The sequence below is a fragment of the Parambassis ranga genome, chromosome 6 (genome assembly GCF_900634625.1).
Source record: "Parambassis ranga chromosome 6, fParRan2.1, whole genome shotgun sequence".
NCBI lineage: Eukaryota > Metazoa > Chordata > Actinopteri > Ambassidae > Parambassis > Parambassis ranga.
The window spans coordinates 1,579,948-1,721,592 of NC_041027.1; the positions used below are offsets into that span (position 1 = coordinate 1,579,948).

A 141,645-nucleotide genomic window follows, 5' to 3' on the forward strand; every position below is an offset into this window, starting at 1 on the left:
AATGTGGTCTTTTGGCTTAACAACTCAACAACAACAAAGTGTCACAACTAGCATCATTTAGATTTGAGTGTTACAAGAGCATTTTGTCCATACAAACTCACTGAGACATGGGTGGAGGGATGGCTGGATAGATAGATGGGTGGATGGATGGATGGGTAGATGGATGGATGGGTAGATGGATGGGTGGGTGGGTGAGTGGAGGAAATGATGGATGGGTGGATGGATGGATGGATGGATGGATGGATGGATGGATGGGTGGAGAGATAAATGGATGGGTGGATGGATGGATAAACACTGATTAAAAACTTCAGTACTTCTCAAGATTAAGCAGCTAATAAATCTTGTTTTGTTTGGCAGCAAGGTCTGTTGGGAGACACTAAATCAGTACAATAGAGTGGGACTTGGATGGAGTACATCTATACAAAAAAAAAGCACTCCTTTATTTGCAGGATGATGATCGATGAAAAATCTGTATTGTCACATTGAGCACACATGGACTTACTACAGAGCCGCCTACCCAAAATGCATTGCAAAAAAAATACAGTGAAGCACTGTTTTATTTTCAGCAAACGCACAATAAAAATTGATATTTTGATGTAAAACAGCATTAGTTTGTTACAGTATTTGTAGTTTGGACATTGTGTGTTTGTAGGGATGCTGATGTGTACATGTGCACATGTGGGCGATACACGATAATCTACATAAATCTCAATAATTGATATGACTGTGCTGCACATGGGTGCATTATGATGCTGCTCTTTGGCCCTTTGTGTGCAAACAGCAGCAGAAGGTCAGCAGGCAGCCAGTGTGAGGTGTTTCTCACCACATTCACAGATATTTCAGGAGAGCCAGAGGGTAAAACTATCTGTGTGGTGGTTTTTACATGAACACGAGGAGGACTCACACTCACATTTCACATAATGGCTATGGTGTATAAAAATAGACTTCCTGGAATCCAGTGATATTGTTAAAAACCAACAACAACAAAAATACAACAGGCTCTTTGTGGACAAGAAATGAAGAATGTAAAGTTAGGAGTGAACTTACACAAAGCAGAGAGCAGCACAAAGCTCCTCTCCGCAATCTGAGGTCTTTTCCATCACTGCTGTACTCTGCTTTGATACAAAGCATCACACAACCAGGATTCTTATTGATGTCACCTTAAAGGACTTCTGGGTGTTGAAGTTTCAAATATTGAGAGTGCCTCGGCCATTTGAAGTCGTAAATATGCTGATAAGTATGCTTTCATCTAGACACATGGAGCGTCAGATGCATTTATAAAACTGCAGCATTTAATTAACAGTACGACATCTTGGATAATTTTCTCATATTTACCTTCTTATGTGACTCTTGATGACCTATTGCTGTTTTTGTTTTTATAGTTTTTAAGTTATTTACTGTCTGTGTACTATTCGCACTGAGAAGCAATTACATTTTAGAGGAGATGACACCAATCAGATCACAGAGCACAGAGGCAGAAGAGGTAATCCAGGAACCTGCTAAGAGTATTAGAGAGCTAGCAAGGAGCAGGTATCATATCTGTATAGATAATGCTTCCTGTATATACCAGTCACTGCTCACCGTCATCACCTTAGACCATCCCAGCTTCACTAGAGGGTTAATACCGTATTTCCACATATGTAAATGGTTGTGTGCTCATGTCGCCAGTCACATGGCGGCTACATAAGATAACATAATGTTATAATGTGCGTGTTTTAAGATGATCTTTACCTAACCCCTTACACTGTTACAACTGCCATTGAAAACCAAAGTTAACCGTGGGTAAAAACAAAGCAGCTCATAGTGTTAGGGGGACTCAAACGCCAGACTCCTGAGTGAAAGACCCCCATGTTGCATGTCTACCATCGCCAACCCACCTGCTTATGTAGACTTTTGCAGCTCTGCCAGTCCCACCATCAGACAATGTCAGCCAGTACAATCATATGTTCCCATTAGCATTAAGGCAAATTAATGTTGTTTTTCAGCCAATACATCCATATGTTCCATTAGTATAAATATGTGTCATATGTGGTGATGTATTATTGACCAAATGTGTGTTTTTTATGAGGATATATTAAAATGTCCTAAAACACAGGCATTACTGCACATAGCAGGCTTGAAAGCTGCAGGATATTCTGCTGCACAATGTCATATTTGTAACATCACCAAGAAACCGAGGCAGTGATTTACTGAATGATGTCTGAATCAAACTCACATTGAACAAAGTTAGCTTTTATAGCCACCACCAAGTCAGATATCCACGCTTCCACAGGAAAAAAAAGAAGAACATCACCATGACAACTTCATAGCTAAGTCACTGTTTTATGTTTCTAATCTTATCTTGTAAATTACGATTTATGCCCCGGTAATTTCGAGATATATGTGTATAATACACGCAGTAAAACATTAAAAGTTATAACTGCCGAAAGAGGTCACGCCTTTGACCGAGCTAGCAAACCTCCTTTTGCAGAGGCTTATTCTCTCCACTCAAAACATTTAACAGCCTCACTCTCCAGAGGATTTCAATTTAAAAGATTCATGCTCTTCAATAGTTTTTTTTGTCATTGATGAACTTCAAGGCTTGGCCTTGTGATCAAAGCTTTTAAGCTCTAAAACATGAACAAACACTTGCGGAAGTAGGAACAGTTGCAAGGACGGGTCAAATGTCTCCACAGCAACTCACAAGATGTGGTCACGCAGTGCTCTCTCTAAACAGGCTCACAATTGAAACCATCATTAAAAGGAACATGCTCAGTCAGTCAGTCAGCACCAGTTTAATGATTTTCTATAAAGGTAGCAAAACCTACTACATATGGAAGGATAGAAAGTACAGAGCAGAGTGATGGTACAAAAAACAAACAAGGACAAAGGAAAGTTTCTTTAGAGAAAGAAAAAAAATGCTGCATCCACATCATATGAAAGAACCCCTGATACAGAGCCTTTGTTATCGTCCACAGTAAAATGTCATCAGCATGTACACAGAGCCTGCAGAAGTCTGTCCTGCATCCATGACAGCTCCATTACTCCATTCTGTTTGATTCCAGGCCTCGAGCAGCAACAGCTTCCTCTGCCATATTAAAGCCGACTCTGATTCACTCTTTATGTATGTGTCACAGGGTCATACGTGTACTGGTTGATTTTTATCTAACCATAGACACACACACAGTGGCAAGGCCAGCTCGGTTTCTACCAATAAAAACAGGGAAACGCTTTTTTTTTTTTTTTTTGAAAGAGCATTGAGATGAGCGATGTACAACGTGATGTTTGATCTCTCTTTCTCTCTCTCTCTCTCTCTCTCTCACACACACACACACACACACACAATGACACACTCATAGGAACAACCTTGAACAAAGAAAACAACCACTGAACACAACAACATAGTGAAAAACAGGACAAACTAGTTAAATATCTCTATAAGGTGTGTGTGTGTGTGTGTGTGTGTGTGTGTGTTTTGTATCTTTTCTGTTTGAAATGTCAAATTCAGTACATGACAGGACTTTCATGTGTTGTCTGACTTTTACATAGGATCCACATCATTCTGAGCCCCATGATACCGTTCTGCTGGTGTGTAACAGCTATCAAGAAAGAAAGGGAGAAGAAACCTGGTTCACAACGTCCCTGGCACTTTGCTTTCCTACTTAAACGACTTGGTTGGGTTTCAGAAATTTTGATTTGGACTGACACATCAGTCTCACCCGCCATGTTTGTTTCAGCTGAGCCACACTGCATGAGGTCCCACCAGGTCTACCACACCAAATTTGTCCCGACCGCAGTCATACTGTGTCAATCTGCCTGATCGAACAGGCGAAAGAGAAAGATTTCAGTCAATTTACAAAATAAGACACCACAGTCGAACCAACGATCGGCTTGCTTACAAAAAAAACTAACGTTTTAACCGTGCAGCTTGGTGGCAGCTCAGCCACATAAGGTAAAATTCTGCACATCTGCAACAAGTTTCTCTGCTATTTTTCTGGTGACAAGTGACTACTATGGTGACAGGGGCTCTTGTTTCACACAGTCTTCTCTTGGTGAGGGCCTGCTCATATTTTAATTTTTTTTAGTTGCAAGTTATGAGATCAGCTTTTTTTTAAGATGCAAAGTTCCAACCATCATCATTACCTGTACGATTACCAGCACACAGCAGTGATAAATTGGGACATTTTTTTTTCCTGTTGACCAAAACTGTTCTTTTTATTTCTTTTTAAGTCTACGGAGACTGATTTACTGTCGTACCCAAGCGGCAACCTTCAGGGCTCAGACTTGAAGCCCATGCGGAAGTGTCAAAACCTGTAGTTCACGCTGCAACCACTGGGAGCTGGCTCCAGAAGTGAGTAATATCCCATAGACTCCCATGTTAAAATGGTCAACTTCACAGCAGAAATGAACATGTTTACAGCCTGGTACAAAAACCATTCTGGTCTCAAATGATACGTTCTGTTCTAGTGTCAATTTTAATTATTTTTAATTTAACTATATTCGGACTTAAAATTACACATAATTATGGGCACTGCCACTTTGAGTGACAGGCAATTGTGTATCACAGCGCGAGTTTCCTGCTTCCGTGATCGCCCGACCTCCTCAACTCCGCTCGTGATAGACTGTCACTGTCACTGGTGGCGGTCGGAGCGTCCCAGCGCCTCCCACCGAGCCTCAAAACGGCCTTCAGAAACAAACGAGTGACGTCACAGAAGCTCTGTCCATAGTTTTTACTGTCAATGGTTGTACCCAGCCTCAAGTGGCCATTTGAGGAAGTGTACTTTTTAGATCTTCAATCAAGGGATGCTGCTTACATACATACCAGCTCACTTCTGCAACCACCTGCAGGTCAACACGTTAAAATTGAAAAACATTTTCCTCCTACAATGACCACCTTCAGGTGGACTGCAAAGTAAGGATATCATGGGGAGAGGAATAACATGGATGAGGTGTATAACACAACCAATAGAAAATGTTAAAGCTTTAAAAGTAGCACTTGCAAGTCATATATGTCTATATACTGTACAAATGAAAGTGCTGTACATTGATATTAATAAAGCTGTAAGTATTCACACTATAAACAGTGATGTGAAGGAATTCATTGTCAGTCTGTGCATTTTTTGTCATAAAATGGCAATTTGAATTTTCATATTTAGAAACATCACTTTCAGTTTATTTATAATGAAGAGAAGGGATGTTCTCTCTCTCTCTCTCTTCTTCATTTGTATTTGCAATAAATTTACTTTGTCATTGCTTTCCTTAATCTTCATAAAAAGCCTCAGCACTATTTCTTTTCAGTCTTATATTTCACTTGTGTTTTACTTATTAGTAATTAATGCTGGATGTCTCTAGTTTGTGTGAAGTGTGAAGCCTGAAAACACACTGCAACCAACTATATGAACATGGTACCCAAGTGAGATCTGTCTGATCTGGTGTCATTTACCACCCCGTTCACACTGGGGAAATCAATCCGACTAGAGCAGGATTTGGGCTGTATCTGGATATATCAGGATAGTTTTTTTCTGAGTCTGAACAAAGCGAATCTGGATATATCCGGATTAATTTCAATCCACTTCTCGGAGGTGGATCTAGCTGGATTGGCTTAAATGTGTCAGGTCTGAACGCAAATGCAGCTAGTCCTGTTAGCGACGTGATACTTCACGTTCACTGGACAGTGTCCGGGTCGCGTACAAAAGCCATATGTAAACAACCATCAAACTACGACGGCATTGCCCCAAGTTTATTTTTGACAGGGTTACAAAGGAATAAACTGCTTTTTGAACCAAAAAAAATTGAAAGAATGAACGACACGGGACAAAAAAAAAAAAAAAACGCATGACTCACATAGTCCTTCCACGGCCTGAATGGTCTCTGTATATTACGAGGCGCCACCTAGCGGTTTGGAGGACAACAAACAAGCTAGATTAAGCTGGATTGAGCTGGACACGCATGTATGTAGCCAGATTTTAAAATAAGTCTGAACGTATCCAGCTTAAAGGCTATCTGGATTCATTCCCCTTATGGCTGGACTGACTTTCTCCCGTGTGAACGGGGCCTAAATATCCCGCCACGTGATTGACAATGCACCAAAACACTGGCTGCCACCTGCCAGTATCACACATTATAAATTATTCTTGTCATAATGGTCAAGTTTGACCCATATTTTGTCTCATATTTAAAATCTACCACAAGGTTATAGTAAATTAGTCACTGACACTCTGAACCTGTCGCCATCTGTTTATACAGTGTAACTTTACCAAAATAAAACCTCTGAGCGTCGTGTGGTCAAACTGTAAATAAATGTATCCTGTCTGATCAAAGAAAAGAAACCAACGACAACATCCTGTGTTGACAGCAGCGCAGATGGGGCAGTGATGAATGTATCAATGTTTCAAATTGTTTCTCTAGCCATCCTTCGCTGGAAGCGAAGAGATATACAGTCTCAAATGCAGCACTGGGAAATAATTTCCTTACTCTGATCTGGTCAATAATGTTGCATTTACACTGCACTGTTATTGAAAAAGCAGTGGAAAATCAGATTTGTCCACACAACATAACTTCTCATAACAGATATTTCATGAGTTTTCTTTGTGTCTTTGAGCCCCTGTGCACAAAAACCGTCTTCAAAAATCCAATCTGAAGGAGTTATATATTCCCCCTATGTAGACCTGGATTTATACCAACACACCCAGCTTGAGCTTTGTGTTTAGTTTCTGATTTACTCACTAAGATTTAGGCTCTGGTTACAACATCTTATCTGAGCTCTGCGGAGATGGCTCTCAAATTGTTACACCTCGGTGATTTAGCCGTGGAGACCTCTAATTGCTAATTCTGTCAGTTTAATTAAAGTTCAAAACTACAGCAGCCTCTTTAAACCATCCAAGCATATCCGTGGCTGAAGTCCCGCATGGAAAAAAATAAAAAATAAAAAATAGCTGTGGACTAATTGGAGATTTTCTCAGCTTTAGTGTTTTCTGTCATTGATGTCCTATAGCTTCTCAGCTTTTCCTATGTGTTCACAAAAACAAAGACAAAAGAAGACATTTGACATTGATGTCCTAAAATTTGCATGCTTAAATCTGCTCTCTGTTTAATTCAGCCCCGTAGGTGTGTTTAATAACCTTGCCACAGGCAAGGTAGACAAGCTTTTGAGGTGAAAGCCAGCTTTCTTTGGATCTCTTTGTCTTATCATTATTTATTTCCTTCACTCTTAAGGTGTTGGGGCCTTTTAGGATTTCATTTTTGTGCATCTACACACCTTTACATAACTCTTTAAAGTCATCCCAGCTTTGCTTTTTTTTATTTTTTTGTGAGGAGGAGGGAAAAGTGAAACTACAACCTAAAGCTCTCCTGTGTAAAAAAAACACTCACTGCTTAGACAAGTGGATTCAGTCTTCAACTAGGCAGAACACTGTTTGTTTTCCAGGTGCACTCATCTCTCTCCTGCTGTCTGTCTCTAATCTGAAAATATTTCTGATTCCGGGCCAGACAGAAACAACTGTTACCTGCCGCCACTTAGAATAACAAGCAGCTTCGGCTTCGGGCCTGCGGGGCCAAACCGAGGCTCTCGGAGCATAACATCCACTTGGCATGCCAGTGGGTTGCGATTCAGACTGGAGAACATATTGGTCCCGTACTAGGGGGCTACAATGCAAGGATGCCAACCAGTGTGATGGAAATTTTAATATCTGTATATGCAGCCTCTCCTTTAATCATTGTTACTTCCCTGGGACACCCGACCTCCTGTTTCTCATCAAAGTAACAAATCCTGTTGCCTTTTGCCATTCAACATTGATGTCTGGGACCTTCCCAATATACAAGAGACTCTGATGTGGAGAGAGTCCTGGGCTGTGTCCCACGCTCAAGGGGGCCAGCTCAGGGAGTGATCAGGAGACAAATGGCTCTGTGACCTGCTGGACTACAGGAAAATATAATTAGGTGTGAGCTAGCAACCCACACTCCAGGAAGTCAACCTCAGAACTTCAAAGTATAATCAGGAGACAGATGGGTCTGTGACCGGCTAGAAGAGGGTGTGACTTGATTAAGGGGGGGGGGGGGGGGGGGCTACGGCAGGTATAACTGTTGCTTGTTCCCCAAGTTCGGTGTCTTTCATTCATTCTGACTGCTAGGGTGTTTTGATTGACCTTCTTTGCAAAGAATAAATCCTTGTCGAACGGCAGAAGTCTCTATTTCATTTTTCACCAGAGCAGAAAAGTTTCCACAACACCAGGGAACCACAGAGGATTTTGTACCTCGGCAAGCACCAAATAAAAACTACTCCACAACACTCTGAGTTCAGTTTAACTTCAGGTAATTATTCACACACTGCTGCAGCCGCAGACTTTTGCAAACAAATGAATACAAGTAATCCAGAAATTCATTTTAATTACAGTGACTCCTCCTCATCTACAGGAGCAAGCCGGACAGGTTTGTGTTGCTGGAGCTTCTCCATCAGATTGACTGGTTGTAGGACAATTTCTTCATATGTTGCTTAAATGTCTACATTTATTGAACATTACCACCTCCTCTGTGCAAAGGCAGGACAACCTTCTTCCTCTTGTTCCATTGGACTTAAGACAGACTGGATGCTAAATTAATTCATTAATTGGATGCTAACTCACTTGCCTGAGCTCACAGGGTTAGCTGCAGTAGATACAACTGCAAAACATGTTGTTTCTGGCATTACACTATTAATAATGTAACTTTATGTGTGTTTTTAAAAATCATTCTTCCACGCTTCACTTTAATGTTGGAACCACTAATATCAATCAGTAGTCCAGTGCTGCAGATGTGACTGTAACTTCACATCCATGGTGAAACCAAACAGTGCAGGTATGACGTGAAAAAACACATATAGATAACCTCTGTGTTCCTCCTAAATTATGTTTTTGATCTCAGCTAAAAATAAAAACACATTTATACGATTTTAAAACTAAAAAAACACACCAAAACAATTTACAGAGTGGAGACACTAATCATAACGAACTTTGACCTTACCCAAATAGCTCAATGAAGCATCTGCCTCATATAATCACAGAAATAAGAACAAAAAGAGAAATTTCTTTCATCTTATAACAAATTCACAATGAAACAGACCAGGGTCCATTACTGTACTAAATAAAGAAGAGGACACAAATAATACCTGCCCATGTGCATTGGAACACCAGCGGTTTCCTGAACTGGATATTAACATTTAACCATTTTACTATTTTAAGAAACATTAAACAGAATCATCTGTAGGAAATAACGTGTTACATGTGTACATGATAAGTTTTATGTGTGCTTAGAGCAGAAGGGAAACTAATATCCAGGCTGACACAGCTTTATGTCTGAACTAGCAGGTAAGAAATGTATTCAACATTTAACGAGCGGAAGTAAAAGTAGTTGTGGCGTCCGCTCTCTTTATCATTTAGTTTTCCGGTTTATTAAACAGAACTTTGTTATTATATTTCTCTCTTATTACAGTCAGGAAGACAGACTCTCCCTGGAACCATCACGTGCAAGCTCACACTAACTAGATTTAGGAGAAGTAGGAGATAAAGACAGATGACACCAGGCTGCTCTATGCATCTGTTTAACAATGTATGTGTTTGCAGGCCTGTTGGTAGAGAGTTTGTGTATCTCTTTTCGTTTCGGACTAATTAGAAGGCAGAGAATATGCATGAAGCGGCACAGGCAGTTTAGAGATACATTATCAAAAAGACTGTCGGGCCTCTGAACATGCAGTTAGAAATATTGATCCCCTGGCAGCGCAGAGGAAGGAACAGTGAAAAGTCTATGGAGTTGTGAAAGGAAAAAAAAATACACAAAGTTTATATCTATTCACACTTGTCCCATTTCTTTGGGGTAGTTATATCCAAAACAACAGCAGCAGGGGAGACAGTAGCATGAGAAGGTGGAGGCAGCCTGCCAGATGATCGGCGTGCCCTCTTAGCGACTCCTGGTTGATCGCTTCCCGGTTTGAGGATCCGTGGGGGGAGACAGAAGCTGCCGGGTGGCTGTTACGGTTGGAACACATGTCATAAAGGTTTCCGGAGAACTGCATCTTCTTGGATTCCTGACGGAGAGACTCCCAAACAGCGGCCGCTTCCTCCGGACAGCCAGCCATCGCCACGTTAGCGCAATCATGGAACTCATCCCACGACCTGCAGAAGAAAGAAGATGGAGACGTGAGGGGACACCTTCAGGTGTTACACCAAAATCAGCATGATGTTTGCATCAGTGCTCCACGTAAACATCTCAGTACACACAACCTCAGCATCCATGATTAAAAGATGTGGTAGAAGGTCCTCAAGTGGGCACAAGAGACTTGTTCCTAAAGCAATTCAATTAAAATGACCAGCAGAGATATGCATGTTTACAGCCTGGTACAGGAACAAAAAGAAAACAGATTTGTTTAATTGTACAGGGGTTGATCTCTTGTATAAACTTCACCTGCTAAATTGTATTAATAATACAGTTCAGTTGCATCCAAAAATCAATAAAGCCTCAAATATAAAGAACCCAGCTATAAGACTCATCTAAGGCAGCTGAAAATGGCTGATGAAGATGCAGTGACAGTGAAGCATTAGTCCTTTCACTGAGTAAATCAAGTCTGTTTGCTCCCTTGCCTCCTCTTGGTATAGTTGCAAGAGATCATCTGCTGATCTTTGCTGCTCTGAGAGCAAAGGTCGTCCTGTGGGTTAGACTGAACCTTGGACAAACAATCATTAGGTAAGTGAATGGAGCTGTGTCTTTCAATCTCAGATCTGTTCAATCTGTCGTGTGTTGTGTGTTTGGGGGGTGGGGGTGTAAGAGGAGACATCTTGGATAAAGCTCCTTTTCTGTATTTTAGTAACCCAGCAGCACCGCATTCAAAGCTGAGTCTATTTGGCCTTAATTGACTGGCCAAAAATGAGTGTGTTGGCTAAATTGCCTCTGAGGAGAGTTAAATGGAAGAATGAGACAGAGAGCGAGTGGAGAAAACCAAGGCAGACAACTCTGTTCTTAATCACAGAAGACTCCAACTAAAAAGATACTACTAGCATGTGTGGGGAATTCTGTAGCTGCCACTCAAAAAGGAAAACCATCCACATCACACACAGAGGTATCACTAGTCATGTTTAAGGTTGATGTGCAGCAACAGCTGCTTCTTTAACACCATTGTTTATGTCTTTCTCTCTTGTCATTGTCAACACACACCTGAATGTTCCAGAGCAGCAAACTGTCAAAACATCTGTTTTTATAGAGGTCTGTACACCTGCTGAGGATCAGTTCATCAAGGACCGATCATCAGCAGCACCGGCTGCAGCTCAACTTATTAAATCCTATGAAGCAGTAACAGGGGATGCATACACACACATACAAAAAATGAATTCTTCAGTTCTGAAGAAGCCACTTGGTGGAGTGAATGAGAGCATCCACAGATATATGGAATAAATCAATTTGTGTTTTCTTAAGTCATCTTCACATGTGCAGTCTCTTGATAAAGCAGCACAAAGTGTAATATTAGTGTCCAGCTGCAGTTTTATCAGTTTAGATTTAGGCTATCACTTTAAGGGAACTCATCACCACAGCCTAATTCAGACAAAAAAATCACTATGAGATGCTCCAATTTGTTGCAGTCTTATGTTGTCATGCCCTGAAGGCTGATATCATTATTAATCTGTGGAAGTGTAGCTGTAAATTTTACCTAAACTGAACTCATGAAGCAAATGTCTTACAGCTCTAAACATAGAAAACTCATTTTCTCACTTTGGGGGACTTTTCTTATCTGTGCTGGATGTCAGTTTGAGGACATTTGCTTCTGATCATAAGTACAGAGACGAAACACAAGCGCACACATACACACACACGCACACATTTTCCAGCTTCCTCTGAGAGACTCCTGCACACATCTGCCGCCTCTGTCGTCACACACAAATATAATTTCTTTAAACCTATCTTCACAGAGGGAGAAACACACATGCACGCTTGACACACATACATCTTTATAAAATTAACAGCAGGCCTCACGACTGCAGCTCTGGCCTCCCTTGACGACTATGTGTGTGTGTTAGCTTTTGTCCAGGACTTAAACACTCCAGTGGTCCACCTCTGACAAGAGCAGCTGCAGGAGGAGGATGACTGCTTACCTGCTGCTGTGGGAGGAGCAGCTGACGGAGGAGAGGGGAGGTGTGGAATGTGTTGAGTGGTATGGCAGCATCTGGCTATTGCCTGCGTGCAAGTATGTGTATTTGTGTGTGTAGGTGTGCGTCTAGGAGGAGATGAAAAGAGGATGACAAAGTCAGAAAGATAAAGTAAGGGCGTCATGTGCAGCAGTGCAGCGACTTTGTGAGTCTTCTCGCAGCGTGTGTGTGTGTGTGGACGTAGGTTTCTGCACACACAGTCACAGGTGGTGCAAAGACAGCAGAAACACAGTGAGGGCACTGACAGACAAGCAGCTGCTTTCACAATAATAAAACCTCCCAGGAGGACGTCTGTTCCGCTCCTACTAACTCGCTCCTACTAATGTTAGTAGGAACTGCTGACATCCCAAAACCTCCAAACCCAAGTGTGAGCTTATTTATTTATTTCCAGTCTGGTCAGTTGGAGGGGTGCTCACTATAAGGCTCCATGTCACAGGATATAATTACTGACATGTGGGCTGGAATGTAACATACTGCTGTTTCAGGAGATTTGAGGAGACACCACGGTGCGAGATGAGGAGGAGAAGAGGACAGAGTGAGATGCTGAAAAGCAGCAAAAAGGTACAGCATGAGTGACTGAATCAGAGCAGAAGTTTAAACGCCGGAGGTCAGTGCCCAACGTGGAATCACCTGATTGCGCACAAGCAACGCTCCAGGTTAGTTTTTCCGACTTATTGATATTTGCTACAAACTAAACCTGACACTGCTGTACAGGAGTCGGCCTGACAAACTGCTTTCAAAACAGTAAATATTTTATATTCCTGGAGGGCCCCTGTCTGAGGATAACTGGGCATTGTGGGACCTAAAAAATGTGGAAAGCAGGACATTGGTACTATTGTTTTTCTGACTGTACCTGAATGTATCATGTGCAGTGTATGGTTCCATTGGAAAAAGCAACAAAATTTAAACTAAACTTTGCTGCTTTCCCAGCATGAGGGAAACACTGCTGTGAAATATGGCTCTCATGGGCGGTAGTGGTCAGTTCCACTGAAGAAGTACCAGTCTGTCACCAAATGTTCAGTAACAACTCTACACTACAGATTTATGAGTGGCCATAATCCAGTGAAATCTAACAACACAGGCTTCATTGTCAAAAATTAGCACAACAAAGAAAGATGTGAATTTTTTTTTTTTTCATTTGTTTTTTGTTTTTTTTTTACAGAAACCTATTTTGTTCAAGGCTGATGTATAAAGGTAAAAAATAAATAACTATAGCAGCCTCTGCGATCCAGCGAGTTGCGTGAAGTGAAAAGAAAAGAAGCAGAGAAATTAAATAAATTCAGCTATTCCTGGGGAAGAGTTTGACAAAGCTTTCATATTAAAACCAGCACACATGAGATGCAGTGGCCTTCATCGGAGTAACAAGGTTGACATGTTTCAAGAAGGCTGCCTTCACCTCGTTCAAGAGGGGGAAAAAATTCTATTCTATTCTCCACACACACACAGGACTTAATCTATATTTTGCCACCGCTTTAAGCTGTAAATGCCTATTTTTATACATGTTATGCGGAGGTTTTGAGTCTGTAGTTATATTTGGCAGCATTTTAGTGCAGAATGAAAAGGTAACACACAAACATCTCTTGTTATTGTAGCTTTGACTCATTTTTTTTTTAAATCGACCAGCAAGAGATGCTGAATGCCGTGGCCCTCTTTGTTGCTGCATCCCAGATGAGAGCTGAAAGTGACTTTAAAACTGAGGCATCGGATGGGGAAAAAGAGAGCGCCACAATGAAAGGGTGAACGGTCTTATCTGAATCTGTGGAGAATAGAAATAGATAGGCAAATAGAGAAGCTGCTGTGAAAGAAAACTCAACCTTGAGTGAGAGAGTTTTCTGATAACACCTGTTTTTGCAATTTGTGGTTCTCCTGCTTTTGTTTGTGTGACCGTAACCAAGGAAACACCTTCTTTTCAGTGTTTGTCAATGCCTGCATCCAGTCTTTCAAATCAAGACTTTCAGATTTAAATGATTGCTGTTGTGTCCTTTTATAGCGTTTACAATTTGTTTGCCTGAGTTTGTATGTATGTTCCAATTTGTTGAACTTGGGCTTTCTGATTACATGAACTACAGCAAACTTTCCAACAAATAAAAAAAAAAACCTTTTTGCAGCTCAAGTCATAAAAAGTGACAAAGTGCAAAACATTTTTGAGCCTTGAGCTCTTAGCCTATTTAATTAAGACAAGGTCACAGTGACATTTTTTGAAGCACTCCTCACCTGTTTCCAAAAGGAAGATTGTTTTGGAATGACTTGAGTTATTTTACCAATTATACTTCCTCCCAGGATAAATTCATGTGTTCCAGTAAATTTAAGCTTTCATTAGTTTAACCTGAATAGGTCACAGTGAAGTAGAGTATAAATACAGAAATACTGGGAGTAGTCTAACTCTGACCTATGTTTGTATGATGGCATGATACAGTATCTCTGATTAACATCAATTATTACTAATACTGTGATTATAATATTGTGTTAAAAACACACACAGCGTTATTGGAAACAATCCCAAACCAGTGTGGCTGGAATTTTAACACTAAGAACACCTGTTATCAAAGGGAAAGAAGTTTGTTCTATATAGTTGTGTTGATACTCAGAGTTTGGGTGTAGAAAGAGAAGAAGACAGCTCACCACAGTGCATCTTCCAAACACTGATAAAATCAATAAAAACACTTGACAAATAGTTCAATTTCTTTTGCACCTTATTACGTTGTCTGTCACCTTTATTGATTTATTGGTTGCGACCTTCTGCTTCAGTTGTAGGGCTGGCTGGGCTGGTTGTGAGTATTTGGAGTATATACGCTGTTAAAATGATGAGAATGTATCTTTAATTTTGTCCATGTGCATGTTTTCTGAAGCTACAGTGCGGTGAGCTCTCTCACCCACCATACAAACACACCGTCTTAAATGTGATGTTTGACACTGAATCATAAAGTGAGGCAAGTGACACATTACTGCCCATCTTTACTGTTATTGATGCAACATGAGAACAGGAGAACAAAAAAATGTAATTGTTACACAACACAGCTGTGATGTTGTATGAGATGTGGAAGGATGACCCACATGTTGTCATGGTTTCAGCCAGGTCTTTTATTTTGTAGTTCATTTTCTGTTGCACTAGTTCCAGTTTTATCAGTTATTTCCTGTTTTATTTTGGTAGTCACTATTCTCCCTCTTGTTTCTGGTGTTTTGACTTCCTCTTCCTTGTGTGTGTTCCCTCCTCCTCCTCCTGTTGATTACCGGCTCCGCCCTAATGTGCCTCACCTGTGTCCTGTTGTCTTCCCGCCCTCCTGTGTATAAAGTCTGTGTGTTTCCTCCCTCTTGTTGCCAGTTTTGGGAGTAATCCTAATGTTCCAGCCTTTCTTCAGCCAGTTGGTTTCTGTGAGTAATTTGGTGTTTCAGCTTTTAGCCCTGAGTTTTGGATTCTTTGTGTTTTGACCGTTTGGATTCCTGTCTACGGTTTTGCCTATTGTTCTTTGTACCTTTGCCACGCTGACTGATCACCCGTGTACTGAACCCTGGCTTGTATTAAAGGAACTGAGTTTGTTTTCACTCCGGCTAAGTCTGCATTTGTATCCTCTATCTCTCAATCCTTGACACATGTTGCTCCGTCACTAATACTCCAAAGCCTTTTCCCAGAGAGCAGGTTAGCAAAATTGCATGTCCAGATATTTGTATTCATATAAATGTAAGGATATATAGAGTATGGAGTGTATAGGAACATTAATGACAGCATAATGACCTTCTATTATGTCTTAGCGCTTAAACTGATTATATTTATAGCTGATATAAATGGTGCCTATTTTTTATCTGAAGCTCCCGCGCTCTATTTTCAGCTTTAACAAAAGCTTACTGTTTAAAGCTATTGAAAATAATGTCTCAGTATGTTAAGCCTCGAATATTTCCTTTTCACCTAACCTACCCTGGATCCACAGTGAATGATTGCAACTGCATAATGCCTATTGTGAATATGAGGAATAAAAACAGTGCACTGCACTCCTGGGAGAACTCTGACAATGGAGCAGCCTTGGCCTAGATGCAAATCATAGCCTCTCATTCAGACTACACTGCGTGTGTGTGAAAACACATATGCACGAATTAAACTTCTGGATCTTTGGATGGGTGGTGGTGGTGGTTAGGGGCAGCAATCTCCTCATTAGGTGACTGAAAGAAGCATTAAATCTATGTTCTGGAGTTGGGAAAGGAGAAGAAGGATGAAGGGAGGTGACAGAATACAAGACAGAGAGTGTGTGAGTGACAGACAGGAGGAGCAGCAAAAATAAGTGTAGTGTAGAGAAAAGGAGTGAGTTGCGGAAACAGAGTGGGGCAGAATGGGAGAGTGTGTATGCAGACGTGAGGATTGTGTGTGCCAGTATTAGGCAACACTCACACTAAGGTGGCTGGGTTGCAGGATTAGTAGTTTAATTGGTACCTCAAGGAATAGAAGAGACTTAACAACAGTGGAGTGGTACCAGGAGCGGGTTGCAGGGCCACGGTGACACACAAACACGCACAGACTTGCAAAAGCGGAATAACTTGTGTAAGTCTGTGTGTGTTTGTGTCTTCAACCAGCCTTTTGTAATCAGATTTAACTGTTGAAGCAAACTAAATTAGTGCAAATAAGAACACATTAAAGTGTTAATACACAGCACTGCTCACATACACACACACACACACACACACACACACACACACATTATTCGGAGATAACATGATGAAGAGGAGAGCGGAACACTAAATTAAGGGTGGGAAGAATTGTGACAGATAAGAAGCCGAGCACCAAGCAGGCAAAGACTGCAGAAAGGTATAAAAACACTATTAGAAGTCTAAAGCCATGGCGGCTGCTCTGTGATGCTGAACTTAAAGGGATATTACACAGATGGTGTTGTCAGAGAACTTGTCTGTCTATACAGTTGAAAGGTAAACAAATCAGTGCAGGACAGTGAAACAGTGAAATAAAAAATAAAAACTCTTCAACACCCAGAATGTACTGGAGTTTGAGCTTCTTCAATCAGGTGAATAGAGGCTGGTTAGCATTTTAGTTGCCTTAAATACTTAAACTTTCAAGTCAAGAGGTAACAAATGATGAGGCTGCAACACATGTTCGTCAGGCAGCACCTGTGTTCACCTAAATCACTATAAACCAGGCTTATCAGTGGAGTTGAGTGGAGTACAGGTTGGCAGCTGCATAATCAGAAGCATGCAACCTATAGACATGTTTTGTACCAGGCCATAAAACATGTTTATTTTAGCAGGGAGGTATTTGGGGACTGACTCCCCTTTGGAGGAACTACAGTTATTGCCACCCCCCCTGTTGTCTTCTTTCTTAGCCCTGGCATTTCTTCTAGGCCCCAGAAGTTACGTCTAAATTGCAGGGGGATGTCGGATTATGTTATGTAATAGAAAGGAGGGGATCCAAATGCAGATCTCAAGGTAAGTGTCTTTATTACAAAAATCAAAAGATAACGAAAAACTTCCACAGAGGAGGAAAAACACTCGTAGGTGCAGGTGCACGAGGAAGGACGGATTGCTGGGTCTCACCGGGCAGGAGGTCTCTACGCAGGTCAACTGAAGAACTGGCGAAGGTAGTGGAGAAGTAAGAGACTTAAGAGCTGTCCAGGGAAGGCGGAGTAATTTAAAGACAAGTGAGACAATCAGCCACGGCTCCACCCAGCAGACCCGACAGCCCTCTAGCACCTGAGGAGAGAAAGCAAAAACAGAAGAAACAACCGAAGAAGAAGAGAACAGAAAAGGCCCCTAAAGGCCCCCCCTCAAAGGACGCCTCCTGGTGGACCTCCAGGTTTGTCCGGGTGTAGGCAATGAAAGTCTTTAACCAGGCCCGGGCCGTAAATGGCCGAACGTGGCACCCCAGGTGCGTTCCTCCGGACCATAGCCCTCCCAGTCAACATAAATACTGGATCCCTATGCCCCGACGTCGGGAGTCCAGGAGACGGCAGACGGTGAAAGTGGGGACACCATCAATAATGCAAGGAGCAGGGGGCAGAGGGGAGGGAGGCTGGAGAGCACTGTCAGAGGCCGGCTTGATGTTGGAGCTGGTTCTGTTCAGTCGAACGGAGAAGCGCCGGAGATGATGCTGCACAGAGGGAACAGCCAGCTCCGTCTCTTGGGAGGGGAAGAGGGGAGGGCCGATGTGAACTGAGAACCCCGATCAGAAACTATGTCAGAAGAGATTCCGTGCGGAAAACGTGTTGAACCAGTAGATCAGCAGTCCTTGAAGCAGAGGGTAATTTGGACAACGGGACGAGATGTACAGCTTTGGAAAAGCGGTCAACAATTGTGAGAATAATTGTGTTACCGTCACCGGGAGGTAAGCCAGAGATGAAGTCCAGGGCGATGTGTGACCAGGGACGCCCGGGCACTGGGAGGGGATGGAGCAGGCCGGAAGGAGGACGGTGAAAAGCTTTGCCGCGGGCGGAGCAGGCGGCGACAAACTCCCTGTTGTCAGCCTCCAGCGACAGCCACCAAAAATGTCTCTGAAGTAAGTCCACAGTGCATCTGACACCTGGATGACAGGACCAGCAGGTGGGTCCACTGCAACACCTGGGAGCGAACAGATGAGGGCACAAACTGACGGTCAGGAGGGCCATTACCTGGATCCAGCTCCGACCGTTGAGCCTCCCTGATCTGGGACTCAATCTCCCAAGAGAGGGATCCGATGACAATGGTAGGAGGGCTGATAGTCTCCGGTTCCGTGGGAGCCTCTGAGTTGGTGAACAGTTGGGAGAGCGCATCAGGTTTGGAGTTTTTGCTGACTTTTTTAAGTCAGGGTGAAGTTGAATCTAGTGAAAAAAAGTTGCCAACGTGCCTGTCGAGAATTGAGTCTTTTAGCTGACTGGATGTAGGCAAGATTTTTATGATCAGTCCACACGATAAATGGCAACTCTGTCCCTTCAAGCCAATGTCTCCACTCCTCGAGTGCTAGTTTAACAGCCAGCAGTTCCCTGTTGCCGACATCATAGTTCCTCTCAGCGGAAGACAGGCGTCAGGAAAAGAAGGCACAGGGATGGAGTTTGCTGTCTTTCTCCGCCCACTGCGACAGGACTGCACGCACCCCGGAGTCAGAAGCGTCAACCTCAACAATAGACATGTGAGATGTGTTCCTGAAGGTTGGCAGAAAATATGAGAATATCATCTAAATACACAAAGACAAAACGATAAAGAAAGTCTCGGAGGACATTGTTTATGAGAGATTGGCAAACGGCAGGAGCGTTGGTCAGACCAAAGGGCATAACGAGATACTCGTAGTGACGAGAGCGGAATTGAATGCAGTCTTCCACTCGTCCCCCTTACGAATTCTGACCAGGTGGTAGGCGTTCTGTAGGTCGAGTTTGGAAAACACCGAGCTCCCTGAAGTAGTTCAAAGGCCGAATTCATGAGGGGGAGAGGATATTTATTCCGGACTGTGATTTTATTGATCTCTCTGTAATCAATGCACGGTTGAAGAGTACCGTCTTTCTTCCTAATGAAAAAAATTCAATCCGCTTGTGCTGGTTGCCAGAGATTACCACCTCGAGCGGAACAAGTTTGTGTCAAATACACACCGGAAGCGTTCCAGGAAGGCCGCGTGGGGTTGAAGTGCCAGAGGCCTGGTGGCGTCCTCTGTCTCGGCCCATGCCAGCGTCTGGCCGCGCAGTAAACCGACATACAGGTTCTTGGCCCGATCAGAGAAGAAGGCGGCAGGTTTTAAGGCGAAGACGTTGGAGCATTGGAGCAGAAAACCCCGACAACCCCCTACGGTACCATGGAAGGGTTCCGGGTTGGTAACATAAAGGTCACGACGCTGGGCTGCCGAGGTCTCTGGAGCTGAAGAGAGGACATGCGGTTAGATCATCAAATTGTGTTCGGAGATTGTGTATCATGGCTTCCAGTCTCCTGTTATCTGCTTGAATTGTTTGCTTGTGTTGGCCCAGGAGAATTCCCTGGTGAACAAACGCTTGGCTCGACGGAGAAGGGAAAGAATCCGCTCGATCCATGAATGGCCAGTTCTTCTGTTATGTAATAGAAAGGAGGGGATCCAAACGCAGATCTCAAGGTAAGTGTCTTTATTACAAAAAACAAAAAAGATAATGAAAAACTTCCACAGAGGAAAAACGCTCGTAGGTGCACGTGCACGAGGAAGGACAGATTGCTGGGTCTCACTGGGCAGGAGGTCTCTACGCAGGACAACTGAAGAACTGGCGAAGGTGGTGGAGAAGTGAGAGGCTTAAGTACAGGGAAGGGGGAGTAATTGAAGACAGGTGAGACAATCAGCCACGGCTCCACCCAGCAGACCCAACAGCCCCGTAGCACCTGAGGAGAGAAAGCAAGAACAGAAGAAACAACCGAAGAAGAAAAGAACAGAAAAGGCCCCTAGAGGGAGATGTTGTCTCACCACACCACAGATTATGGGACTGGGTCACCCTTTGGGATTTTTCACTCTCTCTGGTCAGCTCCTGGTCTGCTTTTAATATTTCAGACACACAGCTCTCCTAAATTTCGTGTTAGGACTACAGACTAAAGGCCATATCAGTTGTTGTGTTTTTCCTGTTACTCTCTGGGGCATCTCTGCTATCACGACATCTTAGTTTATCCATGCCAGTTGTTGCCTAATTTCAATATATGTAGAGATATGACTGAGGACAGTTTCAGGTGGGATCAAAGTTGTAAATGATGACTGACTGACCTGCACTCCTATACCTTAAGCTTCAAGATTCAAAGTGTTTATTGTCATATGCACAGTAAGGAAACAGGTTTTACTGAACAATGGAATTCTTACTTTGCTGTCCACACTGAATGCCATGAAAGATTGAAGTAAAATAAAAAACAATAATTTAACAAAATAAGTAATTGAGAAGAGCAAAAAGTAACATAAAATATATCTGCATATGCTCTCATTCATCCAGGCCATAGTCATTTTCAAGAGTTTTGGCCATACTCTTCAAAAAACAATCCTTGAGTCCAGTTGCCTCGATTTAAACTCTTGGAAATAACATAAAATATAAACTATAAATATGTAAGTAAAGATATATACATAAGTGTGCATGTGTGCTACATCAACTGTTGTGCAAAATTTAGCAGAGAATGAATAATGGTGCAAAAACTGTCAGGTACATATGAAGGAAGGTGTATCCCTTAGCTAAAATATCAATGAGACAATTCTATACCACAGACGCACACGTATATTCAGAATAACTCTGCAAGGTTTACATCAATGATAGCAATGGCAGATCTTAATGAAAATGTTCCTTGAAAAGTCCTCCAGAGTCACACATAGTGAAATTAGGGACCTCACCTCCCTGTGAACTATACAATGCATGTACTTTGCCTATTAAAATGCTCTTTAAATATATAAATGTAAAGACGAATTCTGGTCACAATTGCTGTTAGTTAATAAATGGTTAATAAATAACTATTTACACTGTTAGCTGCGTAGGGCAGCGTACATGTGTGTCCCACTTTCCTATATTTAGCTGTGTCCCTGGGATCATTTTGGTTCTGTACAAATCAGTGATTCTATTCTAAGACCATTCACATAATAATTTTTCCATTTGTTTGAGAGGAAGATGGATGACAGAGGTGTGTATAAATAGAGTGGTGAGCGGAGATGACTGAGAGCGATGGACAGATGATGGATGGATACAGGACATAGAGAAATAAAGTAAGTGGGAGATGTTCTGTGTGTTAATCAGGGGCAATAGATCGACTGTTGGAACAATGAGTCTAAAAAGAGAGTTTCAGGGTGAAGATATGCTAAAACGCGAAAGAATGATTACATCAGTGCATAAAAATTTATTCAAATGCTGCAATTTCATGGGATCAGTCTAGCCAGTTATAAAAAGTAACAAACAGACTTGCACAAAGTGGACGAGTACAAGTACACCAGCTGCTACTGTGAGCCTTACTACTAATCGAACCAATGGCTAAAATGGAAATCAAGCATGCGGTCACAGGCCAGGGGGGAAACACTGGAGTGTAGGGTTGACTAGGGGATGCAGTGAGCATTTAAAAAAAACAAATGCTTACAGCATCTCTTGGTCTGTGTCATCAGACACTATAGAGAAGTTGTGCCCTGGTGAATTTGTCATCACACAAGTTAGCTAAAAGACTTCTTCTCATTGGAATGACGCAAACAAAAACCACACTGCACACAAGCATCTAAAGACACAATGTCTCAGCTGTTAAAGATCAATTGTGTTTTTGCATTATTTTTTGTATATTTGTTTTTGTTAGGTTTGGCAAAGATTACTAAGTAACAAGACAAACTTCATATCTGCAACAAGCTTCTCTGCCTTTTTTTGGCTACTATGGTTACATATCCTATCTGGACCAAGGGGATTTTACACACAATTTTTCCATCAACCACATGAGGGCATAATGCTGCGTAAAAAAATGCTCCCTTTTATTCAGCTTCTTTCATAAAACACTGAACAAAATAAGCATGTCGTAGCCCAGAGGATTCTTCCTCCATTACTTATTCTTTTTGTGTAAATAAAAGTTCCAGTATTCCTCTCATATAATCCTAGTCAGTAAAATCGTTTTATTTTATCAGGGAGTATTATTCACACTGCTGTGGCGTTGCTTGTCAAAATCAGAGGACAAAGGGAATCCTCCATTGAAGATGAAAATTTCATTTGCAACGCTGGAGGAAGAAATTAAAGAAATATCAAAAGTTTTTTATGTCTGCATCTTCAGAACTGTGCTGTTGAAGATGCAGAAGAGAACAAATATAACTGCACCACACAGTGGAGGAACATCTGACTCAATGCAATCCTTCTGTTAAATACACATGCAACCCACAATCTAATGAAACAAAAATTGAAAACAAAGTTCTGTGCCATGATACACACACACCGTTGGATTGTTAGAGTTGTAAAATAAAAAAGTGTATTCACACACAGAAATTATATTTCTAACAGTATAGGAATGAATCGAGTGAGGGATTAGAGAGCTAAGACTTCGATCTGCATCAATGTATGGCCTGGATGTGCCCTATTGATATCACACAGCAGGCTGTTCATTGTATGTCTGTTATGTCATGTAAATTTAGCCTTACTTTAGTTTATTTACTTAATTTTATCTTAGTTTTATCTTATTTCATGTTAATTATTATATGTTCTTTGTATGCACCAATCACTAAGGCAAATTCCTAGTAATGTGAACCCCCTTCACTTACATGGCAATAAACACGATTCTGATTCTGATTCTGAATGACTCAGTGGAACTGTAAAATGCTTATCTAAACTTTTTACTGCATGCTCATTTCCTGAGTGTGTGCTGTGAGATTCCTTGTTTTATCACTGTCTCTCCCGAGGTGAGTGTATGCTCACCTGAACTGAACAAACAGCCATAACCAAGAGCGCAAGTGGTAAATCTGTGACCTTGCATGAGTGCGATTGCTGTGATTCACCTGCAAATGGAGTGTATTTCGTGCGTGCCCTCGTCTTTGCGGGCGCTGTCCGTCAGGCTGTCGCCCAGAGCCATCAGACACTGAGCGAAGCCCTTGTAGATGGAGTGACACCTCCTGGCTGAGGCTGCAGCAACAGGGCAAGGGCTCAACACTGGAAAACACACACATAATACATTGTGTAAATATATGTGAATACAGTGCAAAAATAAACAACATATACTAGACAACATGTAGATTAAAGCTGTGTCAGGTCCCATGAAAAGGTTTCACACCATAGCTCTGATTTGTTCTGCAAACAGGACAGTCGTCAGGACCATCTGATGTGATTCAATGCACGGAAATTGTTCCCTAATTCATTTGTCATGGTGTGGGGAAATTGCTGTGAGAAGGTGTGATTGAAGCTGCTGCAGCCAGTTGTTGAAAATCACAGATGTGACTCTGAAACCTATCATTACACATAGGTGTGCAGAATAATACATAAAAGCAGCCCAGGAGCAATGAGTAGACATTTCCCCTGCACACATCACGATCAGTCTGTATTGAGACCAGGCACACCAGCACACATTTTAATTTTAATTTGACTTAATTCATTTATTTGATCATTTATGATACAATAGAAATGCTAATTGCTATTTACTCATTTACAAAAAAATATCCCTTGAATCTTGTTGCTTCTGGCAGGATGATCACTGACCCAAGACTATGTAATTCAAAAACTGATTAAACAGCACACAGATGCTTTTTGGTTACAGAAGGCTTATAGGCAACAAGAATAACGTTGGAAGAGACTGCAGTTCAAGTTTTAAAAGCTTTTTCTGACTGTTAACCAAGAAGGTTATGGGTTTCAATAAAAGCAGACACTGAGCAGACACTTGTTCAGTTCAGATGAATGGACCTGCCTCAGACTAGCTTGTTTTGGACCACTGCCATTTGAAGTCATGACTTTATGGTTAAATGGTTAACAAACTTTAAATGTACCTCACGACACAGACTTCTGGGGGGAAATGTCAGACTCTTTAGCTGCTAAATGATCCACTGTGTTTAACCAGGTAGTCTTTATTCTGTTCTGACACAGTGGATGGTGTGGGGCTGATAAATCTAAGAATTTGTTGACATATTTTAAAAATATGATGAAACTTCCTTATAGATACCAGGCCTGCATTTTAAGTGGCTAGTAAGGAGTGCCTCAGACACCCACCCTGTACCACCATCTTTGGCAAATAGTAATAGTAATGAAATCAGACTTCATCTCCAGAACTGCATTCTGTGGGTATTCATTGGCTCAAGTCCCTCCTCTAAACTAAATCATGACCATGATGACTACGAATGCTTAGACATGAGCACACTGAGTGACCAGAAAACCAAAACAATGAGCTCAAAGACACTAAAACCCTATACAGTCGTAATCTGTAGGATTGCTGCAACCTCTTCCACAGTCATTCGATCCACTGCAGCTCTGACATTAAAATATCACTGCAGAAACACAAATAACCTTTCAGAAAGAGATCCAACAACAACAAATCTGTCAGGTGCCAAGCAGCTCAAGTAGCATCTTGTCAGTTGTCAGCATGGATTGTCAGGACACTTCATGATGGAGAACAAGCACGAGGTGTGTACTGTCACTTCTAAGTAACTAAAAAAGATTAACAAAGGATGTGACACGCATAACAGAGAAGGGAACAACTATTTAGAAAGGAAATGCAGTATAAAGGCAAGAAGTAATGTGGGTCATGTAAGTTTTTTATTTCATACATTTTAGTGAATACTTCAGGCTCATCATGTTGTTATTTGGCATTAATTTGTGATTTGAATGCAACTATTAGCAACATGATGAATCAATGAAAAATATATCACATCAGGTGTAATCAAAAAACTGCTTGTCTGTTTGAAAATGAATCTTTTAAATCATCCACAAACACACACACACACACACTGGAAAGCCCAGTCTCACAAGTCATTTACTTAGCTATTTACAGCGTCGCACCAGAGCTCAGAGCTGTTTGTCGAGTCAGACTTGGGAAGAAAAAATTATTCCTCAGAGATACATGATTGGTTGACGAATTTCGGAATAATAATTAACAATTATTCGAGCGCTCTGGTGTTGTACAACTATTAGCAGAGGCTTGAAATGACAGAGATCTAAGCTTTCATCTACACACTGCAGAGAACCAGATCTCTTCTGGGGCGTGGGCACCACTGTTTGATTAGACTGATCTCTTTTCTCATCTTTTAAGCAGCAGCAAATGAATATGAATCAGAGGCCTGAGCAGACTAGAGGACGGGTAAAGTGTCATGAAAGCAGAAGATGGAATTATTCCATCGTAGGCTTTTAACTTTTTAATCTCTCTTCTTCCAACTCAAATCTCCTTCATCCTCCTCAACGTTCTGAGCTTGGCTCCAGAAAACAAACCAATCAGAGATTTTTTTGTCATTGAGATCAGTTACTTTCCGATGCCACAAAAAATACTGGACAGAGATGCTGTAAGTTTTTATCATGCTGACTCGTTTTCCCAGGTCTGCTGTGATTTAAAGCAAATGTGGTTCCCTCATGTCATAGGGAAATTGCATTTGAAGTCAATTTAAAATAATGAACAGATGTTAAATCAACATTATCTTTGAGAAATGAAGCCAACGTGAAGTGCAAAACATGCAGTTCCTCAGGTGACTCGAGGCTTACTTCAATCCCCATAGGCCTTCAAATATAAAACCTAATTTGAGTGAAAACTGAACTAAATACAAATACCTTTAAAAGGAGTCATGCAGAGCTATGGAGCTGCAGAAGTTTTCTTCCTTTCTTTCTTTTTTCACTTCTCTTTAATGAAGTTTGTATTTGTTACAGAAGCAAAATGAAGTACAAGTACAAACTAACAAATTAAAGTACCCACATTAGGAGAACAGGCAAGAAAAAGAAAAACACTGAGGATGTGGGGTATTGCCCTTCCCGAATTACACAGTCACCTATCAACAGCATTGAAAGGATCTATAAAAGTTTGGCAAATTAAGTAAATTATTTCCGATTCCCCTCTCAGTAGAAATGTAATTTTCTCCAATTGTAGGTGTTTCATTACTTCCTTTATTATAACTGGGAGGGAAGGGGCACACTATTTTTCCAATTTAGTAAAATTAACCTTTGTGCCAGCAACAATATTATATATTTTGGCTAAAGTTTGGAATATTAAGTCCCAATAGGTTATGATACGGGGGCAGGCCAGAACATATGTGCTGGTAAAGCCGGTTCCTGCAGGACGGGACTACAGAAGGGAACATCTTTGAGAGTTTTTGTTTTGATAGATGTGTTTATGGTGATAGATTGTGTAAAATTTTGAACTGCAAAAGATCATAGCTAGGTCTTCAGATGGTCTGGTGTAGTAATGCAGTCCGACTGTGACAGCGTATATTGTGAATCTTGTTAATAGAACCTTTTTTTCAAGGGACCAGTCAAGAGGACTGTGTCCATCATGGATTCAGGGGGCTGATCAAGTATTTGAAAAGTCTCTGTGTTCTATGTTACATTTTTTCATGTACTTAGTGGAATGTAGGAAAAATATCATTAATTAAAGCTACAAGCAGTGATGACGGGCCCTCACACTCCTTGCGGTCCGTGGGACTCGCAGCCGACGCTTCCACTATCATCCCACGACCTCTCTCCCACCTGTACCGGCACGAGCTGTGGTCTGCAGGGCAGAAGAGTACAGCAAAACACACACATATACAAAAGACAGGTCCTCCGGCCAGTAGGTGGCGCAATGACTTTAGCATATCAGCATATCAATGCGTGCAGATTCAGATGTTCAGCATGACTGTAAAGTTTCATCCACATAGGATGAAGTATGTGGGAAATACAGCCACAAAAACATCTATATTCTGTGCATGGGCGAAGGGTCACATTCGTGGTGGTGCCACAACCAGACCGTATGACGAAGTGCTGCGTTTTTGATAACTTTTGGTCCCTGATGCCTTAAGAGTAACCAAACTAATTTTCAGCTGGATTGGACCAATCCTCTAGGAGGAGTTCGTAAAAGTACGGGGAATTAAAAATGCAAAATGGTGCAGTTTTTTCAAAATAACGGACTTCCTGTGCATTTTAGAGGATACCGCCAAGAGACTTTTTTTCTTGTCGAGAAGTGATACATATGTGTACCGATTTTCGTGTCTGTAGGGCAAACCAGACTGAGATCTCATTTTAGGGGGAGCTGTTGTGTTATGTGGCCACGCCCGCATATGACGATAAGGTGTTATGAAAAGGTGACTTTTTGGTGTGTCTTGGTATAATATACATGTGTACCGATTTTCGTGTACCTACTCCAAACTAAGCCAAATGCGAGGGGTGTTTTGAAAATTTCAAGGGGGCGCTGTAGAGGCATTTTGCTCCCCCTATTTGCAGCGACCACAAAATATCAAATTTTTCGCCACCCCTGATGAGTGTGCAAAGTTTGGTGAGTTGTCGTGCATGGCAAAAGGGTGAAAATGCAGCGCAAAGAGGCAAAACAAAAATAATTAAAGCTGCAAGCAGCGATGATCGGGCCCTCCCCATCACACCGTCCGTTCTCTCCCACTCTCCCCCCACGAGCTGCGGCGATTTTGCCAGGGGTGGAAAAAAGCGGCAGACAGAGGCAGAGACATGTCAGAGCAACAAATCTGTCAATATATGTACAAATTTTTAGTATGCAGTAACCTCCTGTTTACAGTAGGGGGCGCTGTCCACAGATATCCACACATGGTCGGGGTTGGGTCTGTATCACATGTAAAAAATTTGAGGATTTTAGGAGCATCTGTGGTGGAGTTTTACCAGCTGCAGTACCCTATGTGTCCACTGGGTGGAGCCAGACACCATGAGAATAGTGGAGACCTGTCGGTGCATCGAAACTCAAAAAAACATTTGATTCATACATGAAAATTGTCTAGAAGCAGTTACTTCCGGTTTCCTGTAGGTGGCTCTGTGCAGGTGACTCATGAGCATGCAGACGTGTTGGGGGACGGACCGTTAGGACATGAAAAAAATTTGAGGACATTAGGACGATGCACGGCGAAGTTATAAGCAATTGATCTTTCATGGTGAAGGTTCAACAGTCGCCACCGCCACGGGCAGCATGATACAGGAAACCAAACAGGTGTCTCTGTAGGACTTCAAATCTGTGATCCTCATTTGGCTGTGTAATGACAGGGAAGGATTAAACAATGAGAGATAAGTGCATGTCAGTGTAGAACATGGCACTTCCTGTCTCCACCACAAGGGAGCGCCATGGTGACATAGAGACGTTCAGGGAGGGGCTCTGACCACGTGCAGAAAGTTTGAAGCAGTTTGGAGCAAGTATCTAGGAGAGAGAGCTGTTCGTGTATGAATGGAGAAGTGACGCCACAGCGGGCACGCCCTTTAACTTAGAGAAAAGCTTTTGATAACTTTTGATCAACATGGTCTCTAGGTGACAGCGACCGAATATGAAGTCAATCGCTCGAAATCCCTAGGAGGAGTTCGTCTGCATACCAAAGGTGGAAATCGCTGAAATTTGACTGCCAAAACCAAAATGGCTGACTTCCTGTGTGGTCTAGATCAATGGTGCAAGAGACTTTTATGTGCGTCTGGACGTGTTCTGTGTGTGTGCCGATTTTTGTCTTCCTACTCCAAAAAAACCCCTATGGAGAGGGGTGTTTAAAAAATTGAAGGGGGCGCCATTGAGCCAATTTGCCCCACCCACTTATGCAACCCCCATCAGTTGCTAGGACATGCCCCCGTGAACGTGTGTATGAATTTTCATGATCATAGAAGGTCGTTAAGGTCATTAAATACTCAAACGTAATCTCACGGTGAAGGATCGTCAGTCGCTGTCAACAATGTAGGAGCAGTACACATCAGAGTAAAAAGAGGTCATTTCCTGTTACCAGCAGGGGGCGCCACGAGTAAGTCAGGGTTTCAACATATGGAGGCGTTCAAAGTTACATGGTGAAATCATGAATCGTCGCCAGACTGTGGCGAGCCACAGAGGCCACGCCCTTCAAGTTCGAGAACAGCTTTTGATAACTTTTGATCAGCAGGTCCTTTAGGTGACCTCCAGTAAATTTCAAGTCAATTGGGCGAAATCGCTAGGAGGAGTTCGTCCGCATACCAATGGTGTAAATCACCAAAATTGCCATTTTCCATCCAAGATGGTGGACTTCCTGTTGGGTTAAGGTCATGGTGTTAAGAGACTTTTTGGTGCGTGTTGGTATGATAAACATGTGTACCGACTTTATAAACTTTATAAACTTTAAGGTAATTTTCACTACACAATTAATGTGATTAAAATAATTTATGATAATACATTTGTGAACAGGTTAAACAAAACATACGCGATTTATGATTTTTTAACTGAGTTTAAATCTGAATCTGCTTACACCTGAGCGTACCAATCCCATTTTAGACTTCAAAATAATCAGACATAATACCGTATTTTCCAGACGATAAGTCACACTTTTTTTCATCCTTTGGCTGGGTATGCGACTTATACTCAGGTGCGACTTTTATATGAAAACATATACAGTAAGTTAGCCCTGTGTCCTGACGTCCCATTACAAATATAATGGTAGCTGTTCTGTTCTCTACCACCTCCTGCTTGTCCACACTTTTGCATTCCGAGCATAGGTGACGCACACGTTCATGGAACGTGTGCTTGCAGCTGAGCCTCAGTCGATAGGTCGCCAATTCCAGACAGCTATATGAGCGCACAGTAGTCTGCTTTTTACTCATTTACAGGATATTTATGAATTTCTGGAATTAGGAATTTCTGTGTGGTGAAGCAAATCATTTCTGTGTGAGGACTTGTTGAAACGCGTGTGTCTCACTCTCAATGCCCTGCAGCCGCACCACTTAAGTTAAGAGAAGTTCAAGAGGCAACGTTACGCTAAAAATGTAGTGATTTACGCTGGCCCGCTGATGCGACTAATACCCCGGTGCGACTAATCTATGGTTTTTTCTTCTTTATTATGCATTTCTTGGCTGGTGCGACCTATAGTCAGGAAAATATGGTAATAACAATTTTGAACTGCCAAAAAAAGACTGCAGTTTATCACCAAAGGATGGCACGTTGACTATAAAAGACAATTGAGTCGGGTATACACGCATGTCTAATTAAGCCCATTACACATAGCTTTAAATAGGGAAATCCCACGATTCTCTGATTTGAATTGAATTGAAAAGAATTATATGATTGTCTCCACAAGCTACTATTCAAGCTGGAAATGAGTTCTGTTGGTGCAGTTGGGAAATCAACACAGGGAAGCACATCTGTTCAACTGGCATGAATTTGTTGTTTCTGGTTTTTTATCTTGTAAACTAATTATCTGTCTGTGAGGCTTGATGGATGCTCTTCCACCTTCACGTTCAGGTCACCAGGGACCTGAAAGGGGGTAGAGTGTTTCACTCTAGGTTTGGTGTTTTAACACAACTACTTCATGGATGAAAGGATTCTGAGATTCATTCATGTTATATTTCAGTCATGTCTAAATGATTAGTAAGGTCAAACTTGTTGGTGACCTGTCCAGGGTGTACCCTGCCTCTCATCCCGTAGATAGGACCCAGGACCCAGCAGGTTTAGATAATGGATGGATGGATTAAACCACAAGATAAGAAGTGGAAATATGTACCAGAAATCAAAACCAGAGCTGGATTAATGGTGTTAAGATGCAGGTAAAGTTCTTTGGGCTAACTGAGCTACAGCTAAATTAGATGCGTATTCAGGGGTCTGACCCCAAGTCCTGCTTTAGTGCCTTAGTGACAGCTGCATTCCCTTTAAGAGGGGACGAGCAGGTTAAGAAAACAAATCATTGAATGAGTCCAAGACATAGCCGAGACTGAATTTAAATAATATGCCTCCGTTGAGAATTATTAAAGCTCAGGCAAGAGTTCCCCCGCTTACTCAGGAGCAGGAATCTGCCAAGGTTATAGTGCAGATGGGTGCTCACTGGCCGGAATGTGAATTGACTTAACACTGCTGGTGTGAGTTCTGGAATAAAAACATTACAACTTTAAAAATAAAGGTCAATAAACAGACTGTCCAACAAGTAAAAAAAAAAGTTGTCAACAAATGCCTCGGTGAAACCGTTTGATGTGTCATTGTGATGACAAGTTACAATCTTCATGATGGATTCTAAACAAAGGAAGGCATCAAACTCGCAGGGGAAACCCTAGCCTCATGGAAGTCTGGAGCTCCCACCATCACCCACCATCTCTTCACTTCAGACATGAAGTCGGCTGATCATTTTGTGCATGTTTTGTTTAAGGTTCTAAATGTAAGAATCATTAAAAATGACCGTGGCCATTAAGTGAACTACAGTCAGCATATATAATTTAGCTAAAATAAGACTTAGTAGCTCCATCAGCCCCAGAATTTTGGATGCTGTCCTTCTCTTAGAATGTAAGTTGCTCCATGAGATAGCTAGCAAGCAAAAGGGTGCATTTTTTTAGTACATGTTACAATCTGTGTTGATTATACATACATTTTTCTTTGAAATGTTACAGCCTCAACATGGTATGGAGGTATTGTTAAACCACTGGAGGACAGTGGAAAAAAAACAAGGTTTTTAGTCAAAACTTGTTTTCCGTTGAAAGCCAAGCCGTCGAATAAGCTTGAAGGTTGAAGTCTGTGCCACTTACTAATCAAGCAAAAGGCTGTCTGCCTGGACGGACTCGCTCCAAATTGTACGTTTGGTTTCATTGAAAAGAAATCAGACAAGCAGCAGCATGTTGTGTTTCACACCAGAGTAAGCAACACAATCCACCAGTCAACCTGAAAATCAAACCCTAAAAATGTGTGGTGCTGTGTAAAAAAATAAAAAAGCGAGGTGGTATCTGAAGAAATGCCTCCAGCCAGAGCACAGGGAGCACTGCAGCTTCACTCAACTTATACATCTTTGCGGGGCTACTGCATTATGAAATGTGACGTTGGCTGCTCAATCTCAGAAGAAGCCAGTATTACTGTTTAAGGTGTTTGTTAACTTGATATCACCATGTCAACAAAACGGTTATTGTTTATGAAATACATCAGTAGCATCTAATGTAGCAATTCTCCACCCGATACTTTCATAAAAGACTAACCCGTTTAAGCTAATTTAGCATGTACATAATTCTTCATCGAATAAATTTAAAACATGAATTACAATATCTGTATAATGTTTATCATTTTAAAGGTGAGATTTGTCTAATGCGTAATGCTAATGCATGGAAAGTAACCTGAATTCTCCAAGTTGCCCACTTGGTGTCTTGGTAGAAACTTTAACTATCAGAGTCACTTTCAGCTCAGGTATTGTTTACATTTGTGTCCATAGAGAAAACACATCAATATCGTCTTCCCCATCCACCACCCCCACACCTACTTTCCAAATGTTGTTTGCTGTTGAATACATTGAATACAGTGCTGAGCGGCGGGATTCCTGAGTTGGAATCACAGTCACCATGATGCAGGCAAGTCTTAGGAGGGCAAAATTCAAATGGCATCCAGAAACATCCATATAACACATGCACACACAGCTAGAAAAGCAGACACACACACACACACACACACAATGTACTAATCTATTCATGAGTCTGGCCATGCAGAGGCTGGCAAGATCACTGCTGACTGGACTGAGATGCTGCTGATGCCTGCTGCTCACCTCACCTGACAAACAAACAAACACACAATAGCATCTCTGTGGAGCACATGCACATTGATTAGACCTGCAGCTATTTTTCTTCAGGTGTCACCACCGCGCGCACACACACACACACACACACGACACCATGGCTACTCTCACTATGGAGACTTTAGCCTCTGATGTACCTTCTCATGACAACCATATATGAAAAACTAATGATGGGGACAGGCCTCATTGCGTGAGAAGCAATGTCTACTGAGACTGCAGTCACTGTTTACTTCCATGTGTGTGTATTTAAAGCAATGCATTAAAAACAAAAAATAGGGCAAATTTGCATATTTGTACACATTTTATATATATATATATATATATATATATATATATATATATATATATATATACACACACACAGTGTATCCCTTTATCTAAATGCTTACAAATATGAATGTGTACACATAAAACCAGAAGTGAACAACAACACTATAATTAGACTGGTCCAGGTCAGGTGACCCCTTAGTGTGACTGGGCAACCTGCTCCACAGTGCCTTTCCATTAACACCTCAGTGTGTGTGTGTGTCTGGCGTACCTTCTCATGAAAACCATATATGAAAAACTAATGATGGGGACAGGCCTCATTGCGTGAGAGACCTGTCCCCATCATTAGTTTTTCATATATGGTTTTTATAAGAAGGTACGTCAGAGGCTAAAGTCTCCATAGTGAGAGTTGCCATAGTGTTGTGTGTGTGTTTGTGTGCTTTCCCAGTGTCTGTTATCTCTGCGGGGGAAAGGTAAAGTTAAGAAAAGAAATGAAAGCCACCCAATCAGCAGCTCCTTCATTAGTGAATGGGTGTAGGTGACTGGCTCAAGTGGACTGTGCAACTTGCAAAAAGGGAAAAAAAAGTGCACTGGCAGCTTTTGTTGGTGACTTCAATGTCTGTTAACATAGCTAACATGAGAGAGTGGAGGATGGTTTTTGGTAAACTTAATTTTCCAGTCGTTTGAAGCTTCATTCTGAAGCGCAGAAGTTCCTCCCACGCAGGACTCTTTTCCTTCTCCTCAGATGACAACTGTTTAAATTAAGGCTCGTGTTTTATCTACACAGAAATATTTCAGAGTTAAAATTAATGTGTTATTCACATAAAAAGCTTCACTGAATGCTGCAGACAAAATGTTATTTCTGAACATTTTTCCCTCTGCTGGTTTTTGACCCTTCTATTCAGTGCTATTTTGACCTTATAAACACACAACCAACCTTTTTTTTTACATTTAAAATCAGATGAAGTTGCTTTTACCATTTAATGTTTGTGTACAGATGACTTTATGGACATCCATCCATCATCTGAACCCGTTTTGTCCTGCAGCACAGGGTCACTGAAGCCTAGCCCAGGTGAGAGATTGGTGACCTGACCCTGGACAGGTCACCAGTCCATCACAGGGCAACACACACAGACAAACAACCATTCACACTCACACTCACAATTAACCTTACAAGCAAGTCTTTAGAATGTAGGAGGAAGCCAGAGTACCCGGAGAAAACCCACACAGGCACAGGGAGAACATGCAAACTCCACACAGAAAGGCCCCAGAATCGAACCAGGACATTAATTTGTTTAATGATATTCCAGAATAGTGTAAGTCACACTGACTATAAGAATATGTACATCATACCTTTATGTTCATGTTCAAAGCTATACATCAGATAAGACCAAGCTGATAAGACCAACAGGGCTGAAATACTGAATTGTTGAAGTGCTTTTACCTCCCCTGTAAAGGCAAAATCCAACCAATGTCAAATCAACACAAGCTGAGTCTGTCACACACTCGCTCTGTCACCATCTCTGGAATCAGTGTCATCTGTATGCAAATATCACGTATAATCATGCCTTTTGTGACACTTTGTTCACCTGCCTCAGCAGATTTGTTCTACCTCTGCAGAGATGCTTTGACAACTCATCTCTCTCTGTTACTTATTTTGACTTTAAAATTGTAGTGTTGCGGGGAGCCCAAAGGAAACTTATCAAAATTCAAATTAAGTTGGGCGCCAGACAAAATTTAGTTTGTCACTTTTAAGTTACTAAATTACCTTTTTGCCCCACACCTGCCCCACACTACAAACAAATTTAACAAAAAAAGACAGACTCAGAAATGCTGTGAACAAGTTATTATTTTCAATTGATCAAAAATACAGCAAATAACTCTGACTCCAAATTAAATTATAAACTAAGGGAGAGTCCAAACTGGACCAGGAGATTCAGTTCCATAAAAATAAAATTTCAGCAGTCTGCATTATTACTTTCCTTTTGGTCGTCGAAGAGCACTCGCTCTCCTGTGCCTTTGAGCTATGCTGTGGCGGTGGCTGGCGTTTCTCCCTCTGTCCTCTGCTCCCAGTCTCTCCTGCAGCTGCCACACACACTCCCACTAGTGCACCCAGGTCCTAATTAATCCTGATTCTCAGCCTCTCCCATCTTGGCCACACCCTCCACCCTCTCAAAAGGAGCAGTGCTGCTACAAAATGACATGCATGGCTTAAACATATAAACACATGAACGTATATAAACTACACTCTCAGACACTTTATCCACAAATCCTAACAAAACTTGTGATGTCAGTGATTCTCTGACAATATTAATCAATAATGGTCAATAATACAATTTGCACTGTGGTTTCATCACAGCACGTCAACATTCAAGACATGCTGTTTTGCTGCATATCCATGTTTTCACATCGTCCCAACAAGCTGTAAGTGGCACCTGCACACAAAGAAAAATTAGAACTGGTGTTTATATCATCTTCAAATTTGCATTTCAAATAACTGAAATAAAATCAACTAACAGCAGGCAAAAGCTTTGACAATGCTAGACAACATATCATATATATATATATCATATAACATATAGCAAGACTTTGATCTACTATCAATGAACAATCAAGTAAACACAATAGATGGCCATGAGACATGTAGACTGAAGGTTAAAAGGGGCTAGCTAAGTGGAGAGACGCATTAACCCTACATCACATGCCAAGTGGACCAAGTAACCCCATTGACAGTAAAAACTTTGAACAGAGCTTCCGTGACGTCACCCGTTTGTTTCTGAAGAGCCGTTTTGAGGCTCGGTGGGAGGCTCCGGGATGCTTAGATTGCTGCCATGTTGGCAGCATCACAGTCCGCCAAAACTCCAAATATAGACAAAGAGGTGCACGAGCGGAGTTGAGGAGGTCGGGCGATCACGGAAGCAGGAAACTCACGTTGTGATACGGCAACCACCTGTCACTCCTAATTATGCGTAATTTTAACCCAAATATAATTAAAATGAGTGAGTTCTAACCCCCCCCCCCCTTTACAATTGACACTAGAAGAGAACTTATCATTTGAGACCAGAATGTTTTTTGTACCAGGCTGTAAACATGTTCATTTCTGCTGTGAAGTTGGACATTTTAATATGGGAGTCTATGGGAAATGACTCCCTTCTGGAGCCAGCCCCCAGCAGTTGAAGCGCGAACTACAAGTTTTGACACTTCCGCATGGGCTTCAAGTCTGAGCCCCGGAGGTTGCCGCTTGAGTAACCCTCACATACACTTTAACCCCGTTTTGGAAGACAGTCAGTGTCCACGTTTCTCCTGGTGGTCTTAAACATCACACTAAGATCCTGGAACTACAGCTGACTGTGCTTACAAAGTTTTTATCAATGTCCAGAGAATGTCTGATATCTTTAGCTTTGGTTGTCAGAGGTGCGACTGTCATTAGTACCACAGGTTGGCTGGACCTCTCTCTTGAAACAGACTTAGTGTAATTTTTTGCATATATAGGCTGGGCACACCAGGCAATGTATTTTTTATTAATGATCAGAATTTGATCCATGAGCCATATGATTATTTTATTCAAACCCATATTCACTGTGTGTGTGTGTGTGTCTGAGGGGACGTACAGTCAGCCAGCTGGAATGACAGGACTCTCAGGCTGCATTCTGGTATTTACGATGCCAGAAAAAAAGATTAGCATGTATATGGTGTGACAAAGATACCAGGATATATACACATTACATCACACACTATGAACGACAGCATGCCTTTCCAAACCTGCGTGCTGCAGAAGATAAATCATATAACTGAGCACAGAGAAGGCATTAAAAAGTAACAACATCAGAGCTCTCTGGGTCGACATATGGCACTGTGTTGAAGACTGCGGCAGATGGGGTAAGACACATACATTGTAAGAGGAACTGCAGAACACACTAGAGGTAAAAAAGGGAAATCATTCAGAAATCATAAAATTAAATATCAACTCTGGAAAAGTACAACAAGCTCATTTGACCTTCTCACAGATCACTGTGGTTTAAGCACTGTACAATAATCAATAGGTAAAAATCCTGTTGTCTTGCTCTCCGGCTATTCACTAAACACATTAGTGCTGTGTACAGCAGAAAGCATTTCTTTCTCACAGTTGGCCCGATGCTGTATTTATACCAACACGCCATGGGCACAGCTCAGTAGAAGTTAGTGCACTCACAGACATCATCCAGCTCTGATCTTATTGCGTGCGGTACATCACTTGGCAGGAGTGAGATGTTTAATACAAACTAGGCAGATGAGTGCAACTTTCTCTCTAAAGCATAGATGAAATGAAACCAGTCTCAGGGTTTATACAGGGCTTTTAAGTCTGATAAGACTTGTGATCAGTGATTAAATTGGCTTTAATAGCATGGAGGTCTGAGCATGTGTGTGTGTGTGTGTGTGTGTGTGTTCTCTGGTTTGATATAAATTGGTAAAATTGGTGCTTGTAGCTGTATTTCTCTCTCTCCTCTCCTCCCTGTCACAGGACAGGTGCTCGTGTAGGGAAACACACCCTTTATGCTTGTAACGATCTCCCCTCTGCAAGCTGATACTTTCTCACCTTTTTTCCACCTCTGGATGAACTTGCGGCGAAAGACAAAGGAGTACTACTAGTCCTGGCTCCCGCTGGCTGGTGACTGCCGCTGGATGAATATTCAATGACCCACCACACAGCTGAGGTCACAGCTGGGGTTTATCCTAAGAACACACAGGATGCACCCACCCTGCAGTGAAATATGGCTGCTTCTCCTCATTCTCCTCATGGGACAGTTAAATCCTTTACACATGCTAATGATCCAACCAATTCTACTACCAGGGCAAACTGCTGATTCAGATGCTTTCAGCTTAATAGAATGATGAAATATTCCACAGTGGATCCATTGTTTTCCACAATATTCAAATGAAGCATCCACCTTTAAGTTTAAAAAAAAAAAAACATTTGAAACATTTCTATAATAAATGTTGCCATGGTCACAGCGTCTGTGTTCATACTGAATATGCCACGTCAGCAGAACATCCGCTTCCACTTTGTATGCTGTTGCAGTTGTTCCTACGTGTTCCACAGCCGTGTCTTCTCAGAAAATCAATTTACTTCCACACCAGGTACACACTTCAGATCTGCTACAGTGTGACCACAGGGCTAATTAGGAATATACTGTACCTGCACACTACAGTAGCCTGTACAGCCAGCCAGAAAAAGAAGGCAAAGAAAAAGTAGACTGCTGGCCTTTTTAGGAGATGTTGAGACTTGACTGCTCCAATTAATGTTGCATAGCCACAAATATGATTTGTATATTTATATATATATGGTCCTTGGTCAGACATAGACACCAGATGTTAGCATGAGGGGCCAAACCCACCCAAGATGCAGCTAGGATGAAGGTGCAAAGTTATCTAATTCTTTTCCTGTAAATGCTCTTTTACATCATTTTAATTCATGCACCACTTGTAATTTATGTATTTGTTTCTAGAGCTGCTGATAGTGTGAGGAAAGGCACTACTTAAATAAAGATGATCCTTTATGATGTTCACAAAATCCCTTCACACTCCCTCCAACTCATTAATTTTAAATGCAGCAGCTCCACAAAGTGTCTCTGATGGCGTCACAGACAGGAGTTTCTGGTCCCCTTTACACAGAAATGTCCAAATTGCTGTATTTACAGATCTCCTGGTTGCTGAGCCATTAACACACTGCACTGTGCAGCATTAGTGTTGCAACATCCTCCAAACTCTCTGCTTTTACTTTTTCTCACTTCAGCAGGCAAATCTGCCGCATCTGTGCTTGGCTCTAAAAGAACAAGATGCTGTTAAAGGTGCTGCTGATGTGAAATGACTGCACCGCATTGCTGTAGCTTTTAAGTGGCTGTATGTTGCTGATGGGTATAGTGTGTCTCCGCCAGGAGATACACTATACGTCTGAGGCATGTGGATCAATAAGTGAGAGTGCATCGCTGAGAGTAAACCAGCTGTTGTTTCTTTTCTATTTAACACATTCAAAACGTTGCCTCGCTGAAATGTTTTACTAAATGAGGTACCATACTTGTTTTAATTCCAGTGTTACCACATCCTGAACTAACTACTTACTGACTTAAATCCCAGTTTAGTGCAGGATTTACTGGAGACTAGCTGCGTAATAAGGCTCAGTTTTCCCTTTAGGTTTGCTGGTGCATAGCCAATTACACTTACTGACTGCCAACCCTATATTGCCCACTGACAAACAAACACCAAGTGTATGATTAAGGTGGGTTGAAGCCCAGACAAGCTGGCACCACAGCTAACAAATTTGGACAGATCACAGGGAATCTGAAATGAACACCAGCCGATACTGGTGGATTTTGGCAGAATGACTGTCTCGATTAGCCACTCTGGCAGAAAGCCAACAAACAACTAAGCCAGTGGAAAAGATGAATTCTCAAAATGTGTTGAAATGATTGAAGTAAGTCATAAATATGACTGATAAAATTAACTTTTCCAGCATGGACAACCTGCGGAGTTCATTTTCTTTGCACTTTTACAACTAGCACACAGTGTGGTGCACATTTAACTACATGTTTATTAAGTAATGTAGAAAATGAAAATTTTGAATTATTTCTCATGACACAAGGATATGATAATAAATACATGTGCTGCACTATGATGTACATATATTTATGTTAACACTCTACAGTATGTTGTCACTCAAATGGTAAATAAAACAGTGTGGAAGCACAGTCCTTACTGTTCACACTGTAAAGATTAGGTATTTCATATTATCACAACCACCAACTAGAAAAGGGCATTTCCTGAAGAAAATGCAAGTTTGATTGCTGCAGCTGAAGCATTGCTTTGAATGCTGATGTGAAGGATTGCTCTGAATTGCTGGAGAATCAGAGCAATTCAGAGCTTTGAATGCCTCTGTGTGTCAGCCTGTCACCATGGTAACAGTAGAGGAGACCTCAAAAACCACTCCAACTTTGAGAGCCTTGCGTGCGGAAACGATTCGGAATTAGAAAATTATGAATACAAGTTTGATAGAGCAGCATCTAATGAGCGTTTTAAGACTAAAATGGAGTCTGTAGCTTGAAATGTGTAGGAGGAGATACATTTGGCAGATGACCCTTGTTGAAGGGCTCTCTCATAGACTCCTGTGTTAAAAATGACACCGAAATTGCTTAATATTTGAAAAACTATAATGTTTTGAAAAAAACTTTGACCGGGAATGTCCTCTATGAGATGAACATTTTGATAGTTGAATGGCTGAAATCAGTGAATGTATGCTGAAGATACGCTGCGCCAAAAAACGTACGGAAGAATAAAAAAGAAGAAAGAGGGTGAAGAACAATAGTTTGATTGCCTAGCAATGGCAATCAAACTAATGTGAAGTAACTAGAAACCCACACTGTGAGTTGATTGTCTGTTACTATTAATGGTGTTGTCAAACTTAATTGAAGTGGGTACAACAGTCTCAAAACCTCTGGCAAGGAATAATAGCCATAGCCAGCCATAATCACACAGCCTCTTTAGAAGACCATCATGTTGTTTGTCTGTGTTAGATGGCCAGGAGAATGGTTAGAAGCTTATCAGAGATGGGAATGTGTTTAATGTTGTGAAGGAGTCTAAGACAAACTGTGCTAGGACAGAAAAGTTAAGCTACAAAAAAGTTTGGATTTGGGTTTAACTGGCCATAATTCACCACACTATGATGAATGTTAATACCCCGTTCACACTGGGGGAAAAAATCTGGCTAAAGCAGGATTCGGGCCTATCCAGATGTTTTTTGAACACCTCGAATCCGGCAGTATCCAGTTTGATTTCACATTTGAGCCAATCCAGCTAGATCCACCTCTCGTGGGTGGATCTAGCTAGATTGGCTCAAATGTGGCTCAGGTGTGAATGCAAATGTGGCTAGCGACATGCTACTTCCGGTTAGCGACATGCTGTTTCCGGTTAGCGACATGCTACTTCCGGTTCACGGGGCGCGACACAGGACAAAAGACTGCACACGCGGTCCTACCGTGGCCTGAAAGGACTCTGTATATTACGAGTCGCCACCTAGTGGTTTGGAGGACAGCAAACACGCTGGATGAAGCCGGATTGAGTGCGGACACAAGTGTGTGCTAGCCGGATTTGAAAATAGGTCTGAACGCATCCAGCTTAAAGGCTGTCTGGGCTCAATCCTACTCTAGCTGGAATGACTTTCTGCAGTGTGAATGGGGCCAAAGACTCCATTTAGGCCCCATTCACACTGGAGAAAGTCAATCCAGCTAGAGTTGGATTGAATCAAACCTTTGCGTCAAAGTTTTTAAGAAGGCGTTCTTTCAGCTCTGTCCTGCTTTGCGTCCTTTTCTAACACTGTGTGACTTCTCACATAGCTCAGCAAAGTTGGAGAGGATGCATCATACTTTGCACATTTTGGAAATGCTGAGTTTCACCGATGAATACCCAGCAGCACACGTGTAAAGTCAATTCCTCCAGAGACTTACTTTGATGGGTACAACCTCACTCTCACACAAGACGAGCTAACAACGGCAATACTCTCCCCCCTCCAGTGGGAGCGACTGACGCGCGGAAAGAGAAAAGGGGGAGCCAGGAAGAATTTTAAGAGAGAACAAAAAAAATGGGAGGAAAGTTAGAGGAGGCTCTGGGGAAAGCTGGGTAAGTAAGAAAGAAAGACCAGTGAGAGGAGAGGGAGGTGGTAGCAGTGAAGAAGAGGACACCTTGAGAAGGGAAGGAGAATGGAGTGAATGTCAGACAGTGGAGGGAAAATGCGATGACTAGATGAAAGTTTTCAGAATGTAGAGGAAGGAGGAACAGTGCAGGAAAAAAAGTAGAAGAACAAGAAAGCTACAGAAAATGAGACAGAGACAAAGTTGTTCTGCTGTAGTAAATATCTGTCAATCTCTCCTATAGAAACAAAAAGAGGCAGTGATGTGTGGCCATGATTGTTCTTGGTGATTTCCCTTATGGTCTTGCACACCATTGTAAGTGTTGACAGCTCACACACACACACACACACACACTCCTTCCTCAGCTTCACCGGTCCCCTCAGAGCACTGGGGTGATTAAAAAGACCTCTGAACAAATACCGTTCATTGAGGAATATCTGAGTGCAGAGAAAGTTAATGTGTGCGTTAAAAGGCGTTAAAAAGCTGAATGCGTCCCTTGCTGTACAAACATAAATGCACGTACCTTGGTGAGTGTTGCACCTCAGGAGGTAGAGGATCTAATTATTTTGGCAGGAAGCTTTTAACGTCGGTGCCAGTGTTTTATTTAGCAGACTCACCCTCATCGGCCCCCTCTGCTCGTCAGGACGGGGCCTGACAATAAAACAAACACTCCCAGGCCACGAGAGACGACAGAGGGGAGCCATAAGTCTACGTTTTTCTTCCAAATTCAAATAAAATAATCATCTGTTTCTTGGCAAAAGCACATTCCATCATGGAATATAGATGATTTTTTTTTAAGCTAGCGAAACTTTCAGCGGTGCACTGACATCAACACCTTTCGTACTTTGGCTTTCATCCTAAAAACTGCCAGGCAGTTAAAACCGAAGTGAAGTGAGCTCTGACTGTAAACCAGTTGTTTCCACTTGTCTTGCTTGACGCAGCTCTGTAGGTGTTTAACTGCAACCTGCTGAGTGAACTTGCTTCCTCGTGGTAACAAGTTTTGTTGAAGAGCAAAATAAAAAATTCTATTCATGTGTCCTTACATCACTTCTGTGAAGCAAGTCCCAAACCTCACAGTTCCTGAGTGTTTTTATTACTTGGCACTGAAACATAACTTGTTTATAATCCGCTGTGTGTGGCCATTTTGTGATTCTACTCTAAGCTTATGCAAATAAAGCCTTGCTCTAAAAATAATTACCACAGTTTCTACTAAAATTATGCTCAGTTACAATGTGTACTTTATTCATAAGTGCCCATGCAGCGAGCAGACCACGGTCAGCTCGCTGTCACGGTGCGTCACAGCGCTGCAGGGCTTGGACGTTACAGCAACACAGAGAGCTGTGAAGCTGCACAACACCGTTTCAACACTTTGCCACAATTCACCACGACACTAAACATGCTCATGTATAGAACCTGCTCTCAGAGAGAGTCCGCGTTGTACGAGTGAAGTTCTCTGCCTTCTCACTGGCGGCACTCGCTGCAGCGCCACCCAGTCTAGTTCTCTTGCCCAGTCCTCTGGTGCCATCTCTGCTGTCAGTTTCTATGTGTTTCTGTCTACATGGTGCTGCGTGTCTGAAATCCTATTTACCGCCTTTATAGAGAATCTTGAAAGTATCGGAATGGGACTCGGTATCGGCAGATACTCAAAATCAAATGACTCGGACTCGGACTCAAAGGCAAAAAAACCTGATCGGGACATCCCTAATAGGAAGCAGAAGGAAGAGGAAGAGGAAGAAGTAAACAAACACTGACAATCAGCTCATTGCTGCTGTTGTCTGTGCAGCTATCTGCTCGGAAACAACTTCAGGAAAAAAATGGGTTTGGATCCAGTACCGTAGTAAAGGAGTCCATCATTGTTTTTATATTACCGCTACTTCCCATCTTCTGACACTATTTCCTGTGTCCCATCCTCTTTTTTCATTGGCTGTTGACAACACGTGTTTGCAGTTGTTTGCAGACATGACGACTGTCCCCAACTAGTGCAGATTTTGCCTGACAGGGAATCGCGGGTCGTCTGCAAAAACTTGTGTAGTGTGTCCCCAGCTTTAGGGATGAACACATAGTGCAGATCATTGTTTTGGTTTTACAACCTGCAACCGTTGCAGCTGCATAGAATAGAATAGAATATACTTTATTAATCCCTTTGGGAAGGTCCCTCTGGGAAATTTGGGCATGGATTACATCCTGGTAGCAAAACACTAAGAGGAACATTTAGAAGCTAAAGAGTCAGATGTAAAAATTAGCTCAAAGGAGAGGTTATAATGGACTTGAAAATCAGATAATCAGCCTGACAATTTGATTTTCAAAGAGTTGTAGATGTTAATTATGGAGCTGTCTGCATTGTGTGCACTAGTGATGACACACAGCTACGACCTAATTGATCAATTGCAGAATATTTTTTAAGAAAGAAGTTAAACATTTATTAAATCTAAGCAAGTCTCCACTGCTTGTACAGACATTAAAGACACTTTTGTGACAGTTTTCCTGTGAGGTCCACAGTATAGATTTACATTTTTGACCAATGCCGGTTCCTAATTAAACAGAAGACAGATTACAGCACACTGTGGTTTACTATGCTGAGATAGTGGTGAACCACTGTCTGAACATAGCATAGCATCTGTCCATCTTTTGCCTTTGGGCAAGGCACTTAACCTGGGAACCTCCCTCCAGAGACACAGCTGTCCTCCACATTGCCAGCAGCAGATAGGTCACTACACTGACAACACACTTTGCCATGGAAGTGTACAAGAATGTGAATCTGATAATATCCACACCCACACGGAGACCTGCAGTAGAGCCCACTGGCCACTGGTTGGTGCATTATTCAACCTAAAAGCTTGTTAAGGAGTGCTCACAACGGAGATGTAATGAAAGATTGATGCGTCAAAAACAGTTTAGTTAACCCATGTTATGTAAAGCAATAAAGCAGTGGTTGGAGGCTGCCTTGTAAAGGCAGAGCAAGGGAGAGAGAGCGTGAGTGCAGTCACAAGAGACACTGACAAACACCAACAAGAGGCAGAAAAAGAGTGACAGTAGAAAAGCAAAGAGCACAAAAGGGACAAGGAATCCTCGAAAACCAGACAAATGAAAGAGGGGAAGGAGAAGCAAAGCAACCACTGAGAAAGAGAGAGAGATGAATTAATGAAGTTCTCCCTGAGGCACACGATGAGATAAGCCAACAGCCTCTCCAGACCAAACACAAGTCAGCAGAACACAGATCATTACAGCACAGATCAGACAAATGTACTGTACAATAAAACACCATCCCATCCAATTGTCTGCTGCACCATTTTAGCATCACCTTGATGTACGAGGGTGACAAAGTTTTCAAGTGATACAAGACGAGGTGGTAGACATCCAACCAGTAGACTCCAGTTCATTCCCACCTGGAACAACCCTCTTATCTTCTATTGCGAGTTCACTCACTGTTTATGGTTGCTGTAGGAACAAGTTCCAATCCATCAGCTCTGCCAGTTTTGATCTTGGTGTAAACATTTATTAAATTGTTGTTAGAGCAAATGCTTAAATATGATACTCAGCCAGCTGCTTCATGAGAACTTTAAGTCTGATTCATATAGTGAAAGAATCAGATTTACACGAATGTAAGTAATCAATCAAAAAATGCCCAAGCATTATGACAGATTCTTTAATACTTAAAACTGTTATTGATGTTCACCACTTCCTCCCTCCCTGTCTTTGTACAGTCAAAGGAAACCAACCATGCAGTCACATTGATCCAGCTCACGCATGCATGCAAACGCATAGAAAAACGTTGCCACCCTCTCTCTCTCTCTCTCTCTCTCTCTCTCTCTCTCTCACACACACACACACACACACACACACCTTCCCTGTGAAGAAGACAAAGTGGGGTGTATATTGTGGTGGATGGAACCACTGACCCTTGTTGAATTAATGAGCTTTTATTGACTCCCGCACCTGAAGCTGCTGCTGCAACTTATAACTGTTAGCACCTCACTCCCCAGATGCACAACACACAGGGGAGCACGCACATATGCGATCTGTTTGTGTTAGTAAAGATCCATGGAGACGCACAAGCTCCTTCAGCTTGCAGTGTGTTAACTTGCAGAGTCTCCTGGGATTTAGAAGAACTCACAAACAGGGCCTCAGAGTTTGTGCTTTAAACTGATGGTGTGGTCAAACGTGGCAGTGTTTGTTTCACCTGCTCAGTGTCAGTGTCCAAGCTCTTTGTAAATTTCAGTAAATGGTTATAACATTATGTTTTCGGACACAATAAACTGATCAGAAGGGCCGGTGATGTTGTGGGGGTGGAGCTGGATTCCCTGACAGCAGTGTCAGACAGAAGGATGCTGTCTAAGCTGCAGGGGATCCTGGAGAACAGCTTCCATCCTCTCCACCATGTGCTGCTGAGGTGCAGGAGTACTTTCAGTGCCAGACTGATCCCTCCTAAATGCACCACTGAGCACCACAGAAGGTCATTCCTTCCTGTGGCCATCAAACTGTACAAATCCTCCCTCTGAGATCAGACAATCTAACACACTGTCTTGTAATTATATCCATATTGGATTTATTGTAGACAAGATTTTACTGCACACAGTATAAGTTGTATTATATATGACTATCAGTCTTCACTTGCCTGGATTTTACTTGAATGTTTATTAATGTTTAGAATTTATTATGTTTTATTTTTATTTTACTCTTACTATTTTACCTTATTTTATATTTCTAACCTGTTTTTTTTGAGTATACATGGAGCACCTGGAATGAAAGCAATTTCCCCCTGGGATCAATAAAGTATTTCTGATTCTGATTTTCTCAGTCACCTCTCTGTATGGAAAATTTTAGTGCAAGTACTGTCCCAAATATAAGATAATATAATTATATTTTCTGGGGAAAAGTGTAACCTAACCACAAAAAATAATCATGAACCATGGATATTCCCTTTGTGGGTGACCTCAACCTATATTCCCTTCAGGCCACTCACATGCATAACAACATACAAACAGGAAGCTATACCAACCTCGAAATAAAAAGTTAGTTAAAGAGTTATCCTCTATCTCCTGTCCCCAGGGTTTTGTGTGTTGCCATATGTCTACACTGATGTACACCTGTGTGTAAACTGGGCGAACGGTGCAAAATGGATTGTAACAACTTGCTTCAGGTCATAAAACTGTCTTTCTTGTCACAACAGGCTGCCTCCTACACCCCACACAGCCATACAGACACGTTCAGCTCCCTCACTGCTGTAACCCACTGTGTCTGTGTCCTCTTTATATGAAAAACACATGAAGAACCCAAGCAATAAACCAGGTAAGCATTTGTCACAAGTTATGAAGTTCCTGTTATTTAAGCAGCTAGTGTCTATCTGTACTGTATGCATATCTGTGTAACTTGATTCTCTTGTGAGACACTCAAGCAAACACACAGATGGGGCTTCTTCAACCTTCACATCTTTGATTTTTTTTTAACTTTGATTTTCTCATTGGCTTGCTTTTTGCTTCCCTTCGCCTTAGTCTGGTTCACCTCGTCTGTACAGTTTCTGAAGGAGTCTGCAGTCGATTCTATTCCTTCTCTATCTGAAAGCCTCAAGTCCTGCAGACACATACCTGTCCTCTGTCTACTTCATCTTCCTTTCCATCCCACACACCCATTCAAGCATGCAAGCACACACTCAAGCACACACACAGGTACAGAACAGAAGCAGCAGGATAACTGCATATACGTACGTATGATCATTCATGGAGTCTTGCACATCTTTTATTAATGCTCAAGTCACTTCACATCCTCACTGTCATGCCTACACGATTCAGACAAAAGTACTTATATATATGCAAAATAAAACTATAGTTTTAATTAAACATAATAAAACTACTAAAGGAGTTGGATATGTTTATTTTTTTAAACATTCAAAAACAGTAATACTGTAATATGACAATTTACCTTCAAATGACAGCAACTAGTAATATGTTTGTGTTTGAAAGTAGCTTTCCCTAAACTGCAAAATAAAGTGCTTATGAGGCAAGAAGCAAGCGTAAGCTAAAGCGTTTCTGAATCTGCCTTTTTTTAGAGCCCAAACAACTGATTATTCACCTACAGTTTAGCGAGGTGTAGAGTAGCATTTAATTTGGATAAAAGACATAACTTTACACAAATGAGCTTGAAGGTTGTACTTTCAAATCACAAGCATTGCACAGAAAATGAATTTCAACATGGAACATGAATGGGAAGTGTGAAGACAATGGATCCTGTGTACACGCATCTTTAATGCTTTGCAAAAACAGAAACATGCCTGTCAGGCTCATTACAACCAACCAAACAACCAAATGTATAAGAAAAATCGCACCTTGGAGCATCTCCTGCAAGTGGATATTCAGCATGAATGAAGATATCTAATCATTAGTATCATCATTTGCATCAAACTGAACAAATACATGTGGAAAAGTTATGAGAGAAGGCCACAAATCTCAAATACAACCTCACATGTTTGTAAATATTTGTAAATGATTACCCCTGATGGATATTTTCTGCACTTTTTCATGTCTGCTGTATTTTAGGAGCCACAGTTGGGAGTGATGTGTCCTTGCAAACCAAAAGACAGGTCTGTTTGATGTTATTATAAGCTCTTTGATTACATTTTGTCAAGCCTATCTAATTATTAAAAACAGCAATATTTCTAATATATCAAAACAGCCCTCTCCAAATCTTCATTTAAAGTAATACTAGAAGATTATACATCACTAATATGTCACAGTTGTATTTACGGTACTGTTTCTTCTGCTGACCCCAAGTGGTCAAAATAGCCAGCTGATGTAGTACTGCTGCGTAATACTATGTCTATAAGGGATTAGCTGAGAACATTATCAGTCTGAAGATGCTATAATCAGGACATTTATTACACTAACGGGCCTTTGGCCCATTTACGGCAGATACCTGATTACAGTTTAACTAATAACAGCATCTGAGTCGCTACATGTCTCTATTTACACTGCTAATGTACTCATATCGAAGACATGTGGAAAATAGCTCTCCACCCCACAGCAGTGTCTAAGCACTAACAGTCTCTGCTTCTTCCATTTCTGTCTCTGTTCCGCTCTCTCTGGTGGATTTTAGTTTAACTTTCTGGAGCTGGAGAGCTTTTCCAGGACCTCTTTTGTTGCTTCAGATCATATTAAATTGAATTGTCCAGGGGCTGCGGTCAGTGATCCATGATGGTCTGCCTGTATTTATCAGGCTTGATAAATACAGGTCCTGATCTCTCTCTGCCTCTCAATTCCTCTCTCCTCCTCCTCCTCCCTCTCACTTGTCCTCTGCCTCTAGCACTCACCTCTACAGCACATCTTTTGCTTCTCTCTTGTATTGTGCTCCTGTAAACTGCATTTCAATTTTTCACCTCTGATTCTTTCACACTGAAAGCCAGCTCTCTCTGCTCTTCTTCCCTATAGACTCGAGCATGAGTGTATGTGTGCGTTCTTGCCTGGCTGTCTTTGTGAGGACCTGTTTAAGTTGTTTGGAAAGTGCAGATGTTTGTGTTTTAAGTTGGACACTGTGGTGGGACATATATATTTAGCCATTATCATTATGAGGACTTGTTTAAAGGTTACAATATTCACTCTTTGTTATATTGCAACCATTTGCTAAAATAATTTAAGATCATTTTTCTAAGTATTCAGAGCCTTTGCTATGACAGTCATATATTGAACTCAGGTGCGTCATTTCATCCTTCGGATGGTTCTACACCTTCATTTGAGTCCAGATGTGTTTGATAATACTTATTGGACTTGATTAGGAAAGACACACACCTGTCTATATAAGTCCTTACAGCTCACAGTGCATGTTAGAGCACATGAGGATCATATGGTCAAAGGAACTGCCTGAAGAGTGAGACAGACAGAATTGTGGCACAGATCTGGCCAAGGTTACAAAAAACTTTCTGCTGCACTTGATGTTTCTATGAGCACAGTGGCCTCCATAATCCTTAAATGGAAGACGTTTGGGACAACCAGAACCCTTCCTAGAGCTGGCCGTCCGGCTGGTTTCTCATCTTTGCTTTTAACCCGATGCTTGTCACTAATACAATATTGTTGAACAACATGAAGGTTTTTGGGACGTGCCAATAACCTAGACAGGTTTTAAGTCAACTCTTTCTTTCATACACAAACAAGGAAATTAACACTTATTTTTAGTAAAAGAGGATACACATGAAAAGAAAGGTGGTGAAGATAAAGGAGGAAGAGCACCTACTGAGCTTTGATGTCAAGGATAGAATTCTTATTCACCTCTCCTGTCCTAAGTAGAACTACCCTTCAGAATTTCACAAGTTGTAGTTCCAGTCTGTGGCTGTTAACTTTTGAGTCAGATCAAGGCACATGAAGTAGGGAAATATAGGATCTGAATACAAGCACATCAAGCACATGCCCTACATCTAACTTTAATGTCAGAAGCTACATGTCAGTATACATGATCATACAGTGAGACCAGCAGATGAATTCAAATGATGTGATTAAAATAGCCTTTATACAGTGTGTAAAGAGAAGAAAGTCATGCTCGGCTGGTGTTTCATTACTTGGTATTTGTAAGAAATCTCTAACACACACACACACACCCACTCACACATACACGGATCAACAATCATCCAGTATATCAGGGAAAAGTTTTTCATGCAAGTATCCAACAGACAATCATGTAGCAGCACTGCAGCGCACAAAACCTGCCGATTCATGTGAGGACCTTCAGCTAATGCTCATACACCATGTGATCTCAGGGGCATTGGCTGTAGCCTGATTATTGCCACTGCCACTTTTAAAATTTCCAGAGATTTTATGCATGTCAGTCTCAAGAGAATACAGAGTATGATGAGAAAAAATGCCATCCAGGGAATACGTAGAGAAGATTGAAGCAAGGCGTCTGGACTTGTAGAGTTTAGAGTCCAGACGCCTTGCTTCAATCTTCTCTACGTATGATGACCTGGATGACTGAGAATCTTCATCAACACATCCAGGGAATGCTGATTTTTTGAAGGGAAGCTGAAACGCAAGAACTTGAATTTGCCCGCCAAATTCCAATCAATTCACCCTTGCGTGAATTTGTTTGTTGATCAGACAGATCAACTTCACCATAGACACCCTCATGGTCACCACGGAGCAGACAAGATCACAGCTTGCCACCCTCCTACCCAGCGAAGTCATGGATGAAGTCATCAAACTGACTGAAAAAGTCCAGACGGCACAGCACACCAGGGGTAAGGAACGACAAAAACGCAAATTCCATAAATTGAAAACTGTTTTCTCTGTTAAAAATGCAGCTAACCTTCACACATGGAGGAGGGAAGACCACTCACTGCCAGGACAAATGGGTAAAGAACCTTTCAGACAGACAACTGAGCCAGCCGGAAAAAGACGTGTTGGCCAAAGGACTCAACTTTGCCATCTCACCAGAGCAGATTCCAGTGGTGGACCTCATCACAGCCACAGAGTCAGCCATCAAGAACAACAACCTGACAGACACAGAAGCTGAGCAACTCCGCTTGAAGGTCACAGCCACACTCTCCACTGCTAAAGCACTGCCATCCAACCTCTCTCAAAAGGACCGGGACATCACCATCTTATCAGCAGACAAAGGAAGATGCACAGTGGTGCTCAACACACAGGACTACCACGCCAAAGTGACAGAACTCCTCAGTGACACAGCCACATATGAGACACTGAAGAGGGACCCCACCGGAAACTACAAGAAGAAACTAGTCAGCTACCTACAAAAACTGGAGAAGGACCAAATCATCAACCGCAAGCTCTACTTTCGACTGTATCCTGGGGAAGCCACTCCACGCCTGTATGGACTCCCCAAGATACACAAGGAAGGAGTCCCCCTCAGACCCATCGTCAGCAGCACAAACTCAGTCACATACAACTTGGCTGAACTCCTGACACCACTGGTAGGTGACACACCACATCACATCCACAACTCTCAGGACTTTGTGAACAAGGTGGAGAAGATCCAAATGGACCCAGATGACACCATGGTCTCATTTGATGTCACCTCCTTGTTCACCTGCATCCCTACATCAGAAGCCACAGAGATGGTAAGGACGTGCCTCACACAAGACAGCACACTCAAGGAGAGAACCAACCTAACGCCAGACCACATCTGTGACCTGCTGGACCTCTGCCTGACCACCACTTATTTCCAGTACAATGGGAACTTTTACAGACAGAAGCACGGCTGTGCGATGGGATCACCTGTGTCTCCTATTGTGGCCAACCTCTACATGGAAGAAGTGGAGAGAAGAGCCCTGAGTTCCTATCCTGGAACCACCCCCACCCACTGGTTCAGATATGTGGATGACACCTGGGTCAAAATCAAGACCAACGAAGTGGAACGGTTCACAGAACACATCAACGCAGTGGATAACAACATCAAGTTCACTCGTGAGGACACCAAGGACAACAATCTGGCCTTCTTGGACTGCACAGTACATATTGAGGAGGACAGGAGCCTCAATGTGGAAGTGTACAGGAAACCCACACACACGGACCAGTACCTGTTGTTTGATTCACACCACCCACTGGAACACAAACTGGGAGTCATCAGGACCCTGCAGCACAGAGCACAAACTGTACCCACCAGCTCAGAGGGGAAGAAGAAGGAGCAACACCACATCAGGAAGGCCCTGCAAACATGTGGCTACCCGAAGTGGGCACTCATTAAAGCCACAAAAACAAGACCCCCCAACAACAAGAAGAAGGACAACACCAGGCGGAGAAAGAACATCTCCATTCCATATGTGTCAGGAGTATCAGAGAAACTCCGCAGGATCTTCAACAACCATGACATCCCGGTCCATTTCAAACCGATGACAACACTGAGACAGAGACTGGTTCACCCGAAGGATAAGATTCCCAGGGAGAAACACGGCAATGTGATATATGCAGTCCAGTGCAGTGAGGAATGCTCTGATCTGTACATTGGAGAAACTAAACAACCACTCCACAGAAGAATGGCTCAGCACAGGAGAGCCACCTCCTCAGGACAAGACTCAGCTGTTCACCTCCACCTCAAAGACAAAGGACACTCCTTTGAGGACAACAATGTTCACATTTTAGAGGGAGGAAAGGTGGTATGAAAGAGGAGTCAAGGAAGCCGTCTATGTTAAGCTGGAAAAACCTTCCCTTAACAGAGGTGGTGGCCTCAGACATCATCTTTCTACCACATACAATGCAGTGATTCCATCCATTCCCAGGAAGTTTGCACATACTCACAGTAAGAACAAAGGGCTGTCAACCAGTCCCCCTCCGGCAGTTTCATAGTCGTTAGCCAGTCGTTAGACACACCTGGCCCAGTCAGCCAGAACATCACAGGTAAGTATGGAAACATTTAGTGCTATTGTTTTTAAGTTTTTTAAGTTTTACCCAGACCCACCCACATAGGTCTGTAACCACATATAAACCATGTTTCCCCACCAAACAGTTAGAACTGATGAAGCTGCTTGGATGAGCAGCGAAACGTCTTCTAGAAAACTCTACAAGTCCAGACGCCTTGCTTCAATCTTCTCTACCTTGCGTGAATGTGAAGTGAATGATCATAAAAAATAAAGTCAAGAACAGAAATCTGAGGCAGGTATAAAACTGGACAGCTCAAAACTATTACTGTCCATTTGTACTAAGGCAGCAGATTGTCAGAATTTGGCTCAGCCTGTCTTGCATCAACAGACCAGGCGGATGACTGACAATTATCAACAGTGATTCAGATATGGAGGCGGGTAATTGTGGAGGTTTGCAGGTGAGTTTGTAGGGCTTGAAGCAGGAGGTTTGTATGGCCTCTGCATTTCTATGAAGTTATTTTTGCTTTGTTTTCTCTCTCTGTATTTGGTTTGTCTATGGTTCATTGTCTCTTATTGTTATGTAACATAAACCTATTTATAATGGATCTCAGTGCTGCCTTTGACACAGTAGATCATCGTATCCTGCTCCACAGATTAGAACACGAGATTAGGATTACAGGAACAGCACTGCGCTGGTTTAACTCATATTTATCTGAGAGATTTCACTTTGTTCATGTTAATGATGTTTCCTCCTCGCCTACAAGGGTTAATCATGGTGTTCCACAGTGTTCTGTGCTCGGACCGATCTTGTTCACCCTCTACATGCTCCCTCTGTTTTTGGACTTAAACATCTCAGAACTAGATTATCAGATAATACTTTCTCTCTGGATGGAATAACTTTGGCCTCCAGTACAACTGTGAGGAATTTCGGAGTCATCTTTGATCAAGACATGTTGTTTGTCTCTCATATTAAACAGGTCTCCAAGACCGCTTTCTTTCACCTGCGTAATATTGCTAAGATCAGGAGCATCCTCTCTCAGAGTGATGCTGAAAAGCTCATCCATGCTTTTGTCACTTCAAGACTGGACTACTGCAACTTATTATTGTCTGGATATCGCAGCCGCTAGAGTTCTGACAGGAAGCAGCCAAAGGGATCATATCTCTCCTGTCCTAGCGTCTCTTCACTGGCTCCCAGTGGACTCAAGAATACACTTCATGATCCTTCTTCTAAACTACAAGGCTCTTCATGGACTTGCTCCATTATATCTGCAGGACCTGATTGTACCGTATGTTCCTAATAGGACACTCAGATCTCTGAGTGCAGGTTTACTTGTAGTTCCTAGGATTCATAAAAGTAGAATGGGAGGACGAGCTTTTTAGCTACCAGGCACCACTACTATGGAACCAGTTACCAATCTGGGTCCGAGAGGCAGACACTGCCTCCACCTTTAAGACCAGACTTAAAACTTTTCTGTTTAGTAAGGCGTACAGTTAGCCTCAAACATAGTGTGTAGGGCTAGTTAGTCACCTCAGGTATAACAGGTGTCATTGGGCTGATAAAATCTTAACTTTTAGCACAGCTATGCTGCTCTAGGCCTACGCTGTCGGGGGGCACAAACATGATCCACTGAGCAGTTTCCCTCCCACCCTCTGACCTCTCCTCTACTCTCATTAGTCTGGCTCATACAGGAAATATCATCTCATAATCTGTCTTCCTCATAGTTTTGTGCATCGCTCTCGCTCTCTCTCTCTCTCTCTTTGCAGGTCTCAAGACCTGCATGCTGACCTGCAGTCCGGGCCCTGAACTTCACTCGACTTCACTAGCCCCTGCTATTCTCTCTCTCTCTCTCTCTCTCCTTCAACCTCTCTGTCCTGTCTCCCTCTCCTCCTCTACCCGGCCGACTGGCAGCAGGACTGGTTCCTCCTTAAGTAGACGGGTCCTGCTCAAGGTTTCTTCCTCTTAAAGGGAGTTTTTCCTTGCCACAGTGCAAGGGGGTTCAGGCTCTGGGTCTCACGCTCTGGGTTTCTGTGAAGCGCTGAGACAATTTGTGAGTGTAAAATGCGCTATATAATTAAAACTGAATTGAACTGAATTATAGTTACAGCTTGTGCGTGGTCCAGCCTGGGCTGCGTACTGAATGGATCAGGTCAGTCTGGTTGGAATATGCCGCTCGCCACCTTTTTCTACAGTTCAGTCCAGTTCAGTTCACTGTTCAGCACAGGAAGTGATGTCACAGGTTGGATAGATTTTAGCAGGTGATGCTGTACTCCCATTTACTGACCGTTGGCCAGGCAGATGAAACACTTTCTTCACTTTCTCAATTGTGTATAATAGTCTGTAATTGTTTTTCTCCATAAAGGTTGCTTGTATGAAACTCCAAAGAGAAGACAAGAAGAGTCTAAACTGTATTTTTTCCATCCACAATGTAATCACTTCATACCATCAGATATATCAGTACTTGTGGAAAGGACTAAGTGGGTTCTGAAAGGAAAATGTAGGAGAAGATAATTAAAGACACAGAAGGGCAAAGATGAGAGCTAGCATTTCAAAAAGGAAGAAGAAAAATGTATACAGAGACGAAGAAGTGGAAGTTAGTTTAAGGAGGCAGGAGGAAGGAGGGAAGGAAGGACGAACGGGAGCACAGGCAATTTTCCACAAGACTTTTAAAGCTTTTTTAATTAGGAATCTTCCACTTCATATGTCTGTGCTGCAGTAAAAAAAAAGAAAAAAAAAGAAAATGCATAGACCTTCTAAGAGGGAACTAAAATAGAGGGGAGGTGAGGAAGTCTTTCCTGAGGAGAACAATTAAAAGCCAAATATAATCTCCCTCTCGCCTATGGACTTTTAATGTGATTATTGGGGCGCTGGTGACGCAGAGAGGAAACGAGCACCTAGGGGAAACCTCTAACTCTGTCTGACCCTGATGCTGTGCAGCTTTTTGAGCAGAGACAAACAGACTGATACACAACCAGAGAGAAGAGAAAGAGGAAAAATGAGGCACTGTGTGTAACAATACTGTGTATAATTTTACAAAACTTAGAAGTTTTATCATCCATTCTTCTGGATGCAGGCCGAAGCCATGACCATATGACACGTCTTTGCTCTGACCGTGTTAGACTTCATGTGTCTCCCACACACAGAAATGGCTGCCAACACATAATCTGTGATCCCACCTTAGCATTTTTTGTATATTTAAGTAGTACAAATCCTCACATTCTATTTCCCAAATGTAATAACACCAATGCTCCAAACACTCTGCAATCCAGCGTAGCTGTCAGTCAAACTTTTCATGCCTCAAATGTCTTTTTTTTGTGTTGAAAAATGTTTTACTTCAAATGTCGGAAAATTCCCCAAACGGAGATTAAAACAGACCTGCAAGAGACACTGAACAGTCTTTCTAGGCTATTTTCAGGACATTAACCATTTGAAATATTTGAAATTGGATGAATGAGACAACATTAACCTTTCCAAAGACTATCTGCAACCTTTGGGAACCATTATGATGAGATTTAAAAAAAAAGTTTCACTGGAAAACTGAACAAGCTGCTCTCACACATAGAGTTTTGATAGGAGTTTCACATAAAAATATCAGACCACATTAATACATAATGTCCCTGTATGTCAGTAACAGGGCTGAGTTTTTGACAGACAGCAGCATAGGACTGTTTCCTTGTCAGGTTCCTTTGCAGGGCTGAATAGAGTCTCCTGAGACTCCGCTGAGCAGAGGAGAGGAGGGGGACAGATGCGATTCATTCATCATTTATCTCCACCAGTGGGACTCTCTCTTTTTACCCCACTGACACATTCTCATGGGAACCCCATCATATCCACCTCCTCATCCTCTGACATCAGCAGCATCAGTAGCCACAGATGATGATAACGATGATGATTGTAATTTTGCAGAAGGAGGAGGTGTATGTGTGCCCGTTGCTATATTTAGATCAGTGGAAACCAAATGCTGAATTATTAGCAACTAAAAAGTCTTTATTGGACTGAAAAGAACGGCTCTACTTCTATTACAGGCGGACGGTCAACACAGCAAAGAAAAAAAATGTATGTACACCACATCATTCTGATATTGCCTGGACAATTCAAATGTCAAAAACTTGAAAATCACAAATTGTTTTCCCCTCTAAAATCTAAAAAAGTGGGGTTGAAACAGCTGATCATGTCTGTGTGCCTAAAGGGCCAATCCACTATTGTTTGATACAGATTAAGGAGCACTGCAAAGCCTAAAACGGGATGACAGCTCTTTATAGGCAGCTCAGAGTAAGGGATAAACCCATAGCCCTTACCTATTCAAATGAGCAGGGAGAGCCTGGAGGATGGCCCCTGTCATCATCATTTCCACAGAGCTATAGGCATCTCCCAGATAAGAGAAGAATCCAGAATCTCTGACTCACAGTGAGGTGAGGTCTGTAAATCTGTTTTCTGTGATCCAAACAGTGGTATATCAGGAGAACCTACTACACCTATCTCTGAGACAACTGTGGGGTCAAAATCAAGAAGGAAAGCAGACATAAGAAATGCTCCTTAATCACGACAGAAGGGTCTAAAATAAAGATTCTGCTTAAATTGCAGGAATGTCCATTCAATAAACTCAACTTTAATAAACTTAGAGAGGAAAACCTCCCTGTTTAACACCTACAGTGTTGTACTCAAACGCAAACAGTGTGGGTGCACGTTATCCCGTTATCCTCCAGCTGTTTAATGGGCAGCTGTTTGCTGTGTGTGTGTGCTGCGCAGGAGCGCAGAAAAACCCCGTTTCAGCGAAAAAAATCATGACACCACTTTGTCTAACGAACCAGTGTTTGCAAACAAATAAGCAGCACTCATCCTGCTGCATCCACAACCTACTTCATACGCTGCTGTTCACGAGCAGCTGACTCAAAGGATCGCCCCGTCAGCTTGCAGCCCATGTTCCGCTGAATGCTGGAAATCAATGTGGGAAGAAGGCTGCGGGACCTGCTGGGCGCACAGTCACAGAGAGAGCAGACTCCGTTCAACGTGACTGCGACAGCCAAACGTCTAAATACAGCTTAGATCAGTGATTTAAAGCACGAACAAGTCCCGGATGCGCACCATGAGTGGTGCCGTTACGCACAGATACCCACTGCCCAAAAACTATACTCCACATCCCCACTGCTGCAGTGAAGTTATACTATTCAGGAGAAAAAAACAACTTTAAAAAGAACAACAACATTTAGTACTCACTTAGAAGCAGAGCAACAGGCAAGAAGAGGAGGCATGCAGAGTTCATCAGAGACGCCATGCTGATTCGGAAATTCACGAGTTTCAGGTGTCTAACGAAATTCCCAGATTTGTTCTTTCTTTCTTCCAAAAAGCCTTTCTGAAGTCTTCTGCTCTGTCCTTGTTGCAGCACTGCACTCTCAGTTTGAGAGCATCCACAGCACGCTCCTGCGCTCCGCCAAGGGGGAGGGCGCGTCTGCCGAAGAGGAGGAGGAAGAGGAAGGTCTACTCGCACAGTCCCAGATAAACTGGAGAGGCCAGGTGTGGTCTGGATGGAGGGAAATACTCCCTGTGTTCAGAAACAAACTGAAGTTAAAATGTTTTCAGCACAGTTGTTCATATTGTCTGTTTTAGTGGGACAAAGCACATTAATAGATAATGGTAGAAAGAAAGTGGCCATTATACAAGCAAAAGTGACATGAAGGTGTGTTGAAGATTAGAAATGCTAGCCCAGGTGACTTGCTGGTTACATAAAGGCATTATATATCCACCACATCTATTCTGAAGATTAAACTGCGGCTACGTAGCATGCCAATTGCTTAGCCTAGCTGTTAGGCTAACTTGTTAACATAGTCCTTAGCTTGTGGAAGTGGTTTAAGGTTAACAAACCAGGAGTGGAAACCGGCCAATGCATGATGTGTAATATTTGTGACATTTCTTCTATTCAAAGCATCTGTTTAAAAGTCTGGAAAGTGTTAGACAACTGTGTAAGAACTCCAACCTAAATGTTAGCTAGCTTCTCTGCCGCATTGTCGCATGTTTGTTATTTGTACCTGTTTCGTGTTGTGGAAAAACAGAGGTAAACCTTCCTTTTCTGTTACCATGTTTATTAACATTTAAAGAGGAGTGGAGAAAACACTTTTTTGGAGCTGTTAAATCAGTTTCATTTATAAGATATACTTTTTGTTGTCAACCTTGCTGCCAGAAAAAATTTAGGATAGTTTAGGATACTACACAGTTAAATGTACTGTGAACAAAGGAACTCACAAAGTCGTGCCAACATCTACACTGTAGTGATGTCTCTGTTATTTTCTTCTCAAGCTGCGCGCACGCACACACACACACACACACACACACACACACACACACACACACACACACACACGCACTCTAAGAAAGAGACAGGAGGGAGGCACATGAAAGAGAGACAACATCCGCTAGAGAGACAACAACACTATGGACAGGTGAGAAAATAAGTGACTGCAGGAGATGCAGAAAATATCTGATTTCAATTGTAATACAAAGGCGGAGTGCAGTTTGCAATGTTAAAATCTCACATTAAGCAGCTGCACAGGCACATTAGAGCTGTACACGCATCAGTGCAGTGAACCTGTGTGATTCTCTAAGCATCTGTGTTGTTTCACTGAGCAAATAGTTACAATTTTATAGGTAGGCTAATATAGCCTACATGCACTCAGACATCGGATCTTTTGTCAAATTTTTTCTCTTTAATTTGGAATTTTTTCTGTAGACTCCCAGTCAAATCGCAGAAATCCACTGTAGACTACTAATCACGTGAAGCCGCCTTCAAAAATTACAACATAGCTAGTCAACTGCAGTACACACATTCACACTAAACATGGCTGAGCCCTTCTGAACATTCGCAGGTGTTTGCTGCAGGTAATAAAAGGGTGTTACACCTGAACTCAGTCCTTTAAACTCTAAAGAAGGCAGGCTCCTCATCTTTGATTACACCTCCCCAAAGAAATACTTTAGGAAGGTTTAAAAGGGGAACTGTCTGAACCATGAATTAAGATAGATTGCAAACAATTTAATTTTATTTATATATGATATTCATTCCTTAAATACATTTGCATGAAAATGATACAAAAAAATGCTGCCAAATAGCACCACTGCATCAATCAACTGCATCCTGTACGCACACAAGCAGCACACAAAAAAGACACGATACACTGAACAAATGTTTTTTTTTATTATTATTTCAAAATGTTTAGGGTAAAAGAAACTGTAAAATATACAACATAACCATCTGAGCAGAAGGAAATGAACACAAAGGAAAGAGAAGACAAATCAACATCCACACAAGCTTCAGTTTTGTTTCTCACACAGCGAAGCAGCAACTGAGAGCTCAAAGTGGTAGTCAAAATAGTACTTCACCCTCTTTGTCATACACTGAAAATGATCATTCAAATATCCGTCTCCAGTCAAATGTTTGCAAACAAAACACACATGTTCTTCTTCTGTTTTGAGTCTCACCAGCAAATATAAGCACATAAATGCTTGGAGTTATTCGCTGTGGGTGAAACGGATACAATACAGTAAGGCACTTGCTAGACAAATCTGAAAAGATTCTAAACACACAGGTCACATGAACCAAATCTTTATTACAATCTGCAGAACAGTGCAGCCACCCTGTACTTAAACAATGAGATGGGCTGTACACAAATTATCATACACTTTCACTTTATTGTCTTTGATCTGTAAAACAGATGTAAGAGCAGAAATGATCTGATGATGGGGGGGGGCATCCTGCAATCTGACTAAGTGCTGCCTCCTAGAGCCTAAGAGAAGAAACTGCGCATTGAGTTTGCAAACATTATCTGGAATAACCAGGTTAAAATAACATTATCAGTAACAACTGTGTGTAGGAAGCTACTTTGACAACTCTTAAAGCAAATATACATGGCTTAGAAATGCTAAATGTTCATATAAAAAAGGACTGATACAGAAGAGAATGTGGGGACAATCTGGTTGATTGACAGGACAGAGCTGTACACATGGACGGCTGCTAGCTTTTATGTTGGCCTCCAAACATCTGAGATTTTAATGAGGAATTCTTTTCAGCCTGGAGGACCTTTACAAGGATGTCACACTTGAAAATGTTTGTATGTTTCCTCATACTCAAATCTAATTTTAATCTTGTTATAGTGTGAAAGGAAACTAAAACCAGATATGTTTATAAACAAATTCTATTAATGGTATTGATCCTTTTCAGTGATCAGACCTGAAGAAAGCGTTGTCTCCCACCTTTTAACAAACAACTGAAAGGAAATATGCCACCATCATCTTCAGATGTTCCATACTTTTGGTTGCCATGATTAGCTTAGAAAAACTGAACTGAATGCAGCATAATCCTGCAACAACCAAATTCCATGTTGGCAAAGGATGCTCAAGAAAAAAAAGAAACAAAATGCGCCCAAGCCTGCTGTTTGCTGTTAAGGCCCAAAAAAAAACAAGGCGACATATTGAGGTGAAAAAAAGAACTTTTGTTCGTTCTGATGCTCAGAAGTAGCCCCCAGCATCGCAACATAACAACGTCTGCTGTTGTGGCTAAACATTCTGCTGCACATTTGAATAAAATTACGTCAAAGGAGCGTTCAAATCTGTGTTAAGGGACAACCGGAAATTATCAAGCTGTTGTTTCTAAGAAAGTCTTTTGTGAGTTTGCCTTTTGAAACAACCAGAAAGGGTTAAAAAAAGCAGCAGTAATGAAGGACAGGAATTATCTACAGTGAGTCCCTTTATCAGAAATTAACAACAATCTTTCTGTCCAGTCAGTTATCGTAACAAAAACTGTCTATTTTATGACACTTCACTGGTGCAGGGGAAAAAAGGAATGGGAAGAGATGTGTCAGGTGGAGCTCGATTCATCTCGGGCACAAAGAATCGGATGGAAGTGAAGGTGAGGCTGTTGTAAGGGCCATCTCTGGAACATCTATGGAAAAACGGCAATAGTGAAGTGATGATCGGTATCTACTAGTAAAATGACTTTGCTGCACCAGACTCTGTCTGAAGGTCTAATGGTTGACGAGTCCCTGCAGCATCATCATCAGGCGCCGCGCCCTCTTGCTGAGCTGGCTGTTGGGTTCTTGCTGCAAAAACGTGTACAGCTTCGGTCTGACCTGTGCCAACACGGAAGCAATGTGATCTCTGATGAGGGGGTCGCCGTGATCCAAATTAATTACTGCATCCTCCAGGTAGCTGGACAGGGGGAAAGGCAAGACATCAGCATGAAAAGGAAAGAAAATGACAAGCATTATAAGAACAGCCAGCACAGATTTTGTATTTCTGACCACTAGAGCAACTGCAGTCTGAATGTCAAACACTGTCCTTGCACCTCTCTGGCTGTCAGCCTGAGCGCTGTCAATGCGTAAGTTGTGTTTTCACCGCACAAATTGACTTGTGTTTGTTCTTGTCTCATCCTCTCCCTCGGGCCGCACTACATTTAACTCCCCAATTAATAGTCAGACATCTGGTGGTTAGATTGTCCAGCACTCCTGTGCAAATGACCATTCATCACTGGAGTGCTTACCTATCCCAGTCTAACATTAGAGCTGTTCCTACCCTGCCAGCTGGTTTCCTGCCAGGCCCCCACGACACACATCACAGGTCTATCAAATCCCCACAGCACTACCAACACACTCTTTAAAGGAGCTTTTAATGTCACTGCCCAGAGCTCCACAGTTACCAAGAGTCTGCACAATTAAGAGAGACTTTGCTGACTTTAAATCAGCTTTGTATGAAGGCCATGTCGATGCTATGTTAATGAACAATGTTTTGTTTTTCTGCATGTTGCCTGCACACACCAGGTCCCCACTGATTTTCCAGAACCGTTTGTACAACACTCCGAGTGAAGCTGCACTCAGAAATTCAGAAATACAATATACAAGCACATATGTAAGAGGAAAAGGCTGTCCCACGTAAATCATATACCACCACCTGGCTAGGAGAGCAGAGTAAGGACAGTAAATGGACTCGCTGTCTGCAGTGGTGTGTTTCTTTTGGGTTAAACTGCATAAACTTGTTTAACTTTTGGGCCACACATTGACAGACAGGTGCTGAATGAAAACCTCATCAACTAAAAAAAACTTGAAATAAATTGGACATCTGAGCAACAAGCATGATGTCTGTCATTCATTAACACTTAAAATCTACAATATATGTTTCAGTTGGATTATGCAAACCGATTTCCCCATTTAAAATAAAAGTAAATAAATAAATTGAAGCATTGCTATGGTGGCTCTGTACCTATAAGCTCCATTTATTTGTCCAACTACGTATTTTTTGCAACCAGCTAATGATACAGCCAAGACCACATTTTTTGTGGGTAATGACACTCTCTGTTGTCCTAACAGTCCTGGCAGTGCTTTGGGAATTTTTTATGAAGCCTTCTAAGATTCTTCCTATCAGGACGACAGAAAAAGAATGCCATTTACTTGTGCAAAGTTGTACAGTCCTGTTGTTTAATGGGAATGATTTAATGCTACACTTTGTATACTCTGGAATATATTTACATGAAAAAGTGCAGAGTTTTCCTTCTTTAAATTAATGAAAATTCCATTAAAGTAAATGTAACAACATCAAGTGTATAATTTCTCAAAAATCCATGACTATCTGTCCTAATAAGGCTAAACCACACCCTGCTGCCCCTCATCTCTCTCTCTACAGATAGCACAGAGCCACAACAGGCCATATTATAAGCCCTATGTAACCTCAGAACCAGAAAGATGACTCAGACACAGCTCAATGCTGTAAGGGGACTCAGATAGAAAAAAGGACAAGAGTAGATGGGGGACAAGGCACAGATCCTTCTGACAAGATACAGTCAAACACTTTACAATAAGAACATGAAGATGAATGAATTACACGATAAAAGAAAAAGGACACAGAAGGAAAAGAATGACAGAGAGCATCCAAAAAAGCCATGCTATTCATGGAATCATATGAAGTCACTGGGCGGCCATGCAGCCGGGCTACAGACGGAGCAGAATGATGGGGTCAGCACCGTTTAGCACTCAGGAGACAAGGAATAATGGACATACATTGGAGATTAGATGTAAATCAAAAGTTTAGGCAAAGGCTGGTTTCATTACTGATGGAGGAGAGCACAGGAGCCAGGTTGAGTTAAAGAGGAGGTGTCTAATGTGATTCAAAACTTATAATTAAACCATTTTGTACAGTTCAGAGGTTTTTTTTTTTGTTAAAACCAATTTCAAAACTGCAAGTTATGCCTACTGCATTGCGAAACAGGCCTACAGAATAATATTTATTATTTATTATATTACATGGTTAACTTCAGTATTAAAAAGAAAAAGAACTTTAATTGCAACAAATTTTGTGATGGATTTTTCTTAAAACTGCAAAGCTAGCAAGATTTGAATGCAATATCTCAAGTCTTAAGACAGGGCTCTAGAGTGTGGCCAATTTGGTCTCACATGCGACCTAATTTCTTAATGGTGCAACCAAAAAATATCAGAGGTCGCACCAGTGCGACCAGCTGTTAGAGGGAAATACATTCTCCACGACTCTTAACAGTCTCCTTGTCCAACAACAGACACACATCAGGCTCATATCGTGGTCTAAACCAATCAGAGACAGTTAAGGGCGGGACCCCGCGTGTGTGTATCTTTGAAAATGTGTCTGCTGCGGTCAGCCCGAGACCGTCTGCCGAAAATCCAGAAGAACGCGGACATATGCTGTGCAGAGCTGCTGTGTACTAAAGCTTGTTCCACACTCCACGAGAACAGAGAGATCTGTTACCCGAGGTGACGAGTACAAGAACAAAGTTACTGTAGTTTCGGCCTGGAATTTTTATCCGTTTTTAAACGTGTGTGTACAACTCCTCATAAGGCCCTCTCACTGCAGCGCGCAAGTTGTGAACACACAGAGACACAGACAGACAGGTATTAAAGACGTTTCGCTGCAGAACAGCAGAATCTGCAGTTCAGGTGAACATGTGCGGAGGAGGAGGATTTGTTGCTACTATGCGTTTTTTTGCTAATTTTCTGTTGACCTGAATGAGTGACGATAACGAGCCGGTCATGTTCAGTGAGGGGGCATGATGTGCTCGCAGCATTAGACTGAACAACAGGTCTGACGGACAGTGTTATCTGACCTGTGTGGTTCCATCCATGAAGGCTTATTCACTCTGACTGACAGCAGTCAGCTAGTGTTAAGGAGTTATAGTACATGTTACATGACGAACGCCCATTTAAAAAGTATTGTTATTATCCTGCTGTAGTGGACCATTGTCTGCCAGCATGATGTCTGCATACAGCTAAACTGTAACAGACAGAATGAAAAGTCTGTCTAAGGAAGAGGTGAGGAAGATGAGAGAAGAGATACTGTAGCTGCATTAAAAACGTGTTGAAGAAAACAAAATATATATCTCAATCACAACTGTTAAATAAATAATGGTGTGTATAATTTTAATCATTTTTAATTCCAATTGGCAGATAGATAAGTGAGGAGCGACAGCCAGAAAATAAAGAGAGAAAGCAAACAGGGAAATGAAGAGTGCTGTATGAACTTTGGATCATCATTATGGATTTCTGACATGCAGACTTGTTGGCTAGTTTGTCCATAATTTGAATGAGTACTATTAAAATATTTATTTTTATTTACTTTTTATTTAACTGTGTTCATTATACAAGGTCCAAATTCATTTTAGGATGATATGTGATTATTAAGCATGTTCATATGTACAAAATGTACTAATGCATACAAAAATATATGGATTAAGTGTGATGCGGTGCACCCAAGAAAAAAAAAAGTTAGGCGCACCAGTGCAAGTTAGTCTAGAGCCCTGTAAGGCTCCTCTTATCTCATCTAGCAATAAGAAAACCCATAAATTGAACATTCACAAAAACAAATGTGACTACTATTAGAACTCACAGCTGCCGTGTTAGTGTAGCAGAATTAATCAAGGCGTACCAATCTGGTGACCAATCACTGGTAGGTCGTTTTTACAGGATTACAGCAGCTACAGATTGCACTTTTTTCTGTCCTTTTTCATTGCTCATGTGTTATTTTTTACTCTCTTAATGTAAAGATTATTTCAAGGAATATACTTATACTGGCTATTGATTGCCTGGAGCGGCGTGATGAAAAAGCAGCTGTTATACTCCATCACCCATTAAGTGTAGAAATGCCATCTGTTTACAAGCAATATTTTTCTCCTGATCTACATGAGAGTTCATCTTCACAAAAACTAACTTTAAAGCTCACACACGTCTTTAATGTGTAAGACACAGAGAGTACTTTATCTGATTCCTGAGGGAATTTGTTCCTCTAAAAAAATGCAACTTAAAAAAAGTCAAAAAAGTACAAGAGACCCAAAGTTGCCTCACCTGATTTTGAGCTCAGATCGGGTTGAGAGGTTGGAAGAAAGCTGCTGGATGAGTGAAAGCAGCACAGGTTGGCTGAGAGGGCAGGGCTGCTGACCAAACACCTGCTGAGAATCGATGCTCTCACACACATACAGGACCAAGTTCAAATCTGTTGCCGACAGAGCCTGGGGAGAAAAGGAGAAGAGGATTTTTCACTTAACCGCTTCTGTAAATCTCAACACCCCCTTGTGTGAAAAAATTCCATGATGGGGTCTGTGCACAAACATAATGGTAGAGAAAGACTGGAATATTAGGAGAAATGGGTTTTTGTTGCAGTGTCAGTTACAAAGCAAAGAGGGGGAAAACAAACATAATGAATTCTTGCAGCACAGCAAATGCTGTGTAGGGACTACAAGTGAGAATGTGAAGCAGTTGCAGTATAATAACTTTCTGTGCCCTATAATCCTGGTGGACACTGTATACTGTATGAACATGCTAGGGCTATAATCAACCAAAGAAAGTCTTGGGCGACTGAAACCTTCAAGTTTTGACTAAAAATCGACTAATCACGCGTCGGGGTACCTGTGTGTGTGTATCGCTCCACTGCTTCCTGAAGTTGAAGCAAAAAAGTAACAAAGACTACAAAGAGTAGTAATTTACTTGCTTATTATTACATCGGTTTGACCTGATTATTTTGTGCTGAAATTAATTACACACTCAAGTCTGCCTGTCGGCTCTGACAGCGCTTTGATTCACGTGCCTCTGCGCAATATCACAGATTTCTGAAAAATATACCATCATCTAGTGATAACAGCACTAAACCTGTGGAGGAATATTTAGACAATTTTTTTGTCATGTTATAATATTTACAGACACTATCATGTCGCTCTGCACATGGCCTGCGCACATGGCAGGACTGAACACAGGTGAGCAGCTTCGCTGAATGACGCTTGGATGATGGTTTAACATCCAGCCTGGTCTAGGTATGTCTGAAGCATGCTGCCGCTGCTGAGAGCGGGTACGCCTACAATTTATTAGACTAAAACATTGAAATACATCAATGTTCATATGCTTAAACTGGACGGGGCAGCCTGTTTGTAGTAGGGCTGTGACAGACACTTTATTGATCCGTGAGGGAAAATTCAGGATGCAAACTGTCTCTGACATGGTAGAGGAGGACTGACTTAAATGACATGGTCAAAACTAAATAAATATTCAGAAAACCACCGGGCCGGGTACTCTTCAATCTAGATTACAGCCCTAGAACACACACATATTAGAGTCTGGCTGCAGTCAGTGGTGCAATGCATTCATTGGCAGCAAAGTACAGTTCAGCTGCAGAGAAAGTTACAGTGGGTGTGTGTTACCTGCTGGAAAGCCTGGTTGAGCTGACCCTGCTGCAGGAGCTGCAGGATGTTGGTCTGCTGTGCCTGGTAGTCGAGGTGTGCTGTGGGCACAGGAGTACCAGCTGCTGACCTCATGGCTTGCATGATGCTGGAGGTGACCACTGCCTGCTGCTCTTTCATCGCCATGCTAACCTCTCCTTTCACAATCCGCTGCACATGGCTAAGAATAGATTCCTGCAAACTAGGAAGGAAACAGAGAAAGTTATCCTTTAAATTAGCCTCTTTGCTGTACTGTGCCCAGGTTCATCATTTATTTTAATACCACCTATCTTATCTCTGTGTTGACCGAGTTTTATTTGGTGTACTTAATATCACATTAACTTAAATTGGGCTTAGCAGTCTGGCATTGCCATTTCCTACTACGGCTTTCAAAGTTTAAGTTGGTCAGCTACTTTCTCTTTACTCCACCACCACCAGTCTATACACGCCATAGAGGCCATGAAATTAATTGCAGAGGGAACAAGAGACTTGATCGAATTTATGTTCATACATTAGCTCCAGGATTAAACTTTGCTTGTTTTTGCGCTACAATCCATTATGTACCTGCTCAATAGAAGTGATTAAGGAGATATTGCTGGCAGAGCTAGCTGCTGATATGCATATCTGATATTCAAAATGTCCATTCAGAGTGTCAGCCCATGAGATCAGATCAATCACTGGGAGTGAAATCAGTAAGTTTTGATAAGAAGAAGAATAGTTGCATGTGTCATCCTTTTTTGTTGTAACTGTGTGGTCATTAAGGGACAAATAGGATACATACTTGCCGACCATCATCTGGATCTGGTGTTGGACCTCAGCCCGTACAGTTGCTGTGATGTTATTCGCCAGCTGATCAGTGGAGCTCTGGAAGGTGTCGATCATCTGCTGGAGTTGGCCAATCATGGGATCTCGTGTCTCTGTCTCTCTCTGCCTTCTGCTCTTCATATGAGTCTCGAGCTGCTGGATGTCTACAGTGATGAAAATCAAAAGAAAACTTTAGCATCTCCCTCACATATAAATACATTCACCACTTATCTGAGCAAGTTCTTTTATATTAACAGTGAATAATATACCACACAATGCGGATGGTCTTAAGTCTCAAACCACCCTTGGAATTTGTTGACTTTTTATATTTATATGACATGTTTCTACCCTCTAGTCTGGATGTATAAGAGCTGTGAGAAGAAGTTAATTATAATTAATCATCACAAAAACATGTCAGGATCAATCAGAAGAAATGCCCTGTTTAATAGGAAAGTGTGCATCCAGCAAGCAAGAGGCTGTACTGTGGTTGTGGCAGTTTTTAAAAATATTAAAAAAAATTTATTGCAACATTTTTTTTCTCAAGTTTCTCCCAAGTTTCACCAAATAATCCTTTTCATGTAATGTAAGCAACATAGTTTTAAACTCGTATTTATTTTAATGAAGCACTGCACTGATAAACTGTGCAGTTTTAAGGAGTCTGTGGTTCTCATTTATATGCTTAAGTTGCATCACTCTATTACCCATAACCTTCTTCTTCTCACATTGTTGTTACTGTTTTCTGATAAATCAGGCAAAGAAAAAAGGGCAAAATAGCCATTAGTGAGAGCACTATGTGGAGGTTAATGCACCAATATGCTTAAATTTAAAATTGACTGCTGTTTTATACAGCAGGTTATATGTATTTGTGTCTGGTCATAAGCCTGTTTTCAGCATAAGTAGACGCTGCTTGTCATTACAACAGTGGATGATGGCCGTCTGAAAAGGCGTCATTATAAAAGTTGTCTCTGAAATTATTAAGACAGTAACTTTTACATTTCCAGACACAAACTCACCAAAAGATACAGACACAATCAACCTGAAGAGGGTCCCAGTATAAAGTGTAACTAATCACACTGGTAACTAGAGCAGCTTCAGGTGTCCACTGCAAAACTTTAAAGCATCTGAACATGGCAAGTGTCTTATGTAAGTTAACATTGTCCTGCTGCTTACATTCTTGTGTGCCTTGTTTGAAGCTTTCGTTGATCTGCTGAAACATGGACTGGCAGCCTCTTTCAAAGACAGGTAGCACGATGCTCTGGAAGGCATCTTTATAGGCCGCTTGGATTGGCCCCTGCATTGCTTCAGCTGCTGCTCGACCAATGGCATCTGTTGTGTTCTGGGAAGGCAGAGACATATTTGTGTAGGAAAGTTTGACTTCTTTTATAAAGCGGTGGGAAGAAATGCAGACCAGTTAGAAAGTAAGTCAGCCACCTACTTTGGATTTGGCCACCTTGGTGACATTGTCCTTCAGGACAACCTCTACAGCAGTCAGTCTTGCAGCAATGGTGCTGCTCAGTTGACCTGTTACTGGCTCCAGACTCTTTGAGATCGCTGAAGAGGGAGAAGAATTAGCAAAACAAATGATTAAGAATAATTACATGCCTATAATTAGGCATGTGATCAAGACAGGAAGGTAAAAAAAAAAAGACAGGAACACCTCATCCTAGAAGTAGAGGGCAGGAGAGGTGAAACATTTTTCCAAAGACTGCTCAATTTTACTGTCTCAGCCAACACACCTCTGCTGCCTTTGATACATATAATTTTACTTATGCTTAGGATGATATCAAACAATAACTAACACAAGCTTTGACTGTGTTATCAAACAGACCACTAGACAACAGTCCACACGTATTTCTTTCATTTTATATGGGTGTATGTGAGCATCTTTACTCTGTGGGACAGTTTTCTTGATTTCTTCCCGTAGCACTTTGTCCATTCTGCTGGTTAAAGAAGAACTGAGGGCATGGCCGAGCTGTTGGCCAAGTTGTTCCTGCAGTTCCTGCTGGCGATTCTGACTCTCTGCCAGTACTCGTTCTAATCTGCGGTCTGAGGGTGTGAAAGGTCAAGGGACCCAACAATCTGATGTAAACAGCTCATTATTGAGATGTGTAAAGTTGTGTAATGACAACTTCTAACATGATATTATATATACTCAGATAATCTTTGTGCTTAGGGGCTACCTTTAGGAGAAAAAACACACAAACTACCATAAATGTTCATAAATGTTCAGTAAACAACAAATGATGAAAGGATACGCTCTTGTTCCTGGTGGTTTGTCAGGACATGCTCTACCTGAGCCATAATAGAGCTCTGCATGGTTTCAATCTGTCCCCGCAGCTCAGCTAACTCCCTCTGCTGGCTACGCAGCAGCATCAGCAACTCGTCCTGAAGATCATCATTAAACTGTGAGCAGATGGAAGAGGAAAACTGAAATAACAAAGACCAAGCAAAAAAAAATGGCTAAATCTGTTAACAAGATGTCAAGTGCTTTACACCCTGCATGCCGGTATAATTTTTATCTATTCAATTGTCACAGTAAGCCATGACACTGACAGAGAGCCAGTGAACACAACACCAAAAAAACTGTAACAACTTCAAGTAAAGCAAGCCCCATTATCTGTACTTATAAATGTGCTTTTTGGGTCAAGTTACCTGAGCAGAATCCATTTGCCTGGACTGAGATGATTCACTGTAGAGAGTTAAAAAATGCTTTATGTATACATGCATATTAATGTATTCATGTGCCGCAATGCAATTATGCTGAAATAAGTCAATATCTTGAAATGAGAATTAAATTTTAGGGTTTCCCTAAATGACTTTAGAATCAAAGACAATTGAATATAATAGTACCCGTCATCTTTCTTCATCTTCCTCTTTACTTTCGGTGAGCTTCGTGGTGAGGACTTCCAGTCTTTAACTGGTAGTCTGTGAGAAGAGCGAGAGCCACAATTTCCAGAAGATGATGCCAGACTGGCCACCTCATCATCAGGGTCACTGAGTCAACCACAGAAACATACACCGTTGCTACTCCAACAGACTAATGAACTCAGTTTATACAATGGTAATGTCTTCAGCCCAGGGTGACAACCTCACCTGTTCATATGCATCAACAAAGAAAGATTGGAATTGTTGCGTTACCTCTGTTCAGCAGCTGCGTCCTGGCTGTCATTCTGTGTGAGGTGATAGGAGCGCCGATGGTAAGGTGAGTTTAAGTGTCTGTCCTTTGACTCCTCTCTTGAACTACAGCAGACATACAACACATAAATCAAATGGTTCCAACCTTAAAATGCTTGAATATTTTCCTCTTTCATTTAAGCACAGGTATGATTTGGACAGATGATTTTATGCACTGATAAATGTTTCATATACGGTACTTCTATGTGGTGTTGCTCACCAGTCTGCTAGACCGTTGTCCCTGAGACTGTTCCTGGTTTCCCTGGTGATGTCGGGGGCAGCAGGCCACGGCGTGTGGCTAACACTGACATCCGAAGACCCGCCTCCCACCCCAGTGTTTTCCTGTGATAAAGCGTTCTCCAGTAGAGATGGGGTGTGGCTAAGTCTAGACTCTGAATCTGCAGTCCCGCCCACTGGACATTCAGCACCTCCAAGTTCAAGGGGCAACAGACTTAAAAAAACATGACATTGATTGGATAATTTAGCAAATAGGCAACCAAAATCAAAATATACAATTTATGTCCAAAGCACCTACAAACAACACGGTTATTTAAAAAGGTCAGAATGAAACATGATGACTTTCAACTTTCTGTTTTGCATGTTAAAAAATTACTGGATGCACTAAACAGATCAGTTGACACTCTTAATATTGCCTTTCTAACAGTTACACAATTATTGCTTATTGTTATCAAACCTGTTGTTGGCTGTGCGGGGAGACGTGAGTAGGTGCAGAGCAGAGGCAGCAGAGGCCATGCTGTCTGTCTGGAGGGCAGAAAGAGGTAAGGACTCCAAGCTGGCCACTAGCCCTCGCTGAAGCTGCAGGGTCTGAGAAGCAATCTCTGGCATGTCCTGGGACATGGCTGTGGAGGCTGAGGAGATAACATCGGGGGAGCGGGCCCTGGTCGGAGAGGCTAAGGGTGGCAGGAGGGGAGAATCCAGAACTTGAGGGCTGTCAACTGCCAGAGGACCAACAGGGGAAGCCAAAGCCTGGACATTGTATCAAAAGAGCGCATCAAAGCAATGTTTTTTGAATGTGATAAGCGGTTGGTAGAAGCAGGAGAGAATGTCAGCTCTTACCTGTAGGTTCTCAAGTCCATGTAGCAGCACAGCAGAAGTAGCTCTTGGGCTGCTGGTGGAGGCAGAGAGTACCAGACTACTGCTGCTGTTCTCTGCTCTGCTGGGACTCTGATTGACATCATCCAAAGCCCTGTAAGCAGAAGACAGGCACACATGTGACCAGAACTTAGAACTGTTCATGATTAATAATAATTAACAGCCAAACACAGTTGGGGAAAACAAAACTACTCCCCTTTTTTACAGTCTTATCTCCTCTTAGCTCACCTGTTAGTTGAGTCAGAGTTGCTGCTGATAGCTGTCACAATCGTCAGACTGCTGGCACTGCTTCCGGGAGATGCCGGTACCTTGAGTGTGACAAAAAGTTCAACAGATCAACAGATAGACTTCATCTTGCACTAAAAGGACCTATTTCAAAAATATATATATTCTCATATTCTCCTGAAAGTGAGTAAAACTGCCTTTTGAGAGATTGTACCGAAGTGCTTGGTGTCATGAAGGCATCTGGGGTCATGAGCTTGGGCATCGTTCCACTACTGGTTCCTGAGTTTGACAGAAAGTCGGAAGGAGCAGGAAGTGATGGGATCTTCCTCAGGTCGGTTTGGGAGCCACTTCTTGATTCTTTGTCAGAGCTCTGGTCAGTGAGATGGTCTGAAAATGCTGCTGGAAACACAAACAGTAATTCAGCTGGGTAGCACAAATAAAGAAAAAAGCTAAAGATGCTTTATGTAAAATGAAGAGCGCATCATTTGACCCATTTTTACAATAAAAGTTTATGCTGCCAGGTTTGGCCAAATATAAATTTGGCAAACATATCTCATATCTATGAACTGGGATTTCCTTTCTGGACCCATATAAATACTGATTTATTTGGCCTGTAAGTCTGTAAAACTAGTAACTTACCAAAGCCATCTTGAGAATCAGAATGAGGAAGGAAGGTTGCAGAGCCACAACCAACATTAGGCTGGAAAAGGATCTGAACATCCTGTAGACTCCTGAAAATACCAACATTAACACAAATTCAATACAAACCCTAATTAATGAGACTAAGGGTCTCATTAATAGAGCTATTGCAAACAAGTAATTGCTGCAGCCACACGGATATAACATGTGTCTCTCCCACTCAGCACAACATGTTATTAACACAGACATCAGTTACTAGGAGAAAACTCACTTCGTATGGACACAGTACAGTTTTATCTGGATCCCTGATTTGGACTCTGTGGTTCCTTGAGTGCCCTCTGGAAGAACATAAACAACAAAAAGTAATGTTGTGTGAATTAGGAACACTATGTTTAATGTTTAGCAAAGACTGTGGATGCGTCTGTGTCAAGCGGCAACCTTCGGGGCTCAAAGTTGAAGCCCATGCGGAAGTGTCAAAACTTGTAATTCACGCTGCAACAGCTGGGGGTTGGCTCCAAAAGCGAGTAATTTCCCATAGACTCATAGTTAAAATGGCCGACTTCACAGCAGAAAAGAACATGTTTACAGCCTGGTACAAAAAAATCGCTGTGGTCTCAGATGATAGGTTCTCTTCTAGTGTCAATTGTAGGGGGGGTGAATTTTTTTACAACTCACTCGTTTCAATTGTATTCGGACTTAAAATTACGCCTAATTATGGGCGTTGCCGCTTGAGTGACAGACAGTTGACGTATCACAGCGTGAGTTTCCTGCTTCCACGATCGCCCGCCCCCCTAAACCCCGCTCGTGCCCCCCCCCCTTTGTCCATATTCGGAGTTTTAGTTGACGTGACGCTGCCAACATGGCGGCGGTCATCACGTCCCGGAACCTCCCACTGAGCCTCAAAACGGCTCTTCAGAAACAAACGGGTGACGTCACGGAGGCTCTGTCCATAGTTTTTACTGTCAATGGTCTGTGTATACATGCATACCTGTTGTCATGCTCTCACTCTCCTCCTCTGCAGGGAGGACCTCAGTGTGTCGCAGTCTGCTGTGGGAGACATCACGGACTCCAAAGCTGAGCACAGGATGTGTCAGCAGGAACTCCGAAACGGCTGTGAAACTCGCTTTTCCTTTTTCCAGGTCCTGTCGCAGTTCCATAACATACAGAACCTGGGAAAGAATGACAGCAAGTATTGAGTTTCGAGCCTCTTACCTTTTTTGGCAGGTTTATCAAATGCAATGAGTAATTTGATTAGTGTCCGAGCAACCAGGATAGAGACAGGAAATTTCAGTCCTACCCATGGCTCAGGTCTGGCTCAGGCAGAGAATCTAAGCTCCAACAGAAAAGTGCTAGAGCAATATTATAACACCACACAGATGAGAACACTGTGCTAACCTTTCTCTGTACATCAGTGAGGATGAGATACTCAGCAGAGAGGTCCAGACTGGCCTTGAGACTTGGTAGGGTTGTTGAGTTGAGTGGATCTGGAGAGAACCTATAAGAAACATTCCAAACAAACACAATTAGCATATTAATATTACATTTTATAAAACATAAATATACATGAACAGACATCAGATATAATGCTCCCAAATTTCATTGACTTTGTATTTTATGGGAATCTTTCAGACCAGATTTGATTATGCTCTGTTAGTGTACTTCAGTCTTGCAGTAAGCAGGGATCACCATGTTCAACCAGAGATGGTCCTCCCCCTTTAGTTAAGTCTTTGGCTGTTAAATTGCCAGAACCTGGAGTGAAAGTGCTTCTTCTAAGCCCGCCTACTATTTATTTGAAACAGTTTTTTTAAAGATTTAAAGTGTTCACAGATCGCTTTCAGTTGTAGTGGAGCTATGTTTAGTTACTGCAGTGACAAAAAGAACCTTTCATGCTGTTGTTGATTACTAGTGGAAAAAAAACACTAGCACCCTGTCAGGTTGCCTTGACTGCTCACAGCTGTTTATGTTGTGGGTAAGCAATGAAAGGACCTTATTTGTTCTGGTAGCAGTAATAGGGAATGCAACTGAACAATAGAAATTACCTGATGGTCTGTAAACACGTCCAGGAAACAGTGCACCACATCTTCAGCTCCTGATTCTGATCTGCTCCAGTTATCAAAAACCGCCAGAAAGGAACCCTACAAACAGAAACAGGCACAGAGGAAACCAGATGTGACAAAGAAGAGGAAAAATCAAAATGAAGAGCTTGTCTCAGATGAGCATGCATATGTCACAATGTTCAGTGAAAGCTGTGTGAACACTTACTCTGGGTCCTGTCTCTTGTGGTTGTCACAGAAAAGAAGGCAGGAGAGGGGACGCCCTCCATGAGGTCGCAATTCATGAAGACATCTGGACAACAGATAGTGGTGAAAATAAAGAAGTGACAAAAAAATACATAACACAGACAGGGTACATCAGTTATCCAAAATAACTGCTTCCTTACCTAGGTTTGTCCTGTCCACCTTCTATGTATATCTGCCAAAACTTTATGTATCCATCATGGCTGGCTGTAGCCAACACTGTTCCATCTGGAGACAATGCTCCTTCACTGACTCTCTGGAGGAACATACAAACAATAAATAATAAAAAAAGAATAAATGCACTGAATCTACAGAACCTAAGAATGCCCCAAAAAGGAAGAAAATATTTGAACCCCCGCCGATTTTGTAAGTTTGCCCACTAACAATCTATAATTTCAATAGTAGGTTTATTTGAACAGTGAGAGACAGAACAATAACAAAACCACCAAAAAAATGAATGCATTTACATTTTCATGAATGAAATCAGCAAGATTTCTGGCTCCCAGGTGTATTTTATACAGGTAAGAAGCTGACATTGGGAGCCCTCACAGCTCTTTACTTGTATAAAAGACACATGTCCACAGATGCAAAACATACAGAAGAAGCATATTAAGGTCTTAGAGTGGCCTAGTCAGTTTCCAGACCTTAATCCCATAGAAAACCTGAGGAGGGAGCTGAATGTTGGAGTTGCCAGACATCAGCCATGAAACATTAATGACTTGGAGAAGATCTGCAAAGAGGAGTGGGACAAAATCCCCCTTGAGATGTGTGCAAACCGTGTAGCCAACTACAACAGGATATATGCAGGAATCCTGAGGTTAATTTCAATACCTTTTTAAGACTTTTTAAAAAATTAAACGTAGGTATATTGATTCCCTTCAGGCAGTTTTCAAATTAGTAGAAATTTGTAAAGTAAAGTAAGTAAGTAAATAATAATTAAGTAAATAAGTAATTAATAGGTTGCTTAATCTAGACAGCTATTGGAAGCGCACAGTAGTCTGCCTTTTTATGTTTATAAGATAGTTTATAGGAATTGATTGATGAAGCCATGTGTGGCGTGTGAGCCTGTTGAATTGTGTGGGTCTCACTCTCAATGCGTTAAGAGAAATTCAAGAGGCAATGTAACGCTAAGAACCTAGTGAATTAAGTAGGCCTGCCTCTCATGGTTGGCAACAGAATAGACACTGCATTGTAGTTATTAGACGGAGACAGCGAATAAACACGCACCTGTGACCCAAAAATCGACAATATTTCAAAGCTCCCCTAAATGTCTCAAAAGTAGGCTTTCAGGGGATCAAGAACTTATTACATCATGATCAAAATTTTGGACATGTGCCTAGTATGGGCATTGGTGTGTGGCTCTTACTACTGCTCAATTTTACGGCATTTATGCCAATGCTATGCTTATTGTTTCTTTGCAAAGTGTGCAAAAAAAACGCCAAAACATTCGCCGTCGGGTGACGTCACACCCATATCGCACAGCACCGATGCAACGCGTACGCCACTGTCACATCGCAAAGAGGAAAATAAATATTCATATACTTTCTGGAGTCAAAGCTTGAATCACAATAAAATTTAATACCTCATGAAATGGGGATTAAGACTTTTCAATACTTTTTAAGGGCCTTAATTTTCACACAATTGATTTATCAACTTTTAATACTTTTTAAGACCCCGCGGACACCCTGTACAAGAAACATCTGACCTCTGGTTTTGCCACCAAGGACTGAAGCATGTTTTGCGAAGGGATCAAATACTTATTTCATTCCTGAAAATGCTAATTAATTCCCAACTTTTTTGAAATGCATTTTTCTGTTATTGTTTGGTCTCTAACTATTGAAATTATAAACTGATCATTCTTTTGTTAGTTGGCAAACTTACAAAATTAGTAGGGGTTCAAATAATTGTTTCCCTAACTGCACATATCTCTTAGTCCTACCTGGGTGTGACCCTTGACTGTGATGAGGCCTTCTTTTAGTTCTGTGGCATCAACAGGCCAACTGGTGTTGTTGGCTCTCAGGACTTCCAGGTCCCAAACCTCAGCCTAGAAAAGGAGGAGATATGATAAGAAGAAAATAATTCAGCTTTGTTCTAAATGCAATTTTATAAAGCAACTGTTTTCTGCAGCTGGCATCCATGTCACTGTACATTATTTCTACAAAGAGGCATCCAGAAATAGTCTATTTTTTAGGCATTTTAAGCACCACGAGCTGAGTACCAACTAGATCCATCACATTGTACAGAAGTAGAAATTCCAATGCCAAATAGTGTCAAAACCTATACCAAAACAGTCTAGTTTGATAAACAAACTAGAGAAGGGATATATAATATGCATCTGAAAATAAACATACCCTGTCCTCATGTAAAAGGGCCAAAGTCTGGCTAGGGTCGTCTTGGTTCTCCTCATTGTCATCCAGGATGAATGGGCACCAAATGAGGCGACGATGGGTGTTAAGTGGGGTGTCCTCTGGTCGTCGAATGTGAACCACTATTTGATCTCTGAATGGACTATTGGTAAAGGTAAATAAGAAAAAGAGTAGCTTCTGGAGGATCAGTTTCTTGCCTGACTGTCACAATAACTACCATACTGTCCATAATACCACACACAAGTACACACATGTAAGATTAAATCAATTACACCGTACAACTTTTTATAGGATACAAAATCTTGTTGCCTATGCAGGTGAGCTGCCAGACCATCAGGTTGCCTGCTTCATCTACACAGCCCAATAGGGAGGAGTCCAGGTGAGCAAAAGCCAGATCCGTGACGGCCCCAGTGAATCCTTTCAGCAGGGAGCGCTCGGCAAATCCCAAACTCAGGACACGAATCATTGCATGGTTGTTGGCTCCTGAGGGAATAAGTGTTTATTGTTATAGACACTGATAAACAAATGAATCTTGGTGTATTTGATGATAGTTGGCATTTAACAGCTGATATCATTCAGAAGTAATTACTCTCACCTCTGATGGCATAAGCCAGGAAGGAGTTGGACACAGCGATTAGTCTGCCGTAATAATACTTGTGTTCCCAGTCGTATTTGGCAACAGGCTGAATTTTTACCTAAGTGAAATACAAAAAAAAATTCACAAAATAATAATAAAAAGAATAATCTCTTTTTAAACGTCACACTGTTGTCAAACTACTGGTAGGAATGGTGCCGTGTTGTTTCTTACCTTGTTGCTTCCTCGAGCCTTGCTGTTGATGCTGGAGTCTTCACTTGCCACAATATCCACATTGTTAGAGGTGATGGGGATGCAGATGGAACCATCGTCACCAGAAAGGCAGCTGGAATTACAGCATATCAGCGTTGTTTCTTAGAAAACCCTTTCAATCATCACACTTCTAAGCAACTGACTGTAAGAATGACTCACATTGTCTGACACTCCTGAACGCTGCTGAGATCTACAGAGATGGGTCTGGTAGAGTCGGACATGGTCGACCGATCAGCGCTACCTAGGACTCCCAGTAAACCATTCAGCTCGCCGTTGAAAGATGGCTTTCTCTGGCCATCGCCTGGCTGTGTATCGGATGCTGACAGTGGAAGCAGGAGTTGGAAAAACAAAGCTTACAAAGGAGTAATGATTGTAATAGAGATTCCTTACTGTATTATTCTGGCTGTGCTCATATTTGAGAGGCACGATTCTCTTGCCTTCATAATGTCACATTTGATTTTGTTTAATATAGAAACCTAGCAAAGTTATTACGATGGTTGAGCCAGTATACTTACAACCTTAACAAATGTCATCCTTTATTTGATATAATTAAGACCACAAATATTACAGATATTTCATTAATAAGCTCTGGTTTTCATTCATAAATTTAATACATGTACGGTATATACTGTATACTAAGAACAGTTTCTGAGAGGTGCTTATCACCCTTTCTTTCTGACAATAATAAGTCTTACCCTTCTTACCCTTTTTTACAACACATATTTAACAATGACTGCAGTCAATTTGTCTTAACCAGTTTCAAAGCCCTGCTTGTGTGCCTGCTGGCTCACAGCCATTTAGTACTGAGACACTTCAGCAGAAATGGGAGCTATGCTTAATGTTGATTGAATTGATTACACCTGTTCTCTTGATTGGTAAGGAGGAATTGAAATGTCTCCTGTAAAATTGGCTTACAGACAGCAAGAGGCAGTGATTAATGTAGTTAAGAAGACTAAAATAACTGTTATATTACTGCGCCATGGTTGTGAAAAACTAACATCCAGAGAGGATTTTCTTATTCACATGGGATATTAATCGTATCCACTTCAAAAGAGAGGCTAGGTGAAAGTAAAGCTAAAATAGCAGCCCATACATATATATATATAGAGACTCTCTCTCTCTCTCCATATATATGTATGTGTGTGTATATATATATATATAGTCTCATTTAATAAAACGTTACTACCTTTTAAAACTGAATGTAAAGCCAAGTATGTATGTAAAACGTTTCTTTTTCACATTTCAGAATAATCAAAACTAAACAATGCTGTGCTAAATGAACAAAGAATTCACGGTACAAAATCTGCAAATCCCTACGATCTAATTGTGAACGTTATTAACACAAGAGGATGGTATTCTTCAATGTAAAGTAACTAATCCTAACCCAACAATACTTAGTAATACTGACACTTTCTAAACGGCTTTATCAACTTGCTTTACTTCAGTAAGTTCCACAAACAAACGAGTAACAGAATATTCAAATAAATCTACAACACTGACGTACTGCGCAGTTTGTTGATAGCAGTCCTATTATACTCGCTAATGCAGTATAAACAATTGTACTACTTTATGGCTAATTTCTTACATAATGTTCAATTACAATATTATTTTCTGCTTGCTTAGTCGCCAGGCAGTAGAAGCCAGATTTTTGCCTTAGTGAGATAACAAGCTAGCTCGTAACCTGGCTAGCAGTGGGGACGACTAAATACTTTCCGACGCAATTAGCGCTCTAACAGTCTAAATAACCTCAACGCGTTCGTTGCTACAATTATGTTAGAGGTGGCGTGTGTAGCTAAATTCACTAACGCTGTAATTTGTGCGTACCTGCAAAGTGGCATCTTTCATTGAGAGATAGTGAAACTGATGTTGGGCTAACTTTGCTCCAGTGCAGTTAGCATACTGCAGCAGCGCGCTAAACCAACTCACGTTAGCTCGTTATGAGTGCAGCTAGCATGTTAGCATTCTGTTAGCTTTCGCGGCCTAAATCAGCGCAGCCGCTTTTCATTCCTGTCCCAACTTACCGGCGCTGCTCCCGGGACGGTCGAGCTTGAGGATGTCTCGAAGATGCTGGGTCGCCCCCTCGATATCTATATTAGAATTGGACGCCATGGGTGAGGGAAATGGGAGACTGGTTAATGTAGGGGGGAGTAAATAATTTCTTGTTTAATGCGGTCCTGTTCACTGTTCACCCACAGCAACCGTCTAAACTTCCGTTTGGTCCGCGCCGTGTATTCCGACTTACCCCTATGTCTGGTAATTGGTTCCGACCTCAAAACCTAATAAAGTTGGGATGTACTGGGAACATAGAGGCGTAATACCGCGCTCCATTGTATATAACATGGACTGTAAGACATTTGCAGGAGGGGCGAGATCCCAAAGTGGCATTTGGCATGCCTCGCTTGCTAAAGTGGTATGTGCCGATCTCACAGTGCCATGCCTGGCTGTTTTACAGTGGCATGACGCTGTCTGTGAGCGACATGCCACTGACTGACAGCGACATGCCAGCTTTTGGGGATGTTTTGATTGCATTCTTGCATACATATGGCTGTCAACATACTATACCACTGTCTGACCGATTCACTTTGTATTATGCTGTTTTATTGTTTTTGTTATTGTATCAATAAAGTCTGAGTATTGTCCATATTTGTCTCTTTTCTTCCTGGAGGGGGCAGTACTTTGTAACTTTTTTACGGCAATTAAACCCAAAAATGCCTCTAATTTTTATAGCTACCTCATTACAGATTGCTTTGTTCCTCAAAACTCCTGTCTGGGGCTCACGTGCCTTCACTGTCAATTTGGACTGTATAATTTGGACAGTAATGCGCAGTAAATGAGTATCCAACTTACCTTAACGCTGTCTAACTTATTCACATATATCATTGTGCTTTGTGTCTTATGTTATTGTTAAACTAATATAAGCTGAATCAAAAATATGTCAGACTGGCCACGCATTATTTTACTGTACCCAAATAGGACTGCGTCGTATAGCCTAAAAAAATCTATAATCTAATTCTTTGTCAGCAATAATATTTCTTCCAGAAGCAACCTAAACTTGTGGTAATGTGTAGCCTACACACAACCAGTTATGGTCATTATTGATAAATCTGTGTGTCATGAAGCAGGCTGTGGGGGATCAAGTAAAGAGAGAGGCAGCTGGATAATAAAACGCAATATAAGCAAAATAAGCATTCCCCATTTTTTATTTTAATTCATAAAATACTCTGCCAGCCTACAAGTGGAAATGCGAAAAATGTATTCCATTTCTCCATGTACGGCCTGTGGCGATCTGTTTAAGTCCTTTTTCTGGTGGTATGTATTACAGTCCAATGTTAGATAAGTACTTTAGTTACAGTTAGTTGTCATTAAAACACCTCTTCTTTTCAAGGCAAAAGAGCCAAAAACTCAGGACCTTATGCAGGTTACTGCAGCCAGGACTGTGCCCTACTATCGGACACATCATAAACGGGAGGAGCATGCTTATTCAGTTTTGATACGTTAGGCCTACATGTTCAGCTTACATTAGTATTCATATTTGTCTTCAAATAAATACATTGCTTAATAAAACTGTGTTGTGTTGAATTTCTTTTTTTTATCCTACAATGATTGAATTATATCAACTATGCCTACTAACAGTACAAGTTACAAAATACTGCCCCCTCCAGGAAGAAAAGAGACAAAGATTGACAATACTCGGACTTTACTGATACAATAACAAAAAAAACCAATATAACAGAATAATACAAAGTGAATCGGTCAGACAGTGGTATAATATGTTGACAGCCATATGTATGCAAGAATGCAATCAAAACATCCCCAAAAACAGTGTCATTCCGCTAAAAACAGGCATGAGCCACAGAGCTGCACCTACCCCTGAAAGATCCATACATATCGATTTCAGCGGCACACAACAATATATGAGTGACGCATGGTGCTATAACAACAGTCCAACAGATAATGTCCATTACAGACAGCAAGAGGCAGTGCATAAAATGTCCGTGCATAAAATTGCACCAAAACATCCCCAAAAGCTGGCATGCCGTCAGAGGCTTGTCGCTCACAGACAGCGTCATGCCACTGTCTGTGTCTGTAAGCAGCATGAAAACAAGGAGCTGCACATAAAACAGAAACAGTGATTGCTACGTACACCGAGTGATACAACGCGCTAGGGCAGACTGGCAAACTGATGAAGTCCAAAACGGGCCCTAAACGCCACTAAAACATCCCCCAACAAAATGGCATGTGGCTTCAAAACAGACGCACGTGAGCCACAGATCGCCACATGCCACTAAAACAGCCAGACATGGTACTTTGAGATCGGCACATACCACTTCAGCAAACGAGGCGAGACATTTGAACATCGTAGCAGAAAAAAAGCATCTAATTCTGATTAAAAGTAGCTCCGTGACCTTGTATTGTAGCATAAAGAGGGTTAAGAAGACGGACTGACGTTTAGAAGTAGGAGAAACTGTAAATACTCAAGCATAACTAAAAGAAAGTTAAATGAATTCAGTTACATTACACCACTTGATTACTTTAACGTCCTGTAACCCACAACTCATGTGTTCTGGCATTCATACAACTTAAACATGACGGTATTGAATGCAGCCAACGTTAGTGTGCAACGTTTTACTTTTCATTACACAAATCCCTGGAGTTAACGCTATGAGTATATATATCCCAGAGCTTGGGATTCTGCCAATTTTGGCATTTGTACCTTCATTATCTATTTTTATTTTAAATGTGTACACATGGTATAATTAACTGGGTTAATTTTCAATAAAATTGAAACCTAATTCTATAACACTGACACGGTAATTGAAAGGATACCATTGTAATGATAAAAGTGAAAAAAACTAGTCCAATTATATCAGACATGTGTGGTTAAGCTGCATTTAGCCATTCTGGGTCAGTAATGTCACCCCAGTTAATACAAACCAATAAAACCCAAATGCTAACAAACACATATTAAATCTTAGAGCAAGTTACTAAAGAACTGTAAAACATTTACCTAAGAAATTACATGGATGGACAAGGACACACCATCAAGACAAATTTCCAGGTTTTATTGTGTATCGTGGCTGTAAGTCCATGTTAACTGCCAGATGAGAGAGAGAGAGAGAGAGAGAATATGCAGGATCAGAGCAGATAACAAGTCAAGCTTCATGTCCTCCATTCTTTTGGTTTGCAAGAGCAACCTGGCATGAGAGAATGAAGCCTGGCAAAGTTACCAATGGCATAAAGAAGATAAAACTCAGCTTAACACACTAAGGCAAACTAAACACACCCGTGGCATCTAAAAACAAAACAAGAAGTCAGAAATGAAGAAACTGACTCTGAACCTGAACATGGATCTACAAACCAGTCAACAGCAGTGCTAACAGAACCAAGTTGACAGCAGTGGAGTCGACAGAGTAGAATGGGTTAAGAGTAAAGAATAGTATAGAGCGGAGTACAAGTTATTGTCATTGGTCAGCTGTTTGTCCTTCTTGTGGCGCAAGTGTAGATATTGTAAATGAGGGGCCTCCCAGCGTCATGCAGATCAGCAGAGTGGCAGACAGGGGCATCTGATTGGTCATCCGGCTCTCAGCAAAGTAACACGTCGGAGTTCTACTGGCTGGGCTGGTAGAAAACCCACTTGGATGAAGTTCGGTGATTGACATCTAGAATCCGGTGTTTGCTTGTGAGGGGGTGAGTGCTCTCTCTTCTCTCCATTCTAAACTCCTCCCTCCATAAATTCATCACAATGTGCCCTTCACTATGGCCGTCCCTGCCCACCAAAGTGGAGTGGCAGCTTAACCAAAGTTGTGAATAGCCAGCCTGAACATGTCATTGGTGCACACCCAAGAATCGTTAATGTTTCTCAGGAGGAAACTCTGATGGAAACCCATGATGAGGTCTTCATCTGCCTACAGACAGACACACAGAAGAGATAATGGAGGAGAATGTGATTTAACGAATCAGTCTTTACACATAAAAGTTAGCATACAAGTTTTGTGAGATTATCAGTCAGTTATTAAGATTGAGAAAATTACACCGAATGTTACACAGAATCGTCAGGGGGATCCTAAGAGGGGGGGCGTCACCAAAAAAGTGGTAGCCTATTACATAAACTGTTCATCACTATCAGACAGTAGTTCCTGACAGGGTGTGGAATGGTCAGAAACACCGTTCTTCCATAAGATCATAGCCTGGCAGGAGGGACTGTCATATGATATTGTGGCATTGACATACAGCTCCCTTTTTAAAGAAATGTGTTAATCTACCAAACTAGATAAATTGAGGGCAATTAATGTATTTTATGTAGTGTCCTGTACAATCTAACAAATCCATCTTTTAGCCAAGCTAAAGGAGATCAAGGGAAGTAAAATGAGAACTAAACGCGAAGCCTTGTGTCAGATGTACTGCAATAAAAAGGGATTTTCTAGGCCTGTCACATACTCCCTGCAAAAACATTTTAATCCATTGCTACATATATGCATTTATTTATACTTGCACTGAAATAAGTGACAGGTGAAATGCATGCCCACTGTGAGGCCACACCTCTAACTCAAACAATATGCATAATAGTGCTTAGTCATCAATTTTACTTTCAACAAAAGAACATGACATACTACAAAATATGGCATAAATGCTACTTACTTTTAGCTGTCCTATTACCATACTCACGATGCAGTTGTCTGGAGTTGGTTGGTGGTCCTGCGCTGTTATACTATGCGCTATTTTTGTGAAGGGGAGACTCTGGAACACACGAAGAGAAAAAAGTACAGAAGAGCAAGATTAACAAAAACACACTCATATTCTACAAAACTATCTTGGTTACAAACAGAACCAGCATCATAGAAGCCCTAGCATGAAATTATAGGGCGAAGCATATATACCAATGAACAAGTAGAGATACTCAATGGAGCACTCAAAGCTTTTTACTTAATAAATATTTGATTCTCTGCCGATTTTGTTTGTTTAACCCCTTATAAACAGTCCATAATTTTTAATGGTAGGTTAATTTTTATCAGATAGGTGAAATATTTACAAGAATATTAAATATTGGTTAAAATATGATTTTCATTTGAGCAAGTTAAATAAATAACTGATCCCCTACCAACCAGCAACAATTCTGACCCCCACAGACCTAATGTGCCCATGAGGCCCACAAATTAGTCCTGTCCTTTTAAGGGAAATGCTCCTAATTGCAGCTTATGTGTATAAAAGACACCTGTCACAGAACCAGTCTCTTCCATACAACCCTGTCCACCATGAGCATGACCAAGGAGCTGTCAAAGGACATCAGGGTCAAGACTGTAGACCTTCACAAGGCTGGAATGGGCTACAAGACCACTGGCAAAAAGCTCAGGGAGAAAGAGACCACTGGTGCAATCATTTAAAAATGGAAGCAATACAAGGTAACAGCCTCGGTCTGGAGCTCCATGCAAGATCTCACCCTGTAGGGTAAGGATGATTCTGAGAAAGGTGAGGTATCGGCCCAGAATTAGACAGGAGGAGCTTGTTTGATTCAGAGAAGGCTTGGTAGAATGTGATGTGATCAAATGAGACCAAAATGAGCTCTTTGGCTTAGACTTGCAGTGTCTGGAGGTGAGAAATGCTGAACATGGAGGTGTAAACATTCTACTAGAGCATTGAGGGGCCGATAAACAGGGCCATGTACTGTAGAATATTGGACGAGAACCTCCTGGCCCCAGCCAGAACACTGAAGATGGGTCGTGGACGGGTTCTTCGACCACGACAATGGCCCTAAACGTACGGCCAAAGCTACAAAGGAGGAGCTTGAGAAGAAGCATATTAAGATCCTGGGGTGGCCTAGCCAGTCTACAGACCTTAATCCAATAGAAAATCTGTGGAGGAGTGGACCCTCCTGAGATATCTGCAAACCTGGTGACCAACTACAAAAACCATCTGACCTATGTGCTTGCCAACAAGGGTTTCTCCATATATCAAGTCATGTTTTGCTTGAGGATCAATTCATTTCATGTTTTTTTTAACCATAATTGTGTTTAGAGAAAATTGAAGCAAGGCGTCTGGACTTCAATCTTCTCTACGTATGATGACCTGGATGACTGAGAATCTTCATCAACACACACAATTGTGTTATTCTGTCTCTTCTTTTTTTGTAAGGGGATCAAATAATTATTCCCCCTCCTGTATGTTTCCTATGCTTGCTGCTTATGACAGGCAAAGTTACCGATTAAACTCACAGTGAGTTTCTTGACAATCTCCTCTTTTCCACAGAATCGCTCTCCTTCCCACGTAAGGCATGATGAATCAATCTGTGTGGAGCAAGAGAGAGAATGAAGGAAACGAGTAAACTGCACAGGTTGCTACCTGCTGCTGAACTCTGCAAGTGCTAATAAAGTTAAACCTTTTCTAAGCTGTGCTTTGACTAAAAAGGTCCAATTTGGACAATAAAATGTACAAAACCGAACCTGTGAATGTAAGTTTATTACGGATTTATTGAAATTAAACACTTGTTTATAATGAATCTAAATATAGCAACATAACTTCTTAATATTGAGAAATCATCTGGATCCATTACATGCAATGAACTGGACTGGGTGACTGATGGGTCAAATGCCTAAAGTAGAGGGTGTTTAGTTACATGTACCTGTAGTTCAACTGAGTGATTTTCAGTTGTTGTTATACGTCAATATCTTTTATGGTAATTCTGTTTTGGGTCAGTTCTGTCTGACAATATTGACCTTCAAGTAGGAGGAATGTGGATTTAGATTCATCCAATCCCTGTCCCATCTATCTGCACCAACAGTCCTAAAGACAAAAACTCATGTTACCCAATTACATTTTATCACATGGGAAGAAAAAAAAAAGCAGAAATCCTCACATTCTGTTTTTGCTTGGGACGTTACTGAAATGTGTCGACTTCACATTAGATTTACTGACAAAGTGCCTGCCTCCTTCTGGCACAGACGATAGAGATTAATCAATTATCACTGTTAACATTTGAGCCACAGTGTACGAAAACACCAGATATGATGTGTGAACTGAAATTGTGGAAACAGAGTATGACTCAACCTTACACATAAGTAAATAACAGCAACAACCCTGCATTAGTGAGTAACCTTATTTTAAGCATTATAAGACAAGAGCAAGTAAAAAACCAGCTCTACATTTTTATTAAAAGCCTCCAAGTAAACTAAGCAACACTTACATAAATGGCTCCAAGTTGTGCCCTGTCGGTGTCAAACGTCCTGTAGTAGTGCTGCACGAAGCTGAATCCTATCTGCTCCCACAGAGGCTGCTCCGCCATCCTGATTTACCCTGCAATGCACAGCCAGAAGGTTGAAGGAAGCAGATAAGACAGACGGCAAGTAAAAAAAAAGATGATATGAAGAATTCCAGGCAACTAATTATATCCAATTATGTAAATAAATAGAACGTTGCCATATGTGAGCTACATTCCCTACTCTGTGGAGAGTTGCAGGTTTACATTACTATGTTTTTGCTGTCCGAAGAAACAAATAAAAGTGACTTTTAGTGCAGGTTAACTTAGTATTGTTTACTAGTTTGACCTATATTATATGGTCAGCTGAGTTTTAACCAACACAACGTAACTATGAGAGAAGTTCAGTCTACTGCTCTTGTGTGGATGCTATATTTATTTACCATGTTACATTTATTACCAATAAAGGGCAATTCAGAAAAATATTTAAATTAGTTACAAACTTTTGGTTGATTCCAAAATACATTTTTAGGGTATGTAATCTGCAGTAAAATACATTTTCCAACCAAGCGTTTCAAGACTGATGAAAATGTTTTGTAATTTTAGAAAACCCCTATTCAAAGTAGGTTAATAAAACTACACCTACTAAAACTACAACTAATGGCACAGCAGTGTGCGTAGTAATGTTTAGATGATCGCTATATCGAAACCCATGGATACAGAACCAAAAAGTATCAACCTATAAATCATCACTACAACTTACTTACCATTGCATCACCCCTGATGTCAACGACAAAATATATAAAATAAAACTTAAATAGTTGCCTTAAAATTGCCAGTCAGAGTAAAAAAACTTTTAAAAAAGCACACTAAAACGTGCCAGATTTGTTTTTGCTGAGCACACTGTAACAATTCTGTCCACTTGGGTGACACTGACAGCACAAGTCATGTGCTTCCACATAGCGCATGTTACTGGAACAATCTGGGCGCCCTGAACATTAGCAGTGAAATCGAAACAACATACCATGAATACCGGCGGACATAAGTAGTTCTAAGACCACGTAAATATAGACGAAAAGTATGGGGAGGGAAAACAAAATCAGACGGTACCGGTTATACACGGAAGAGCGAATTTAATAGCTAGTTAACGTTAGCTAACTAGCTGCTACTAGCTTGTTTGCTAACGTTTACTTAGCATGTGCTGGAACAGACCGTTATATGCCTAGCATGCTCCCATGTCTGCTAATGTTAGCCTGTAGATAAATTATATCTCCAAGTGTTAGCTAACCGACAGGCTGGTGTTGGCTTTGTCACCGGGTTCTAAAAATACCCCTTCTCCTCCAAGTGTTGATGCCTCCTCTGGGCCCGGGCGCACAGCTCGGCACCCGGGAACAGCGTCCCTGCATAGGCGTGCCCGACGTTAGCCCTGCACCAGACAGGAGCAGCCCATTTAACTACTTTTACCATGTTATGTTTGTTCAAATACCAAACTAAACTGTTGCGTTTTGTTTTTGCGCAAGTTTCCATTCACTATTTCACACGAGGACTCCCTGAAAACAAGTAGTAAAAACTTACCTCTTACTAACGCCAGGCCGCCGGCTGCACGATCGCACAGTGCAGTGTCTGCGCGCACCAAATGCCGTAACAGGCCCGGTGGATTGTGGGGATTGTATTTTTTTATGTACAAATTGTTGATGTTTCGTTAGGCAGACTTGGACCTTGAAAGAAACTAGTCTGTGATTTCTAATGACTCTGCCACTTGTATGTTATTCACAGTTATTAAAGCATGGGTTTTTTGTGAAAATAATTACACAACCAATCTGGAAAACAATCAAAAATGCTTTATAACTTTCATTTCAGAATCTCAGTTAAGGATTGCTGACAAAAGAATTAAATGAAGCAAAATCAAAACATCTGCATAAAACATTTTAATGGCATCATTTCCATGTGGCATGTAAAATTTTAAGGCATAGCAAAGGCTGGAGGATGTGACATCATCACTGGCTTCTCTGGTGGAACCACTTTATCATTAGGAGCATGATCATTAATCTTTTTCTCCAGACAGAGGACTTGAAGGGTGCTGAAGCAGACCATTGCTGTTGCCTTCCTCGTACAGATAAACTACCAAACAGCCATCACGGTTTATATAGTATAAATGCAACATTATGTGTAACATTTTGTGAATACTGTCAAGTAAAAGACATGCTGCTGTGACGTGCACTTTGGAGTCTCTGAGTGGAGGTGGTATCACCGCTGCCATCTGCTTTGCATTCATCCTCTACCATGCTCAGGGGCTCCCTATACACACATGTAGAAAACAGAAAATTACAATCAAACACAGTATTTTTATGTGTATCTGAACTAAAGGGGCAAGGATAAAGGACTGGCTTAAACAGAGCAGTGTGTGTGTACCATCTAGGCTCCTGGACAATAACTATTCTGCTCTCAGGGACATCAGAGTTGATCTGTTCTTCTAGTTGGTTGCACTGAATCGGAATTTGTCCTTGAGAAAAAATATCGTCATTTGTCTGAAAAACAACAAACTGCTGGTTAAACGCAACATATACTTAAAGAGTTTAGCATCAAGTAGTAAAGCTAACTAAATAATAACAATACATTTTAACATTGATATGATTATAGCGCTTTTGTTTTGGAGCAGTATCTTTTTGATATTTTGGAAAAAGTCTCAGTTGATGTTAGTGAAGCACCTGCACAGCAGTGGAGACCTGCGTCTTAGCCTGCACGATGTCTTTTTTGTGGAGCTCCAGCAGGGTGGCATATTCACTCTTCAACTGTTCAAAGTCACCCTGCAGTGTCTTTATCTGGACAGACAAGGATGAGATTCAAGCCATGCATTATGGATATCTGTACATTAACGTATGTATGTTTTGTATCTATACATGCTGATGGGTATGTTGGTATGTTTGCTCCAGGGCATCCCAGTCGCGTCGGGGCACAACATCCCAATATTCTGCCTTCATACTTGTAAGTTCCTCCTGTGTTTTAGTCAGATCTTCACGGCACACCCTGAGAGCGAGCTGCAGTTCCACTAAATCCTTAGAATCTGCTGTAAGGAGTGCCCAGATGTTTTTTTTTACTATTACAATTTGCTCTAGCTTTGGCAAGTTATGAGTCAATATGAAGGTTCTAACTAATACATTACAATTAAATACTTTTCTTGATCAGTTGTTCTAAAAAAATACCAGAACCTGATCTAATTGTATGGTTGGCTAACAGTGGCTTCTTCATACCTGCAACTTCATCTGCAGGGTGCTCCTTCACAGAACCTCTTGTCAGGTCATTGAGCTGCCAAATTAGTAACTTGCGGGCATCTCGCTCCTCCCGGGACTGCAGATACTGTTTGGATAGCTCTGACTGCAGATGGTCCACCTTGAGAACAACAGCAGATATTACACAAGGTGCTAAAATCTATTCTACCATTGATTTTTCCTCAAACAAAACATGTTGTGGATAAAGGGAATGTTGACACAAACTTGTACAATTACACCAACTTTTATGACTTTTAAAAGTCACATGACTAAATAGTGTGTTTGCTATGTACCACTGCCTGCATTGTCTTTTCTCTCTCCCTCATGTCCTTCTGCAGTTGCTGCTTCTCCATTTTCAAAGCACTAATCACAGCCTGTTCCTCTCCCCGGCAAGCTTGAATTTTCCTGTCACATTCCTCAGTCACTAGCCTCAAACTGGATTGTTGTAGTTCCAGTCCACGGATGTAATCCTGCTGATGCACTAAAAATATGTACAATGGATTATTAAGTACAGTGCCTATTCTGGGTTAGGGATGAAAACGGTTGACACATTTTACCATTAGATATACTTAAAAGTTTAAAGCAGTACGTCTTAGTAAATTAACACAATCTTGTAAACTCACTGACCTAAGGTGTTTTCATATTCCTTTTTGATGTCAGAAAGTAGGGGCTGGTAAGTTTTGAAGGCACTGATGAAAGAACCAAAGACATTACGGTAGACCTGGAGACAAATCAGATATGTAAGAAAAACACACATGAGAGAAAATGTGCATTATAATAAAGAACTTTATAAACTAAAACAACACCTGCAGCTTTAGTTCCTGAAACTGTGTCTCATGTGGACTGATCGCTTGCAGCTCCTTGTTGACATAGCTCTCCATCTGTAGAAGGAGATGAGGCTTTCTGCCTGAACTTGCATAAATGTAACTGCTTTCTGTCCAGTTTAACTACAGAAATAGATGAAAGGCCCACACACACACTCAATGTGGCTTTGCTGTGGCATATAATCATCTTGAAGCATGTTTATAGCCAGCAAAATATGATAGTAACAACTTAAGCTTGAAATTGTACCTGGCTTGCTTACCTTTCTTGTTCCACAAATAGCACCAACACTGTCTTTCTCATGTCCTTCTTCTGATGTCCGGACAGTACAACTTAGTAGACTGCAGTCATTAAAAACAAAGGTGTTGTAACAGTCGTATATTTGCTGTATGTAAATATATGTAGGTCTTACCATTGCTTTTGTGACGGTATTAAAGGTGGAAACTTTATATCTTTGTGCAGCGACATCTCTAAACAGTAAAAAATCAGTGCTTTCTGTTTTAAAGTTGTTGCGTTTGGTCTGCTTTACTCCGTTAGCATCACACAGCACGAGTTGTAAGCGTGGTTTCCAGGGTAACGAAGATACGAGGACCCCCACATAGTCTATCGCGGCGTGCCTGATTAGATTTCAAATTGTACAATTAAAACTTTTTTCTGAAATAGAAAACACGCGACATTAACATTGACCTGTGCTACTAGCAGAAATGTATTTGGATAAAACCAGAACATTAATAATTACAACATAAAGTACGACGTAAAATAACTTCAGTTATTTTCTACAGGCACACACCATACGTTTCGTTTAACGTTTTTAGTTATTAATCTAACTAGGAAATATATTTAGGATTTACGTTGTGACGCGACAGACAACATTTTTTTTATTATATACTTACAACGTGCTTCTAAATTGAATACCCGAAAATTACATTTCTTATACTGTCCACAGTGGAAAGCCATATACAAGCGTAACAGTAGTGTAGTCACTTCTAGAGATATTAGCATAAAAGGAGAGTGCAGCTGGACTACAGTACCCACACGGCACTGTTCCAGCCTACAGTACATTCTGCTGCTTATCCGGGGATGTCACACCGCTGCTATTTTCTCCCCTCAGTCCCTCTCACTCTCAGCCTACAGCTCCAGCGGACTGACACGGGGCTTTGGATAGAAAAGAGCGAGCGATAAGACACAGAATAGAGGCCAAAAATGGCAGCGCTTGGAGCGGGAAGCATGCCGTTAGGAGACCCTGCTTTTAATTACCAGGAGCAAGAGCTGAACGAACGGCTGAAACGGCTCTACCCGGCTGTAAACGAGGAAGAGACCCCTTTACCCCGATCCTGGAGTCCCAAGGATAAATACAGCTACATTGGGCTGTCACAGAACAACCTGCGGGTCCATTACAAAGGTTAGAGAGCTGGCTCATCCCTGATGGTGTAGTCATAACAGCAGAGGATCTCAGCTCAAATCTGTCACTGCGTTGCTGCGGAGGGGGGAGGAGGGGGGAGGAGGGGGTCTCTCTCGCTCGCTGACAAATACACACACACACTATGCGATTATGTTGACTGTGTATGTGTGTGCAGTCCTGGTAAATCTAGTCTGAGCTGCCTCTCCTGTCCTATAACCTTGCTTTGTTTCACGAATGAGCAGAGGAATGCCCAAAAGGGTGACAGTGAACTCGCTAACCCTGACAATTGGTCTTATTACCACCACACTGAAATTCACCTTCAACAACACGTCTCTCCTTTGTTTATTTGCAGTTTATGGTGTTTTTATTTGCAGTAAACTGACTGTGTATCTGACGATCTCGACAGTTTTTAATTGTGGACTGGTAGAACCAACGACGGAAAGGCAGGGGTCTGCCGCTAGGCTAACTAATGATATAACAGAATGCTCTTAAGCAAATACAGTTAGCCGTGTGGTTAGCTAGCTAACGTTAGCTAACGTAGCTGTTCCCCGGGACTAACATCGTATTGGAAACTACAGTCGTATGTTGGCTACAAGATAGACATGACTCAAACTTGTTGATAACATTGTATAAAGCTATACGGGGTCTAAGGTTCATGCTGCAGTTGTTTAGTTTTTAACAACAGAATGCAGCAAAAACAGAATAAAATGGTATTGTTGTGTTTTCTCCCGTGGTTTCAGGGCCAATGTTCTAGAAGTCTTTTCCAGAAGTCGTAAATCATTTTTTTCCAGTATGGAAGCAACCAGTTCCATTCAGACAAGGTGTGCCCCAAACACGACAACTGCCTCAGGTCCAGTGTCCAGCAGGAGGAGGCCTCTGTGCACTACAGTAGGCCAGATGTACCGATCCAATAATAAATCTGTTGTATCGACATACTCTGGCATTTTAACAATAACAGCAACTACACAGAGCAGCCAGCCTCTTATTCGGATGGCTAATGCTTTCAGCAGGGCCCTTAGTCAAACGAAAATATAGCCACCTCTTAAATCAAAATAAGGAGCGATTATGTGACATCCAGTTCTGTGCTGTTCGGATGTTTTCCGTCAGGCGACAGTCTGCCCCCCCCCCCCCCCCCCCCCCACACACACACACACACACACACACACACACACACACCACCACCACCATCGAGCAGGAAAGCTCGTTCTGAATCTCAGGCTGTGAAAAATCTCCATACAGCCTTTGGAAGGCCACTTTAGGCCTGTTGGCTGTTTACATCAGTGCAGAGGATGAGAGGATACAGACAGGCAGGCACTGTAAACCCATTTTGAAAGTCTCATTTGGTATATGTAGTGGTGGACTGTTTGTAAGGGAAGGCCTGTTATTTATAGTTTAAGATGTAATCATTCATAGATCATTTAATGCATAATTGATCAGATTTTCACTGATGAACACTGTGCACATTGAACATATGCTTTTATTCAGCATTTTATCAACATTGATTTCTGTTAATGATCTGATAAGGTAGAGTTGTGTCAACAGCTGTGTTTTTACCACCCATCGTAATTAATGTTTTAGAATTGCCCGTGCATGTGTCACGTCATATGTCATTTTATCAACAAGGTTATGTAGGTTATGTAGTCTTTGTGTCTGTGACAATGCACAATTGTTAAGGCTGACATATAAATAGGTCTGTTCTGGAGTGTGTAGGATATTTTTTTTCTCCTCTTGGTTGTTCCAGCTTTTGCTCTGTTCCCCTTACCCTTGTGGTTTGGATGCTATTTTGACCAGTGTGCCAATTTTCTCTGTTCAAGGCCACACAGTCTACCTAATCCTGATGTGCACAGATACAGATTAATCTACTCTACAAGAAAGGAACCAACATTTAAACAAGCACTCTGTGTTCATGTGTGACCTATGATTACAGCAAATTAGTTATCTTACAAAGACAGCACCTCTTCGGACAAAAATTTATTTATTTATTTTTTTAAAGATTTGATGACAACACACTTACTTTAGACAGTTGGGGCATATTGACAACACACTTTTCTTACACTAAATTTTATGTAGCACACTTTATATTGTGCTAAACTGTTTGTCCAAACTTACAATACTAAAGGGTTTATGTCGTGTTGATGGATGAGAAGCTGTAAATATCCATGCGCACTTAAGTCAAAGTCAAGGTCAGCTTTATTGTCAATACTGCTATATGTACTGGACATACAGAGAATCAAAACTACGTTACTCTCAACCCCACAACATATAACTTAAGAATAAAGAGTTAAAAAGTACAAAAAATAAATATAAGGTATTAAAAATATGTTTAACCATTGTTAACCTACAATGAGGTACACACACAGTACAAAGCACAAAATTAAGGCACATAGGTTGCAGTGAGAGTGCAAAGGATGGCAATAGTGCAAAACAGTGAAGTTATGTCACTCTTAAGAAGTTTTACAGTATGTGGTGGACTTTTTCTGCTCATCTTGTCTTGGGAAAAGGCAGATAAGCTAATTTTACTAGCATCTTAAATCCACACACCTAACAAGCAATACTAACAACAGTCCAGTAGGAGCATTGCATTTTATTATCCAGGCTGATCCAATACATGGTTTATTACAGTTAATATTTTTAATGTTGTTGTAGTTTTGATTTCTGGCCTAGAAACTTCCTTCATCACCCCTCACAACTCCAAACTCCTGCCTGACAAAGTACCTACCTAACAGATGAGATGATAGGCTTAGAGTAAAATATTCAGCAGCGAACAAAGACTAAATAATATAGTAGAGACGGGCAACACTGCCTAAAAGTTTGTCTTGTTCACATGAATAAATTCAAATTTGCCTGATTTGTCATACCACATAACTGGTAGGAATTTAATACTTATCCCCTGAGAGGAATTCACATTTGTGATGATTTAACCTATGAGGTTCTGACCCTCATCCTATCCACTTCACTGTCAGTGGCAAACCATCATCTCAGTTGATACAGGTCACAGCCTGGCAAAGCCAGTGAACTACATCATTTGCAAAAATCTGACAGGCAGTCCTCAGGTCAACAGAGAAAGCTGGATATCCTCCAACCCCTGGCTGTCTTTACATTCTGTCCTTGGAAATCACAAACAAACAGAATAGATGACAAAGTGCAACCTTCATTTACTGAGAGGGTCTGACAAAATGCCAAGTCATGCAAAGACCAAATTACTTATAGTAGCAGCCCCAGTGACCCCTTACAGTACATCTTGGATAAGACGGTTTATTATACAGTGCTATATAATACAGAAATAGAATTTGGGGCGATTGTAGAAATAAGAAATGTTTTACTCAATGTTTTGTGACTGCAGTGCATTTGTGTGTGTTCAGACTACAGGTGGACATATTTGATTGATTTGTTGTTATGACTGTTAATCTTTTGTGCAAAGGTGTGACATAAAAGACCAGGCCAGAGCTCCTGAATGGCCACTTCCTACCCATGTATCCTCTCACAAAGAGGATAAATGATGTATATATGGGCTGTTATATTACACGTTGTATTTGACATCAATTTAGTCAGAATAGTACACACAGCAGCATGTCGAATACATTTGCAGTATGTTTCAGAGTCATTTTTGGTGTTGGTGTGCTGGTGAAGTTGATCCATATGCTCCGTATTTTTTTACTTTAAATTCCATATGTGACATAAGGTTGTAATTCCACAGTGATTTGCTGGAATTACCACGAGGCTTCTAAACTTTAGGAGTGCCTAACATGGAGTTCAGCTATGGCTTAAGAGGTCTAAGAAGTTGTAATGTTGATGTTTTGATGCTTAACTTTAGCTTTTCACATGCTGCTGTGTGGTTCCACAACACCCTGAACCCCATTTGCTCCCACTCACGAGGCCAGCACCCTTAATGCAAACTGTGTATTATTATAGAATGTAAGAGCAAGAACGTCTTTGCTAGTCAGACTTGGAAGTGTTTACATAATGTAACAAGATGGCTACCCTCCAATGCAGGTCTCTACCCCATTTCTATATTATGTCATTCCAAAATAATACATCATTTCTGTCTCCTGGTTGGAACAGGTTGGAACATTACTGTAACATTTACTGTAAGTAAATTAATTTGGGCAGTTTTTATAATATATTTTTTCTTTTCTTTTGCTTAAATGGGACATATACACATTAGCAGCTACTGCTATTTCAGCATTACAGAACTAAATAAGCAAACATGTTTGGGAACATTTGTTATCATATCTTGCTGCTGAGACCAAGGCAACAAAGTTAATTTTCCCTTGATTGGGTTTTCTGTCAAGTATTTGCTGTCAGAATGTCTTGAATATAAGTAGCTTGCAACTAATTGGTTCACATATCAATAGCTTTAGGCCCCAGTGTAAGTCGGCTAAAGGGACAGTGAAAATACCATGCGACAAAGATACAGGAAATGACTGCTCAGTGAACTGTATTGTTTCTTAACCATCTTTGCTGTCACTACACATGTGCCAAGTGTATCGACATACACTAAGTCCAGGGTCATACTCCGCTTTGTGCTTCCTCATATATATGCCTACATAAGCCTGTAATTCCCTAATGATAATGTGTTGCTGTTGATGAGCCCAAGGGCAACATGTCACTGTGGCCTTTGTTGCTCTTGCTGGTATTGAACTGATGAATTTAGCATTTTCCTGTTGCGAGTGGTCAAATTTGTATTCTCGGGTAGGATCACTGATATCCTAGTAAAATATAAAGTCCTGGCAGTGCTGTGGGTTAAGAAGCAGGACAAATTAACCTTTGATCCTTGACCTGTGGAAGAGATGTTGTGATGTCACACAACAGCTGAAATGTCTGACACTCCCAGTGCTTCTTGACAGAAGATAGGGCCATCTTAATTATTCTGCTAAATAACATCAAGACATTTTTATATAAATGTAATAGTCGTCTAAGTGGGGTTAACTGCTGTGTGTCTTTATTGCACCCTTATCTCCCCTGACAATGTGAAGAATCCTTCAGTGGCTTTATTATTTTAATGAATAAATGGATGTAAGACTATATCTAAGTAAGTAAGTGTTTTTTATTTTGAGTGGTGGCAGTTGTGTTGTTAAAAGTTGTAGCTGTTTCACCCGTCTGTGCAATTGTAAAGAGACCTGTTGGCCTACTGAGGAGGAGCTAAAAATAGACTGCATGACTGCATGCAATCATTGGACTAGACAATTACAAACACAAACACACATACAGACTGGTCAAAACTAGAAACATGTAACAGCACAGCTTCCTAATAGGTCAGGTGATGAAGATGTTTTAGTAAATTGTTGTGTTTTAGCAAACCTAACACAGTCAGGCGTATCAATTAATTTCCTCATTGTTTGGCTGAGGCTAACCTTGTCTATGCTTTAAAATTTTTGCTCTGGGAGTAAAAATTTCCGTGAACATCTTGCAGAGAGACACTGGCTGGGCTCTGTTAAGCACTCAGAAAGTGCTGCTGCACTGCGTTGGTTTTGGGTGTAAGGATGTGCCTATCAGAAATGTACCTCAGTATTGACTAAATGGCAAGATCAGGTATCCGATAATGGTGCTGATCCATTAGGCCAATCTGTTCACTTCAGTTTTTGGTTTTCAATGTGTGCTTTGTCATGTGTCAGTAGTTGTATGCCAGTAGACTTGATTAGGACTTGCACAGAGAGCAACAACATGGAGCGAGCCAAAGAGTCAACTGTACTTGGGTATTTCTATGCCTTCTGTGCCAGCAAGTTTGATGACTCAGCAGGTATTGTTATAAGGACTGAAAGTAGGATTTGTGCATCACTATGTATGACAACGATATAAAGAAAATCCCACTCACCAGCAACATTTTATCAGCTAGCTGTAACAGTTAGCCCGGACAGCCATCTTAATTGTTTTTCTGTGCTATACAAAGAATCCGTCTGGTCTCTGTGAATTTGAGTTGGATTTTTTGGGGGCATTACCAACAGATGCAGGATAAAGTCCCTCTGGACACATTTGGATTGACATACAACAGAATACAGAAAACAAAGCATGTGATGTAGGCAGAGTGACAACTAGACTAGTATTAACAGAAGGCATCCAAAATGGTGTGGCCTAAAGTAGGCGTGTATGTGAATAACAATAAAAATGTGAAAATCCAAGGTGTTGCAATCCAATTCAACAGATGTAATCTGTTTTTAAATGTAGCCTTTGCCGGATGCAGCCCCTGAATGACAACACAGTTAGACGAATAGTCTTCTGACACTACTGCTAAATGATGAATACACATACATGGGTGTCAATGCTAATTAAAGCTGCAAGCAGCGATGACAGGCCCTCGCAGCCCTTGCGGTCCACGGGACACCTCCCTTATCGGCCCACGACCTCTCTCCCAGCTGTACCGGCACGAGCTGTGATCTGCAGGGCAGAACATTACAGCAAAACACACATGTACAAAAGACAGGTCCTCCGGCCAGTAGGTGGCGCAGCAACTGTAACATATCAGCATGTCAATCTGTGCAGCGTCCGATGTTAAGCATGACGGTAAAGTTTCATCCCCATAGGATGAAGTATGTGGGAGATACAGCCAAAAATAGTATTTCCTGTGAGTTGGCGAAGGGTCAACTTTGTGGCGGCGCCACGGCCAGACCGTCTGACGAAGTGCTGCGTTTTTGATAACTTTTGGTGCCTAATGCCTTAAGAGTAACCAGACCAAGTTTCAGGTGGATTGGAGAAATCCTCTAGGAGGAGTTCGTAAAAGTGCGGGGAGAGAAAACTGCAAACTTCAAGGGGGCGCCATTGAGCCAATTTGCCCCACCCACTTACGCAACCCCATCAGTTGCTAGGACACGCCCCCGTGAACGTGTGTATGAATTTTCATGATCATAGAAGGTCGTTAAGGTCATTAAAAACTCAAACGTAATCTCACGGCGAAGGATCGACAGTCGCCGCGCCGCCACACAGACACCATTGCACGCAGCTTCACGGCCTTCATAGTGTAGCTTCACCAACTAGGTGGGAAGGTTCTAGAGGTGAAATGAAGTTGATGCTGTCAAGCATGTAGGAGCAGTACACGTCAGAGTAAAAAGAGGTAATTTCCTGTTACCAGCAGGGGGCGCCACGAGTAAGTCAGGGTTTCAACATATGGAGGGGTTCAGGGAGGAGCCCTCATCATGTTCAAAGTTTGAAGATGTTTGGATAACGTATGCGGACGTGAGAGCCGTTTGAATTTTCATGGCGAAATCATGAATCGTCGCCAGAGTTTGGCGAGCCACAGAGGCCACGCCCTTTAAGTTAGAGAAAAGGTTTTGATAACTTTGTTCAGCAGGCCGTTTAGGTGACCTCCAGCAAATTTCAGGTCAATCGGGTGAAAGCTCTAGGAGGAGTTCGTCTGCATACCAATGGTGTAAATCGCCAAAATCGCCATTTTCCATCCAAGATGGCGGACTTCCTGTTGGATTAAGGTCATGGTGTCAAGAGACTTTTTGGTGCGTCTTGCTATGATAAACGTGTACCGATTTTCGTGCAGCTATGTCAAACTATGCCAAAGTGCAGGAGTTTTGAAAATTTCAAGGGGGCACTGTAGAGCCATTTTGCCCCGCCCATTTGCAGCGACCACAAAATATTGCGATTTTCGCCACCCCTGATGAGTGTGCAAAGTTTGGTGAGTTTTGGGGCATGGCAAAGGGGTGAAAAAGGGCAGTTTAGAGGTGCAAATAATAATAATTAAAGCTGCAAGCAGCGATGACGGGCCCTTGCAGCCCTTGCGGTCCGCAGGACCAGCAGCCACCGCCTCCCCTATCGGGCAACGACCTCTCTCCCAGCTGTACCGGCACGAGCTGTGTTCTGCAGGGCAGAAGAGTACAGCAAAATACACATGTACAAAAAACAGGTCCTCCGGCCAGTAGGTGGCACAGTGACTGTAGCATATCAGCATGTCAATCTGTGCAGTGGCCGATATTAAGCATGACTGTAAAGTTTCATCCACATAGGATGAAGTATGTGGGACGCATAGCCAAAAATACATCTATTTCCTGTGAGCTGGCGAAGGGTCAACTTTGTGGCGGCGCCACAGCCAGACCGTGTGACGAAGTGCTGCGTTTTTGATAACTTTTGGTCCCTAATGTCGGAAGAGTAAGCAGACCACGTTTCAGGTGGATTGGAGAAATCCTCTAGGAGGAGTTCGTAAAAGTGCGGGGAGTGAAAACCGCGAAATGGTGCAGTTTTTTCAAAATGGCGGACTTTCTGTGCGTTTTAGAGGATACCTCCAAGAGACTTCTTTTCTTGTCTAGAGGTGATACATATGTGTACCAATTTTCGTGTCTGTAGGTGAAACGGGGAAGCAGATCTCATTCCAGGGGGCGCTGCTGAGCCATGTGGCCACGCCCACATATGACGATGAGGTGATATGAAAAGGTGCACAGGGGCTGATGTCATGATAGAGAAAGAGGCAGGTAGGATGAACAAAGCAAGAAACACAGAAGCTTTCTCTATGGTGGCGAAGGGTCACCTTTGTGGCGATGCCCCGCCCACACGGTGTAACATCGAGCTGCGTTTTTGATAACTTTTGCTCAGCCATGTGTTCAGAACCAGGTGACAAAATCCCAGGTCCGACAGAGTATTTCCCTAGGAGGAGGAGTTCAAGTACGAGGTGTGGAACATGGATAATCAGCCTGAACACAATTCATACCACCAGTAGGTGGCGCTATGAGAGTTTGTGGTCATTAGCATAGCAGTCTGTTCAGAATGACAGGCTCAGCATGCCTGATTTTTTCTCATTTTTTTTTCATTTACATTGAATGAAGTATGTGGGAGATACAGCCACAAACACATCCATTTCCTGTGTGAAGGGCCAACTTCGTGGTGGCGCCACAGCCAGACCGTATGACGAAGTGCTGCGTTTTTGATAACTTTTGGTCCCTAAGCCCTTAAGGGCGAGTGCACCAATTTTCAGCTATATCAAGCAATTCCACTAGGAGGAGTTCGCAAAACTGTGGGGTGTGCAAATTGGAAAACTGTTTTTTTCAAAATGGCGGACTCCCTGTACGTCGTGGAATTTTCGTCCAAGAGGCATTTTTTCTTGTCACGAGGCGATACATCAGTGTAACGAGTCTGAAGTCTGTAGCACTTGCGGTGAATATTTTCACACGTTAGGGGGCGCTGCAGAGTCATGCGGCCACGCCCGCCAATGGCGACAGTGTCAAGTTGTGATTTTCGTCGGGGGACAATTTTGTGCCAAATTTGGTGAGTTTTTGAGGGGGTCAAAATCGCGATACCGTGGGCGGAACGACAAATGCGTATAATAATAAACGCTTGCATTTCAACAGGGCTCTTGCACCATTCGGTGCTTGGGCCCTAATAAGAAACGCGTGCATTTCAATAGGGCTCTTGCACCATTCGATGCTCGGGCCCTATTAATAACAATAATAATTTCGCGAATTTCAATAGGGCTCTTGCACCATTCGGTGTTCGGGCTCTAATAATAAAGCCTTAAATTAACAGTATGTCACAGACAATTATAGGTCAGAACGATAAGCTCAGTCTAAAGCACATTTGATATGTTACTATATGTGTCCTACCATACCCTATCCTGTTGGTATATTCCCAGTTGGTTTGTATGTTAGTGGCCGAAGCTCATGTCCCTCGCACACAAAAAACAGCAACAGCCTCAAGGTGTCTGCTGACAGCCAGCTGCTTCGTTTAGGGTTACAGGCCATCTACATTTCACATGCACACACACACACAAAACTCCCTCTGACTTGTTATGTATCACGACAGGTGAACTCAGTCAATGGTGTGATTGCATGTAACAAAAAGAGATGAACATACTTACTGTGGGGGCTAGATTGCAGTTATACAACACTCTACTGAATGTGGTACTCTCTCTCTCTCATGACCTGGGGATTGCATAAGCAGCCATCTGAATATAGAATGACAGACAGTTATGACTGTTGTGCTTTAAACTAAGTGTTTCAGCCACAATATATGAGCTCTTTGGCTCTGTTTACCACAGACATATAGAAACTTTATTTTTTTTACACACAGAGAAGTCAGTCTGTAAGACAGTTACATTTGACTGCCTGATATACATGTATGATGAGGAACATGTTCCTTACACACCCTTGGAGCATAGCAGGATTAAAAAAAATTAAAGCTGCAAGCAGCATTGCAGGCCCTCGCACACCTTGCGATCCGCAGGGCAATCGCTGTCTCCTCTCTGATACTCTCCTGTCCTATGCTCTCCTCTCCTCTCATTTCCAGGGACGTACAACAAACACATGCTTACAACAGAAATTTCCTGTTGCCAGTAGGTGGCGCTGTGACTGTGTCATCCTATGAGCATATATATCTGTTCAGACTCGGGTCCATAGCAGTACTGTAAGATTTTGTCCACATTGCATGAAGTATGTTGGTGTTACTGCAGAAAATAGAGCGAGTTGTAATGGTGAATGGTCAACTTTGAGGCCACGCCCCAGCCACACCGTAAGACTTTTGAAAGAGCTTTGGAATGTGTCTATTCCCTATGGTGTCCTGAGGGTAAGTAAGTTCATCATCAGATTAGTGTCACTTCTACAATGAAGTCCCATCAGATTTGGGCACTCCGGGTGACCCACATCTGATTAAAATAACCCCAATTTGATTGGGGCCGATTTTCATCAGGGTTGGGTTACTTTGGGGTACCCGAATCAGATGTATTGCAGTTTTGGGACACTTGGAGGAATTTCAGATCAAAAACCCTAAGGGTTTCAATAGGGCTCTTGCACCGTTCGGTGCTCGGGCCCTAATAATAATTCCTAGGGTTTCAATAGGGCTCTTGCACCATTCGGTGCTCGGGCCCTAAAAATAATAATCCTAATGATCAAGTTACAGTTCAAACATAACACTGTTACACAACTGACAAAGTGACTACCGCTGCTTTGCTTTTGCGGCCAGAAATCAGTTGTGCTCTCAGTCTCAAACGTCTCTAAACGTGGTATTTGTTGTCATATCTGGAGAGGCAAACATTTGATCAGCCAGTTTAAAGCAGCAGCTGCAAAAGAGTGCTAGTGTGGTCTTCTAGTCTCACTTTTTGCCAAGGAAATGATCTTGTAAACACTATGTTCATTTCACATGTGCATATTGTTCATGTACGCTTTGTCTGTGTGGATTCTGCAGGTCATGGCAAGAACCACAAGGATGCGGCATCAGTTCGAGCGACACACCCAATCCCTGCTGCCTGTGGGATTTACTACTTTGAAGTCAAGATTGTTAGCAAAGGTCGAGACGGGTAAGCAGATGCAGTGCAAGACTGTTACATGCCTGTGTCCCAAGTTCCCATGACAACCATTTTTACCCTGGGTCACTGGTAAAGCTACAGACAAAAGTATACATCATTTTATTTGAGAAGAATGTTAGCATGGCACTGCATTAGACATAACCTGTTCAGGGTGTACTCCACTTCTCACCCATTGACAGCTGGAATAAGCTCCAGCCCCCTGTGTCTGTAGTAGTCTGAGTACCATAACCCAGCAACTTTGATGTTAATGTTGTCATATCATAATAACATGCTGTTAGCCTAAATGGAATGTTGTGATCTTGTCACTGATGCATTGCGTAAATGAAGCAGTGCCTTAAATATGTCATAGTGTCCAAATGTTTCGCAGGAAAGAGTAGTGGTAGATACATTTGTTTTAGGCATGGATGTTGTAAACTGGATCTTGGGATTTTGAGTATTGAGTGAGTAACATACACCTGGGTCAGCTGTATAAATATCCACAATTTAATTAATTATAATGCAGAGCTTTTTTTTTGTTTATTGACAAGCTAGTTCAGCTCAACTCTCCAGGATCTGCTGTAAAAAAACTGATTTGTTGATCAGAGGGAGAGAGTTTTCTCCAGTATGGTAATGAAAGTGACATCATACACTGTTCCTGAGGAATTAGCAAACTGATTTTATCTGTGTGATTCACTGCAGTCCTGATAATGTAGATGAGAAAACAGAAAGTTAAACTCAGTGTGGGAATAGCAAAGTACAGGTCTGTAATTTTTAAGTGGTCTCATAAAGAAACCTCTCTGCCCCCTTAACCAGAACTCACTTTTTGACCTGACTTGAATTTAAACTCTTTAAGGTTGTGGGCGTTTAACTGTTATTTAAAGGTTGACACTCCCCAGTTCCAGTTGAGCAGCTCAGTGTGAAAAGAACAAAACTGTGCTGTTAAACACTTTTGTAATGTGGGATTGTCTACATCATCATAGCTGCACATAACTTTATAAACCACTTAAACACCCTGCATGTCTATGTAAGTTGCTACATAGTATGAAATACTGTACAGTTCATTCTTTTCATTCTTATGGGGCGGATAGAAGCTGCATGTCAGAAAATGCTAAGTGAGTCATATACCATGACAGCATTCCACTGTAATTTGCACAGTGTAAGGTGCACTACTGAAACTGGTCTTAAAATTACCTCAAATATGATAAATGTGAAATGTATTGCCTCTCACTAACACAGAATAAAGAAAACACATTCAAAATTAATGGAAATTTCAATTTTACTGCTATATAGTGTGTGTGTGTGTGTGTGTGTGTGTGTGTGTGTGTGTGTGTGTATATATATATATATATATATATATATATATATATATATATATATATATATATATATATATATATATATATATATATATATACACATACACTACCATTCAAAAGTGTGGGGTCACCAGGCCAGTTCTACAGCTTCTCTGATTGGCATAACAGTTCAGCTGTGCTAACATAATTTCACAGGAGTTTTCTAATTATCAATTAGCCTTTTTAACACGATTAGCTAACACAATGTACCATTAGAACATAGGAGTGATAGTTGCTGGAAAAGTGCCTCTGTATACCTTTGTATATATTCCATTACAAATCAGCCTTTTCTAACTAGAATAGTCATTTACCACATTAACAATGTCTAGACTGTATGTCTGATTACTTTAATGTTATCTTCATTGAAAACTTTTTTTTTTAAATGAAGACATTTCCAAGTGACCCCAAACCTTGAACGGTAGTGTGTATATATAAGGAATAATATCCCTTGAGCCAGTTACTATGATATTATTATGATAATGTTCATTTTCTCCGGAAAGAGAAGAAAACCAAATCCAATCCAGTATTCTACATGACTGTGTAATACATTACTTTATACATATGTTGAAAGGGCTGTAAATATTTGCTTGCAAATGTTGGCATAAATTCTTGCCTTCTGCAAAATATATGTATTATTAATAAGTTAGTGGCCTTAGATAGAAGGGGTTTTGCTGGATGATAGCAGGACACTTACAGCTCAGACCAAATCTGTTGCCAGATTTTTAGTGATGACCTCAACATGTGCCAATCACATTCAACTAACAAGACTGATGACTTGCTCAATTGAGCAAAAAGCTTTCTTGTTGTCCTTTCCTAAGCTTGCATAAAATTACATGAGAATATTGCTGAGCAATCGCTTGGCCTTTTCTGACAGTCACAGCTGACCTCTGAGCTCCCACTCCCACTTTTGATGTTTGGACTGTCCCTTGGAGTCATTTCACTCCACAGTGACTAGTCCACACTGTTGGCATATGAAAGGAGATCAAAGTCAGTGTGTCTGATCTGAATATAGATGTGTTTAAAATGGATAAATAATGAGTTTAACATCAACTATAATGAGCATTTTTCTTTCCTCACTGTGTGCAGGTACATGGGCATTGGACTGTCTGCCCAGGGAGTCAACATGAACAGACTGCCTGGTGAGTAAGGATACCACCATCAACAACATCACCTGGAGGGGGGACACTTCTGTCAGATATATTGATAGTGAAAATAATTTAAGGATGTTACAGAGGGTGGGTGGGCATCAGAATTTACTGATGGTGGGACCAACAAGATGGAACAATCATCAAAATGGGGTCTAATGAGGATTTTGAAATCCTTGTGTACAAGTACTTCATCACGCCAACATCCAGCTTGCTGGGATGAAGCCAGTATTTCAGCCACTTCAGATCAGACTCTGGCAGGCTGGGAAGAAAACCATCCCGCGCCACTCTCTTTAGTGTTCAATTTTTTGGTTACACGCAGGATAATTAAGCCGCTCGACAGGAGCTCTCCAACACCTTGAACTTTTCTAATTACTTATTGGCCATTTCTTCCAGCCCTTTCACCTTATTGGCTCAGATTACAATCAAGCAGTGATGGTGTTGTGTTCACCGTATCAACACTGCACATACTGAAAATGGATTAATGATAGACACTTTGTTGTTGTTATGTTGTTTTCATTCAGGGTGTAGATATTTCTAGAGAAGAGGAATGGCAAAATAAAGGACTGAAGTTGATTTGATGGAGAGATTTGTGAGCAATTCTGTTGTAATTGGATGTATTTAGATTGTCTGAGAGCTGCAGATGGAACATGTTGGGACATGTTACAGAGCACTCATATGGATCAGTGATGTAGAATAGAATAGAAAATACTTTATTCATCCCAAGCTGGGAAATTTCACTGTTGCAGCAGCAAAAAAACAGTCACTCAAGCATACCAAAAAAATAAAAAATATACCTCTAACGTTAAAAATTAAACAGTATAAACATTATTTACGGCAAGATAAAAAATAAACATAGGTGCAGAAGCAAAATGTGCAATTGTAATGCAGGTATACATATAGTCGGATTGTGCAATTTGGTATGAAATGATATGATATACAAGAACAACAGTGTGCAATTTGAAAGTAAAAAAACCTTGTGCAGAATCTTGTGCAAAACCTGTCCCTTACAGCAGTGAGTCCATGTTATCTCTGGCACAGAGATGAGTTGTTATACAGTCTTATGACGTGAGGCAGGAAAGATTTCCTGTAGCGTTTTGTGTGACAACGAAGCTGTCTGAGTCTTTTGGAAAAGGCACTCCGTTGTCTGTCCAGTGCACTTGGGCTTGTGGTGTGACCTCAAACTAATCGGATTTAGGATAAACTTTAGTTTTTGATTTTGTAACATGTATGTATAAAGTTGGACTCCGACCGTGGACACCTCCATAAATTCAGAGAACAAAGGTGCAACTATAAAGTTTAACATGAGTCTTTTTGTCGTGACATTTGAAGACGTTGATGTTGTCATTTTTTTTTTGTAGTGTGTGGGAAAACATCTCATCTCACACGTGTCTTACACTCTCAACACACACACACAATTACACCTCTGAACATTGTCTGATGTCTGATGACAAAGAATAAAGTGCAGTAGCAGTTTAGCTGCCAATAGACTGACTAAAGCCCCTTGCTGTCCCAACCAATCAGACTGCTCTTCTGCTTTGACCTATCATTTCCTGGGGCCACAGGGTCTGTCAGCAACCCTTTGACCTGCTGGTTAACTAGTCAAGATCTGTGCCGTGGATGCGGTTTGTGGAATGCTGTGGACACTTGGTTAGTAGATATATATACACACACACACACAGATCATTCATCCCCAGTCTACTGATTCACATGTGTTAAATGTCACACAAAGGATGTAACCGCGTGGAATAGCATACACAACATGACAAAAAATGTTTTCCAAACCTGGTCACACATTAGATGTGAAAATATTTTTGGTTGCTGGGATTCCACTACAGATGGTGTGTAGGCCTGGTAGACAGATTACTGTTGATTGCCTTAACTCCAGACTAACTCAGCACATTTGTGGGCCAGTGTGTGTGTTTGTCCCGAATGCTGAGGATTTATCTGTGTGTGTCCTGGACTGACTGATTGCATCTCTGAGTGTTTGTCCCCACTCATCTGTGCATCTGTGTCTTTCTGCGCATATACTCAGAGCGGTCTGGAACTTTTTTTATTTTGGAGTGCAGTTTATGGTGCTTTAAAAAAAGAGATGATTCTGTTACACAATGAACAAAGTAATAGAAACTCCTGTGCAGGTACAGTACAGCTCCAGTACAGCAGCTTCCAAAGTGATCATATTGTTTAATCAGCAGTTCTCTTACAACCTTAATGAATGGATGATTCTTTGCAGGATTGTTGTTATAAATCACATTGGCTAGCTAGTGAAATTCTCATCAGAGGCATCAACACAAATATATAAAATATTAGAAGATAGTTTTGAAAGCATTAACAATAACTGCTTTGTTGATAGGTATGTCCCAACTGACGTGTGGTTAGGGTGCATAACCACATGTGAAAATGCCCTCAGCAGCCAACATTATAAAAAAATAATATTAATTAATTAAAATACATTAATTAAAATAATTAAAATCCATGACAGATATGCTAAAATTCAGGGTTTCTGAAAAAGAATGCTTCAAATCCTGGAAGCATGAAGTTGTTAATCCACACAATCGTCATTAAAACAGTAGTTTGGTCTCTCAGGCATCTCAGCCTAATTCAGATTCAGAAAAGTAAACAGTAGTAAATGTATGTGCAAATTAAAGCTGAGGTAATAACGGTAATAGCGGCGACTAGTAATTACAGGTATGTGAGTTAGGGGGTGGGGGGCAGGGGGAAGGTTGACTGTACTATGGTTGTGTGTTGACTGGAGAGGGGAGGAGAGAGAGTGTGTGGGGAGGAGTTAAGGAGAAGGATGGCTTTGGGGACGAAGGTGGCCTTTCTTCTTTGGGTTCTGCAGGCGGGGCAGTGGAGCCGTCTTCCAGAGGGGAGCCACTGAAATGCGAAGTGGAGTGGAGGACGTGTAAGGGCTCTCTGAGGATTTTTACTGCCAGGTTGAGTGTCTGTTGGTCATGACTGTGAGCAAGAGTTCGTACAGGGAGGCCAATGATCTTAGAGCAGACTGAAACAGTGCTCTGAAGTCGGTTTCTGTTGTGGAGGCTGATGGAGTGGAACCAGCAGGTTATTGAGAAGGTGATGATGCTCTCAATAAAGCTGAAGTAGAAAGTCTGTAGACTTTTACTGACTCCAAAAGAGCTGAGTTTCCTCAGGAGGTAGAGACATTGCTGGGATCTTCTGAAAATGTCCTCGGTGTTGGAGGAGAATTTCAGGAGGTTGTCAAAGATGGTGCCCAGATATCTTACCTCCTCGACCAGCTCCACTGGCTCTCCGTGGATGATGGTGGTGGCTGCTATAGACAAGTCCCTCTGGTTTTTGGAGTAAGTCACGACTAGCTCCTTGGTCTTGCTGACGTTCAGTTCCAAGTGTGAGCTGTCGCACCATTCAATGAATTCCTGAAGAGCTGGACAATGGTGATGTGAGGGTCCTGGCAGCAGGGACAGGAGAATGGTGTCATCAGCGTACTTAACCAGATGACAGTTGGGCTGTGTGGATCTGCAGTCATCAGTGTAAAGGATGAAGAGTAGGGGTGATAGCACACAGCCCTGGGGGGAACCGGTTGAGGTAGAACGGAGGTCTGAAAAGGTGTTAACCAGTACTCTCTGGTACCTGTTGGTGAGAAAGTCCAGTATCCACAGGATTATCTGGTCTTCTAGGTGGAAGCGGGAGGAGAGTTTAGTGGCCAGGATATAGGGCTGCAGGGTGTTGAGTGCTGAGGAGAAATCAGTAGTCTGGCAGAGGAGTCAGGATGCTCCAGGTGTTTGTGGATGCTGTCCATGGTGAATGGTTTTGCATCATCCACGCCTCTGCCTGCACGGTATGCAAACTGAAATGGGTCAATCATGGGGTCCGTTTCTCTGATGTGGTGTTTAATGATCTTCTCCATGGCTTTCATCACTAAGGACGTGAGAGCTATATTCAGGGTTTAAGGTTTACTTTTTTGGGGGATAGGGATGACGGTGGAGTGTTTCCAAATATGGGGGATGGTGCTACTGTCCATGGAGCTCTGGAGTAGGGTCCGGAACACATCCCCTAGTTGCTGAGCGCAGTGCCGCAGGACTCGGCCACTGATGTTGTCTGGGCCAGGTAAGCTACTCTCTTTGGTCCCCCTAAAGGCTCTCACCACGTCCTATGTGTTGAAGGTGAGCGCAGAGCCTCCAGGGTTGAGTGAGGATGGTATAATCTCAAGCTGGGTGGTGTTGCCTGTTTCAAATCTGGTGTAGAAGGAGTTGAGGTTGTCAGGGAGGGATGTGGTGTTGTGTCCCTCCACCTGGATGGAGCTGGGAGTGGTAGCACTGTTAGCGGAGGCCATGGTTTTGAGGCCCTGCCAAGCTGCGCGCAGGTTCCCACCGGTGAATTTCTGCTCCACGTTTTTTTAAATTCAGCTTGGCATCCTTAATGGCCCGCTTCACCTCCTTGTTGACCTCCTTCTTTTCCAGTTCAGATCCTGTGAAGAAGACCCTCTTCTTTTTGTTCAGGATCTGCTTGAGCTCTTTGGTGATCCAGGGTTTATTATTGGGGTAGATAGTGACAGTTTTTAATGTACTGATAGTAATTTCATTGTCCAACAGAAGTGTGTAAACTTAATAGAAGCCATTCTGTGTGGAAATTAGCCTACATAACCGTTATTGTTTTGTGTGACATTGATTTTATTGATTGTTAATACTGATGTTTGAATGTGTAAAATGCAGTTAAATTTAGGCAGCTGTAAAATCATGTCAGAGTAAAACTCATGGTTAGTATTAGTTATAATAGTCGTAAGCAAGTGTGGGATCCATTTGCGAGACATGTGGGTGCTGGGTCTAGTCATGTGTTAAAGTGTCAGCGGCCCTCCAAAGTAGTCCAACTTTTTCAAATCAAGGTCTCAGCTGCTCTTCACCTGATATGAATATGATGAGTTGTGGCTTGATTAATTGTGTTGGAAAGGAGGCCAACTTTTGTGTACAATAATTATGTAAGAGTTTCTGATATTCTATAATTATATTATATCCCACCTTATGAAATACCTTCTCAAAATGTTGCATGTGCTTTAATATATCAATTTTCATTTGAAAAGATAATGATGACTCTAGTTGTCAGAGCAAAGTGTGGCATAACATAGAATTACTCAAGTGAAGTACTCAAATGTACTAAAGTACAGCACTGTATATGTGTGTGTCCCGTAATAGTACAATGTTCCCCACTGCTGACCTCTGTGTCTGATCCTGCTGTGGAGGCCTGCCCATTTCATTAGCATGTTGGAGCAGTGAGCCTGGCTTTAGAGGCAATATCCCTGTCAGCAGATTAATCTAATACCTCACCACACATGCAAACACACACACATACACTCAAGTATGCACAAAAGAACACATAGAGCCACAATAGGTGCTCAGGTAGAAAGAAATACATGCACAGGATATACACACTGACACACACATTCTGTTTGGGGTAATGATTTGTTGCATGCTCACAGACACACATATGCATGCATACAAGTATGCATCTAATATCTCAGCTCCACGACCTACTTTCCCCTAACCCTGCTTTGCTTTTTGGCAACAACATATGAGCTCGCAATTGAGGAGAAATGGTGGCAGAGTGGCGGTTAACTGAATGACAGGCCGCCGGAGAGGGTTCAGGCCGCTTCCACCTCGCTTGCTTCAGGAGGAGGAATTCTTCAATTACTGCAGAACATAAGGCTGGAAAATAAAATCTAATCCCTGCCTTATGGTATGATGTGTTTAGATGCGGTCTGTAGGTTGTGCTGGACAAATAAACAGCTGTTTTGGCTTCACTCGACCAAAATCAAAAGTATGAGGATGTGTTTTGGCTTTGGAGTGGGTACAAGAGTGGATGTTTGTCAGTGACAGGTGGATGGATGTACATATTATTGGATAAAGGTTATTTGAGTGCAACATAAGGACACCTTAAACCCCACAAAGACAGTTAAACCTTGAGGCCTGTAGGAGGCGATCTCCATTGAAAAACAAACATGCTGCTTCATTTAAAAAGATTTCTGCCTGGAATTCAACCAATACCTTGTTTTTCTCAGAAGATATAATGTCACAATAGTAATGCAAAATTGTAATTCAGCTGCTCCACTCTTAGGATCTTGCTAAAGAGAAAGATGGTTCACCATGAACCATACCAGACCAGTAACACATGTGCTTTTAATGCCACACAGTCCTGGAATTCTCTTTTTTAGCTGTTATCTCTATATCTCCTTATATAGCATGCAGTTTACTTATTATTATAAGGCTTTAAACATATTAAAAAGTCTCACAACTTACCCAACAAGTTAAAGGTAGGGTAGGAGATTTTGAAAACTCAGTGAGTCAGCCAGATTTTGAAAGTAAACACACGCCCCTTTCTCTCGGAGTTCACCCCGAAGCCACGCCTCCCAACCAGTCTGTGACTTCGGCCTTCATGAACGTACCTCTCTGGGGCGCGTAAGGCGGGAAGAGAGTGACAACCAGCCAACTATACACGCAGGGGCGCCTCGTAGGATTGGATGATGTTTTTAGCGTTTTATAGCTTCCACAGATGATTAATATTCTTCGTTTTAAAGCGAAACTGCTGAACTAATCGGTTGCTATCGGATTGTAAAGAGAAAAGAGAAGTTACACTAATTTAACAAAAAGTGCATCAGAAGGAAATCTCCTACCCTACCTGTAATTATTTAGGTTTATACTGTATGTGCGTAAAATTGACATTTACCCACTTCCAGCTATTATACAGCTTTTCTCATGTTATGCCTGTTGTCCTGATTTGCATTGTTTTAGAGTTGTCTGAGTTATGTGAAGTGCAGTTGTGTCTTTAACACATATGTACTGTGACTGTTGTGCTGCTTCCACTTTTATCTCATCCCAGTAAGGATATAAGAATATATACTTAAGTAATGACACCACTGAAACAGCATCACCAAATATAATATGCTTTACATTAAACATAACAGAATAAAACAGTGTTGCATACACATACTCCACCACCAGCAGGAGCATGAAATGAGCTAATGCAATAAGCACATCATGACATCCTCCTCTCTTCCCCTTTTGGCCTTTGTTCTCCTGGTTCAGCCTCCTTTACTGCTGTTCCTGTTAGCAGTGATTCACCAGGTTCTTTACATAGACATCCTCCTGCTGGCCATCCAGGACACTGCAGTGAACGCCAAACAATTCAGAAAGTGTCTATGAGAGAGTGTGTGTGTGAGACGCCCTGCAGGCAGGGGCAGTCGGATGGGAAAATGTGAGTAGCAGAAGTCAATGAGTAACCGTCTTTCCTCTTTTCTGTGGTCACCAGTTCACTTTAAAGTCTTTGGACATTGATGTGTGCAGCAGAAACAGACGGCTGCTACATTTGTGACATTTGTTTGTCACACACACATTTTTCACAAGTATGAAACACAAAAACTAATCCTAATCCTCGTTTTTTATTTTAGGATGGGACAAGCACTCGTACGGTTACCACGGAGACGATGGCCACTCCTTCTGCTCCTCTGGGACGGGCCAACCGTACGGCCCAACATTCACCACGGGTGATGTAATTGGCTGCTGTGTCAACCTCATCAACAACACCTGCTTTTACACCAAAAATGGCATCAGTTTAGGTTGGTGGACATGTTGGGCTGGGTATATTTAAAACCGTGTGCTTATACTTAACATTAACTGTGATTGTCCTTTTATCCCACAGGTGTAGCCTTCACAGACCTTCCTGTAAGTAATCTCAACATTTTGTGTCATTATAATTTGTAGTGTCACTATCCAGAACTATGAGAACTAAAAGGGAAATGTATAGTTATCCCAAAGAACAAGATATTTTGTAACACTAAGCTAATATTATGACCACAAAATCCTGTGTAAAGTCATCCTGTCTAATTAGGGCCCGAGCACCGAACGGTGCGAAAGCCCTATTGAAACCCTTAGGATTATTATTCCATTATTATACCAAGTATAAATGTTAATATTGTCAAGAACCACAACATTATTTTTTATATCTACCAGCCAAATCTTTACCCTACTGTGGGGCTTCAGACGCCTGGCGAGATCGTAGACGCCAACTTCGGTCAGCAGCCGTTTGTCTTCGACATCGAGGACTACATGAGTGAATGGAGGGCAAAGATCCACGGCATGATCGCTCGCTTCCCCATAGGCGAGAGGTTGGGGGAGTGGCAGGCTGTCCTGCAGAAGTAAGATTCCATGTACAAACACCTACGACACCCACGCTTTCATCATGTTTTATCTCAAAGCCAAAACAGCAAGTGAGCAAACTGTGCTCAGAAAATGTTGTGTAGTGTGGGATGTGAAATACTATACATGTATTTACAGTTAGGCCCAGAAATATTTGGACAGAGTCACAAGTTTTGTAATTTTAGCTGTTTATGAAAACATATTGAGGATACAATTATATAATCAATATGAGCTTAAAGTGCAGACTTTAAGGTTTAATTCAAGGGGTTGAACAAAAATATATGATTAAACATGTAAAAATTGTAGCTATATTTATACAAACACTCCGCATTTCAGGGGCTCAAAAGTAATTGGACAAATAAACATAACTTAATTAAAATGTTACTTTTCAATGTTTTGTTGAGAAACCTTTGCCTTTGCAGGCAATGACTGCCTGAAGTCTGGAACTCATGGACATCACCAAACACTGGGTTTCCTCCTTGTGATGCTTTGCCAGGCCGTGACTGCAGCGGTCTTCAGTTGTTGCTTGTTCGTGGGTCTTTCTGCCTTAAGTTTTGTCTTGAGCAAGTGAAATGCATGCTCGATTGGGTTGAGATCTGGTGACTGACTCTGCCATTGCAGAATATTCCACTTTTTTTTGGAATATTCCAAAAAAACTTCTAGGTTGCTTTTGTAGTATGTTTTGGATCATTGTCGATCTGTACTGTGAAGCTCCATCCAATCAACTGTGCTGCATTTGACTGAATCTGAGCAGAAAGTATATCCCTATACACTTCAGAATTCATCCGGCTGCTTCTGTGTGTTGTTACATCATCAATAAACACAAGTGACCCAGTGCCACTTTACAGAAGATGTGGTGTGCTTTGGATCGTGAGCTGTTCCAGTTCTTCTCCAAACTTTCTTCTTCCCATCATTCTGGTACAGGTTCAACTTAGTCTCATCTGTCCAAAGAATGCTGTTCCAGAACAGGGCTGGCTTCTTTTTTCTTTTTTAGCAAAGTCAATTCTGGCCTTTCTATTTTTGAAACTGATTAATGGTTTGGACCTTGTGGTGAATCCTTTTTATTTACTCTCATGAAGTCTTCTCTTTATGGTAGACTTAGATACTGATTCACCCACTTCCTGGAGAGTGTTCTTCACTTGAGTGGATGTTGTAAAGGGGTTTTTTTCTACCATGGAAAGGATTCTGCGATCATCCACCACTGTGGGCTTTCATGGACGTCCAGGCCTTTTTGAGTTCTCAAGGTCACCAGTGCACTCTTTTTCACTCCTTTTTTTTTCTCAGAATGTACCAAACTGTTGATTTGGCCACTCCTAACATTTCTCCTTTCTCTCTGATGGATTTCTTTTTCAGCCTTATCAAGGGAAGAGCCCATGCAGCCTTGTTAAATTTTTTTGCAGCCCTCTGAGTCAATTGTCCAATTACTTTTGGTCCCATAAAAAAGAGGCAGCCACAAAACTTCTGTCACTGTCCAAATATTTATGGGCCTTACTGTTTCACTACTGTCTATTATCAATTGAACTGAAAGCAGGGTGCTTAAATCCTGGAGTGTGATTGATAAATCTGTGGCCTATGGCAGAAAGAGAGGAACCATACATATAGAAGAAATGTACTATAGCTATCATGTATGTTTATAAAAGGGTTAGAACAAGCTGATGCTTTCAAGCAAAAAAGATGTTAAGAATTATAAAGCAATTGCCTTTTCCTTTGGACTAGTATGGTGTCCAGCTACCTGGTTCATCACGGCTACTGTGCCACTGCAACAGCCTTTGCCAGAGCCACAGAGACCATGATCCAAGAGGACCAGACATCTATAAAGAACAGACAGAGTGAGTGTGACTTTCCTCCTCATTTTGTAACATACTTCACCCCCAGCTAGATTTTGGATTGAGGGTGATTTCTAAAGTGTAATCAGTTTATTGTAAGTGGCTGTGTTTTGTCTAACAGGAATACAGAAACTGGTGCTGGCAGGAAGGGTGGGTGAAGCCGTAGATGCCACACAGCAGCTTTATCCAGGCCTGTTAGAACGCAACCCAAACCTGCTGTTCATGTTGAAGTAAGTCAAGTCTGTGAAAGCCAAGTATTGATTCTCTGCAGCTGCTGTGGATATGAAGGCAGAGAGGTTTCTTAGTAAAAGTCAGTAACCTCAGTGTTCGATGGCCTCAGGTGTCGTCAGTTTGTGGAGATGGTAAACGGTACAGACAGCGAGGTTCGCTGCTTGACCGGCCGCTCCCCCAAGTCCCAGGACAGTTACCCCGGCTCACCCAGCCTCAGCCCCCGCCACGGATCCAGCAACACACACTTGCACAGCGGAGGTACTCGAAACATGCACGCCTGCATGACAATATTAGGAAAAAAAACACACTTCTCACACTTAAACAAATGAGATGTGTGTTGTTGTCTTGCCTCCACCCAGGAGCGGACAGCCCCACCTGCAGTAATGGGGTGACTCCCCCCAACAAGTCAAAGAGCCACAGCGGTGTGGGCGGCAGCAAATACCCCAGCGCATCCTCCTCCGCCTCATCCTCCACCTCTTCCTCCCCTTCCTCCATCAACTACTCTGAGTCCAACTCCTCCGACTCCACCAAGAGCCAGCCACACAGCGCCAACAGCAACCAGGAAACTAGGTGGGAACCGCATCAGTCAAGTTGTTGCTTCCAAACTGACGGAGTCTCGTGTTTTTAACTTTACACCTCCTGTGTGGTGCCTGTGTTTGTGTGAATAGTGACAGCGAGATGGAGATCGAAGCAGAGCACTACACTAACGGTGTTGTCGAGGGCTCCTCTGCACGGATCATGAACGGCACATACAAACATGAAGAGATCCTCCAGGCGGATGACAACAGCATTGGCAATGGGGTCACAGGTACACACAGGAAAACACACACACCTACCCCGACACCTTAACATGTAACTTTGTTCTTGTTTACACTCACTTCATGCACACATCTCTGCCATTAGATGATGGCTGCGCTAACAGCAGACAGCTCTGTGGAGGAAACCAGGCAGCCACAGAGAGGATGATCCAGTTTGGGCGGGAGCTGCAGGCGCTCAGTGAACAGCTGTGCCGCGAGTACGGCAAGAACGCCACGCACAAGAAGATGTTACAGGTATATAACTGTGCATGCAGGTGCGCACGCATGATGTGTGTCGAGCTCACTGCAGGAAAAGGTGCTGTGTGTGTAATTTGAAAACAGTTCACACTCCATTATCAGTGGAGTCTCTGGAAGAACAATGGTCAATGTTCTTTTTATTGTTTGTAAAGATTTAGTTCCAGCATCATAAAAATGTTGTTCATTAAATCATATCCTCCATAGTCATGTCAGTGCCCTTCAGAAGAGCATGTTTTATTTCAAACTGACCACCAGAGGGCAGAAACACAGCCCTGATGTATATGATCAGACACACTGAACACACACAGTTACATTGTTATCAGGTCAGCATCCTGATCTATAAACAGAATTGTAATGCAAAGGTTACATTACCCTTATAGAGAAAATTTCAACCTATTATATACCAAGCTTCAGAATGTACTGTGCTTTTGTATTTCAGTTGTGTTGTAATAACAGAGACTGTTTCTGTCTGCCTCTCTCTGTGTGTAGGATGCATTCAGCCTGCTAGCATACTCAGACCCGTGGAACTGCCCGGTGGGGCAGCAGTTAGACCCTACGCAGAGGGAATCACTCTGCTCCGCACTCAACAGCGCCATACTGGGTAAAGAGACAAACGCTATGAGTTATACTGGTGCATTCATTACTGCAGAAAAGCAGCTAATTCTCGTATTTTAAGAAGAAGCACTCATTAAATTTTCCCCCCACTCTGCTTCAGAGTCCCAAAATCTGCCTAAACAGCCTCCGCTGATGTTAGCGCTTGGCCAGGCCACAGAGTGTGTTCAGCTCATGGCCCGGGTCCGGTCTGGTTCCTGCTCCTTCGCCAGAGTAGACAACTTTTTGCACTAGCCCAGATCCAGGTGAGTAGTCATCATCCATGTTGTAGCTTATATACATGAAACATCATGCACAGAACAATTACGTAGACAAAAAACTACATTTATTGTAATCATGCTGCATTCATTCTTTTACCTGACTTAGATAATTACCCATTTCTCCACAGGTTAATGTTAAGTAGCATTGAGAGAGAGAAGGCATGTCCAGCAGGTGTAGTTGTCACGGCAACGGAGGAAAGAGCAGAGATGCGTGTAATTGGTGTGTTTGGCTGTCCATCAGACCAAGCCAGCGGCACAGACAGAGGAGCAGAAAAGAAAAGAAAGCTTCCTTTTTTTAATTTAGTATTATCAAATAAAGAAATGTGTGACACTATTTAAAGATAATTAATTATTATTCTGTTTATCTAGCCTTTTTATTTTTATTTTAGTTTTTTTTGTCAGTTTGTTGTGCTCATCCTGGACAAAACAAAAATGTAACACCTCTTTTTTTGTTCTTCTGTTTTAATGGGTGGATTTATTTTTTATTTCCCTACGATCATCAGTATTTTTCATTCTTATTCTTCCCGTTAACCATATCACAGACCACAGTTAACCCCCCAAAGGCTTTTTTTAGGGTGACCTTCACATCTTAAAGTAATAATAACCTGTTACATCATTTTTAATAATAATATACAGGATACAGAATATGAACGTGTTGAAATACAGAAAGGGTTTCTTATTGTGTGGAGCACATCATTAGCTGTATTTTTTAAGGCCAGAAGCTTCCTGAGTCATCATTACATAATATTTTTTAAGATATAAAATAGTGTGAGCTCACAGGTAAGCGGCGAAAGAACAGGATACTTCCTGAAAAAGAACATCACCTCTGTATTTAAAAAAAAGAAAATGATTGAAGGTCCTGTGAAGTGGCACACTAGCACTAACCAGGACACAGGGATTAAATTGGAATATTAGAGGTGTTGGAGCCTTAATTTTTACTGTAACAACCAATCAGTGATGTGGTTGCCAGGTGGTAGAGCACAGCCCCAGCTGCACCTACAACACCCGCCTTCAGGACCAAGTCTAACACTATCATCATGGTCACCTTGATGCCGGCATAGAGAAAAAAAACAGTATCAAAAGGCAGGCTAACAAGCACAGTGTGTGTACGTCTAAAAGTAAAGTCACCCCTGGGGATTTCATTACTGCAATCTTTTTTTTCTCTCTTTCTTTTTTACATCCTCCACAGTCTGACCTGCTGCGTGCATGTGCTGCTGCAATTATTGTTTCAAATAAAAAAAGCCAAAAGCTTTTTAAATTTTGGACTGCACTTGATGATAATTAAATCACAGGTGATTTCAAACCAGCTTTATAGGTTGTTTAAAAACCTATTCGAATCGTTCTGTACAATAACATGAAAAACAGAAGTCTTTTTTTTTATTGTACTGGTTATATAAATAAGACATTATGAAATAAATAACAGGAATTGGCAATATTTATTTAAAAAAAAAACAAATGGCCTCACCCATTTGTGAAGTAGCTACGTTATATTTTTGTAGTATAAAGCTACAGGCTGCAAGCTAAGCTATTGCTAACAAAAGCTATCATTGACTTGCACAAACTAGCTGTAACTAGCAACTGGCTAGCTCTAAAACTTGCTAATGAGATGACATTTTGTAGCTAAATATGGCATACTTGCTACTAGCTGCTACATGGAGAAACGGGCTTCTTAAAATAGGTAACAAAATAAGCAAAATAAACAAAATATAAATACTATAGCTAGTACAAATAAATGAATATTTTATAACTGCTCTGTAGCTAACTTCTCTGTTTACTTTATCCAGGGTCCACTAGTCTTTCCTATAGCCACCTTAACTATCTTAGCTCTTTGGTGCAAATTGATATTAGCCAGCCAGGGAGTAGTTTGTGCATTTGAGTTTTGAGTGTTAATCCAGTCAACAGTTGTTATATGAAAAATTCAACAATATTCACCTAAATACAAACAATATGACCCATATATATGCTAATACATATAAGGAGCACAGACTGGGTTTAATTGTACCCAGTTTATAAAGTGGTTTATTTCATAATGTCTTGTTTATATAAATAAATAAATTGGCTTCACTATTTATTTTATTATACAGTAATTGCTTATTCTTCATTCTTTGTCCTAACAAATTCCAAAACCATTACACAAATTGTCACGACATTTCCAGTACCAATAATTGGGTTTTAGTAAGACAAACTTTTTTTTTTTTTGCTTTATAAACATTTACAATTGTACCAACTAAATGGGCATCGCTCCGTCTGCTGCTGCTGTGTTTTGACCTGGCTAATAGCTCATGGATCCACCCTGAAGTGTAAATTTTTATTTATTAGAGAGATTTTTCACTTAAGGACTAAATGTAATATTGGAGACGTGTGTTTGCAGTGTGGGGTTTAATGCAGGGTATGTGTAGGAACTTTTACCTGGCTGTTTTTTTTTAATACACAATCTGCTATAATAGGAAGTATTCTAATATTTACACACAGAACACACACATACACCTGCCTCCTGCAGCTGTAAAGGACTTCTGTTGCACACTCTTGAAACAACAGCCTCACCCAGCTCCACCCGTAGGGAACAGGTTGTCTCCCAGCTGTCCTTTTGTGTTTGAGCCTGGGCTCAGCGCACCTTTCCTCGAACCCCTGCGTTGTTAGACACACGGAGCCGCTGATGTGATCAGTGGTTGTTTATAAAGGAAAGGAGCGATGTGATCATATGGACTTCTTCTTCTTCCTCTTCCTGTGAGAGCCTCTTTAGAAAATGGATGGATTTGGGCATATCGCTGACACAAGCTGTGCACAATTTGACTTTCTGTCATGATGATTTTAATTTAATAATTTTGACTTCTGAGTTTTAGCAAAAAAAAAATGAAAATGTAAAAAAATTGTGAAATGAGTTACCCTATACTTAGCATGACTTTTAAAACCTTTAAAATGATATTTAAAAAAATGGAAAAATGATAACTGAAAAAAATACCTATGTACTGGAAACATGTTTTAAAAAAAAGAAATATTGTATTCTGTTTAATTTTGACAGAATTATTTTTATTAAAATACATCCATAAGCAACTGATTGATATCCTGTATTTGTTTATTTTATTTATTTTTTTAGCACACAGACAGATGACTAGATCAGCTAGTGAGCTTGGCCTTCATATTTTAAATTTATTAACACACAAATCTATTGATATAAACCTGAATGTGCCTCAGTGTGACAGCATTCCAGTCACATACTGTACACATAACTGTCTGTACAGTATGTTATACAGTCACAGGACAGCAGAGGGCAGAATTCACCAACACAGCACTGAGATGTCTCCAGATCAATACTGAGGTGGCTTCTTATAATTCATATTTCTTTTCTGAAATAAGTATTCCCTAAACAATCACAACAAAGGTGCACAGAATATGAACATTTCTACAGTGGATACAGGCACAGTTTGGGGCATCAGACCAGAAATGATGATGATGTTTGCTAGTGGATGTGAGGTCAAGTGATGGACAAGAAGTGGGTTCAGGTAAACGGCAGCAGAATAAAACCAACTACGGACCCAGACTACAGAATTTAGTTGATAAAATGCATCTTTATGACATGTAATGAATACACAGTAATGTGGGTAATGGACATCTGTATCTGTTTTTCAGTCTTGAAGCTGCCCTGAGGTGAAATAAAAAAAGGTCCAGTGTGGATGCTGAGGGGTTAAAGCAATAAATAATTGCCTCATCAGAGCACTCCTACATGTGCTCCTCTCAGGAAACCTCAGGCTGAGTGACACAGAAGCACATGGCGGTCAGGTGGAGGCCAGCGGTTCAAACGGCCGCTTGAAGGGATGCTGCTTCCCTCGTGATAGGATAGGAAAGGGTGGAGGGTGGTGAGGTAAAGCCGCTTCTGCTGGTGGTGCCCCCCCCCCATCCTCTCAACTCCTCTGGCCTTCAGAACTCGGGGTGGAGCATGCAGCAGGGGTGGGTTGCTATGGCACACGTTAGTCACCATGGCAACCTACCTATAGCATTCTCAGAGGGGGTGTAAATATCACAACACCCACTCTTATTGCCGGTCGCTGTTATGCATATTCATAGTCACATGCTCAAGTCATTAGGTATGTGTTTTTATTAGTTCATCCATCTGTCCGTCCATCCATCCATCCATCCCTCCACCCATGCATCCGTCCATCCACCAATGCATCCCTCCATCCATCCATCCATCCCTCCCTCCCTCCATCATCCATCCATCCATCCCTCCACCCATTCATCCGTCCATCCACCAATGCATACCTCTATCCACTCATTCATCCGTCCATCCAACCATCCCTCCCTCCCTCCATCCATCCATCTCTCCACCCATCCATCCAGCCATCCACCCATCCATCCAGCCCTTCTGGCTTGACTAAACAGTAGTTACTGTGAGGCCAGTGGAAGGATGCAGCCCCCGCCTGCTCTCAGCTAGATTGTAATGGCTTCATAAGCACTGCTGATTGAATTGATTGCCACAGTTGGAGTCTGGCTGAAATGTACAATGGGGTGGAATATGCAGAGCGCAGAACATTAATCAGCTCACACCAACAGGCTACAGGCTCTCCTCTTTTATTTCAGGTACAGTTGACAATGTATATACAGTACAAATCACATCACAAGAAGTGACAGCAGAGAAAGACACAAATATTTAGCTCCTCCATCACATCCATAGGTATGCGCGAATCTTTGTTTGTCTGCAGCGAAGAACCTTGGCTTTAACAGGAAGTGTGTTCTATAGTTATTCACACTTACCTCTACAAGAAGAAATGGGATGGATCCAGAGGTGATTAGCCACACGTCTGCAGAGCCAAAGGTGCTTTTGTAGGGTCAAAAGCACAAATAAATCAAATGTCAATATGAAAACATTAAAACATTTTTATAATTTCCAAACAAGATATTCTAGATTAGTCGGTATCAGGTCCACAAGTCATAATGGTTTTGAAAACATTTGCTTCCACCTAATCAAGGTGGTAAATTGGAACAAACAAACAAACTAAATATTAACAATTGTAAGGCTACAAATGAGCCTGTTTGAAAAACACAAAGTCTAAAGAAACAGACAACATTATCTGTCATTTTTAGAAAAACTTTAAAAGCCAGAAGCTTGTTACACATGGGAGAGGTTTGCCTTGTAGTGTGTGTAGATATGAGGTGTCTGGATTTAGATTTAGATTTAGAGAACTGTTTGGTGGGGAAACTGAGCTGATGAAGCTGTTCGGATGAGCTGCGAAATGTCTTCAAGAAAACTCTACAAGTCCAGATGCCTTGCTTTAATCAAAACACACGTGAAATAAAAAACATTAAAAAAAAGTTTATAAAGTATGTCCTCAGTGCCACTTTAGGTTGATAATACATCTGCCAGATATGACAGATGGTTATGTTTATGCTAATATATGAACATATTGCACATATGACATTATGTTACATGTACATTTATATCAATGGATCACATAATTGTATTGTCTGATGTTACCTGATCATGAGACCAATAGAGCAAAAGGTCCTTGCAACATGGTGGACTTACCAGTCTGAGGTGTGTGTGTGTATGTGAAAAACGTTTTGACATACTATTCCTAGTTATAGCCCTTATATTTAATTGTGTTGCCATATAAAGACATGCAAGCACCTTAAAACGGTACATGTGATCATCAAAATGTATACGGACACATATGTACCCTCAGCGCTGTAGTCTCACTCTGTAGTACTTCACAGAATGTGCTGACAATGTGCTGAAAAGGAATTAATTAATAATACTGCTTAAGATTACATTAGGCTGTAATCTGGTCCAATACAGTCAATAGATCAAAATGATATCTTGTCAGCATCATTAAAAAATTTTTTTTGTGTACACCCACCATCCATCCCGATAACCACCACAAATCTCAATGCCCACATAAAGTTTGAACTCTCATTTAAAGACACATCCGAATGTTAAGATTAAAATTAAGATAAACATAATTAATCCCTCTAGGAAAATTAGAAGTTTAGTTAGAAATTACAGAAAAAAAGGAAAAATTAAAATTAAATAAACTGTTAATGCTTCCACATCTATGAAATAAATGTATATATGATCACTTTAATATCTTTTGAACAGCACACACCAGTGTACACACTGAGGCCGAGGAGACGGGAAGCAGGAGCGATATGAGAGGGAGAGGATGTCCAGGTCTGAAACACTGAGGTAGACTGTGACTTGTTGTCAAAAATGTGAATTTACAACAACAAAATCACTAGTCTTCCACGGCGTATCACACTGTTATGAGTTTTCTCTTTGAAAAACAACATCCTGAAACATGAAGGATCATCAGCAGTGCAAGTTACTGATGCTTTAAAGCTAATCACATAAACGCATTAAACACTTGACACAGCGTAATGACTAACCTAAATGTGTTTGCACTTTATTCCATCGCATTCATTACATAAATCACAGTTTCTTTATTCACTCGTCACACGTGGTGTAAACATCAAGGGACATTAAGGCGCTCTGGATTTGCATGTGTTGATGCAAACAGGAGCGTGAGGGAAACAACATACTGTGGGAGACATGAAGGAACCTTGATGAATTAATTTAGGAGAGCGTCCCCGCTGCCTGCGAGCTGCTGCCACAATAACAATACACACACACACATACACACATAAAGTCTCACTGCGGTTTACTTCAGTGTGAATCCTGCTCTGCTGTCAGCAGCAGCCTAGAGAGAGGATTCAAACACACACACATGCACGCACACACTTACAGGGGAAGCTGAGCAGATGTGATGGCGGCTGTGTTAATAACACAAGAGGAAAAGGACACTAGTTTAATCTCCTTGTATTGGTTCTGTAAAGCTCTGCCAATAAAAGTGGATCTTCGCTGGATCAGGAACAGGAGGGCTCAGGAGGAAAGGAAAGGAAAGGAAAGGAAAGGGAAAGGAAAAGAAATTGAGTGGAGAAAAGGAAAGATTGGAAAAGCACATTTAAAGAAAGTGAATAAAATAGAAGGTGGAATTGAAGGCAAGGAAAAAAGAAAGAAATTAACGAGAAAAATGCAGAAAACAAAGAAAGCGAAGGAAAAAAAAAATCCTAAAAAAGAAATAGGGAATACCGGAAGAGAAGAGCAAAGAAGAAAACGATGAGGGAAGTGTAAGAAGGAAGGGCAGACAAGGAGAGAGAATCAATTCAAAGAAGGACAGATTCAGAGAAAAGACAGAATTAAAGGCACAAATGACCATAAAATGGAAAACAACAGGAAGGATATGGGCAGCAGAGGACAGAAAGAGAAGAGAACAGAAAGAGTGAGGGGTGAGAATGAAAGGAAACCATTGGTTAGGCAAAGGGTAGGACAAGTGGACAGGAAAGGAAAGGAAATAATAGAAGGACATGAAAGTTAATGAAGCAGCGATGTAACTGTTTACAGCCACGGTCTGTTTTTGTGCAGGTTGTGTTGTGAATGACAAATATCCTGTAAATGAATGATAATGGCTTGTTTAGCTGTAGCCGCATCTCTGCTCCATCCCATTTCCTGTTAATATCGCTGCCTTCAGCCCCACTGACCTCTCTGCCATTCTTCTATTTCTATTAATCTTTAATGGCAGGTAAACGGCCTCACGCCACACACACACACAAACACACAGCTTTTCTTCCTTGTTACCATCCCACACATGGAAGAAGAAAAAAAACTAACAAATAATAAATAATGTCTCTGAATTGGAGACTTGGTGTCTCATTAGCAAGTGTTTCATTTCAAAGCTGAATGAATTCCTGTTCTTTAATTACAGCAGTGAAGGCTGAGATGACTTCATGTCTAATGACGGCCATCTTGTCCAGGTGGATGGTGAAGAGCATATAAAGCAATAAAGTTATCAATTGTGAGCGATTTTGTGCTCTTTTTCCTCTCTCTCTCTCTCTTTGTCTGTTAGGCCAATCATGTGTAGTCTACACACACACACAGCTGCCCTGCTTGCTGATCCTAACAAAGGTCTGTGACACAGTGACATTTGAAAGTAGATGAAATGACCGGCAGGGTCGGAGAGTGATGCGCTCTGTGTTTTACTGCTCGGAGATAAGAGCTCTTAAGACCTGAAAAGAACACGTGTGCATGCACGTGCGCGCACACGCACGCACACACACACACACACACACACACACACACACACACACACACACACACACACACACACACACACACACTCCTCTTTAGGAACTCAATACCTGCTTCAATACCTTTCTATTCATATCCCTGCTATCTGGGTGCTCTGGCTCTGTGGAGCCTTTCAGGTCCTGGTTGGGGTTGAGCCACTACAGGAACCAATCAAATCTCAGTCTAAAGCCCATTAAGGGGCAGGACCCAATGGCTGGATTTTACTGGCTGGCAGAATTAAATGTGTTCCTCTGGCTGAAAAGCTATGATTACTGTCAAATTACAGTTTTTACTGTTTTCTTGACACTGAAAACTTCTTTAATTGATTTTGTATCTAAAGCCGAGGCTTTGGTGTCTCTCTATCACTGCTCAGTTAAATGTCTGCAGCCACATCTTACTCCTCAGTGTCACTGAGCTCAACTGGTACCCTACCCGGAGGAGAGTGTGACAGGCACATGTCTTTCCATTGTGCATATGCAGAACACATTATAAGCAGCATAATAGGAACATCTAGGAAAGTGTACATTTACCTTTAATCACAGTTAGTCCTATACTGTCTGCTGAAATCACACAGCGCCTCTCCAGTTTATGACCCCTGGACCTTTTCAAACACAACCCCTGAGCTGCTCTGCTTACAGCTTCATTCAGGATGAAAGAAGGTTTAAGGGTCAATCAGAATCAGAATCAGATTCAGAATGACTTTATTTATCCCGAGGGGAAATTCTTGTTTGTTACAGACAAATAGAAGCCAAAGATAAATTGAAATATGAATAAATATAATAAATATCTAAATACCTAGATAGCATTTAAATCCCTGAGTTGTTTCTAAAGAAGAAGAAACATATTTGCTACTGTATAAAAACCAGATATTTTATATATATATATATATATATATATATATATATATATATATGTTACACAAGAGATTGGTAGTGTGTATAAAGTGCATGTAAAACCAGACTGGGTCTGGGGAAAATGGCGGCGATTCAGGCGTTTGCTGAAGATTGGTCTTGCTCACCTTGCAATATATTAACATTGTAAAAATAAAAGAAAGAAATCATCCATGTTCTATGTAAGAGGGGCGAATAAAAAAATAAAATAAATCTTGATCATTTTAAATAAAAATAAAATAAAATAAATAAAACACAATACATACAATAAAATAAAATAAATGAATTTAAAAAAGAATAAAAATGACTAAATATTCTAAATAATTCTTAAAAAAAAAACAGGAAGAGGGAGAAAACACTCGACTTTGCTTCTTAACTATTTCTTCTGATCTCCCTAAGTCTGTGTAGCTAAAGCCCTGATATAAATCTTGATCGTCTGAACTGGTACAGCCTCCACATCGCACCACGTAGCGTCTGTAGTTTTTTTTCAGTCCAGTTTCTCTCTCTTTACAATGGTCCTCATCAGCGGCTGCTGTCAGAGTCAACAATGCTCAGAATGACAGCTGCCTTTTGCTGGGCCCGCACTGCCACCAAGTTTAAGTTACAGCAGCCATTGATTCTCTATGGGGGCACTGGCTGCCTGGGTTAGCACACACAATGCCGGGGCAACAATGTGGCAGCATTGTCCAAGTTCACAGTGCTGAGCAGGAGACTGACAGCAAACAGCCAGCTATGAGTTCATTAGACCAACACCCCCCCCCACCGCTGCCCTTCTCAGTACTCATTAATGTCCAGAATGAGCCACTGAGTTACAGGTATTAGCTGAGGAACGTTGACGATCGCCACACAGAGAACTGCTGCCTGGTTAAACCCACCACACACACACACACACATAAAATGACACATTAGGAATTGGATCCACGTCCAGCCTGCTTCTAATTTTCACATTAAAAAAAAGCATATTAAGAAATAATGGGCTCCCCATAGTTCACATAACTTAGTGGCTCTAGTTATCTCCATCTCTCTGTCTTTCTGGAGGACTTAGGTCACTGCATGTACTCAGACATGTGCAGGAGGAAAAGCTCTGAGGGTGAGAGTTTGGGACTATTATTCTCCCAGCCCTGCTCTAACAATTATGGGCAGCCTGCTGAATAGTTCTGTGTCATTAGAGCAGGGCTAAATTATGCTCTCCACTTTGGGATGAAGGTCCTTTCACTCAGAGCCAGAGAGAGAGAGAGAGAGAGAAATAACTGGGAGAAGACAGTGGCGTTCACAATGAAGCTGACATGAGTGTTCAAGGACAGCAGGCTTTCATTTCTTTTCTGGTAATGTTCTATATTAAACTAATGTTCAATTAGGTTGTCAAGGCCTGTTAGTGAAATGTAATTCTTGTACAGTGGGGGGGGGGGGGTGAAAAAAAGGAAGCCTTTTTTTATCATATTCCATCATATTCAATATGAATAATTTCTCTTTACATGTATGGTAAGCTAATCAAATCATTAACTGTTCGCTCTCATCGTGATAAATTCGAATAGGTTAAGATTTCATGTTAATGACACCCAGACGGAGAGTTTATTCAGGCTGCCACTTCATATGGACGAGGCTCGTAACGTCGCCATGATGTCGGGTGCGGCTTTGCTTCCTGTTTAAAATATGTATATTATTCTATTTTTTGTTGTTTTTTAAAGTTGTTGTAGACCACGATGCAAACATTACGATTAAAAGGTGTCAAAAAAGATGGCCGTGCAACTGGAGGAGTTGGACTCATAAACCTAAATGCCACGGAGGGGGGGGGTTCTTACGTTGTGCTTGTTAAATAACATTAAAAACACAGCCATGTGTTTATGGCCTTTGTTGCACACAAACCAGACCTTTCTCTCTCTCTCTCTTTCTCTCTGATTCTTTACATAGAGATTCTCTGCTTGGATTGCAAATTTAATCACAGAAATCAATTTGAAAAAATGATTTTATTTTGAATACTGCTGCTTTCCCCCTTCTCCTTTTTCTTTACTACGCCTTTCTTTTTCACCCCACTTTCTTTCCTTTCATCTATTCCTTTTCTAAATTATTTTTTTTTACTCCACTCCATTTCTTTTTCCTTCTACTTCCTTGTGTCTATTTCTTTTCCTTTTGTTCTTTTTTATTTTCTCTCCTCCCCTCTTTCTTCACACTCCCCCCCTCTTGCTGCATCCTTCTTCCTCCTTCTCCTCCTCCTCCTCCTCTCACCTCAGCCACAGTTCCTGTCCTCCCACCTCCTCCTGCTCCACCTGCTCCTATCGATTCTGTGTTAGTGAATTTGGAGCCACGGGTGGGAGCTCAGGAGGATTGATAATGGCCACTGAGCGGAAGTGAGCAGAGCCGGACGTGGCTACTTCCTTCACAGCGTGGTGGTCATTTCACCTGGGTCATTTATCCTCCCCCCACCTATACCTCTTCACCTATTTTCCCTCCTCCCCACACAACACACAATGCTTCTTTTCTGCCTTTCTCTCATTTGGTCAGCCTTCACGATGTCGCTAAATACCATGCAGAGCTCAGACAGAAAGATGACAGACCATTGAGGGTCGCTGTAGGCTGATCATTAGCGGTGCCCTGTGGTTGACTTCAATTAGCCAGCAGAGACACTATGCTGCAGCTGTGCACGGTGAGAACATGCAGTCAGGTGGGCTTCACAGCTCCCCAGATTTATAGTTAGATTTAAGCAGTGGCATGCTGCTGACACACACAGAGCAGCTGTATATATAAGTTTTCTTCAGGAGGATCCAGTTTGGTGGTCAGATGCATTAAGTAGGAGCATTCATAGTTAGAGAGGTTTTTTTTGGATGTTGTGAAGCTGCAAATCACATTGACCCAGCAGACTCACTCCTCTCTACATATTTTGACTGTTATTATTGTAAAAAACCGAGGCAGGAAAAATGTCACTGAGCATGGTGACAGTTCACCAGGAAGAGGAGGAGGAGGAGGAGGGGAAAATGTGGGTAAAATGGCATGATGGAGAAATGCAGACAAGAAATGGAGATAGAAAAAAAAATCTCACTGAGTGAGTGAGGAGAGACAATCTGCTGAAAGGCTGAATAGACAAACGTGGGATTATCGACGCAGACAGCAGATGATGATTGTTGGTAATATGTGTGTGTGTATGGAAGGGGAGGTCGGGGGGGGGGACAATTATGTATCTCCCCCCCACCCCCATTACTCCCTCTACCCCCTACGGTGGCCCTGATGGGACACAGCCTTTCATTTGCTCATTGCGGTAATTGGTGTATGTGAGGGGGAGGTACATGTGTTCAGCTCCCCCTCTGCGTCTGTCAGAGAATTAGAAAATGGAATTCTCTGAACAGCGGCGTGCGTCTGCCATCCTCGTCCAAGATGACACATTTTCATTATTCGCTCACTGACAGAACAGATCTCTCTGTCCTCCGGCCACAGGCATACATTATGATTTTGCAATTTCTATTTTGCTACAGGTCATTCTCGTCGCTTCATGACTGTGAAAACAGTGTTTCAATTGGTTTACAATTAATTATCCTTATAGAACGAACAGAAGAGGAAATCAATTTATTTCCCTGTTAAATAAATTTCATGGCAATTGTTGGCAAAAGTTGTAATCATTTATAAGCTTGTTGGAAACTCAATTGATTTTTGGTGTTATAGCAGCTGAACAACTGTGTTCCTGGCTATGTTTTGGAACACATAAATTAAGCATATCAACAGTATGATAACTTTTTGAAAACTATCACAAAATATGTTATGTTGTGTGTATGTTTCATCCTATTTCTGCAACCTAAGGCGAGATATTTTTATCTACTGTTTTTTTCTATTGTCTTGTACAACATTCAAATATAATATTCAGAATTAAGCATCAAAATGAAAGATTCAACAACAGGAAACAGGATAAAAGCCAGTAAAGCTAACAGGCTGTTTGCAAACAAAGTTCCCTTTTCTCCCTAATCTCAAATTTTTAAATTTTGTAAATTTAAAAATATGTACTTAAACACAACAAAGTCAACAACAGAATTATTTCTGCTGTACAAAAAAACCTCCAGTAGCGTCCAGACTGCTGCGCCACTTAGCCCGGGCTAACTAGCAGTACGTCTTTTACTTTTATCTTGCTTTTAAGTTGCATTTCTAGTTAGTCAGACTATCACATGCGATTTTGTTATTTCTCTTTAGAAACATTAATAGTGCTGCAAACCAATCTGTGACAGAGCCACAGTCAGCAGAAACACAGTCTTCATTTTAAGAAACAAAAGCGCTAACGGTGCCCCTGGCTGTGCTATCATCATGTAGATTTGTGGTAATTATAAGGGTTCACTGTTGATGTGGAAAGCCTGCACGCATTGTTTTAAAATGCCACAAACACACGTGAGGACGGCTATAAATTCCCTAACCCCTGCACGCATCAGACAGACAGTCTGTGAAAACAGAGCTGTGAAAGTGTATGAGAGTTAAAAATCATTTTGAACATACAAATATATCTTTAACCCTTTGACAGGCTGGTCAAGAGTGAATCAAAGACTCTGTGATCTCCAGTCATGGTTGGAGAATCACTGCGGGGGGGGGGAGAACAGAGAAAACAGCCAGACCACTGACCTCTCACCAAGGGAGCATCCGTGTACATGACGAGCCTGAGATGAGGGCTCGCTGCAGGGGTAAAGAAGCAGCCAGAGATGCGGGGGTGGTGGGCAGGTGGGAGGGGGGTGGGTGGTGGGGTGGTGGTTGTACGGAAGGGTGGAGTGTGGAGGCTGTTGCTGGCTGAGCAGCAGGGGAAGGTGAGGTGGAGAGGTTATTGGGTTAGGAGAAGGACTGCGAATGGAAAGAAAAGAGTGACGCAAGGAGAAGAAGAGGAGGAGGGGTGTCTTGTTGAGGAAGGTGAGGTGAGGGAAAGTGGTGTAAGAGAGGTGCAAGGGAGAGGAGAAATGGGGGGAGTGAGAGCGACAGAAAGGAAAAAGGTGCCGGAACGATGCGACATATGGAAAAAGGGGAAGAACGTGTAGGAAGAGGAGGACGGAGAGAAATCCAGTCGTCAGATTGCATTTTGTTTCCTCAATTCACTCAAGTCTCCCTTTATGCACCTGCCACCAAACTACAACCTAATAACATCATAATCTCATAGAAGAAAATGGGATCAGCCGCAGGTGTAAATGCACCAGAGGCAGGTTCAGATGGTGTAAACTGAAATAAACTCACAAACAGGTGGAGGGCAGCTCAGACTGCATCCCACTTGTCAATATGTATTAATGAGGATACCTGCAGACTCAACAGCAGACTGAACAAGAGTGCGCTCTTCCTGTCAATATTAATTATCTCTTAAATATTATCAGAGGAAGTGATGTGCAAAGCAAACTCTGAGAGACCCAAACTGGGGACTAACGCGAAGGGAGATGTATTTTAATGTCAGATGTAGCTTTACTGGCATCATATGAGCTGTATGTTAATGCCAGGCAGAGAAGTGGGGGTTTAAGAGGTAAGGGTAATTCTTGTGGGGGGAGCTTATGTTTGTCCTTTCACTTTTATTAGATAGCAAAGGAGGTAGTGCTGGGGGATATCGACAGCAGGAATCCTCCTGAGGACGCACGGCTAAAGAAGGCTCTGGAGGATGAATAAAGGAGAACAGGTGCTACATGTGGAGGCCTGAAAAAGGGAGGTGGGAGGGTGGTTGAAGGAGAACGGAGCTGTGGAGAACAGCGGGGTGTGAGGTGAAAGGCTGAGAGTGGCAGCACCGATGACACTGTCACAGGAGAGGTGAGGTGAGGGGAGGGAGGGAGGAAGAGAAGGAGTGGTGAGCTTCTTCAGGGTCTCCAAGTCAAAGAAACCCTTTGCTGGCTCTGACACCCAGCTTTTATTTTCTTCTAATGTTTCTTATCTTTTTTGTTCATTTGCACTCATTTACTGTCCTTTTGCACGTCTGTGAATAAAAGGTAATTTCATCACATAAAGTCAGAGTCTGCAGAGAGAAACTTGTCCATTGTTTTTTTCCCCCATTCTGATTAAATTTCATTTTTGATTTCTTTATCTGGCACAATAAATTCTATTAGAATGCTGGAGCTTTAAGAATAGAGGTAGAAAAAGTTTTGCCAGTTTTATCTAGTCATCTAGTCATCTTACTTAAAAGACAGGTTGGCTTCTCTTCTGCATCTGATTAAAAATGTAGCTAGAAAAAAATCTGAGTTCAAATCTCATGCTAGTTTCTCGTATCTCAATAATTTCATTTATAGTTTTGAGCAACTAGCCTAGCTAACGCTACTTCTTGCACTTAGATTTCTACTCTAGTTTTGTCAGACAGCTTATTCAAAATCAATAGTTTGGATGTCCTCTGACTTCTCGAGCTGGGCTATGTAGTACCAACGTGAAGAAATGATGACTCACAAAAAACTTTTTTTTAACCTCACCGTTTAACACACACACACACACACACACCAGGTCAGACTGGGACATCAAGACAATGTTTTTTGCACTCCTACTGGTTTTCACCAGTGGAGACAAGCACCTGCGCGTCGCCCGCAACAAAGGTTCCTAGCAACAGCGGCTGAGCAGAGGCATCGTCAGGAAGCACACCTGTTTGATCTGCTGGGACCCTCTGTGATAAGTGGCCCCGGTTACCATGGTGACAAGGATATGGAATGGATCCATGTGGTGCTATTGAATGGCCTTGGATTATAAACACACGCATACATACGGGCACACACACACAAACACACACAAACTTAGGAAACACACATCATGCTTGTATGCAGCGCGCATCTACATACAATGTGAAGAACAATAAATACACAACTGCTGTGAGAAATGACACACAATCAGAGCTGAAGTTGTACACCTAAAGAAGGCAGTGATGGGTTTCACACCTGCGCGCAGACTCGTAACAGAGTTCACACATGGAGGAACGTGCAAAGAAAGGTCTCACAAAACAAAAATATACATACATACACTAAGGCTGACTCCAAACAGACAAACAACACAATGCAAGGCAGATGGCGGACATGCTGACAGCTACTCACAGTGTGCAGGTGGACGAGGAAGCTGTTTTTTTTTCGCTCTCCATACAGAACTCTGCATCGACCTTGGAGTGAAAAAATGTGAATCGTTAACTGCAGTAGTCGTTCACAGAAAAAAAAAACAGATGAAAAAATCTGCATGCAGAAATACATAATTGTAAGAACTGTTACATTTTCTATAGACTGAAAAGGCAGAATAGAAATGTGAGCGTTTAAATGCAATCAAACAGGAACAATGGGTGCGTGCTGCTCTGTGAGCTTTTTAAATTCCCTGTCTGACACACAGAAATGTGAATAGTTACCAATTAAGACATATGAAACTGTGAGTGGTGCTCTGTAGCTCGCTACACAGCACATACACTCACACACAGGTCTAAAGCATTGAAATGTAAATGAAGCAACAATCTGTGTTGTTTTGTATGAAGACAATTTCACATTTTTTTCTCAGTTTTTTTTCTAACGCTGTTCATTCCCTCTGCGCAGATTAACCTGTGCTGTTATACACAAACAGTGTAATAAACCTTTCTTTCTTTACGGCGGTTAATTATTATATTTTTCTATCACTGGGTTATTGTGATTATCGTGCAGGAAAAGTATTTAAAATCACATGTAATTTACAGGCAGATGGATGGATACTGTGTGTGTGTGTGTGTGTGTGTCATGAAGGTTTTTTGAGATTGGAATCGATAGAGTGCACACACACAATAAAATGTTTGTTCATGTCATAGAAACACATTAACCTGTCAGAGCGAGCTGTGCATATGATGCAGATGTCCAGTTTTCAGTCATGATCCTTTTTAATTTGTATTAATCTGTGGTTTCCTTCATGCTCACACTCCTTTGTGAGTGCTATTGAAGTGAGCCCTGCACAGCAAGGCGAGCCTGACAACTCAGATCTTACTGTCTGTCAGAGAACAGGCAGCCACGACTTCAAATCATGGCTCACAATAAGGTGCTAAACAGCAGCACTATACATTTTAAACGTGCATTTACACATTAGCCAATCAGTCAACTCTCCCTCTGCTAACAGCCACCAGCTGAGGATCAGCAGATGTCAGGTCCTGGTCCTGATCTGACATATCAAAACTAAAACCACTGCCGGTTCAGTCTCAGTTAGATCTCGCTCAAAAAGAGACGATATGCAATCATCAGTTTGCTGCTCGTTAGTCCGTTCTGATACTCTACCCTCATTTCTGCAAAGCGCATCTTGCGTTTACTGCTGCTTCTTCTCCAACCACTCATAATTAGGATGTTGAGCCATCTGTTAGTCCAGGATTTCTTTAATTTATTCACCTTTCAGCTAAGTTTAGTCATTTTTTGCTGCCAAGAAAACACCTACAAAAGTCCAGAGCCAGCTTTGAAACACTTCAAGAATAAGATTTTCTGTTACTACTCAGTACTTTTTGGGAGAATTATTGTCCGAGCCGGGTACTACACTGCAAGCAGAGAGAGAGAGAGAGAAAAAAACACCTATAAGACCTGTTGTATGATTCTGACAGGTTGTTGTTGGATATACAGTTTGCCCAGTACAGCACCATAGCAAAGAATAATCCCAAAATGTAACAGTAGAGGTGGTTACATCATTGTGAAGCTCAGCTAAACACTGCTCTGAGTGAGATGCAGATGAAGGTAGCTGACCATCTTTCCCTCTTTACTTAACAATACAGATCCACATGAAACCCTGAGGCTGCCAACCACAGCCAATGCAACACATTCACTTTCAAAGTGGGAGCATTTCAGGGGTAAAAGAAAGGCGAAACACATCTGTTATGCTTGAAGAAGAAGCACGTTGGACTAATGAAAGTCAACAGTATAGGCTACCTCTTGTATGTTACTAACTAACTCGGTGAGATGGTTAGCTTGTTGTGCATCCAGCTATCATGCAACATCTACCATCAGCTCTGCTCTCAGAGGACAGCAAGCATCACAGAGCTGAATTCACTATGTATAGCTTCACGAACCACCTCTACCTCCACTTATCTGTGCAATACCTGTTAATATGTAGACTGCATCCTGCTCTTATTTTGACTCTATTGTATATTTTATTGGTAGTTTATTTTATAATGTATATAATCTTATCTTGTTTCTATGTTGGTGCTGTTGTAATAAACACAATTTCCCATTGTGCGACAAATAAAGGTTTTTCCTAATCTTAACATAGGCATTGATTAACTGTTTGATTTATAATCCAATTAGCCAATTGATTGATTTAATAATAGATTCATAATTAATTGACTGATCGAAATAGTTGTTGGCGGCGGCTGTAGAGGTTGTTTCATATATCACACGTGACAGGTTGTGTCCTCGTTTGGTAATGCAGCGACTTGTCCAGCTGACATACCAAGCTAACGCTAACCACTACACAATCAGGCTGCTAAATTAACCCAACCATGGAGTGGTGGCCTCTTAAGCTGAGTGATTCAATCAAAAATCAGATCGATATGACAGACAACAGCTTGCTGTTTAATGCAAATGACCCGCTTGCTGTATCTCACTGATTCATGTCATTCATTCATTCACTCATCACAAAATGTAAAATGTGCTTTATGCCATTCAAATATTCATCAATTTTCAGGATGAAATACATGAACACATATTTTAACCAACTCTAAACCTACATGAGAGCAAATATTTGCAATTGGATATTTGACTTCTTATTAAAACTGATGACTAGAAATCACTAGAAATAGAAAAATGTTCTTTTTCATAATGTCAGTAAATCCTGCTAACACAGCTCCACAACCACTGACAAGCCTGTTGCACCAGGACACTCTCCTCTTCCCTCCACCCTAATTATTTTCCTCTTTTTTCCCTCCCATCCTCAAGCGACCCCACCACCACCACCACCTCCACCTCCACTTCTCTACCCCTGCTCACCCCCCACCCCCTCTACTTTCCTCCAGCAAATGAAAAGGCCACATCAAACAATGGATTTAGCCCTGCTCCCTAAGTAGATGAGGGGAAGGGAAACAACAGAGGATGAATATACGAATCTGGGTGGGGGGGGGGGTCATTTATGGAGGTGAGTGGCTGTGACGCTCGATGGTGGAAAAAATTTGATCTTTGATGCAAAACTTCACAGTTAAAATGTGACATTTTAGACAGGAAACCTCCAATATTTCCTAATATATACATGTTTTTGTATTGTTCACTTCAAACTTGATTGATTCAATGTAGTTTTTTGTCATTTTCAGATTTGATTTCAGATTTTTAATACTTAAGAGAGGAAACAAGGAAAATGAGACAACATATGAGATAAATGGAGAATGTAAGAGATAAATCCCGTCTTTTGTTTCATACATTTGATGTTAAAGACAATCATCACAAGTAGCCAGGCTGCAGCAGCACAAATATTTTCCCTTTTCTCTGTTCAGTCTTAAAGAGGAGCCACACAAGGCCATAGCAGAGAAACAGGGACACCTTGTTTTCACGGCTTTACAATAAGGCTTTTTGAAGTCACACTGAAAGAGATCTGAAGCCGTAATAAGTTCGAGCAGAGAATCAATCCAGATCTGGCCTCAGCTGCGGTAGAACTGATGCAATGTCAGTCACTCTAGTTGGAGTGAAGTGAAACAGGAGGGAGGAGAGAGGTTAGAGAACAGGAGGAAGAGGAGGAGGAGGAAGAGGAGCAGAAGGTGCAGGGCGAGGAGCGGGGGAGAGATGGCAGAGAGTCTCCCACCAGTGCTGTCACAACCACACGCTTGGCTGTTGTTGCCGCTGATTGTGATTGCTGTTCAAACAAGGCCGACAGCTGCCACAAACATCTCCTGCTTAATATGACACACATTCACCTATAGACACACACACACTGATATTGCTCACATGACGCTCTGCGCTGTCCCGCTTTATGGCACCCTGTTATCTTTCTTTCTTTCTCCTGCTCTCTGATAAGACTGCAGCCGCTGTGATTGCCCTCTGCTTGCTCTCTCTCTATAAAGTATGACAGCTCAATCACTCATCCAATCAAGATGTTCCCTCATTCCTCGTGATGAAATATCACACCCTTGTCATTCTGGTGTTTTGTCCTCAAATAAGTATTTGAGCTTTGGAGAAAGTAGTTACACTAAAGAATTACACTTGGTCTGATTTTAGCCAAAAATCCCATTCACCATCATTCTTTGCAGGCACTGTCCAATCAGTATGCTGGGCATCTACTCAGGCAACACAAAAACCAGTGTAACAACCACCAGTTTATCTTTTAAAAAAACACACTGTCTACAGAGGAGCCGTTTTTTTTTATTATTATTTATTTAAAATCAAACGCTGTTGCCTCCAGTTTCTAGACAATATGCTAAAGCTGATAATGACTCAGGGTAAAAAAAAGGGATTAGTTATGCATTCAAAGCTCGCTCACTCAAACAGTATATAATTCACACCGCTCGTTTCTTCTTCTTCTTCTTCTCCTCTCATCCCGTGCAGATAGCAACAATCGCCACATCAAATGCACCCAGTCTCATTCCTGCTGTGCCATACACCATCCCCCTCACCCCCTCCCCTCTATTTCTGTCCGTCTGTGTGTCACACACACACACACACACTTTATCTTTCTCTTCTCCACAGCAGCAGTTGTACATTATGGAGTGGTAACCAGGCAGCATCTAATTGCAATAATTGGAAGAATGTACCGAGTGGCCTGTTTGAACACCTGTTAGCACTGAATTTCTCTCATGGCTACAGATTGTATGTGCTGTGTCACACCATTTGGTGTGGGCATGTGTGTGTGTGTGTACATGTGGGTGTATGTATGGTGATTGTGAGTCGCACCCGTTCCACAAACACACAGAGACACACACACGGCTCTACACAGGCTCATGTAGAGTTGTGGGTATATGTAAATAGGAAATCCTGGCTGTGCTCCAGTTTCCATTTTGACACCTCAGACCCTGCCAGAAGGAGACTGCCTGTCACTGACACATCCCAAAGCGAATCACCCAGAATAATTTGGGACTTTGACAAAAAAATGAATAATATGCATGATACATCTTGGCCTTCACACTTCTCATGCTGTCACTGCCAGTCTCCTGTAGCTTTTCTTCCCCTCTTTTATCAGCTATAACATGCTGAAATAACACATCGAGGACTGCAGTCAGATGAAGTGAGGAAACATTTTGTCTACGAGGTGATAGCAGGCCCTTTCAGCGATTTTAGGATTCAATCTCCTGTCCTTGCTGTGGGGCACCTGGACAGATGTGTGGAGCTGTCTGCCTCTCCAGTGCTGAAATCTCTCTCTCTCTCTCTTCTGCTTCTTTTCACACTAATAAAAACTGTAATTTCACCACAGCACTGCTTTAAAAGAATTAATTGTAGGTCTGCACAGAGAAACTGTTAAAAGTGGAATTCTGCATGCTTGAAGAGAGAGCCCCTGCAGCAGCTTTTTAAACTGCACTTCATTTTCACCTCTAGCTGCTATCACTTCACACTTTGAACAAAAAAAGAGCTACAGGAGATTTATTGATCCAATCGAACAGTTTCGCCATTGAACTGTTGTCATTTGACCCCC

General features: G+C 41.6%; 5 protein-coding genes across 15 annotated transcripts; 1 reads left to right on the forward strand and 4 right to left on the reverse strand.

The window, feature by feature from the left end:
• Positions 1 to 9,829: 9,829 nt before the first annotated feature.
• nrn1la (neuritin 1-like a) lies at positions 9,830 to 27,177 on the reverse strand. The gene is made up of 3 exons (XM_028408740.1): positions 27,132 to 27,177; positions 23,545 to 23,695; positions 9,830 to 10,124 (listed from the first exon to the last, which is right to left on the reverse strand). The coding sequence occupies exons 1-3, from the start codon at positions 27,175 to 27,177 to the stop codon at positions 9,830 to 9,832; spliced, it is 492 nt and encodes a 163-aa protein (XP_028264541.1).
• Positions 27,178 to 61,000: 33,823 nt separating this feature from the next.
• edc4 (enhancer of mRNA decapping 4) lies at positions 61,001 to 81,823 on the reverse strand. 3 transcript variants are annotated; one of them, XM_028408270.1, is made up of 30 exons: positions 81,616 to 81,823; positions 79,754 to 79,913; positions 79,556 to 79,667; positions 79,343 to 79,442; positions 79,044 to 79,230; positions 78,733 to 78,880; positions 78,321 to 78,425; positions 76,525 to 76,637; positions 76,347 to 76,430; positions 76,124 to 76,219; positions 75,480 to 75,579; positions 75,073 to 75,253; positions 74,356 to 74,422; positions 74,085 to 74,176; positions 73,660 to 73,844; positions 73,449 to 73,528; positions 73,185 to 73,314; positions 72,802 to 73,094; positions 72,328 to 72,558; positions 72,072 to 72,173; positions 71,784 to 71,927; positions 71,586 to 71,622; positions 71,189 to 71,360; positions 70,824 to 70,979; positions 70,369 to 70,484; positions 70,104 to 70,269; positions 68,911 to 69,097; positions 68,112 to 68,331; positions 66,766 to 66,929; positions 61,001 to 62,617 (listed from the first exon to the last, which is right to left on the reverse strand). In XM_028408270.1, exons 1-30 carry the CDS (start codon positions 81,701 to 81,703, stop codon positions 62,434 to 62,436), a joined length of 4,200 nt encoding a protein of 1,399 aa, XP_028264071.1. In that variant the 5' UTR covers positions 81,704 to 81,823; the 3' UTR covers positions 61,001 to 62,433. The 3 variants fall into 3 exon arrangements, with proteins under 3 accessions (XP_028264071.1, XP_028264074.1, XP_028264072.1); XM_028408273.1 differs by having other exon boundaries at positions 62,434 to 62,617; positions 71,189 to 71,336; positions 73,660 to 73,841; XM_028408271.1 differs by having other exon boundaries at positions 62,434 to 62,617; positions 71,189 to 71,336.
• A 2,813-nt stretch (positions 81,824 to 84,636) lies between these two features.
• Positions 84,637 to 90,440, reverse strand: nutf2 (nuclear transport factor 2). 7 transcript variants are annotated; one of them, XM_028408317.1, is made up of 6 exons: positions 90,360 to 90,396; positions 90,115 to 90,210; positions 88,773 to 88,882; positions 87,805 to 87,876; positions 86,234 to 86,332; positions 84,637 to 85,500 (listed from the first exon to the last, which is right to left on the reverse strand). In XM_028408317.1, the coding sequence occupies exons 3-6, from the start codon at positions 88,869 to 88,871 to the stop codon at positions 85,387 to 85,389; spliced, it is 384 nt and encodes a 127-aa protein (XP_028264118.1). In that variant the 5' UTR covers positions 88,872 to 88,882; positions 90,115 to 90,210; positions 90,360 to 90,396; the 3' UTR covers positions 84,637 to 85,386. The 7 variants fall into 7 exon arrangements, with proteins under 7 accessions (XP_028264118.1, XP_028264119.1, XP_028264120.1 ...); XM_028408318.1 differs by lacking the exon at positions 90,115 to 90,210 and adding an exon at positions 88,306 to 88,372 and having other exon boundaries at positions 90,360 to 90,390; XM_028408319.1 differs by lacking the exons at positions 90,115 to 90,210; positions 90,360 to 90,396 and adding exons at positions 88,306 to 88,372; positions 89,552 to 89,719.
• Positions 90,441 to 90,691: 251 nt separating this feature from the next.
• Positions 90,692 to 93,950, reverse strand: tsnaxip1 (translin-associated factor X interacting protein 1). Of its 3 annotated transcripts, none has more exons than XM_028408306.1 (10): positions 93,288 to 93,950; positions 93,138 to 93,216; positions 92,860 to 92,934; positions 92,681 to 92,774; positions 92,347 to 92,534; positions 92,036 to 92,174; positions 91,685 to 91,851; positions 91,493 to 91,606; positions 91,197 to 91,312; positions 90,692 to 91,082 (listed from the first exon to the last, which is right to left on the reverse strand). In XM_028408306.1, exons 1-10 carry the CDS (start codon positions 93,341 to 93,343, stop codon positions 90,974 to 90,976), a joined length of 1,137 nt encoding a protein of 378 aa, XP_028264107.1. In that variant the 5' UTR covers positions 93,344 to 93,950; the 3' UTR covers positions 90,692 to 90,973. The 3 variants fall into 3 exon arrangements, with proteins under 3 accessions (XP_028264107.1, XP_028264106.1, XP_028264105.1); XM_028408305.1 differs by having other exon boundaries at positions 91,685 to 91,848; positions 92,860 to 93,000; XM_028408304.1 differs by having other exon boundaries at positions 92,860 to 93,000.
• Positions 93,917 to 121,386, forward strand: ranbp10 (RAN binding protein 10). The gene is made up of 15 exons (XM_028408288.1): positions 93,917 to 94,277; positions 105,390 to 105,501; positions 107,931 to 107,983; positions 115,407 to 115,574; positions 115,658 to 115,680; positions 115,969 to 116,153; positions 117,871 to 117,983; positions 118,102 to 118,210; positions 118,321 to 118,469; positions 118,571 to 118,781; positions 118,880 to 119,019; positions 119,115 to 119,263; positions 119,756 to 119,867; positions 119,982 to 120,123; positions 120,267 to 121,386. Exons 1-14 carry the CDS (start codon positions 94,079 to 94,081, stop codon positions 120,110 to 120,112), a joined length of 1,854 nt encoding a protein of 617 aa, XP_028264089.1. The 5' UTR covers positions 93,917 to 94,078; the 3' UTR covers positions 120,113 to 120,123; positions 120,267 to 121,386.
• Positions 121,387 to 141,645: the final 20,259 nt, after the last annotated feature.

Excerpts from the sequence above, each read along its gene's own strand:
- edc4 (XM_028408270.1), bottom strand. The coding sequence starts at position 81,703 with ATGGCGTCCAATTCTAATATAGATATCGAGGGGGCGACCCAGCATCTT. Across the intron at positions 73,095-73,184 it reads ATGGACTTGAGAACCTACAG|GCTTTGGCTTCCCCTGTTGG; the intron begins GTAAGAGCTGAC and ends TACAATGTCCAG. Across the intron at positions 71,928-72,071 it reads GACGCAGCTGCTGAACAGAG|TGACCCTGATGATGAGGTGG; the intron begins GTAACGCAACAA and ends TGGTTGACTCAG.
- nutf2 (XM_028408313.1), bottom strand. The coding sequence starts at position 88,871 with ATGGCGGAGCAGCCTCTGTGGGAGCAGATAGGATTCAGCTTCGTGCAG. Across the intron at positions 87,877-88,772 it reads CACAACTTGGAGCCATTTAT|ATTGATTCATCATGCCTTAC; the intron begins GTAAGTGTTGCT and ends TGCTCCACACAG. Across the intron at positions 85,501-86,233 it reads TGGTAATAGGACAGCTAAAA|GCAGATGAAGACCTCATCAT; the intron begins GTAAGTAGCATT and ends GTCTGTCTGTAG.
- ranbp10 (XM_028408288.1), top strand. The coding sequence starts at position 94,079 with ATGGCAGCGCTTGGAGCGGGAAGCATGCCGTTAGGAGACCCTGCTTTT. Across the intron at positions 115,575-115,657 it reads CAAAAATGGCATCAGTTTAG|GTGTAGCCTTCACAGACCTT; the intron begins GTTGGTGGACAT and ends TTTATCCCACAG. Across the intron at positions 119,868-119,981 it reads ACTCAACAGCGCCATACTGG|AGTCCCAAAATCTGCCTAAA; the intron begins GTAAAGAGACAA and ends ACTCTGCTTCAG.
- nrn1la (XM_028408740.1), bottom strand. The coding sequence starts at position 27,177 with ATGATAGTGGAAGCGTCGGCTGCGAGTCCCACGGACCGCAAGGAGT. Across the intron at positions 23,696-27,131 it reads TCCCACGGACCGCAAGGAGT|TGTTGAGCCCTTGCCCTGTT; the intron begins GTGAGGGCCCGT and ends TGTGTTTTCCAG. Across the intron at positions 10,125-23,544 it reads GAAATACACTCCATTTGCAG|GTCGTGGGATGAGTTCCATG; the intron begins GTGAATCACAGC and ends TTTCTTCTGCAG.
- tsnaxip1 (XM_028408304.1), bottom strand. The coding sequence starts at position 93,343 with ATGTCGCTGCACAAAGATATAAAGTTTCCACCTTTAATACCGTCACAA. Across the intron at positions 93,001-93,137 it reads CTATTTGTGGAACAAGAAAG|TTAAACTGGACAGAAAGCAG; the intron begins GTAAGCAAGCCA and ends CTATTTCTGTAG. Across the intron at positions 92,775-92,859 it reads TTCAGGAACTAAAGCTGCAG|GTCTACCGTAATGTCTTTGG; the intron begins GTGTTGTTTTAG and ends ATTTGTCTCCAG.